The sequence below is a fragment of the Lycium barbarum genome, chromosome 9 (assembly GCF_019175385.1).
Source record: "Lycium barbarum isolate Lr01 chromosome 9, ASM1917538v2, whole genome shotgun sequence".
NCBI lineage: Eukaryota > Viridiplantae > Streptophyta > Magnoliopsida > Solanales > Solanaceae > Lycium > Lycium barbarum.
In genome coordinates this window covers 10,518,317-10,634,362 of record NC_083345.1, presented here as the reverse complement: position 1 = coordinate 10,634,362, position 116,046 = coordinate 10,518,317, and the positions used below count along the sequence as shown (strand labels likewise).

The window sequence follows — 116,046 nt, the reverse complement described above, 5'->3', positions numbered from 1 at the left end:
AAAACTTCTACCTTAATGTAGCATAAGACAAAACTCTGCCTTAAGATAGAGTTTGTCTTATGCCTAAAGACAAAACTCTGCCTGATAACGGAGAGTTTGAGGCAAACTTAAGGTAAAGTTTGAAACTGCGCCTTAAGATAAAGTTTGAAACTTTGCCTGAGAAGGAGGGTTTGCAGTCAAATTCTGCCTTGCGATTTTTTTTATTTTTTTTTATTTTTGACTGAGCATGAGTTCGAACCCGGAACTCAGAAATTTTATGGGAAGGACAAAAATTAAAGACCAGCAATTTGAGGGATAAAAATTAAAGACCGGTCCCGAATAAGTACAAGGGAAAACTATGTATATATACATGTTAAAGAGAAGTATTTACGAAATGTGATGATAGTTTTTGTTATTTACAAAATATAACGATATTTTACAAAACATGACGGATTTTCATATATTTTTCGTTTTTTTTTTAACAATTTTATATTTTTTAAAAAAAATTTTGCTCAAAGGCTTAAAAAATTACCTCAAGATCTTGTGTATGAAAGCTGTATGAAATGTGTATGTGTAAGCGAAAATTTTAATATAGTTTTTCATACACAAAATGTGAATGAAATTCTAAGTCTTGAGTAAGATATACACATTTCTTACCATTCTCATACATAAAAATTTGAGCGTAATGTTTAAGCCTTGATCGAGATATACATACTTCATACGCTTTTCATACACAAAATTTGAGCGAATTTTTTAAGCCTTGAGCAAGATATACGCATTTCATATACAAAAATTTAATCGACTATTTTAAGTCTTGAATGTTGTATCAAAGTTGTATACAATGTTGTTGTCGCTGTATTAATTTTAGAGAAATCGAACATGAACTTTATACATGAAAATGTGAGCGAAATTCTAAGCCTTGAGCGAGATACAAATTTCATACCGTTTTCATACATACAATTTTGAGGTGATTTTTTAAGCCTTGAACGAGATACAAATTTCATACCGTTTTCATACATACAATTTTGAGGTGATTTTTTAAGCCTTGAACGAGATATATACAATTCATACAATTTTCATACACTAAAATTTGAGCGAACTTTTTAAGTCTTGAGCGAGATACACACCTTTCATACAACTTTCATACATAAATTTCTAAGCGAAAAAAATAAAATAAAAAAATATTTTTCTTAAAAAGTATGTTTGTTATAGGATTTGTAATGTTATGTTTTGTAAATAGAAAACTATGACCACGTTTTGTAAATATTTTTCCTTAATATGTACATATATGTAATTCACCCTAAGTAGTACAATCGTGCAAATTGGCCAAGAAGCTTTAAATGGAAAGAAAGGCCGAAGATTTATGTAGCCCATCTACTCGCTCAAGAGGCCCATCCAGCACTAATGGCTTCAACAAGCATTTTTTTGCACGAATTGCCCTTCTTTTGGGGTGGTCTTTAGATTTTGCCCCTCATATTTGTGGTTTTTAAATTATGCCCCTCATATTGCTGGTCTTTAATTTTTATCCTTCGCATTGCAACTCTGAGCGTTCATGCAGAAATCATGAGGTTCTGATTTCGAACCCCCGCTCAAGCATAAATTAAAAAAAAAAAAAATTGCAAGGCAAGGTTTGGGTCGCGTGTATGCCGGACCCGGCATACACTTGTTAAGGAATTATCAAATTTATGCCGAACCCGGTATACTCATGCCTTATGGGCAGACTTGGCATAAGTATGTCGGGTCCAGCATAACTTTGGTAATTCCTTAACAAGTTTATGCCGGTGGTGGCAAACTTTTATGCCGGACCCGGCATACTTATGCCAAGTCTCCCCATAAGGCATAAGTATGCCGGGTCCGACATAACTTTGGTAATTCCTTCACAAGTGTATGCCAGTGGGGGCATAGCGAAATTTAAACTCTGCCTTGTGATTTTTTTTTTTTAAATTTTGACTGTGTGGGGGTTCGAACTTGGAACCCACGGGTTTTAGTCGAAGGACAAAATTTAATGATTTCAAATATGAGGGGCAAAATTTAAAGACCACCCCAAAAGAAGGGTAATTCTGCGAATTGCCCGTCAACAAGGCGTGTGACCTTTAGAACATAAAAATTAGAGTTATTTACTATTTTCACCCCTAATATATGCTACTTTTTGTTATTTGCGTCCCTTTTTACTATGGAAAAAATATTTTTTTACTTAATAATTTACACCATGATCTTTTTATTTCCTCGCAAAATAATTAGAAGCAATTTGTTATTTTTAATTATTTATAAGTGCAAAATAGAAAAAATAAAATATGTTATAAAATAATAAAGCAAGAACAAAAACAATATTGTAGAGAAAGAGAGAAGAGAGGAGAATACTTTATTTCCCTTGAGGGATGAATTTACAATGAAGGAGAACCCTTTATTTACAAGGGAAAACTAACTTGATCCCAAAGTCACTAACCCTACTTTTTCTCCTAAAGATAGACATCCACAATATATAGATAACTATTCATAACACTCCCCCGTGGATGTCTATTTAATAGATGATGTGCCTCGTTAAAACCTTACTAGAAAAAATCCAGTGGAAAAAATTCTAGTGAAGGAAAAAGAGTAACACATTTCTAATAATACGCCCTTTGGTTGCCTCATTAAAAACCTAACAAGGACAAAACCCAGTGGGATAAAAACCTTAAAAGGAAAAAAAAAGTACAACGCATATTAACTCCCCCTGATGAGAATTTCGATCCAAAAACTTGAATCTTCACATTCCAATCTTGTGCATCATCTTCTCAAAAGTTGTAGTTGTTAGAGACTTTGGTGAATAAATCAACCATATTATCATTTGAACCGATCTGTTGCACGTTGATATCACCATTCTTTTGGAGATTGTGTGTGATGAACAACTTTGGTGAAACATGCCTTGTACTTTTATGAATCCTCACTTTAGTTGGGCTATGTATGATGCTGCATCTTCAGTCTTTGGATAGAGTTGCATTGGTATATAATATTGTTGAAATCACTCCAAATGCATTCCTAACTTGCTTTATAAACAGATGTTAGCTTTATATGATTTGACTATCATGTAGAACAACATCGTATGACTATAATCCCTCATAGTCATAGCAAAATATATAAATTCATCAATTGCATAAAGATATGGCACTTCAGGACCAAAGAATTCTGCAAGTTTCTCATTTCAACTTCTTTCAGCAGATAATCTATTGCTTGTGGATACTCTTCGAGAGTTGCAATAATATTCAAGTCATCAACTTGCACTAATAATATGACAAATTTTGATTTCCACAAAGACGTAAGGATAAATATACCCTTAGTTAATGAATATTCATTATGATAAAATTGCATTCACCTTGCTTGGTTTAATCCATATAAGGATTACGAACAGATTTTTAGAACTTGTATATGCTTCAGGCATTTAAAATTCTTCAACAATTTTCATATAAATTTTGTTTAGTGACCATACCATTAATATTTAGATGCGTGACATTTTCTATTGTCTGAACTGCAGGTCCAATAACCTTGAAGTTTACCAAAATGTGTCATTTCACTGACAATAATGTCTATGTTAGCATGCTCTATAGACATAGAATTTAGATCCTCGCAATCTTTGACAATGTTGTGTATATTGTACCAAGGATATCGTCGACGATATATTTTCTTGCATCGGTTTGCAATAGGACATAACTTATTGAGATCTCATTACTTCCATTATTTTTAGGTACCTAACCCTCTCATGAGCTTTCATGAAGTGTTATGTCATAGGCTCTTCAAAAGCATACTGCCTCCTTATAATGATCATTGATCATTTGTTCTTCTTTCTTTTCAATGATTATTGCATTTGGAATTGATTGGTCTATCACGCTTCATGCATGCTGTAGACTCTGTCCTTCAGGGACATGAATTTAATAGGAGCATTTTGCAGCTTGAATTAGATTAATTTTGGGTCAGCAAATGCTTCTAGCATTTGACTTGAATTACCTTTCAATGAGGATCAATACTAATGATAATTCATAGCTTATTTCTTAGCTTCTTATTCTCCCCACCTTATGTTAGAAAAACTAACATATATCCCATCCTTTTTTTTCTTGGAGGAATCCATCTTTGTGCATCATGGTAGATTAATTAATCATATACAACACATAAAACTGTTACACGGAAATATCTGGTTTGACCCTGAACCAATTGTGAGGGGAGAATTTATCATAATTTATTGGTCTGAAGCATACCTGTGATGTTGTATGTAATATATCATATCTCAGACCAGCACACGAAGCAATGGTTTAGCTACTTGTGAGAGGCATTCAACGCCAAACCAGATTGGATATAAACCAACATTATCAAGAGGAATTGTCTTGATTACATAATTTGGAAACTATGCTCTTAACTCAATTATTTTGAGCAATCAATTATGCAAATGTCAAACTGTAGGTTGACAATAAGCGCACACGTGATCATTTCGTAGATGCATCTATTTGAGATATCACATAACAGGTGAACGAGCCCATATTCACCTTTTATATTTTTTCAGAACATAAGGGAATCAACCCCAACATTAGCTAGTATAATCAACTTGTCATGAGAACAAGCAACACAAATAAATTCTTGAAGAATCTTCTAGATCTTCAATATATGTTGAATACTCAATCTGCACATCATATTTGAATCGGGATGGCCAAATTGCTCCTGCCAACTGATAAAATTATCTATACTAGTAAACTTCAGGTTTACCATGCCATGTGCTATTTGTTTTAGTAAACTTCTGATTTACTATGACATGAATTATTTTTCGCATCGTTAAAATTCTGGTTACCGTGACATGTGATTTCAGCATGCTTATATTTGTCGTACAATTTGGAGAATAAGGCGTGTAACCTTAAGCGTTCACATAGATAATTCTTACCAACCATGATTTAAAAGATATTTGATCATCCCATCATTTATAGTTTTAATATGATAGTCATTTACTTTAGCAAACTTCAGGTTTACTACAACTTGTATTTGGATCATAACAACTTCATATATTACAATCTAGAACGAATTACATAATACATATGCTCTTCAGGAGCCTTTAATTTATTCTCCACAATCAAACATTGTTTGGACACTACTCGTGCGATGATCTCCTGGATAAATAGTTAGCTCTTCTAGATAAATTTGTATCCTTTTGCCTTAGAATGATACATAAAAGTATCCAAGATGATTTGACGTACAATTGGTACGTGCAGAAATGACCTTCATACCACAAAATTGCTTTTATATCCTTTGTCATTTTATCTCTTCAGGAGGTATATTGTGGTATTTTTATTCACTTCGGGGAATGAAACTTGGTCATTTAGACGAGCTTTATACACAACTTTCAATAGCTCATTATTTTTCTCAAAAAATACCGCTTCAATATATTTCTAAAAAAATTTCTACTTGGGGAGAAAACTTTACTATTTCACCACTTTCAAAGTTCTGCTACTTCCACGGTAGAGTTCAAAGTTTTATTGCTTAAGGAGTAGAGTTCAAAATTTGTTACTTCGGGAGCAGATTTCTGAGTATGATACTTTGGGGGTAGATTTCTGAGTTTACTACTTCAGAAGTAGATTTCTGAGTTTACTACTTCAGGAGTAGATTTCTAAGTTTACTACTTCACAACCAAACACACATCTGTATTTATAAGTTTTACTACATATTGTCACATTCGTTGCAGGGAATAGATCTGTATTTATACCATTTATCAAAAGTTTACATTCTTCAGGAATGAAACATATCTGAACGTGCCTTAAGCATATCAAAATTATGATCACTCAAAACCTTTTTTAAGATATTGCTACTTCAGGAGCAAATCGAGACACACATATAATATAGAGAATTTTTTTCTCTAACATATCTTCTAGAATAATCATAATAAAAATGAGAAATATTATCACTTCTAGTGATTAGGGAAGACATTAAATATATTACCACTTCTGGTGATTTAAATCATGAACTCTGCTGGAGTTCAAGAAGAGTTATTACTATGTTATACGTTCTTTAATCCATCATTAAGATAGTCATGATGAAAAACATAAAAAATATATGGCAATTGCATACTATACGTTATACATTTAGCAACTTAACAAGTCTTGATAAAAAATTTAAATCAATAGTAAGCAATAAGGCTCAAACTATACATCACATGTATTGGCCGTCTGTATCTTCTGATACATAATATAACCTACTAAGAGTCACAAACCTCATAAAGGATGGAAAACATACCTAATCACAGTACTACACACAGGTCTCCTCCACAAAGAGAATTTACCACTTTTTTTTTTCCCATTGCAACAGTCATCATAAATAACAAAATCAATATACCATATGGATCGGATGGATATACCTAAATTTCCAGTAAGCCACGAGCAGTTCTGTCAAACTTTCGAAGATGGTAGCATTAATGTAGATTAAATTCTAATAAAAGATTAGAGACTCGTGCTGATAATGTGTTATAAAATAAAGCAAGAACAAGAACAATATTGTAGAGAAAGAGAGAAGAGAGGAGAATACTTTATTTCTCTTGAGGGATGAATTTACAATGAAGGAAAACCCTTATTTATAGGGGGAAACTAACTTGATCCCAAGTCACTAACCCTACTTTTTCTCCTAAAGATCGACATCCACAATATATATATAACTATTCATAACACAATCAACATATTCAAAATATTATGTGGAGAGGCTAAATTGATGTTGGAAATCTTACGGAAGATACTTGATCACGAACTATGTCGGAAAATACTTGATCCCGAACCTTACAGGAAATTCTTGAAATCTTGAGGTATGTCAATTAAGACACTGTCCTTAAGGATACTTCACTCGGTATGAGTGTATCCCCCAGGATTCAACAAGCTCTTCTAGTACAAAACTAGGAGCAAGAATCTAACAAAGATTTAATAAAAGAAAACCCAGCACATCTAATATATAAGTAAAAACATGTTTTTGTATATGTACCTTCTCCCAAAGAAAATAACTTAAGTATATATATATATATATATATAGGTTGAGAGAGAGAGGACAATATATTACTACTATATTAGAAGCACCAGTTGGGGTCCCCTTTGGTCATCCGTCGTCGTCTGTTGTGGGCCCTTAAAAATAAAATAAAATTTTGGGCCCCATATATATATTAAACAACTAATATTTAAAAAAAGTGGACCCCATATTAACAAAATCAAGCAAAAAAATTGTAAATTTATTAAACAACTAATATTGAAAAAAAGTGGACCCCATATTAACAAAATCAAGCAAAAAAAATTATGGACCCCATATATATTAAACAACAACTAATATTAAACCAGTTGGGGTCCCCTTTGGTCATCCGTCGTTGTCCATTGTGGGCCCTTAAAAAAAATTTTTGCCCTATATTAAACAGGCCCATAAAAAAAAAATTGTGGCCCATATATAAAACAACTAATATTAAAAAAAAAAAAGTAGACCCCATATTAACAAAATCAAGCAAAAACAATTGTGGGGCCCATATATATTAAACAACAACTAATATTAAACCAGTTGGGGTCCCCTTTGGTCGTCCGTTGTGGGCCCTTAAAAATAATAATTTTGGGCCCCATATTAAACAGGCCCATAAAAAAAAATTGTAAAAAAAAAAATTGTGGGCCCCATATATATTAAACAACTAATATTAAAAAAAAAAAAGTAGACCCCATATTAACAAAATAAGCAAAAAAAAAATTGTGGGCCCCATATATATTAAACAACAACTAATATTAAAAAAAAATTATGGGCCCCATATTAAACACCAACCAGTATTAAGAAAAAAAAAGTGGAACCCACCACATTCAAACTCACGGAAAAAAAAGTGAACCCCATATTAACAAAATCAAGCAATATTAAAAAAAAAAGTGAATCCCATTTTAAAAAAACAAACAATGTTAAAAAAAAAATTGTGGGTCCCACATTAAACACCAACCAGTATTAAAAAAAAAAAGTGGAACCCACCACATCCAAACTCACGGGAAAAAAAAAGTGGACCCCATATTAACATAATCAAGCAATATTAAAAAAAAAAAGTGAATCCCATAGTAATAAAACAAACAATGATAAAAAACAAATGCTTAGAAAATCAAACAATTAAATCAATAATGATGGACTCATTGCCACATGCGTATAATCCCATTAGTGGGAGCAAATGAAATTATTGTACAGCAACATACTTAAAATACTTATATATTAAAATAAGATATAATTTAATTACTTTTTCAATTTTTCCTTACTCTAATAAATGTGAAAAGAGATTAATGTCATAAAATAAAAAATAATATTAAATGGAGATCAAATAATTAATAAGATAAATTAGTGAAATTATAATTCTAATTGACGTTTCCTTTAATAACCTTGTAAAAAATAACATGACAATTAAAATGAGTTAAACAAAAAATATTTACTAAAAATTTAAAAATAGAAGTTCTTCATGACCCCCATATTAAACACCAACCAGTATTAAAAAAAAAAAAAAAAAGTGAAACCCACCACATCCAACTCACGAGAAAAAAAAAGTGGATCCCATATTAACAAAATCAAGCAATATTAATTAAAAAAAAAATCCCATATTAAAAAAAAATAATGTTAAAAAAAAGTGCTTAGAAAATCAAACAAATAAATCAATAATGATGGATTCATTGCCACATGCGTATCAACGCATTAGTGAGAGTACATGAAATTATTGTACAGCAACATACTTAAAATACTTATTTATTAAAATAAGATAGAATTTAATTAGTTTTTAATTTTTTCCTTACTCTAATAAATGTGAAAAAAGATTAATGTCATAAAAGAAAAAATAATATTAAATGGAGATCAAATAATTAATAAGGTAAATTAGTGAAATTATAATTCTAATTGACGTTTTCTTAAAAAACCGTGTAAAAAACAACATGACAAGTAAAATGAGTTAAACAAAAAATATTTACTAAAAATTTAAAAATAGAAGTTCTTCATTTAGATAAAAAATCAAATTTCTACTTTTTGTCATCTTAAACATGTAAAATTAATATTATAATTTGAATTTGAATTATCCAAATCAAAATTTGATAAAAAAATTATATGTATTACTTCACTATTACTACTATATAGAAGAGCCGGTTTATAGAGGCAAGATCGTCGTCCGTGTTCGGTCCTACTTTTTTATTTAAGAGTAAAAAAATCCTTTGTGGTCCCACCCACTTTTTTATTTAAGGGCAAAAAAATGATGTTTTATACTTTATATTACAAACTCTTCTAAAAATAAATATACTTAATATATATATATATATTTAAAAAATAAGATAAAATTTAATTAATTTTTTATTTTTATTTTTACTCTAATAAATGTGAAAAGAGATTAATATCAAATGAAGATCAAATAATGAATAAGGTAAATTAGTCAAATTATAATTCTAATTCACGTTTTCTTAAAAAATCATGCAAAAGACAACATGACAAGTAAAATGAGTTAAACCGAGAATATTTACCAAAAATTAAAAAATAGCATTTCTTCGTTTAAATAAAAAATTAATTTCTACTTTGTTTCGTTTCAAACATGTAAAATTAATTTAATAATTTGAATTAGAATTATCCAAATCAAAATTTGATAAAAAATAATAAGTATTTTACACTTTTAAATTAATCGAATTAAAATTGAAAGTATCAACTGATGCTTAAATATTGCTATTATTTTATCTCATAGAGAGGAAAATAGTTTTCTTTTAAACAAGTCTTCTCTTTTAAAAGATATTAATAAATTTTCGTAGCAAACACGAATAAAATAAAGTTTTAGATACGGAACACAAACTACAATGTTATATTAATCGTATTTTGAATATAGTATATATATATATATATATATATATATATATATATATATATATATATATATATATATATATATATATATTATCACTATCTAAACACAACTACATATACATAGATACACTATAATCCGAAGTGTTGGATCCGTGCGCAGCACAGACATAAGCCATCTAGTTATGAATATAATAAACACCATTCAAATGGTCAAATACGTTTCTTCTAATAGAATCAATCTTTTGAATATAATAAAGTATAATAAAAGCCGATGACAATTCATGTATAAGAAACATTTAACAATTGAATTCACAAATTTTCAACTAGTCTATTAGAAATTAAGACAATCTGCCTACATTTAAAAACTGCATTAAGGATAATATCAATACTCATCAATATAATATTAAAATAATGAATTTAGACATGAGTTGAAGACTTCTTTTTGAGATATTAAACTCAATTTTTCACAACTATCTCCCACATATCTCAAAAAGAATAATAAGTAATGTATAAAAATTAAAAGTTTTGCTGGGATTTCCACATATATATGAGTACAGTGCATCGAATCTGGTGTCACGTAGACTATGAACCAGATTTAGATAAAACAAGATTATACTTACAGAACAATTGGTGAAGTTTAGAACTTCTATGAACCAAGAATTCTTTTGTAAGCCCATGGTTGTATTCTATCACATTATTTTGGCACAATCTTTGTCGCTATCGTGGTTTTGCGCTAAGAGGCCATGTGCGTGTCCTGATATTCATGAGTGCTCTAGAAATATGTTAAAATCTCATAAGAGCGGCACCACTCCACACTCATATAGTTCCAATCATCAAGTGTATTCTGCAGAGCAGTACACCACCTATAAAGGATATGAATTGGATTAAGAGTTTAACTCAACCTCAATTTGCCTTGCAATATTGCACTATATTCACACACCATAGGAAGGGACATAATTTAATAGTGCAATTTTGATCAACTAATGACTTGTTATTACCCATATGAACCTAATTCATAGGATATCCAATCACATAGGTTGGGTTACCATCATGGTTAATCTTCTCAAATGACAAAAGTCTCATTCCCCTCAATGTTTCTTTTAGTCTTGTGAATCGGCCAAATTCACCTCAGACATCACATAATTCATGAAAATAATTCCATCTCACAACAGCGCTGTTTTATCACTTTATGTCTCAAACGAATATTTTTTATTGCCATTGAAAAAAATTATTTATTCACTACAGCTAACGCTGCTTGGCAACCACAATATATAAACACATTTATTTTATCTCAACCTCAACGCTCACTAAGAAGCATCTTAGCCTCATAGCCAGTCAACTCCAAACCACAAACTCAAATTTCATTATGATCTATTTGACTGATTTTCATATTATTACACCCCTACAAAGGGTAAACACACAATCACAGATGGATTTTGAGGTCCACTTAGCATCATTATACCCTTTCTAGTACAACAAATATTAATTCATCATGACACTTGATCATCTGTTGCTTCTCTCCAATACATCAAAAGTAGAAATAACACCATAATATATTTTAGGATCATTATCAACAAGATAAGTATTAAAAATCTTCACCAAAGTATTTTTCTATGCTGTGCTTTCTCTTTTCCAAAAATTCTCATTCAACATCATTTTTGAACAACAAGACCACGAAAAATATTATCACTTTTTTTAAAACTATTCTCTCAACATAACTCTAGTAAGAAAGCATAATCCCCACATTTTCAAACATTTTAAGATAGGGGAATAATATTTTCATAACTCATAAGAAGTATTACAAATATCTCATAAGACGTTTCACCTTATAAATAACAAGCTAATAATATAACTTAACCAAAATAATAATGTAAAATGTACTCACATTATGTCATCATCAACCAAAATAATAATGTAAAATGTACTCGAATTATGTCATCATCAACAAATATTTTAAGAGAGTAACATTTTTATCAAAAGACACCCATAAGATGAGAAAAGTATAATTAAACCATGATTACGATACCAATTGTGCTCACAAAATATTATTTTGGTTGATGCATCCTTATCATACTCAAATAAAATTTCCATCCAACTCTTTTAATAATTCCCCAAGAACCAAATATGCTCAAACATTAGAAACATAAATTACCCCGACAAATGCCAATAATTTTTTTCTTTCCACAAAGTGATTTTAAGATGAACCTTTTCATTATAAAAACTTGAATAGTTCTTGAATCACTAACATAAATAAATCATTCTTCTTCTTCTTCTTCAACTTGGGTGTAGAACAAAATTAAATTTGTTAGCACAAATATGCTTAGTGGCACCTTAGCTGACACCCAATCTCTCACATTAGCCACAAGATTCACTTGAGAAATGACTACAATAATTATATCATCCGCTTAATTATAATTATTTTACTCAGCGGGATTATCATTTATCCAAATCTTTTCCTACATTAGTAGCATGATGACAATATTTTGCGATACACCCAAACAATATTATTTCTATGAAAGATCATTCAAATGAAATCATCCATGAGGAATAATTGGCAATCTCAATTTTTCTTTCTTTCTTTGAGCTAAAACATTTTACTCACCAAGTATACACCATGGAGACATAGTTGTGTAACTATATAGTTGAAGGACAACACCCTTCACCATTAGTGAGTCTCATAATTTATATTCTGTAAAATACTTCAATAAACCATGTGTAAACATTTCAAATTTTTATATATATATATATATATATATATATATATATACCGAGAGGAGAGCTCTATACATATTTATAATACTCCAATATCAACAAACTAGTTATAAGCCATAATGAATTAATCATTCTTCCACATCAAAGAATCAATAATCGCATACGGTGTACACAGATCCACACACTCAACTTTGTTTATAATTGAAGAAAACTTAAATTCTTTAACCAAACAATTAACATAGTTTAGAGACTTTATCTCCAAATAAAAGTCTTGATCAAGACAATAGCATGATTAATTTCAGAGTATAAGTAATTAAGTACATTATCCAATATAACAATTGTCACCTCAAAATCTCAAACTTGTAGAACATCATAATAAACACGCTTATAATTTCTACTATCCAAGAACAACTTAAAAGTCTCGAATAAAATTATAAATTAATCATATCAAAATCATTACTACTTTTCTTTTAGATAGTTATACATATATTTTCCATCATAATATAATTCAGCAACATATCTGGAACTTAGACAGATTGCACTAAGTTATTCTTTTTCTATTTTCTGTAAGAATTAATAGAGTGAGAAATATCCTTAAGATTGTTGGAAATCTTACAGAAAATACTTGATCACGAAACATTGTCGGAAAATATTTGATCACGAACTTGCAGGAAATTCTTGAAAGCTTGAGGCATGTCAATTAGGACACTGTCCTTAAGGATATTTCACCCGGTATGGATGTATTCCCCAAGATTCAACAAGCTCTTCTAGTACAAAACTAGGAGCCAGAATCTAATAAAAATTTAATAAAGAAAACCCAACACATATAATAAATAAGAAAAAGCATGTTTTTGTACATATAACTTCTCCCAAAGAAAATAACTTAAGTGTATATATATAGGTTGAGAGAGAGGACAATATATTATGAATATAATAAAGACCATCCAAATGGTCAAATACGTTTCTTCTAATAGAATCAATCTTTTGAATATAATAAAGTATAATAAAAGCCAATGATGACAATTCATGATATAAGAAACGTTTAACAATTGAATTCACAAATTTTCAACTAGTCTATTAGAAATTAAGACAATCTACCAACGTTTAAAAACTGCATTAAGGATAATATTAATACTCATCAATATAATATTAAAATAATAAATTTAGACATGAGTTGGAAACTTCTTTTTGAGATATTAAACTCAATTTTTCACAACAATTGGGTGAAACTTTTCCTGATATCTCTACCTTGTACCAAAGGTAAGATTAGGTTTAAACTCCTCAAGCGGTAAATAGAAAATATAAGAGCAAAATAAAATGGTCAATATCCTAGTTGAACCCGTTTGATCTTTTTCTTAAAATAGTTTTCGATGTGAAATGAAATTTATTGAATAGAATATTATAAGTAAAGTAAAATTCGCTTATGTACTTTATATGCACCTAAACTAACCATATTGGATATTGTAACGCAAGTTCAAACAAATTCCTCAACAGTCCATAACTTTTGCGTACAATTTGTGCATATAACCGTACACCTCATCAAAGCTATTATTTATTTATATTCTATTTCTTTGTGAACACTTCCAATAGACACCCATACTTTATAGTTACAGTTCCTTTTAGTTATTGGTCTTCCTGAAAGATGCTTCTGAAATCATTGAAATATTCAACAGACATGTCTCGTCAAAATTATAGAAGTCTTCAATGATAGTAATGTATACCAAACAAGACAACATTCATCCAATCATTTTTCATGAATATTTTTGCCCTTAGATTTGGGTGCCGGTAGCTGACTGCTGCTTTTTCATGAAGTTGAATATTCAAGAGACCATTCATTGTTATTTATCTAGAAGAATATATGCTAATGATAAAACTTTATGAATTTTAATTATATTTAACTAGATTCAAGTTCATGGTATATATAGTTTGATTTGGCCAAAAAATCTCACAGATTTATCCCTTAGAGATATGCCATATCGAGCCCACTAGCTCGTGTACCATATATTAGGTCAAGCCTTTTCACTTTTTTTTTCTCGTTCCACATCCGATTCACCTAAGGTACTATATGCACCCCTTCTTTCAAATCTTATTAAGCTAGAAATCTATCAATCAGTCTTTTTTCTTAACCAATGTTTTAAAAGGCGGGGGCGTAAGGCGGGGCGTTTTACATACGCCTCGACGAGGCGTAAGCCTCGAGGCACGGGGCGTAAGCCCCATGGGTATTTAATTTTTAGTATTTCTTAAAATAATATAATTATAATAAATATTTTTAAATAGGTAAAATTACATAAAAAATAAAAGAAAACTGTAAATAATATATATATATATATATATGTATGTATGTATGTGTGTGTGTGTGTGTGTGAGCGCGCGCGCTTGATCCTCACAAAAAAATGATCAAAGCAATCCATTATACACCGCTTATAACTTGTAATTATATATAACATAATTTTACAAGTATAAACAATACAATGAAATAAAAGCTATTATGAAATGCAAAACAATTCTAACATTTTAACTTTCAAACACGGAAAAAAACACAGTTTTTTAAAACACTATTACTATCATACTATTCATTTTATCTCCCTATAAGCAAATAATCAATAAAATTTATCAATATTACAATTAAAACATAACTTCTTCATGAACAAAAAATAAAATTATATGATAATTCTGATACATAGGACTTATGACCAAGTGAAAATGTACAATTCCGCTATGTGTTTTTTTTTTTTTAAATTAAGTGATATTCACCCTCACGACGTTCTCAAATAGTAAATATCCAATACTACGACTTGTTATATGAGTTACACCCAATCTTCTATTTCTATAGATGAAAAACTATTAAGTATCATTATTTTGTTAAATAATTATGAGGGTGAATGATTTTAATTAAGGAATTTAAAATATAATTTGTGTAAGAACTGTTAGGCGAGCCCTGGGCGTTGGGCGTTAGGCGTGTTTAGGGAGTACGGTTGGACGCTTAGGGCGTAAGCCTCATAGGAACTAAGCCCCGCACGTTAGCCCCAGGGCGTTTTGCCACTGTCCTGCCCCGAGGCGAGCCCCAGGGCGAGTCCTGACACTGCCTTTTAAAACAATGTTCTTAACTCGTTCTCATCTACCCATCCCCTATTATGGGGTTGACACCAATGTCTTGAATTAATTATCATTACTTAATATAAACACTCTTGAATAAATCCTTTCCAAAGAAAGTTTACTTTTTATATTTATATATATGAATGATGACATAATTCTTACATCACCTAATGCTGTTAATAAACAACCAGTACCTGTTTCGTCCTGCCAAGTACAAAGTTTGTTAGAACAATGTTTTTTTATACATTTTATTAGTTGACATTTGATCTTATTGAATTTTTCATAACTACCATATAAACGTAGTGCTCAACAAGTAATCAAGTCAAATACTCCACTGAATTTATTAATTAATGAAGAATAATATTATTAATTTGGAATAATGATAGATTTCTTACTACACATTAGATTGTCGTAAAATATATACTACTAATAGGTATAACAAGCCTGATATCGTAGTCTAAAAATAGAATGATGACAAGTTGTAGCTGGAAATTTAAAATGATGGTGTAATAATTATTACACTGTCAACATCAATGTATATATAATTCAAAATATCAAAATTGCATTGAATTTTCAAGTCTGACGATGGATAGGCAATTTAATTTTGAAAGAATAGTTTGAAGACTTCATTACTACACAAAAGGCTTCAACTGTATCTATATGGTCACTTCCTTGTTTCATGTCTCAGAAAAAGTCCTTTTAACTATAAAGATATGAATTCATTAATGTGCGATTGTCTTCATTGTGTAATCAATAAATGCAAAATAGCTTTACAAAATCCACAAAAGAACTAGTCACAGACTAGCACTAATTAATGTGATACTTTTACGACGAAATGCATGAAAACTTTTATAAGAAAATCCCAAAACTCAAGAAATTCAACCAATGATCGATTCTCGTTGTCAGTTCTATAGCCTGTCAAGCTTCTAAAATCAGCTTTTTTAGAAAAGTGCTTTTCAAAAAAGTATTTTAGGTGAAAAGAAATTTGTGTTTAACCAATTGATTTTAAAAAACACTTTTTAGCAATAATTAGTGTTTAGTCAAACTTTTAAAATAGTGTTTCTGGAGAAAAACTATTTTTTTAGCTTCTGAAAAACAGTTTTTGCTAGGGGTGGGCGTTCGGTTTTTCGGTTCGGTTTTATCAAACTTCGGTTTGGCTATTTGGGGTTCGGTTTTTTGAAGGTGAACACCAAATACCGAACCAAACTAGTTCGGTTCGGTTCTTTCGGTTTCGGTTCGGTTCTGGTTTCGGTTTTTTTAATATAATATTAAAAGCGATTCCATTGACACTAATTCATATTTTCAAAAGCAATAAAACATAAAATTGATAATTGAAATCAAAATTAAACAAACAGGATACACAAGAACAGAAAACTATAATCATGACATAGGATTACTAGTTGTTATATACATACCGTAAGAATAGTTAAGAAAACACATAAAGGACATACATTAATTAATCCTAAAGAGACATCCTAGTTACCTTTCTTTGTTAAGGATATTTGATTTTTTCAATTGAAGTGGAAAATTAGGGATACAAATGCAAAAGAGGACTTATTACAATTGCATTTTTTTTGCTTTAAACTTAATGGGCCTGGATTATTTTAATTTTTTTGGGTAATGTATTAAATTTTGGTGCGCGTTCGGTTTTTCGGTTCAGTTTTATCAAACTTTGATTCGGCTATTTCGATTTCGATTTTTTGACGATGGACACCAAACACCGAACCAAACTAGTTCGGTTCGGTTTGGTTTGTTGAAGTTTCGGTTCGTTTCGGTTCGGTTTTTCGGTTTTCGGTATTTATGCCCAGCCCTAGTTTTTGCTGCTCCCCAAAGACACTTATTTTTTTTCCTAAAAGTTTGGCCAAACACCTCATTTTTTTAGAAATAAGCACTTTTTGAAAAAAATAAACACTTTTGAAGAAAAATAAGCTTAGCCAAACAGGTTGAAAGGGGCATTATATTTCTGCTAATCCCATAATTTTATTTGAAAGGCTTCTTGGAATTGATTTATTAACGGATAAACATTATACGCAACATAAACACTTCGTACTAAACATAATAGCATAATAGGCATTAGTTTAGGAATAATTAGAGCAGCAATCTCAAAATTCACACTTTTTAGTTCCCACAAAAGGTCATCATTTTAAACCATAACTAGATTTCATTAGTTAATTAGGTAGAATAAACCAAATAATCTAGAAGAGTATTTGTACATGACCACACATTTTTTCTTTTGGCGGTTCCTAGGATTTGGTCAAAATCGGAGGGCAAAAGCAAATTGGCTTTTTCTAATAATTGATGAAGTTGATAGCAGATTGGCTTATTTTTTCCCCTCAAGAATTGGAGATGAGGTTCCTCTTTTTCTTTTTTCATTTTTATGTCCAATACCACAAATGTATTTGATTTCATTTTGAAACTCGTTCAGAAAACTTGCAGTTATGCAACATATCAATTATCGATTCAAATAAAATGAATAAATTTCAATTAATATCTAATGTGTGGCCTATCAATCGATGAAGTTGAAATGAAGATCATGGGAAATCAGGGTTCTAATATTAATTGTGACAATGAAAATCTTGACGATTTCTGTTCATCTGCTTGGTTTCTGTTTTTATAGAATGGAGGCCTCAATGATTTCCTCTTTAGATCCCATTAATTTGGTTCATGATAAGGGTTTAAATTTCAAACAAAATAAAGTGAGTTTTTTTTTCTTTTTTAAAGAAAAGGTAATACTTCTCTAAAAGCTTTTTAAATGGAAAAGAGCCTAATAATGAAAATGATAAATGTCTAAGGAGATGGTTGAATAATTGAGGTTTCTCTTTTGATAGTTTGGAGAATCCCAAGTTACTATCTCATTAAGATATTTCAGTTGAATCAAATTCATAATTTGAAGTTTATGAATTTTTATAACATCTAAAATTAATATATAATTCAATAATTAGATTTACAATCAAATATTTATAAATATATAATGAATTTTCAATACATATACATGGTATAGACAAAAACTACAAGGTTCATGTGAACCTGTAATTTCATGCTACATCCGTCCCTGCATCCAATTTGAGTTCATCTACTCCAATCTTGTTGAACTCGACACATTGCAAGTAAACTTGTGTAGTAACAGATCATTTAATAAATTAATTAAAGTACGTACGTATAAGTATAAAAGAATTCAAAATTTTGAGTTTATGGATTCTGAATTCTAGAAAAAGACAATTTATTTGGTTCGTAATAAATTATTTATACGTACTTAATGAATTTTTTAATACAAATATATAAATTCAAATAAAACTATTAAATTATGCTGAACTCATAACTAGAACTTTAGCTGCGCCTCGGCCGGCAAACTGATATCATACCACCGTGACAAAAAAGAAAACATGAAAAGAACAAGCCTAGAAATGAAAGGAGCCTAATAATGAAAAAGACAAGTGTCTAAGGAGATGGGTGAGTATAATTTAAGTATATCAGTAATAGTTTCAGAATCCCAAGTTCCAATCTCATATACAACATCCAACGTGAGTTCATCTACAGATCTACTCCAATCTTGACGAACAAATTACTCAACACGTTAAACATATACTTATATATATATATATATTGTAACAGATTGTTGATCAATAAATTAGTTAAAGTACTAATAAATAGAGATGGATTTAGAATTTTCAACTTATGAGTTCAAAATTTTAGAAAAATCGATTTATTTGGTTCTGAATAAATATTTATACATAATAAATTTCTTACCACAAATACATGGTTTAAATAAAACTATTGGATTATGCACATGATTTAAATAAAACTATTGGATTATTCCTAATTATTAACTTGAACTCTAGTTCCGCCTTTGTATACAAATTTGTTGAAAATAACTATTGGGTCGGGTCCACTCATGAGGGTGCTAATTCGAAATTAGTTTGTTCTCCTCCTAAATCCTATTTATAACATATAATTACACCATTACGGGTATTCGGAAAAAGACGATTTTCACCATAATATGATGGCTATCGCTTGCAAAGAAAATACGGTCGCCATCTTCTAAAGAATATCTAAGGCCTTGAAATCAAGAAATTTATCCATCTTGTGATAATTTCTACTCACTGATAATTCAAACCGTGACTACTGCAAAAGATGAAACTCATAAATCTCCGAGTCCGCAACTTAAATGACTTAAAAAGTGGATTTGGAACCAAAATAACCCACAAAAAAAAATATATCAAACTATCTTTTGCACACTAATTTAGTGTGCAATAGGACTAAACTGCACTTTCTAAACTAGTGCGCAATAGAGGTTATATATATATATTATTATTATTATTATTTTTGTACAATTTTAAGTTCTCAAATTCACGTTTTTCCATACTTTGACTAAAGATTAATTATATTTCAAAGCTCCGAAATATCAATATTTTATATAAAACTTGATATCTTTTTTTGTGGACAATAATGTCGGCTCATTACATCAAGTAAACCTAAACGTTGGGATCATCGTTTTAGGGGTTATAAAGTGTCTCGAAGTAAGTTTTATTTGTTTGAATCTTGTTATCTTTAGGTTTAAGTGTTTTATTTTATAAAGTTTTGATTTAAATGTTTTATTATTTAGTCAAGGCATTTCTTTATTTCGAATGTACAAATAAAAATATTATATTAAAAAATAATTCATCCAATACGAGAGGTTCAAAATAATTAAAAAATAATTCATCAAAATATCAAAATAATACATCATTATTTACAATAAAAAATATTTAAAATAATACTTCAAGTATGAGACGCTCTTCCACTACGAGAAGTTCTCTCACTACAAGACATACTTGCACCACCACGGCCTCGTAGGCTACACAAACGCTTATAATAGCCAAACTCCTTACACGTAGAGCACCTACGAGAGTATGTCCTATCATTGACATCTATTTGACTGTGAATCCGACTTCATGCGTTAATGCCCAATTTACGGATGTACTCCTTGTTAGGAACCATTGAAAATGGCTCGTTTGGCCAATAAGCGTGATCACCAAGAGGGTAGAAGTGACCGGCATATGCTTTAAGGTAACTTTTGACGCTATATTCTGATGCCACAACACTTGATACCATTTTTCCCATTGCCTCGAAACACTTGACGGCATGAGAATACGATATGTGGCATGTTTGCCACTTACCACAACTACACGTTCTCGTGCCCTCATAATCGGTATGTAAGTTTTCTCCCCGACCTTTGTAATAACTTGTCTTGACTTCATACACACATTCGGCATGGTTATAATAGGTTATCTTATGCAGCTCACATTTTTTCCTATTATGCTCCATCATTTTTTTAGGTTTTGGTGTCCATCTCCCACCCTCTGCTAATATGGCTTTGGCATGCTTTGTGCTAGTCACAAACCGCTCCACAACTTGCATGAAAGTCATTCTCATCATTGCAGTAACGGGCAGTCCCCGAGCAGATTTTAGCAAACCATCGAATGGCTCGGAGCTGTTTGTTGTAAGCATCCCCCATCTCTTGCCTTCATCAGCATGTAATTTTCGTTTTTCAACTTCAATTGTCTTCAACTAAGTATATGCTTCTGGACTCACTGCCTTGATCATCTCTATCCTTACAAGTCATTTTTTTGTTGATGCTCCATCACAGCCGCCCACATCAATTTATTTAGTGTGCTGTTTCCAAATTTCGTTTGAAAATTTTACTTTATGTGCCTTAAACAATAGCGATGGTAAGCAAATGGAGGCTGTCACCCCTCCAAAATAGACATATTGTGCAATATTCCTTGATATTGATCAGATAGCACGCATATGCCCATACGATCCTTAATAATATACCGCCTCAAATGTGTCAAAAACATCCCCCATATCTCGTTGTTCTCGTTAGCAGTAATTGCGAAAGCAAGATGGTATATCGACCCATTGGTATCCTTTCCTACAGCAATCAGTAGCTTGATGTTGTATACACTATATACATGCGTGCCATCTATGAATATGACTGGCTGACAGTGAGCAAAATCATCAATACATGGGTTGAATGTACAAAACACAAAGTTGAAAATATTACCGGGCAGAAGCCTGCACTCTACAACAGTACCAGCATTGAATTTTTGTAGAGCTTCCATATACCTCGGCAACGTCTGGAAAGAGCCCTCCCAATTTCCATAAATCATCTCAAAAGCACGCCTACGCCCGAGATATCCCTTTCTACGCCCGAGATATCCCTTTCTCTTGTTCATTTTATGATATACTGTCTTAACGTTTCTAATGTAATTTTTTATGGGGATTTGTACAAGTTTAAACAAACAACATTTAGCAATGATAATTTAATTGACTTAAGAATTATAATGAACTAGGTCGAATAGGTTACCTTAGGGTTTCGGCAACGTCTTTAGGTAACACTTGAGCAATCATATTTGTATATAAATTAAAATAATCTGCTCGATTCTCTCCCATATAAAAAGTATGGCGTTGGTGGAATTTTGTGATAACCCACATACCATCAGGCTTAACAAATTTCCCGAAGCATCCGTTGACAGCCTTGATACTGTCGTCTACAAACTAGTCTCCATATCTTTCTGGTTGAATAATCAACCCTATACTCCCTTATTCCCTTATAACTATAAATTTAAACTGCCCTTTGCAATGTCTTTTTGGATTCGAACATCATTCCTTTTTCAAGGTAGTAAGATCGGCCAGTTCTTTCCATATTTTTTGGCGACTTTGATCACATCTTCTCTGGTGAAGACAAAGGCATCAGTACGATCTTGAAAATTGTCAAGATATGGAATATGGTCAGAATGCCACTGCATTGGGATTTCAAGAATTGGGTTTTCCATCATCAAACTTTGCATCATTTCTATTAAATGTGCTTGATGCATACCAGACTGAACATCGACCTTTTCGTTATCATTATCATCATCGGTTACTTCTGCAATATTAGGTAATTCTTCGCTATCACTCGATGATGTCTCATAATAATTTGGATAATCATCACCTTCTAGTAAAGGCCACTTCCTACACGAAAAGTAACACATTTTAATATCAACATCAAATATATATGTATTATTTAATATCAAGGTGATGAACCTACTGATATTGATCAATATTGTCATGGTTAGGAGAAAGATCAACTCCATCGAACTGAGAGGATTGCCCAAAATCAACATTTGGTACCACTGACAAGTTTTGTGAATAATTTTCACTACAGAGACAATTTAAGCATTGTAAATACTAAACATCACACCAATTATACTATTTAATTAATAAAAAGTATACCTACCGATAATAATGAGTTGCACCGAACTGAGAGGATTGCCCAATATTACTCATATCAAGTGTATAACCCCTACAAAGATACAAAAAATGGATATTTACCAATAAATAAATAAACACGTGCTACTACACAAAATAATAATTTAAAAATGGATATTTACCAATTTTCATTGTTAATTTGATTAAATTGCTGGCTTAGAGTGTGGCACTTGACCACTCAAAATGTCTCCATAAGAACTAAGTCCCCATAAGTGTTACCATGAATAGGCTGGACTTGAGGAACTTCTTGAGGTATCTTTTCAATATACATTTCAAGAACATTAATGGCGACTAAATCCCTATATTCTTCCGGCGCCCTAAAATAATCCTCAAAGAGTCATCATCATTGATATTCCACACACCGTAAAGCACTAAACCTTGTGAAATAGTGTGTGAATATCTGCCTATTACAGATAATCCATACTGAGTGGATTAGTTTTTATTATTTTTGTGTATGTAATTGACTAATGTTTCGTAATTCAAGGTTATTGGAAACTTTACATGGGCTTGTGGTTTGATATTATAATGAACAGTATTATTGTCATCAAGTATATTTTCATCCCAAAATAAAGAAACCTTAACAGTTGAAGGAGGAGAAGACATTTTTGTTTCGTTTTTTTTAAGAACTTAAAAGATTTAAACTTATGAAATGGATGAATTTTTACCTCATCCATATTAAATAGAAAAAACTTGAGCAAAAAAGTGAACATTTAAAAAATGTGGGATTAAGCCCTATTGCGCAGGAAAACACTGCGCAATAGTGGTAATTCCTTCTGCGCATGAAAACACTGCACAATAGGATAATATTCCTGAAATAATGCAGCATTGTGTTGTTACATGAGGCATGGTGTATCATAAAAAAACGGTCAAATTATGCAAAATTTTGTTGTCAAATCAAGCACAGTGTGTCATAAAAAGCGGTCAAATTATGCAGCATTGTGTTGTCAAATCGAGCACATCATTCTGAAGACTTATATTTTGCGCATTTCAATGTTGTGCAATATAAGCTAGTGTCATATAAAGCGGTCAAATAATGCAGTATTCTGTTGTCAAATCAAGTATAATGTTGTCAAATCAAGGAGTAGTATATAACATGATTGACGAACAACTAGTATTCACATTAAAACGAATTATCATGTCATTGTATACCCAATTTGCTGATATTGGTTCCATTACATGTTTTACCCCAGCAAACATATTCGAAACAATGGGTAGGACATGAGAACTAGATGATGATTTCAAATACTCAAATAACCCGAACAACAGATTCAATCGAGAGTACAATAATACAATGAGAGAGGAGTGAATTGGCGTGTCAGGGAGACTGTAACACTGGAATAAAAGTTAAGGTCATTAGGGCTTAAATGCCCAGAAAAATGTGCTATGTCAATGCCTCGTGGCACTTCATAAGAGTTGAATTTTACTCTTAACTGTTTTCGCGAAGAGAACAATCAGATGAAAATACATTGCCTAAGGGTAGAATATGATCAACATGGTTACAAAAGATTCAGATCCAAGTGGGATTCGGACTGTAAGATGTCCGATGAAGATTAATATTTTTTTATAATAAAGTAAGTAGGCTGGGTCATAATGACCCCCCCCCCCCCCCCCCCGAGGGTACTTGGGTTTGCAACTATATAAGTAGCTTTTCATTTGTTATTAGACTACAACATATTCAATGTCGAGTAGTAAAAATATAAATTGGTATTTATTCCTTCCAAATGATTCGAATAGCAGTGGTGATGATAGTTCAAATCATAGCAGTTATTCCGATGAAACAAGTTTTCTTGATAACAATGATTTCAAATTAGACGATTTGAAACCCGACCTTCTTATAGAGCGTAACAATGATTTTTGCAGCGTCAAATATTCAGATCCACGAGAATATTATTGCGGGTTACGCCGAGAATGGGCATTTGGCATGCCGAATCAGAACGTCTTGTTCGTGACTTGAAAAATCTCAAAGCTCGAATCTCAACAAGGTACTCAATGACCATGCCTCGAGTAAGTCCAGAAACTTGCGAGCTTGCCGTACAAAGGATTATAAAAGAAAATAACAGAATGCTAGCAAGACGTTGTAGATTTTACATGCTAAAGTTGGCCGAAGAGCAAGCATCATGAACATGTAGAGAATTAACATCTACAGCAAGAAGATATGTCTTAAGAAACCCAAAATATTGTTCTGAGGATGATATTGAAGACTTCTATTCTGGTGATGATTATGGGTTATTTTGGTTCGCTCTCTTAGATTTTGGGTCATTTAAGTTTCGGAGTCATGCAGTTAATTTGTATTTTTAGTTTATGATGAAGTCATCAATTTGATTATTTTAGTATGTTTTTAATTTGCTTTGATTGTTGTAGTCTATTATTAATTTATATAAGCTTTTTAGAGTTAATAATACATAAAAAGTTCAAAAATTCACAATTTAAAAGAAAAACACAAATAAATTAGTACATAACGGGTGCGGATTACATAATAAATGAAAACGTGCAACTAGTAAAAACAAAGTACATAAAAATAACAAACTAAAAAAAACGTGCAACTAGTAAAAACAAAGTACATAAAAATAACAAACTTAAAAAAAGTACATAAAAAAAATAAAATACATAGAAATATTCAATTTAATAAACAAAAATATATAGAAATAATAAACAACAACAAGATAGCACAAATACTCTTTCAAAATTTCAGTTTTTCTTTCAAAGCATTTTTCTCATGTTGAGTGTCTCCAAAGCTAGCCTTGAGAAAACTTTATTTTTTCTTCAGATTGTTTTAGCAAGACCTCCAAAAGGTCAATTTTTTCTTGAGCTTCCATAAGCTTAATTTGCAAGTCAAACTTCACGGTATATCTAGAGATACGTGAAGTCACGGTATTTCTATCAACAAGAAGTTTTTAAAACTTCACCGCCACCGTTTTATCCGCGGGAATGCTATCTTCCCAACAAAAATGTTTGCAACCGCCCATATCCTATAAACATTACAAGAAAAATCATTTTTTTAAAGTAAAATATGTAAATAATGTAAAAAAAAATTAAACCATAAAAAATTATAAAAAAACACTTATTTCGGGAACTTATAACACCAAAAACAATGCCCCGAATTATCTTGGGTCCTTGATGTTCTTAACTTACAATAATGACCACATTCATAAACATCGGGTTCTATAGCAAAGTTTAACGTTTCAGAGGTTTGAGACATGATTTTGAGGGGGCTAAAGTATGTTCAAAGAGTGAAAACAGAGGAGGTAAAGAAGAGTAACTTGGAAAAATAAAGCTGATAGGGTTCAAAGAGTGCGTTTAGTCTTGTTGAGTTATTTTGATTCTAAATCACACTTTTTGGGTCATTTAAATTGCGGAATCTAAATATCCTCCACTGATATGATACCACCATTATCAAAAAGAAAACATGAAAGGACAAGTCTAAATAACTGCCACAATGTTCTTATCATACCAGTATTGCCTTCTTTGTCATCTTGCTTGCGAATGGGTACCCACACAGAGACAAAATGTTGCATTAAATTCAATAAGAAACTCAATTTGCATCCTTTTTCTCTTTTCCAATCTTTTTGGCACTCAGTGTCAGTCACATGATTCTCTCCCCTTCACAGTTCACACAAAAGTGTTTGGTCACCCTTAACACTAGGAGATTCCATTGAATCTTCCGGCCTTTCCACCGTACGTGTCTAACTTTAATCTGTTCATTCTTTATCCTTTTCACGTTCTCAATCCTTTTTTCATTTTTAAAATAAGTTTCTCTTAATTTCTCATTCAAAATGATTGTTTAGTTTTCATTTTTTGTTTCATAATTTTTGTTGTTTATATTGTATAGCCGGTTATCTTTTGAATGATCTCATAGTACACAAAATTCTTTACTTTGTCGGTTTGTTAATAAAAATTAAACTCATATAAAAATCGACCACAAGAAATTAAGAAATTTTTATCGGTGCTGACTTGGATCTCGAGTTACGAAATTAGGCAAGGAAAGGAGCATCTACACTTAAGCCAATTGTAAGGAAACTCACAAGTGCCATTCTTAGGGGAGAGCTAGTAGGGGTCATCCCATTTCAATGGCGCATATTTAAAGCTTAATATGAAATTCTATTTTCTTGCAGAATGGGTCGGATATGTACTTGCAATTTTTGTGGTATCAATTGTCCTCTCCTTTACAGTCCTTGTCAATGAAATCATAACAGCCAGAATAAACATATAAAGAAAAAATATAGCGCAGAAAAAAGTAAATAGAAAGATAAGTCAAGCTTGACGGTACCACAATAATGGTAAGAGTAATACATATATGTACAAAGGGGGTGCATATTTATAGTCAAAGGTAGAAATAATAATAAGAGGAGTCCATGTTCACATTATCTTCAAAGACAACCACCCATTTACCCCTAAAAGAAAGCCACTTTTTTCTTTTCTTTTCCACACTTACAACCTAAACTTAATTTTCTAAAAAGAAATACTAGAACATTGAAAAGGACACATAGGAGAATAAATTAAAAGATAAATTTTCTAAGTTTAGATTGTTGGTTCAACTCTCCTCATTTGCATTCCTTGCTTGTGATCTTCTTCATGATAATAAGCAAATCCACCATGTCGGGTCAGATCCATACCCGCCATCTCATCCTCAGAAGAGATCCTAAGAAGCTTGAACTTGTGAAGAATATAGAAAAGTGGACCCATTGTAGCTGTGACCCAACCAAATATTACAAGAATTTGGACTATATGTGCCCCAAGTAGTTTTCCACCACCACCCATAAATAACCCGTGAGGCCGACCTGGTTTACCCGGGTAAACTTGATCCACATACTTACCCTTAGCAAATAAAGCAGTGAAAATTATTCCCCATGCACCACAACCACCATGTAATTGTGCTGCCTCAAGTGGATCATCATATTTAAATATCTCCGCTAACTTGTTACAACCGATTAAAACTAAAGCAGCCACGAACCCACAAATAATAGCGGCCCATGGCTCAACAACAGAACAGCCAGCCGTGATTGCTGCAAATCCGCCCAGAAGCCCGTTACACACATCCGTAACATTCCAATGGCCCGATAAAATCCTCTTACCAAAAAGGGTTGTTAGGGCCGCGGTGCAACCCGCTAAGGTGGTGGTCACCGCGGTCCGGCCCACAGCACTCCATTGACCATAATACCCTCCACTTGCACCATAAGTAACAAGAATCTTATTAAACGAACCCGGGTTAAACCCGTACCACCCGAACCACAACAAAAATGTACCCAAAACCACAAGCGAAGCGCTATGTCCACGTAGGGTTGCAGCCCGGCCCGTATGATCGAACCGCCCGATTCTTGGACCTTCAATTAAAGCACCATAAAAGCCGGCTATGCCACCCACCATATGAACCACACCCGACCCGGCAAAATCAATAACACCCGACCCGAATAAAAGATTTGCATTATTAGTCGGGCTGGCCCACCCATCAGGTGACCAGAACCAATGAGAAACAACAGGGTAAACAAAACCAGTTAAAAAAGAAGAGTAAATCAAATAAGCAACAAACTGAGTTCTCTCAGCTATTGATCCACTTGTAATACCAGCAGCAGCTATAGCAAAAGCCCATTGATAAAGAAAATTGCTATAATCAAAAGATTCAGATGGGATCTCTTTAAGCCCAAAGAAATGACGTCCAATAAATCCATTAGATGGACCACCCCATGCAAAAGCAAAACCAAATAAATAATAAAAAAGACCACCTGCGGCAGCATCAAGAACATTAGTTAACATGATGTTCATCGTATTCTTTGCACGGACAGAGCCTGCACAAAGCATAGCGAAACCTAGTTGCATTGAGAAAACTAGGTACGCAGAAAAGAGTAGATATGTTGAGTCAATTGCATAACCGGTATCGATAAATTTGTTCGATACATCGGAAAATTGGCCACATATGTATGTGGCAGCAGCTACAGCACCAGTACTGGTGTTGGGTCCGAGTAATGGAGCAAGTTGGTCGACTGAACAAGACATCGTGGGTGGGTGGGGTGGGGTGGAGTGGGGGTGGGGTATAGGGGGGTGGGTGGTAAGGAAGAAGAAGAAGGAGAGATTCAAGGGGGAATCCTGTTGAGAGTATAAGGTGATGAATGCGTAATAGGATACTGTTTTATATAGAGAAAATTAATGAGAGGAGTTTGACTTTTCTTTTTTGGTGTAGTATTTTTAGGGGGGAATTTAAATATTTTTTTATGTGAGTTTTTTATAAGAGAAATAGGAGTATTTTATTAGTGTATTGATTAATAGGGTACCATCTGATTCCAACTGTCAGTAAAGAATGAGTAAAAATAGAGTAAATTCTGGAAATCCATAATAAATACAGTATCATATAAGGAGAAATAATTAATATTCAAATTTATATTAATGGTACAAAACATTCAATTGTCCCGGATTTAAATATTTTATTATGTGAGTTATATAAGAGAAATATTTTTGTGTATGGGCCGTGTGGATACCTACTGTCAGTAAAGAACATTTTTTTGCACGGATTGCCCTTCTTTTGGAGTGGTCTTTAAATTTTGCCCCTTATATTTGTGGTCTTTAAATTTTATCCTTCGCTTGGATACCTGAGGTTCTAGGTTCGAACTCTCACTCAGGCATAAAATAAAAAAATAATTTCGCAAGGCAGAGCTGGGGGGAGTGTATGCCGGATCCGGCATAAAGTCCTTAAGGAAAAACTAAAGTTATGCCGGAGGGGGCATAACTTTTCCTTAAGGCATAGTTTAATTATGCCTTATGGGGCAAAACTTTTCCTTAAGGAACTATGCCTTATGGGACAAACTTTTACTTAAGTCATAACCAAAAGTATGCCCCATAAGACAGAACTTTTTCTTAAGGTATAGATTTTGCCTGATAAGGCAAACTTTTAGTTATGCCTTAAGGAAAAATTCCGCCTTATGTGGCATACTATAAAAGTTTGCCCATTAAAAGTATGCTCCCGCCGGCATAAACTTGTGAAGGAATTACCAAAGTTATGCCGGACCAGGCATACTTATGCCAAGTCTGCCCATAAGGCATAAGTATGCCGGGTTCGGCATAAGTTTGGTAATTCCTTAACAAGTTTATGCCGGTGGGGGCATACTTTTAATGGGCAAACTTTTATGCCGGACCCGGCATAAACTTGTGAAGGAATTACCAAAGTTATGCCGGACCCGGCATACTTATGTCAAGTCTGCCCATAAGGCATAAGTATGCCGGGTCCGGCATAACTTTAGTAATTCCTTCACAAGTGTATGCCGATGGGGGCATAGCGAAATTTAAACTCTGCCTTGCGATTTTTTTAAAAATTTTTGACTGTGTGGGGTTCGAACCTAAAACTCATGGGGTTTAGCCGAAAGGCAAAATTTAAAGATTTCAAATATGAGAGGCAAAATTTAAAGACCACCCCAAAAGAAGGGCAATTCTGCCCGTAAAGAATGGGTAAAAGTAGTAAATTCTGGAAATCCATAATAAATGTCATACAGGGAGAAATAATTAATTATCACATTTTGAATGGGACAAAAGATTCAATTGCCCCTTTACCTGTTTGCAGCAAATGCTGATTTGTCCATCAGTGCTTCTAAAATTGAATTTCAATATTAAAAATGCTGATAAAATATTAAAGAAATTTGTTTGAAAAGTATTTCAAGAGAAATGAAGTAGTGTACATAGTTGACTCATGAATCACGGACTTTTTTCCAATGCAAATACATACATATGTCCTTTTCAAACTTTCAATTTTCAAATCTCTTTTTAATTAAAATATACTCCTTTTTACTTTTCAAGGCAGAATTAATTTAACAATAAAGTAGCTATTTTTCCATTCAAATTTCAGCTGGAGATGTACATGTTTTCTCTCCTTATTTTTCTCAATTGTTTTCCTGGCAATTAACTTGAATATTACTCTAGAATCTCTCCATATAAGATGTTTCTATGATCACACTCTTTCTATATATTACTAGAAAATTGGACTCACCATCTTTACAACAATAACTAGGCTTCAACCAAAACAAATTGAAATAGGCTAATATGAATTCTCATTAATCATTTCTTTATTTAAACTTAACTCATATCACATCATATTAAATTAAAATTATATGTATAATAATAATAATTGTCTATATTTTTTATTGTCATTTAAATCTAGAACATGATCAAGGTACTCCTAGAAGCCGGGGCAGAGCCACATAGGGCCAAGGGATCCGAATCCCCTTCGGTGGACAAAAATACTATTTATATACGGTTTAATTTATTTTTGATTATATATATAAAATAGATGTTGAATCACATTTAATTTTCTCGTCTGTTTATTTTTTCTTATTTTGAACCCTCTTGACTCCGCCACTGCCTAGAAGAGCAAAGGCTCAAAATCAACCTGTAAACAAGATTAAAACTTATTCCTAAAAGCTTGCAAGGGATGTCCTCTTAAAACCTGTTTCTAGGAGGAGGAGAATATGCGAAAAGATTCCCGTTGACCAAATTATCCAATATATTTACAAATTGAAGCATGAAAAATACCACTCAACCCCGCAAGAAATAGTAAAAATGAAAACTATAAATTTTAATATCCCATTTTCTTTCCACCTAATTTATTTTTTACGTATTTTTTTAAAAATTTTCTCTTTCCCATTTTTTTTCCCTTTATGGGGGGTGGTTTTAGTTTTCGAAATCTTCTACGTTGCCTAAGTTACTTCTAAATAATTTTCATGTCGCATAATTCAATATTCAATGGTATTATAATGCAAATTGTGTCATGTTTAATTAATGAAAATCATGTCATATACTAAAACCTGATAATTAAGCACGCAAGGTAGAAGGAGGTTCATTATCCACCAAGTTCTGAACTTTTGCATTACAAACCTTTGAAGATTTTCGATTATGAAAAAAATAGTGTTGAAAAAATATTATTTAACATATGTGTGAGGTGTAATAACACTTTTGGTCCCTTTGATGCAAGAAAATAAAGACAAGATAGAAAGAAGACACAATTGATAAACAATTGGACAATAACTAGAAGAACTAGTCCTAGTTACCTTCCAAAAGGATCAAAGGCACCTATCTTATGCAACAATCCTCAAGAGAATAACAATCTCTTGCAAATTGAATGATCAAAATAACGTTGTACAATTTGGAGTCCACCAAATCACAAGTCTCAACTAGAGAGAAAAGTTCAATATTCATATATTTCAAGATAGGTTCCCTTCGAATGATTTTCAAGCAACTTTAAATAAGGTTCTTAAAATATACTAGTCAAAAGAAATAAATGGAAGTGTAGTCTTCTAGGTGCATAGAAGACTACAAAATGCATACTCCTAGAAGCCTAGAAAGCCCCTACACATTATGAAAGTCAAAATAGCCTAGAAAACACAAAAAGGGAAGCTTCCTTCGTTCACATTAGACCAGCCCCTCATGTTCACACTAGAGCTTCTAGAAGTCCTAATTTGGGCCGCTAGACTTGTTCTTTCTGTGGGGCAGATCTTGGGCTTCAATCCACATCCTCTCGGGCTTCAATTTGGGTCTCCTCGGCTTGAACACTTGAGTCGTCACCATGGTAATTTGGATTGCATCACCCTCAGTTGTGAATAAATTTTGATTTTGATTTGTGTGATATATGACTCATCACATATAACAATTAATTAAAATGAGTGTTTTTAGTCTGTTTATATAGAAAACGTGTTACAACTAGATTATTTTTAGAAGTTCATTACCCTAAAAAATGAGGTAACAATACAAGTTTAACATAACATATGAGTAATTAAATGATGAATCGAATGGTTGATATAACTTCCAGTAATTTTGTGATTACTCACAAGCAAAAGGATAAAAACCATTTCACGTAGTTTAAGGATAAATGGGTTTAGTCAAATATCACATGGATTAAAATTTATTAATAATTAAGAGATAAAAAATGCTATTAAATTATTAATCCTATACGTAAATATAGATTTGCGATTGACTTCATGGACAATATATTTGAAAAACTACCATATATTCTCGCCAATGGAATCAAATATAAACGTATTTTCCTTTTGTTTATGATAGTTATCTTCTCGTTTAAACTCAATTAATCAACCCTTAATTAGGATGTTGGATGTCAGAATGAAGCTAACCCAGATTCTTAAGATTTATTTATGCACAAAGTCACAAAGAATTTCTTGATATTCAAATTAAATATAGAGGATTTCAAATGTACACTATACTTTCAAAATTAAAATATTTTGATGTTCCCCAATAAAAAACAATACACGAATTTAGCTCAGGTTATATGTGAGGAGGTTTGCACACTAAAGGACAAAGCTTTTTAACAAATAAATAAATGTATTTTTATATTATAAATTAAAATATTACGGAAGATAAGCACAAAGTTAAAATTTTGCTTAGATTCTAAGGGAATATATGAACCCACCAATGTTGACTAGCTGTAGTTTATACTTCCAATATTACTTGAAAATACCTTAATAACTTTTCGAGACCAACATTTGAAATAAACAGAAAACAGCAAATACTTAACCATTCTATTGTCAAACCTTTTAAATTGTTAGGGTACGTTTGAACCTTTTCAATTATCTAAGGGCATAACAAACTATTATAGAGGATATATATAAACCACTTTGATATTTAGGGGTAAGTTTAAATATTTTATTTGTCTACGCAGCTCTACCGTAACTAATGTTGGAGACAAGCTAGATAATTACTGTATATATTAGAGACAAATTTGAAACAAATCAATTACTACTTCATAAGTAAAACTGAACCTTCTACCTATAAATTGTTGATCAACTTTTGTTATAAAGATTATGGGAAAATAGGTTTTATAGCTAACTTTAATTGTCCACCATTGTAAGTGACTCTTTTTAGCTCTAATTCCCAAAAGTTCTTTTTACCACTTTTCTCAGTACCGCATATCCAATGGAGCACGTTTAACATGAAAATTTAAAGTTAACCCTTTGTTTCTTTAATTAATACTCCAATTTAATACCGTACGTTTATTTTACCTAGCTACCTTTTACCCTTTTAATAAGTTAATTTAGTAGAGATGTAGACTTTAACAATTTTCATTATTTTTATTGGGCCAGATTCATTGTTCTTCGGTTTTTTGACAGAAGAAACAAAATTAAGAACGGGAAAAGACTCTTTTATTTTTCTTTTAAAATTTCAGACCACTGGAGTTAGAGCTAACATGATATCTAATATCTACTAGGTCAATGATTAATAGGAAACACACTTAGTGAAAAATAAAATAATGATAAACAAATTACTGATCACATGGGTGCACATGTTATCAGATCTTGACAATTTTGCCAAACTAGTTACATATCGATTTTGAGTTAACCATGCTAAGAGACTTGTATTTTATTACTATTACTTACTACTATTAATAAGAGAGAATATAGGAGCTTCGGGTCAATGTGAATTGACCAAAAAGCCCTCACTCTCAATAGTGTTTGCGGGATTACCTGTGTCAGTGCAGCTTTATTATGCCACAGAGCTTTTCATCTGTGGGTCATTCACATTTTAGATATCTCTATTTTCTCTACATTTGATTGGGTCTTCTTTTAAATGTATGGGTCCCATTCACAACCTTTAAAATGCATTGTTTCAAATTTCAATGATACCTCAATATTATACCGATTGGGTTTTGAAAGAATATATGTAAAGTTGTGGATGAAAATCACTCCCAATTTTACTTTAAAAATCAAACTCTTTCTTCAATTATAAACAGTAAACATTTTTTCCCTTATCCTAGGCAATATGTATTTTATTCTTGACATTTTCAATTCTCCATCTATATAATACATTTTACATTATGTAAAATTTAATGCTTTAGCCAAGATATTTAATATTTTTCTTTAAATTCAAATATAATCCATTTTTGAATTTATCACAAAATCAAATATTACTTTTTATGATAATATTTTAATATATACACACACATTACTGTTTATTGTTACATATATATGTATGTGTTTATATATATAAAGGAGTTTTGATTGTCATTAATGTGATGTCTTAAATTATAATTTAAAATTCATTTATAATATAAATAGATAATCTTTTAAGAATTTGTTATAGAATATACCTCAATTTTTATTAATTATTTTATATTACCTTCATTGAATATATTTATAAAATTATTATTACATGCTATTTTTACTTGTAAAAATAGATAGCAGAGTTTTGATTATTATTAATAAAAAAAAATCTCATTCTTCTCATCTATTTCATTATAGAACGACATTAAGTTATATACTCAATTAGTATTTCTTACTTTTTTTTTCCGTCTCAAAATGAATTTGTTTTTTATAAGAAATTTGTTACATAGATTAAAGAGATTAAAAAAAAGGGAAAATTTCATAAATGACTAACTTAAGCCTGGTAGCTACATATTATATATTTACTAAGTGTAGCAAACATGTAGCTAAAGTCAGCTACTAACTTATTGTATTCATGTAAGTGCGTCCTTGTATTCGTATTTTTTTTTTTTTTTGAATACAACTATTTTTTTCCCATTATATTTATAAAATGACTATCTGTATTCATAAATGAGCTTGATGTATTCATGAATACAACGAGCAAAATTGAATACATAAACACATAGATACACCAAAAATTAACAAATACACCCTAAAAATATGAATACAATCGCTATATCTCACCGGAAAAGCTATAGATCTGGAGCTCCGTCGTTACTTCGGCAAGAAACCCTGTATGCACTGCTCAGATCCGTCGTAGATCTGAGACGGATCTGAGCTTTTTTTTTCTTTTTGCTTCGAAATACAAGTTATTTCGTGAAATCATGATTACAAAACAAGTACAAGTTAATTCATGAAAATCATGGGCTTCTTAGCCAACTATATTATGTTCATGTTTTGGGGAGTTGCTTTAATTACCGAGGAGGGCTTCAGATAGCCTGAAACTACGTAGCCACCGTAGGATGATGATCGCTCCACCCATGTCCCGGACGATCACTCATAATGACTGGATCCTTTCATATTTTATTAAATCTCATGTTCCCTGGCAAAGATTGAGTGTTCTGCTGGCGGGACACAATCACCAGACCATGGATGGGCTATAAGTTATTGCTCTCCCTACTTATGATATTTTTACCATGTTATATATATATGTGTTCATGTTCATCACCAGGTTTCAGTTCCTATCATTATTATTTTATGTCCCATGTTATTTCATTCAGTTGCTTTACATACCAGTACATTCAAAGTACTGACGTCCCTTTTCTATTGCCCGGGGGCCTGCATTTCATGATGCAGGTACTAATATACAGGACGACACATCTGCTCAGTAGAACAACATTCGTATCAGCTTATTGGTGAGCCCCAACTCATTCGGGGTTTAGTCAACTTTTGTTTTATGATTAGTTTTGCATCTAAGGTATGTTGGGGGCCTTGTCCCAGCGAGTATGTTTTCCATGTTCAGACTTATGTTAGAGGTTTCATAGACTAGACAAGTCAGTTATGTTATATCATACATTCGGAGTCGTATAGCCATTTTGGCTCATTCATGTTATTTCCGCACTCATGTTTAAACAAGTATTTTTATTAAGTATTATGACTTACTACGTTTCATAAAGGCTTATCATGCATTCACGTTATATTCCGCTCATGTTATGCCTCATGATGATTCAGCAAGCCATGTGGTTCGCTCGGTCACATGAAGTAAGGTACCGAGTGTCGTATTTCGCCCAGGCCATGGTTCGGGGCGTGACACCTTTAAAAAGAATTATAGTCGCCATGGCTCCATCTAAGCAGAATGCTTACTTTTATATTAGCATTTGAGTATAGTTGAAGAATTAAGATGGTTATTAATTAAAATAAGATTGAAAAAAATTATTTAGCAAAAATAATTCAAAAAAGGTTGAGTATGCTCTTGCCAGAGTATGCTCTTGCCAACTGTAGCAGAAAAATGATAGGATTAAGTTACTTTATTACTTCTAAATATTTTCGATTTATGCTTAGTGCCAGTAAGTATTGATCATATTATACCATTATTAAATAAAATCAAAAAAATATATTTAGCAAATATAATTCAAAAAAAGGTTGAGTATTCTCTTGCCAACTGTAGCCAAGAAATGACAGGATTAAGTTACTTTATTACTTCTAAATATTATAGTACTTGAACCATTTTTAATATCTTCACTTTCTCTTTATTTTTTCTTAGATAGATCAAAAAGATTAGTTGAAAGTTTCAGATAACGTATAATAATAGAATAATATAATTTTGCTCATGTTGGGTCAGGGCTTTCCCCGGGCTATCGTTACTAGTCTTGATACCATTGGGTATTGCATAAATAAAATAACGCGTGGTTTATATTTTTCCTTTTCTCACAAATAATATATGCATAACTTATATGAGAATTTATATATTATAATGTTGGATGAATTGTGGAATAAAAATAAAACGCATTAACAATACATTGATTAAAATAACTAAAGGGACAAACTAACCCTCTCAACAGTAACAAACTTTTATTTTATTTGAAAAGTAAACACACACTTTTAGATTATTACTATATATTAATTTTAGTACATCAACTAAATATTTAATGAAAGATAATCTTTATATTAGAATCATATATCGTTGCAATCCTTACGTAGTAAATCCTGTATAACTAAAGTCTTTCTTAACTAATCTTGATCCCTTAGGTGCAGACTTTCAAATCTCACTAAAAGTCCCCTCCTCCTCTATCTTTTTGTTTTCACTACTTAAGGATAGATCGTCGCACAAAATTAAACTATTATAAGAATAAAGAAGTAAAAATAACGTGGAATTGAAAAGTTTTTGACCTAGAAATACAGTTAGAAATTAGAATTTGCAAGCAATGGCCAAGAGAAACCAGGCCATTAAAATTCCATTGGATTCTCCTCTTTCCTACTTATAGAAAATATCCTAATTAATCAATCGGTTGCTATCATTTCGTTGTTGAAAATGATATAAATCGGTTCTTAAACACAAATTGCTACCGATTAATTAGATTCCAAATTGTTGACTTTCACATTCAAAGATACTCTTAATCACGTATATACTTCTAAGAATATATTTATTACATATTGAAGAAGAATTATTAATTTTGAAATTCAAACTTGGAAATTATAACTATACAATTTCTTTAATTTGTAATGCAAGCACATAGCGTACAATGAATCATTTGAGCTGTCTGGCTATCAGACTTATAAGATTCTCTAACTCTGACTTATAACTAATATAGTTACGTAATCTAAATAAAGTCAACGGTATTACATTATCAAAGCACAAAAAATAAAAATAAAAAAAGGCATGCTTTCATCACGTCAATGCTCCTACTTGTAATTATTTTTTTGCTTGGATATAAATGATTGAGCAGAGAAAGTAATTGTGAGAGAACTCCCACTTTAAAATGTTGCTAGTTTCGATTCTTTCTTGATTCTCTCATTTCTACTGTTTTCCAGTTGTAGAGCAGAATTATTTTTTGTTAAATTAAAAAAATAAATATTTAAATCCTTATATTCTTAAATAATTTGGTCTTTCACCTTGGAGAAATTGTAAAGAAGCCTGCCCATTGTTTGAGAACAGACTTGCATAAATTGAATTCCACTCATATTATTAAAAAAGAAGGTCCAGGTCAAAATGACAAATGACAAAGTTTAAATATTTATATAACTGTTCAGATTAGTTTATTTATCTTTCTTTGTCAAACTGAATATTATTTCATTGGTGTCACGTTTACGTTTAGCGATATGTTCAATTATACCACTTTCTAGACTAACATTTGGGTTAAAATTAATTCAAGAAATTATGGTAAGAACTTGCTTATCTCGGATGGTAACATAATATAATAAATTCAACATAGCCATCATCATTAATTCATCTAACACCGTAAAAATTACTAACAATTGTGATAGAGTGGTAAGTACTCATCCATCTTTAAATAGAGTTCTCAACACTATAAGAAAATATAGAAATTGCAACAACTCTTTTCACAACAAAAATAATATAATTGGAAAAAGTCAATATTTGATAATAATTTAGTTTTATTGTTAACATATATGATGAATCTTTTAAAAATGAACATCTTGTTTGTTGCCAAAAATTTAATTTTGTTATCATATAGTATTGACTATTGTTGCAAAAAGTACTTTTGGCAACTAAAAAAAATAAGTTGTTGTACGTCGTTGCAATAACAGCTGTTGGAAAAAGTTTATGCAACAAGAAAAAAAAATGTTATTGTCAAAAGTACTTTTTGCAACAATAACCTATCAATGGCAACAAAAAAAAATTATTGCCAAATGTCTTCTTTCTTGTATTGCAAGTTCTTGCTCTGAGAATGAAGTTGAGTCGCCTTTGATAGGAGGGCTTTACGTGTGAGATTTCTCAACCAAATCAGAATTAGTCGGACCTCAAAGCAAGTATCGGATATCGAGTAGGAAACAATTTTTTTTTTTAAATAACTCCATAAAAGATAATCTATACGACTGAAGACTTGACTGTGTCCAAGCATGTAGATATCTTCAAATAATTCCAAAGAAGATCTTTGTAATTGAAAGCTAGAAATTGATACAAATAATGACCTCTAGTAGTTTTTTCTAATAACTTTTTCTACCTCTGAATTTTAAATATTTACCTTTTGTCATACATCGATATGACGATATTGGATCTTATCCACCCAAGGGATCAATTTTATTTTTATTTTTTTGCTTCGCGTCATTTTCTTATTTTATCTTTTACTTGATTTTTTAAACCAAAACACAAATATTTTAATGGGCTACAGTTAAGCTGATATTGGCATATTTGTTCCATTACTCCTCCTTCTTCTTCTTCTACTTTTGTTTTTGCGCGGATTGTCCTTTAAAGGCACTTGTCTTTAATTTTTACCCCTCAAATTGTTGGCCTTTAATTTTTGTCCTTCGCTTAAAAACGTGACCGAAAATACCTTGAGATTTCGGGTTCGAATCCCGTTCAATCAAAAATTAAAAAAAAAAATCACAAGGCACAAGTTGGATTCGCAAGACAGTGTTTGCCTTATGCCTGAAGGCAAACTTAGCTTAATAATTGAGAGTTTCATGCAAACTCTGCCTTAAGGGTAGAGTTGCTACCTTAAGACAAACTTTGTCTTAGAAGGTAGAACTCGGCCTTGCGAAACCAAAACTTTTCTTTGATTTTTTTTTTTCAAATTTTTGACTGAGCGGGGTTCGAACCCAGAACCCATGAGCTTTTAGGCGAAAGACAAAAATTAAAAACCAACAATTTGAGGGGCAAAAATTAAAGACCACCACCGAATAAGGGCAGTCGTGGAAATTTCCCCCATTTCTTTGGTCAATTTTAATTTAATATAGATATGTGGTGTATAAAATGGGCTAAAAATAATATTTATAATTGGGCAATTCGCAGGAATGTCCTTATTTTGGGATGGTCATTATTTTTTGTCCCTCAAATTGGTGGTCTTTAATTTTTATCATCACCTAATACCATGAGCTTTGCAGTTCGAACCTTGGCTCAGTCAAAACAAATAAAAATCGCAAGGCAGAGTTTTGTAGCAAAGTTAGGCCTCAGACAGAGTTTGGAACGTAGAGTTTTGCATTCAAAATTCTGATGCAGGTACTCTGCCTTGCGAAATTCCTTTTTTTTTTTTTAAATTTATTGAGCTGGGGTTCGAACCCACAACCCTCAGGTATTAGGCGAAGGTAAAAAATTAAAGACCACCAATTTAAGGGGCAAAAATTAAAGACCAGTGCTTTTGAAGGGCAATCCGAACAAAAAAAATGTTTAAAATAAAAAATACAGAAAAATAAGGCTCATCAGTCCAAAAGGACAATTTTCAGCCATTTTGTAACTACATGAGAACACTCGAGACCAAGTTTAAACGAAGGTTAAAGTTATGGGTAAAGTATGTATAATACATATTAAGGAGAAATATTTACGAAATATGGCAATAGTTTTTTATTACAAAACATAACATTATAAACCCTATAAAAAACATGCTTTAAAAAAAATTAAGTTTTTTTTAAATATATTTTTAAAAAATATATATATATATATTTTAAAAAATTCTCTCAAAAATTTATGTATGAAATGTGCATACCTCGCTCAAGGCTTAAAAAGTTCGCTCAAAATTTAGTGTATGAAAACGGTATGAAAAATGTATGAAATGTGTATATCTCGTTCAAGGCTTAAAAAAGTCCTTTCAAAATTGTGTGTATGAAAATGGTATGAAATTTGTATCTCGTTCAAATCTTAAAATTTTGCTCACATTTTCGTGTATAAAGTTCATGTTAGATTTCTGTAAAATTAATACAACTATAACAACATTGTATACAACTTTGATACAACATTCAACAACAACAACAACCCAGTGTAATCCCATAACGTGGGGTCTGGGGAATACAACATTCAAGACTTAAAATAATCGCTCAAATTTTTGTGTATGAAATGTGTATATCTTGCTCAAGGCTTAAAAAATTCGTTCAAATTTTGTGTATGAAAATACGTCATGTTTTGTAAATAAGGAAAACTATCTAGTATATATTTTGTAATAAAGAGTCTTAAGTAGATACCCTATGTCATTTTCCCTAAAGTTATCCACTTTGCATGGTTCAGGGACAATTTTAACCTTTGCCAATTTTTTTTTTTTGATGTATGTTAATGTTCAAAAATATCATATCTAGTCAAATTGTTGATTTTTAGGTTGGAACTTGTCTTAAAAGCTACATTAGGGAGTCAATATTGAATTAAAAGTCAACGTTGAGTTGATTGCAAATAACATCTACTACTTGTTAAATAATGCGCCATTTGCTCGTGACCTCAAATGACACGCACAAACAGTCACCAATGGAGAAAAAAAAGTTTTTAGAGATGATGTTGTCGTAGCTAAGGCAAGAATATTATATGATAGAATCTAAGTTACATATACTGAGTTACTGATATTGTAAAGACTATTTCACACAGTCTAATTTGAATATGTGATAGAAGGTTGGTTACCACCTTTATCAGATAATTATTTAACGCTTACTAAGAGATTTACATGTAATATTTAATTAATAAGTGATTTAATTATATAATATTATTTACATCTTCAATCCATAGAACCTTTTGTTTTACTTGAGCCGAGGGTCTATCGGAAACAATCTCTCTATTTGCCAAGGTATGGGTAAGGTCTGCGTACACCCTCTACCCCAGGGGCGGATTTACATGGCGGTGAACACCCTCGGCAGAAAATTACAGTGTATGTATAGGGTAAATTTTTTATATTTATGTACATATATTGACTTTTGAACACCCTGAACAAATGCAAAAGGTTAGCTCAAGCGGTCCAGGGTATTCAAAATTGTCTCTAGTGTCCTATGTTCAATCCCTAGGGACAACATAGTATTTTATATTTAGCTTTTGTACCCTCCCCAAGCCTCACTTGTGAAATTACATTGGGTATGTTGTCAGTGGCGGATTCAGGATTTTCACTCAAGGGGTTCGAAAAAAATAATAAAAGCTAAATATAAAAAATAATGTTGTTAATGGGAATCGAACCTAGAATCTAGAGATTATCTTGAACCCCCTGGACCACTTAAGCTAACCATTTGCATTTATTTAGGGTGTTCAAAAGTTAACATATGTACATAAACACAAAAAAATTATCCTACATATACATTGTAATTTTTTGCCGTGGGTGTTCGGGTGAACACCCTCGGATAACTCTAAATCCGCCCCTATTAATGTTGTTATCGTCGTCGTCGTCAATTCATGAAACTTAAATTTAGGTGCCATTTGGCCATAAAAATTATTCACTTTTTTCCGGAGTTTTTTTTTCACTTTTGGGCGTTTGACCATAAATTGTATTCTGGAATACCAAAAACTCAAAAAACTTGTTTTTAATTTTTTTTTTTTTACTTTTTTTTACTTTTTTTACAACTACATTTCACCAAAAAATACATTTCAAAAACTATGGCCAACTCCAACTTCAACTTCAAAAATTCCAAAAAAAGTGAATTTGTTTTTGGTATATATGGCCAAACGGCACCTTAGTATCACATAAGCATATCATTCGAATACGAAGTTCAAGCCTGAAAGAAGCGACTTTTTGATTAAACGTATGAAATTGGCTAATTAAGCATTATACTCGAACAAATATTTGACTAGAATGGATGGTTTCGTATCTAGTGCTAAGGTGAGAAAATCTAAATCAGAAGACCGGATTTACAAATATGTGTCAGTTGAAGTGTGATTTTGTATATTAAACAAGTGCTCACCTGATCCGTTAGCTTCCTTATCAAAACTTTACCAAATTTATACATAATTACCAAAAAAAGAAAAAAGAGGTTCCCTTAAACTACCAGATAAAATGAAACTAGACACCAGTTCATTATATTTCCCCTTTCCACTATCCCAACACCACACATCCTTCCACCAACCAGAAAGTAAATTTTAGAAACCAAAAAAATCTAGAAAAAGAAAGTCACTTTAATAACATAAAATAGAAAGAATTATTTTAAAAGGGGACAAACTAAGTAAGGGAAATTTAAATAGGGTGAGGAACCTAAAAGATTTGGAATAAAAAAAAAACGAAGTGACACTTGAAGGAGAGATTTTTGTTATTTTTCAATTACAAGAGATGTCCATCTAAATTTGCTAAATTATCGAGAAAATCAAAATAGCCAAACTTTGTAGTAAAAATGAATATTGGAGGTAACTTTATGGAATAGGTTTGCAACTTTTCCTTCTCTAGCAAGTAGATGTTTTTTTGGGCGTGTGTGGAAAGTTCAAAAAGATGGATATTCAATTTTTTATTTTTATTTATTTTTTCTTCAAAAAATGGTAGATGGATGTCCAACTTGAAATGAGGAAGTAAATTCTAAGGAAATTTGCATTCACCAATGTTCTAAACTAAAATTTCAGTTCTGAAATAAAGACATACACGAAAATACATTCAACAGTTTGACATGAGACTATGAGAGGATGTTCCTCTTGTACATCTCAATGATTATTCACTGCGCGAAATAAAGGTTTTTCTCAGTGATATTTAATCGAAAGTTCGTACTATAAAATATGATTTTTCCATCTTATTCCACCGAACCAGTTCACTGGAAAAACGTATGGTAGGAAACAAGTTCCCGTTGAAATACTTGGAGACTTACTAGCTATTTTTTCCATATGAAAACACTATTACTTAGGTTTTTCCCATCGACATTCAGTGGGAAATAGCCGCTGAACACTTTTTAGTGAAAAAATAAAGATTTTTTTAGTAGTGATTTCTTCTTAACTACATGAGCATAAGGAATCTATACTCAGGTTTGACTCCCCTGACATGATAGATAAAGAATCACTCTTCACCTGCTTGAAAGCTTTTTATTCTGTTTTCGCCGTTGTTCACGTAAATCTGTAAAATGGAAAACATGATCAAGATAATTAAGAGGAACAAAGGTTGGAAGATTAAGCAAAAAAGAAGATGTCAATGTTAATTATTTAAGAAAGGTTTTTTATAACTGCGCGAAACACGAATAAATTTACTAGTATTATGTTTAAGAGTGGTCGGTTTTGAATCCCTCTTATTAATTGTATACGTAGTATTTAGCAAAACGAAAACCACTACCTGGGTTGGGTCAAAATCTCGTCTTGAAGAATCCATCATCAACTTGGAAAATTTGGTGAGAAATAATTAATACAAATTCATAAGATTTAATAGTGGAGAACAAACTACCCCTCCATCCCAATTCACGTGCATCGTTCGATTTCGAGAGTCAAACGAATTCTTTTTACTTTCAACTTTTCATATGCCTTTTTATATTTTTTGAATTCAAACATTGTAGTTTTTTTCACTTGGTGATTAATAAAATATTTCATTACCTAAAAAAGTATAAGTTTTGTTTTCTTGAATTTGTAGTTTTTTTTCCTTTTTTCTTTTGCCATACTTCTGTCACCCACCTGAATTCTTTTAATGAAAGTACTTCTAATTAATACTGTAAATATAAGAGCAAAATTCTTAAAAGGTCACCCAACTATGTGAAATTATTTAGTAAAGTCATGTCACTTAATTTTGTATCAATAAAGTCACTCAATTTATAGGTCTTCTCTTCCAAAGTCACTCTACAGAATTTGTCATCAGAAAAATCTGACATGGCAAAATAAATTAAGTTAACAATAAAATATTAAAAGACCCAATATGAACGACCCGACTCACCCACAAGTCTAATAGATTAAAATATCAAATTAAACTCTCGTAAAAAAAAATGTTCCCAGAAACCAATTATGCTGCAGATTTTAAGCAAAGATTTCAGCAAAATTATGATCTTTTTATTACTGCCTGATAAACCGCCAGAGGTATCTGAACACCTTTTCTAAAAATTTAAATCATTCAAATTAACCACTCGTTAAATGCAGGAGTTAACCCCCCAAATAAACCGCCAGAGGTATCTGAACTTTACTATAATAAAAACACTATAAAAAAACTCCCGCAAATTATAACTTTTAACCTCCGCAAATTACCTAATTTTTTGTATTGAAAGCCGAAACAAAATGATTAAAACCGGAAGGGTTCGAGTCTGAGGAATAAAATCGACTTTGATGGAGAATGCTTTAAGCCCCAAAACCGATACCAACAAATCAAGACTAGTCAATTTCTTGTTTTTTGGGATGGAACTTGTCTTAAAAGCTATAGGGAGTCAAAAGTTGAACTAATTGCAAGGAAGTCATTATGGAGCTGATTGCAAATAATATCAACTTGTTAATTAATGTGCTATTTGATCGTGACCTCAAATGACATGCACCAAAACCAATAGAGAGAGAAATGTAAGCCCGTCAACCGGTTTGAATCGGACCGGACCGGTAACCGATTTAAAAATTGGAACCGGCCACCCGTTCCGGTTTATCGGTTTTAAAATGCAAACCGGACCGCTCCGGTTCGAAACTGTCCAAAACCTCTTTATTTATTTATTTTTTGTATAGTATATATATATTATAGTATTTATTAGTTTATTGAAGGTATATTTACATATGTTATATAAGTTTATAAGTAAAGTTTATATATTTACTGACTAACTGCAATACAGCATATACGTGTATATATATATATATATATATATATATATATATATATATATATATATATATATATGTATACTATATATACTTATAACTTATACATATATGTTTAAGTTATATGTATACTTATAAGTTATAACTTATAACTTATATATTATAACTTAAGTTATTTATAGCTTAAGTTTTTTCTAAGTTTATAAATTCGTATTTTATAAATTAAGTATCTTTATATTATAAGTATATTCTTAGTATATTTTTCAAGTATATAACTTTCTAGTTTTTAATTTAAGTAGATGTATATTATAAGTATATTCTTAGTATATTTTAGGTATATTCCTAACTTAATATAAGTAAAAATATGAACACAAATAAATAGAAGAAAGCTCAATGAGCCATGTATTTTATTCATTCATGGATAACATTTATTTGCAAGTTGTAGTTTTTTTTAACTTGCAAATAATACATGAGTTGCAAAGAAATAGTAGAATAATAAAATCACCAATTGTCAATCATTTGGTTAATTTCCCCCATATCATATTCAGTCATGGAGATATCTTCAAAGTCTTCCATTTGGTCCGCTCCACTTGCTATCAAATCTTCAATCTCTTCCTCTTCGCCTTCCACCGCTTCTAAGTTTTGGTTGCGTCACTTCGATCTAATCCAATCGCGAATGCACACTAGTACTTGCAAGCTAAAACCAGATAATGAGTGTCTATGGTCTCCAATTTGTTGTCTTCCTTGGTAAAATGCACTCTCCGAAGTCACGGTTGATATTTGAACCTTAAGGATATCTCGAGCCATTCTTTAAAGTATCGAATGACTCGCCTTGTATTTCTTCCACCATGCTAAGACGTCCAAATCATCTAGTTGGTTGATATCCACATTTGGCTGCATCAAATAAAAGTGATATTCATCAAAGTTTGAATTATGAGAAGGAGTTGGATGTGAATGTAAAACTTTTAAATGCGACAAACCCGACAAACCCTTTTTGCTACTTTGAGAAGTAGTAGGGCGTGGAGCAACGGGTGTAGCATTTTCTTCCAAATTAGAATAATGACTAAAAACTTTTCTAAACTCGGCATCAATCGCGAGCTCGGCGTCAATTAAAGATGGTTTAACATCCTCTTCAATTTCTAAAAAGGTATAAATTTGATTAACCAATGCTCTAATATAAGACATTTTTAAACAAGGATTTAAAAGAGAACCCAATATAAATAAAGTTGGGATGGGAAAAAAATACTTCTTATATTTTGTTGTCATATTTAAAATAGCCGCTTGATAACCGGATTTATTTTTATACTCTTGTAAAACTCTAGCTATTTCCGCTAAGTAGGCTAAAATTCCGGTTACCGTAGGATAGAATTGTCTAGAAAAAGCAAGAGTTGCATTATAAAAAATTTGTAAGAGTTCAACACATTCCTTAACATCTTCCCAATCCGTAATATTTAACCAATCATCATTATTAATATTATATTTGTTGTGAACTTGTTGTATGAGAATCCTATACTCATATGCTTGTTGTAGTATAATGTAAGTGTAGTTACACCTAGTCTCAATTTCTACTTGAATTTTCCTAGGTCTAAGGCTATTTTCCACACAAGAATTCTTAAAATATCTCAGTTTTCCCCTATTAGCATTACAAAAAAGAAACGCAACCGCATTTCTAACTTTTTGAATAGAATTTTCAAAACACTCAAGACCATCTTTAACAATTAAGTTTAAAATGTGACAATTACATCTCACATGAAAAATATTTTTTAGCGGAGGGTTTAATCCCCTTTTTAAAAGACCAACCACCTTTTTATTATTAGAAACATTATCTAAAGCAATACAAATTGTTTTTCTATAAATGTTAAAAAATCTCATAATAGTAGACATTGAATCCGCTAAAAAATTTTCATCGTGACGACCTTTCCCTTCATCATATAAAAAAGCTATAATTCTTTTTTGCGTAACCCAATTATCATCAACCCAATGACAAGTAATAACAAAAAAATCTAACTTATTAAGACTAAGACCCAAATCGCGGTAAGAGAAACATTACAATTTAAAGAATTAAAAACATGACGCAAATAAAATCTATATTTTTTATACAAATCTATAACATCCGCTCTACAAGTACTTTTAGGAATACCCTCAAATAACGAATTATAACAACGTTGAATGTAAGTAACAAACCCCAAACCCGAAGGAAAGGAAAATGGTAAACAATCATAAGCTACCATTTTAGCTATTTCTACGCGCTCTTTTTTCTTGTCATACTAAAATTTTTTACTGGTTAGTGGGTCTATCGTCATTTGAATACCCCCACATTTGAACTCATTTGCTCTCCCCAAACATCCATATGTTTAAGTCTCATATGCTTATTTAGTGTACCCGTTCCACCATCCTTACTAGTTCCTTGCCTACAAGCAAATACTTGTCGACATATGGTACATTTAGCTATTTGGCTTTCCTTATCCTTAGTCATAAAATTCCAAATTTTAGCGGTTGGCTTACGAGTTCTAGGTGGTTTGTCTTGTGTATGTGATTGTGCAGGACCTGTATCTCCTATGGGATTTTCGGGGGCTTGTGTTTCATCATCATCATCAATTTCATTAAAAGTGTCGGTATAATGTTGTTGCATTGCCTCATGATCTAAAAGTGGATTATTTCCACCAACATCAATACCTAAATCAAATGTTTCGTTCACAAATGTTTCCTCATCAAACCCACCCCTAACAATACTACTACTACCGGCACCACGTCTAAATCTCTTCGCCATTATTAAATAGAATTAATTTAAATCACACTCAAATAAATCACAAGAAAATAAATTGCAACAAATTAAATTTCTAGAATTAAATTGCGTAAACTAAATGACGAAAAATAAAGATAGAGTTGGAACGAAGGTACTAAATTGCCGGACTAATTTCTAACAAAGTGAAGGCGGCTAGAATTGCAAATCCACCAAAGCTACTTCGGATTGTTGCAAAATCACCAACTCCACCAACAATATTATAATTGCAAAATTAATAATTGAAACTAGAATAAGACTTTATAATATTTAATTGAGAGAAATTTAAAGTGACTAATTGTTGCAAAGTAACTGTAATTGAGAGATTGAGAGAAAGAGAAGAGTGAATTGGTGTGGATTAAAATGAAAATGGAGAGGGGTTTATATAGGGGTGGGGGATCGGTTAAAGTGTTAAAAAAAAGTTTGGGGGGTTGAGGGGGCCAAAATGGGGGGTTTGGAACAGTTTGGCAACGACCATTTTTGCAAATGGACCGTTGGCCAACGGTCCAACCCATGTCCCAACGGCTACATTTAAAAAAAAAAAAAAATTCTGACCAGTTTAACCGGTTGCGGTCCCAAAAAAAAAAGAAACCGGACCGGTATATATTAAACGGTTGACCGGAACCGGTTACCGGTTAACCAGAACCGGTTGATGGGCTTAGAGAAATGTCATTCATCTCGACTATTTTATCGAATACTTGTTAGTTTTAATTTTCTGTCAGAATAAATATCGAGTAATTAAATCTATCAACTAAGACTTATATAAGAAGAAATAACTTAATATTTTTGCCTTTGCAAGAATTTAAACCTGAGACCTGATGGTTCTCCTCTTACTTCATTAATCACTCGGTCAAATTGTGAAGTTTAGATTTGGAGACCAAATTTACAAATATGTGCAAGTTGAAGTGTGATTTTGTATATTAAACCATGAAAATACATACATCCAAAAGTTGACTGAAACTTGGTCCACTGTTGCCTCCTAGACGAAACAAGTGCTGATTTGGTCCGTTAGCTTTCTTATCAAAACTGTTTACCAAATTTATATATTAATTACACCTAAAAGAAAAAAAAAAAAGAGGAGAGGCTTTCGTCGATTACGAGATTAAATGAACTGAGATTTTTTCCCCTTCCACCAATATTGAATTATAGAAAAAAAGAAAAAAGGTCTAGAAAAAGAATGTCACTTTGAATAAAGCATAAAAAAGAGAGAAGAACAAAATTCGGCTTAAATCATACACAAATTAAGCATCTGGAAGGAGAGATCTATGTCCTTTTCCAGTTATAAGACGTCCACTTAAATTTGCTAAATTATCGAAAAATCAAAATAGCCAATATTTGTAGTAAAAAAACAAATATCAGATGCAACTTTATGGAATATAATATATTTGCAACTTCTCCTTTTGTGGCAAATAGGTGTTTTTTTTTTGGTAAAGTCAAAAAAGACGGATATTCAACTTTTCTTTTTTGTTTTTTTGTTCATGAAAAGGTGGGTGGATGTTAGATTAGAAAACGAGGTAGTAAGACTCTGAAGGAAATTTGCATTCACCATCGTAATTCTGAATTCACGTGCAATACAAAATTTGATTTCAACTCTAATCATCAGATACTATAGTCATTACAACATGATTTTGGCCTTTTTAACTTAAGATGCAACTACAAAATTTTGATGATCAATCTATAGTTCATCTAATTTAGTCATGGATTTTCCACGAGCATAGGGTCTATCCCTTGACCAGTGCGGATCTAGAATTTTGAGTTTTATGAGTTCCGAATTCAGGAAAGGCATCTTACTGGATTCTAGATATAAATTATTTATACAATACAGAGTTTTGGACAAAGCTACTGAATTCTGCCAAACCCGTAACTACACCTCTAGCTCCGCCCTTGCCTCTGACAGATTAGATGAAGAATCACTATGGATCTTCTTTTTACAAATCCACTCTACTCTTTTCCTTGAAGCTTTTTCTTCTGTTTTCGCTTTTGTTCACGCAAACCTGTAAAATGGGAACATGACATTGATTATAGGAACCAAAGCTGGAAGATCAAGGCAAACAAGAAGATATCGATAATTATCTGAGAGCGGTGAGGGAATACGTTTTTTGGTGTCTTTTCTCTTTCTCTTTAACTCGTTTACATCTCTCCGCCTCTCAGCCATATTCTTCAAATCCAAGTTGCTCTGCGAGTGTAAAAAGTGGATAATAGGTGAGTTTAGGAACAGAAGTAGGCATATACAGAATATGCATACGTATTTAACGACTGTACTATTGAGATAGTACATAAACAACTACACTTCTCTATTACCTCTGGACCAGCACTCCTAAGTGCCTGGAGGGGCTCGACACAATCCTGACCAATAACAACCAGTTTCTTCCTGTTAACATCTCCGGAATTATTTGGATTTTTCTGCCTAGCTAATTCCTCCAGTTGGTTCTGAAGGAGAGGTGAAACACCAGCCTGAAAAGAAAAGCAAAACCTTTACACTTGACACGCGAAAAGATGGATGCATATCTAAATTAGAGCCATCAAAAACACCAAAGAGAAGGATTATGTTTTTCCCTACTTGTACCACTGTGAACATCATACTTATTTTTTTCAGCAAAGATAAACCACACCGACTTTTTTTTTTCTTTTTTCAGAAAGAAATTTTCTTCGACAAGAAAATTAGACATAGTAATAGCTAGTCTATTTGTCCCATATCATCTTTCACTTAAGAGAACAGCAGGCCTCTTGTCTGCTCCAGTTAGCTTTTTATGGAAGGATGGCTTTGGGGGAAAAGCAGTTATTTCAGGAAACATCACATTACTGCAGGACATCCCCCGGCTCCCCCCAACAAAAAAAAAAAAACAAGAAAGAGAAAGAAAAAGTGTCGGTTTTTTCAATATCAATGGACATCCAGAGTTGAACATGTTGCATAACCAAGCAGAAAGTTGATCATAGCACACCCTAAAGTCTCCTCATAATAAAATCTGCTGCATATGGGATGAGAAACATATATGGAGAAAGAGAGAGAGAACTCACCCCAGCCAAGTAGCGTTTTGAAAATGTTTTGGGTTGCAATGGCCGTGAAAGAAGACTTTTGAGTTCCTGCAGTTTCAAATAAAAAGTTCAATATTTTCACAATGTACAAAAGAGTCTAAGACCCAAAGTGGTTTGACCCTTCCCTGGATCCCGCACATAGCGAAGCTTAGTGCAGCAAGCTGCCCCTTTTTTTAGATATTAATATCAGAAATTTCATAATCAGAATGACCTCTTGTAGATTGGTTAGTTGAGCAGACGTGCTTTTCCTTCGCTTATGATTGTTCACTCTTTCCTCCTCACTATCATCCTCTTCCAAAACTAGTTCCATTAATTCAGCACTTCGCTCAAGCCAATTTTTCTTGGCCTTGTCCTGAAATAAGGAAACTAACAATGAATCCAATGTATAAATCTGAACTCAAGTTACAAGCGAGAAACAAAGGAAAAAATATTCTGGAACTTTAAGACCAAGTTACTTGCAGGATACAGAGAAAACAATTTGCTAAATAGGTTTTCTCCTTTAAATTGTGGACCCCACCCTCCATCAAATAGTAAGAATTTGTATAGCCGACCCCGACTTGCTCAGTGAAGTGTAGTAGTTGATGTTGTAAAGCCCACACCTGCGGAACCCCCTACCCAAGGGTGGAGCCCGTCAGTGGCGCTTTTCCACTTTGCTCTCTCGGTGACACGAAACACCAACCATAAGGTTGGAGGTGGAGGGTCCTTAGTCCTTACCACTAAGCTATTCCTCGTTTTTTTCTTTTTGGATTAGTGCAGATAAGTTAGTACACATTTTTGTAAGGAAACCAATCAGGGAGAAATTTCCGACTACTTTCAGCAGATTCTTAGTAAAAGAATGATGAATTAAGAATGTTTTTTGTCTACTAACAAATATGGTACGTTCCAAGAGAAGGAAAAAGTATCTCACTGCACTCTAGCAAAAAAATCCTCCTTTTTAAGCGCTTTATGGTAATTTAAAGCAGAATGGAATAAGATTTCTAAAAGGTAAAATACTTAATTTATCATAACCATGTTAATTTGTCCCAAAAGAGGAAAAAAAAAGAAGATAAATCAATAAGGTAGAAGTTTTCACCTAATTGTGCTAGATTCTTAGCAAAACAACTATAAAGGAAGAATAATAGCATCTTGACTAATTTGGTATCCCCTAAAGGAAACACAATTACATATCTTTACCCCTTCTAAGATAATGCCAAACAGTATGCTACATGCTTCCTAAAAAGGAAATTACAGATTGCCTAGTAACCAAGTTGGTATGTCCAAAAATATAAGAAGAAGAAGAAGGAACTCCGTGTGTATAATAAAGATGATGCTAATAAGAAGCAACTGGAAAACAAGATGAATGCTTTCACTTTCAAAAGCAAATATTGAGCCCGTTTGGCTTAGCTTATAAGTTGCTTATAAGCTGTTTTCAGCTTTTTTGAATGTTTGGCTGGCCAGCTTATAAGTCATTTTGTGCTTAAAATAAGCCCAAAAAAATAAGTTGGCCCGTTTGGCTTAGCTTAAAAAAAGCAACTTATAAGCTAAAAACAGCTTATAAGCTGCTTTTTTTAAGTCCATCCAAACAGGCTCATTATTTGATTCAGAAAACTCTAAAGGAGAACATTATCTGCTGAAGTGTAAAGGAAATTGCATTATCAAGAAAGATGCATTATAATCATCAGGAGTCACAGACTCGTGACCATGACACTGGAAGAAGCATTTTAACACTCAAAGATACATGGACCAGAAGATCACCTGAGAGTCCTTTCGTGAAATCTTGTCTATTTGACGTGCAAGGGATAATCGCTTCATAACTTCGGGCATGTATGACATTTCTAAAGGAAACCGCTTGAAGTTTTCCTGGAAATAACAACAGTATTCATTAGTGTAAAAACCACAGAGAATTGCTACTCTAATAGAGCTTTTCATAAAAATAAAGTATAAATGTAAAGACAGGAGGGAGATAAATTATACGCCTTGAAATGGGTATCAATCGAGTTAAGCATACAGCTACAATTAACCAACAGAGAAAGATAGAAGCAACAAATTGTAAAACAAACGAGAGAAGAGAACCAGTAGAAGCAGTCTTCCTAGAGAAACATAATGTCACTGTTTCATCTAATAATTTTGTATATAATATAGAACGAAATAATCGTAAAGTTAAAAACCTCAAGGAAGTATTCCTATCCTAGAAAATCTATACTTAATCGAGTCAACTTCCAAACTACATGGTTTCCTATCTTACGCTGTCCCCCACTCAAAGCCACCACTTAGAATAATTATTCTTTCATTTAAAGAGAATATGTATCCATCTAATGAGTATTTTCTCCTTCCAGTGGCTATTCAGAGATTACCTTTGAAAATGACTTGCATAAAGCAGCAAACTTCGAGGTATCATTTGGTGTGATTAGAGCAATGCTACACCCATCAGAATGAGCCCTAGCGGTTCTTCCACTTCGATGAACATAAACCTGCACAACAAATTTAATATATCGAAATTCCAAACGTTGTAACAAGCTATCAATAAGAAGGCACGCTACAAACTTACTTCAGCTGAATGAGGTAGCTGATAGTGAATGACGGTTCGAACACCCGGAATATCCAACCCTCTGGCTGCAACGTCTGTTGCAATGAGTATACCATGTGCTTGTCCCCGAAACCGATCAATTGCCTGCATTGAACAGAATGGCTAAGAAGAAAAGGCAACAGAGCATATAGTAAAATACATTTTAGTATTTAGTGTTCGTGAAAAAGTAAGGCGATCGGACAAGACAGAACAAAATAACATATTTCGTCTTCTCAATTGGAGAATGAAACAATCTCATAGCAAGTGTAAACATTGTCCCGACTGCATATAGCGGGTTGCAATGTTCTAGCAAGACAAAAGGAAAAACTAGTAACATAGGCATAATGATACAACAATGTAAATATCCCAGTTTTAGCACAATAAGCACTAGCAATCCCTATTAACCTGAAAACAGTACCTTTGCTTTATTTCTGGTTTATTTATGTTGTTTGATTTTTTTTGATAAGGTAAATAATTTTATTGACAGTCAGGGAATACCGTACACAACATATACCAAAAAGAAGATAATGTACACCAAAATATGGTTTTCAACAAAAGATATCCAATCCTCTATACAAATAGGGATCTCAAAAGTACACCAGATGCCCTGTTTGTATAGAAAATTTGATGTCTTTTTTTAGGATAATAGTTTTGTGCAGGTTCCGGGGGTCTTTCGGAAACAGCCTCTCTACCTCCCAAGGTAGAGATAAGGTCTGCGTACACTCTACCCTTCCAGACCCCACTTATGGGATTACACTGGGTATGTTGTCGTTGTGCAGGTTCACTACTTTTATTGTTTACTGCTATTGTACGGCAGTTTGTCCCAAATCAATAAATTATTACTTTATCTAAAGTTATTGCATCTTCCGGTACCAATTTGTCAACTTATTTGAGAGCAGATTATTGGTGTACCATTCAAAAACCACTAGTCTGAACATTTCCTCCTTTTCTCCCCAAAAGAAGGAAATTTCAAAGTAAAGAAAAGGAGCATAACCTAGTATGGAAAAGAAATCATGAAAGTGACCTTAAGTCGGGCTCTCTGCTGCATCTGGGCATGAAGTGTCCAGACATTGACGCCAAGGATCCGCAAGAGGGAGGAGATATGACGTAAAGCTGCAATGGACGTACAGAAGACAATTGTCCGACCTCGTCCATGAACACTCAAGATGTAATACAAATACCCATCTTTATCTTCTTCCCTGCAGCTGCAACCCAATAATGGATGATCGATTTCATACCAGGTTAGCATGCATTGTCAAAACAAGAATGAATTTACAGCAGCAGAAATATGTGCGAAGCTTCAGTTTAATATAAAACTATAGCAAGTAAAAAGGAAAGGGTATCTCAGACGAAATATATACAAAACTTTCAGATTTTGGGCAAAGGTTAAACTTCACCAGCACAAAGCACAAAAAATCATCGAAAACGTGTTCAGAAAGCTGAGGTGATGTAAGCCCAATGTCGGTAAAGTTGGACAAAGTATATTGAGCAGAAAAAAACAGCAAATACCAACTTACTCTATAAATGACTCCTCGAGCTTGTTGGCTAGAATTGATGCATTAGTCAGATCAATTATTGCAGCATCTGCCCTCATTCCTGCTCTCTCAGACAGAGTTTCTATTGAATTCAACTCATCGTTTGCTTTTGATTTTTGAGATCCACGCTTTAGTTTCTTCCTGAAATCGGCAGACAAAGCAATGGTTGCAGAAAACACAAATGTTTGCCTTTTCTTTCTTTGGACACTGGAAACTGTTTCACAATTTTGTGATTTCTGAGAATCATCATCAGTTGATTTACTAGCCATAGGAAGCATGTCAACTATAGACTGCAACTCATGGAAATGGCCGTTTTCTATCATGCGATCGGCCTCGTCCAGCACAAAAAATGACAGTGAGTGTAACTGCAGAGGCAAAAAGAAATTAATAACATCCACTCTATAGAAAGAATAGAAACATGGCAACACATGTTTTTGTATAGTTGGGTTATCTGGAATGAAAGGAATAGACGATGCTTTGATGGGATATCAACTACCTACAAATCTCTAAAAGCTAAATGCCTCATGTTCTGCATAGTTGGGTTTATTTATCCCCTTTAGATTCCCCTGTTAACTTTCTGAACTTTGTCAGCTCTCTGTCCCTTAACTAGCTATGTAAAGGAGAGCTGACCCTTTTGCTATTCTACTTTTATAACTACTATGCATAATGCCTGCAATGAAATCATTTACTTCATCAAAGAAAATGTTTCACTTTATCCATAACAAATGTGGAATTACTGGCAAGGACCATTCAGATTATCAGGTCTCATGAGAATTGACAACCACTAATTGAGGGACAGTTAGTCTTAAGGACCACAATCCCTCGATTTGAAGTTATCCACACTTGATAGCAATTATTAAGCAAACCAGGTAATCTACACACCCAGTGCACAACCTTATTAGTCTTCACATTCTACATTCGAGTAAAACTTCAAGCGGTCGCAACACAGGGTTCTGAGGGATGCGGAAACAGAAAAATAGTTTTCTATTATGAAAAGAAAAGGTCATACAAAAATCTATTTCATACATGAAGAGGCAGAATCAACTCTTTCTATCCTTTCCTGCTTAGCCAACCGATCATTCTCTTTTTTCCTTTTTTCTCCTTCCTTTTTTCCTTTAGGCTGGGGAAGAAGGGGGGGATAGGAAGAGTCACCCTGTGAAACAAGCCTGTTATGTCATAAGTTGGCACTAACCTCCACGAGATGAGTTTCACCACCAGACATAAGTTCCCAAAGCCTCCCCGGAGTTCCAACAACTATTTCAGGCCTTGTTCTCAAAAGTCTTTCTTGCTTTTCACTTGACATTCCACCAACTATAGGGACAACCCTAAAATTGGAATGTCTTGCTGCTTCCTTCAAATGATCAGTGACCTGGAGAAAAGGAATTATGATAAATTTAAAGAGAAAAAAAGGATAGGCAAGAAACTGCAAAGGAGAAGCCCCTCACAATGTGCAATCAAAATGAGTTGCAGGGAACTAGCCCAGCCAAGTCTAAAGAGATAGATAGCACTGGCAGGCAATATAATGGGGGGCATGTGCATAGTTTTCTTACTTTCTGTCGATCGCTTCATTATTGAATAACAAAAGGAAAATCCAACTACGTTAACAAGGACTGCAATGTAAATAGACATGAAGTCCGCATTCCATCCTGAAGGACTTGCAACAGGAAAGTAACAGCAAATAGGAAGACAGAAACTTAACATAGTAAATCATAAGTGAAGCACATATTTTCTTCCTTTTTTTTTTCTCTGTTTTGTTCCCCTAATGTTGGTTGAATAAATGGGACTACAGAGAAACAATTTCCTGAACTTGATGCACCTCGGACTAAGCCTCAGCATCGATACATTTTTGTTTCTGTGACATTACCACCTTCATCTTCATCGGAAGAGATCCTGGGTGATTACTTGGCAATGTTTGCCGCCAACAGCATGAAACCCAGAAGGAGAAACTTGCCAAGCGGCTGCATTTCTACTACTATACATATTGTGAACAAGCATTTGGGGCCAGAGACATGCATACATATATTTATATACATACATATATTTTGTGTGTGCGCGCGTGCGCGTGCGCGTGCGCGTGCGCGTGCGCGTTAGATATCTATACACATATGTATATATTCTATTACAGGTGTCTCGGCACAAATACAAACTTCTTTACAGAATCTATGCTATGTTCAGAACAAAAACTAAATGGATGACAAGATATCAGCATTATATTGAAATAATAAAGGAACTGTAATATGAGAATCATCACACCTGAAGGGCAAGCTCTCTTGTAGGAGTAATAATAAGAGCACGAATAAGACCTGTCGGAGCGACTTTTTCATCCAATTCTCCATTTTCTGGAAGCTGCCTTTCGGCCTTTTCTCGCTCCTCAAGCAGACGTTGAAGAATGGGCAGACCAAACGCTAGTGTTTTCCCAGAACCTGTCTCTGCGGCACCCACAACATCCTGGCACACAAACCAACCAGCATAAATATCATTGTATATGACAGCTTCTCCAGTGAAATACCTTGATTTTTATCAGATAGCCAACCTTTCCTTGGTGAGCAGCTGCAGGAATACACGCTTTCTGTATTGGTGTGGGTTCTTTGAACTTGAGCGCATATATCGATTTCATGAGCAGTGGATGAAGTCTCAGCTCATTCCATGCATAATATTCATTTTCATCTATTGAATCTTGTTCTTCAGTTTCATCTATTGAATCCTGTTCTCGATCATCGTTTCCATCGGTGACTATTCGAGTCAAATTTCAAAACCAGAATTAATGCCAAACCATAAGAGAAGTCTTCAATGTGACATCATATTGCAGTGATAAAATCTATGGATCAGGCACTAGTCAGTCGTTCTGAAAGATTAATTAAGGATAATTTCGATCTAGGAGCCATTCCCAATCTCTATTTTTTCTGTTTCAGCATCTTCTTGATGCCATCAATACAACAATTACTTCATCAAAACTTAAGGATAATTTCAACTGCAACATTAACTTATACCAGTTTCTTGACCAATAAGAATGGATCGATCTACTCCAAACTTGTGCAACTTAACATTCGCCATATGTTAAAACAGTTAAACGGAAATAGGCCAAAAGTTTCTACTGAGCACCAAAGAACATTGCACGTGCAATAATAGAATTTTTAAAAGCACTTGTAGGAATAGAATTATAGGCAAGTTTTTGTCCTTTTTATTAACTAAAAACATGATGAATGATCAATACATTTAGCAAAAGAATAACATATTCATCTCGCACTGATCTTTGCATTTTTCCAACATTCAAGCAGAGCTAAACTTTCTATTTTATAAACGGCATTGAATTAAACTTACAAAACCATTCAAGAACCCAAGATACAGAACTTAGCTTAGTGGAACAATAGGTCACAATATCGATGCACTGCACATCCAGTAAAATAACTAACAGCAATTAAATTATTGAAAGATTCGCCAATGTGATTAAAGGTTGTCTCTGCATTGACATTGAACTTTAAGTTAAATGACTTGTCCAGAATTTAAGAAATTACGAAAATATCCACAGATGCAATGAAAGAACAAGTTTGCATTATACTAAACTTGAAAATTGAGAAGCCTTTACAAAAAGGAAAATATCAGATTTAAATGCAACACTAACCAGCTGATGACTCTTCATCTCCTTCAACTTTATTTACAGCATTATTATTAATCTTATCCTTCTTTTTCTTCTTCTTCTTCTTGTTCTTTTTTTGTTTCGGTTCCTTTTCCACCTCCTCAATCTCCTCTTCATTCTCATCCTTAGCTTCAGAATTCAATTCCTCATTCTTGGTATCTACTTTCAGTTTCTTCGGTTTCGTCTTGCCCTTTTTCTCACTTTCTCCATTTGATTTGGCAATATCCAAATTGTACTCCGATTCATCGATCTCTTCAAGAGATAAAAAACCTACACCCAAACACCCCAACCTGTATAAGTCCTTTTGAACCAAAAAATTTTTGTGCTAGCCAATCCAGATTAACAAACACGCACAAGTTTCAACTAACAAAAGGAAAAAAATCAACAGAACAAAAGAAAGCTTAATGACTAACACAAAATGCACAGTATTCAAGAAAGCTTACATACCGAATAGTTACTGTTATGTTAAGGTTTGCAATCTCCTAGGATGTACAACTGCTTAAATTCTCAAAAGTACCCCTAAAAGAAGTTAGTTTAAATATTTTCCAAAAGAAAAAAAGGCAAAAAAAGAGACAATCTTTTATCTCTGCCAAGATAATACATCAGCAATGACAACAACAACGATAACTCCAAGTTGGAGTTGGCTGTATGAATCGTCAATGCTTGGGCCCTTAATATAGCCCAAAAATTCAATCTGATATTTTCCGACAGAAAATATGCAAAAAATTGAATTTCGTATTTGTCGCCCAGAGAAACACATGGTAAAAGTTTCAACTTTATCCAAGTAGAATATGTATTCAATAGTGATTTTCTCTAAAACTATCAGAAAAATTCAACAAAACTGTTCCTAAGAGTGAATGCAAAGGTGCAGTAACAAAGAAGCCTCCTTCGAGCTCATAGGGGCCATTTTCATTTACATAATTTATCTTTAGCCTGAAAATTTCTATCTTTTAGTCTTCTCCAAGAAAACATAGACTAAAAATTCAATCTTCATATTGTTGCTAAAAAGCTCAACTTCAAACAGTAACAATATCTATCCAATAGTGTGTTTTCTCTAAAACTATCAGGAGAAAAAAAAAATACAACTGATTCGATGTGAAAAGGCAGATAAAACATGCTAAAAGTTTTCAACTTTATCCAATAAGAATTCGTATTCACTAGCGGGCTTTCTCTAAACCATCTGAAAAATTCAAACGGAGAAATAAAGTGGCTTCCTTCGAACTCGTTCCAGTCCATCTGGTCTAAATTATTTACATTCCCCATGAGAACATAAGCTAAAAATCCAATCTTTATATTGTTGCTAAAAGTTCAACTTTATACAATAACAATCTATATCCAATAGTGGGGTTTTCTCAAAAACTATCAGGAAAAAACCAACACAGCCAATTCATTGCAAAAGGGAAGAAGAAAATAAACCTCCTTCAAGCTCGTTGGAGCCAATTTCATTTACATAATTTATCTGTAGCCTGAAAATTTATATCTTTTAATCTCGCCCAGAGAACATAGTCTAAAAATCCAATCTTTATAGTGTTGCTAAATCTTCAACTTTATACAATAATAATCTATAACAAATTGTGGGTTTTCTCCAAAACTATCAAGAAAAAACAATACAACTGATATAATACAAAAGGGCAGGAAAAAAAAAAAACCTCCTTCGAGCTCGTTGACACCAAGAGAAAACATGCTAAAAGTTTCAATTTTATCCACTAAGAATTTGTATCCAATTTGAGCTAAACTATTTATCTTCCCCAAGAGAGCATAAGCTAAAAATCCAATCTTTATCTTGTTGCTAAAACTTCAACTTTACACAACAACAATCTCTATCAAATTGTGGGTTTTCTCCAAAACTATCAGCAAAAAATCAATACAATTGATTCAATGCAAAAGGAAAGAAAAAAAAAATCCTTCCAGCTCCTTAGGCTAACAAAATTCAATCTTTAAGTCTTTCCCAAGAGAACACAGACTAAACAAATTCAATCTTTAATTATTGCTAAAATTTCAACTTTACACAATAACAACTCTATCCAATAGTGGGTTTTCTCTAAAACTATCAGAAAAAACCAAAACAACTGATTTAATGCAAAAAGGAAGAATAAAAAAGAAACCTCCTTCAAGCTCATTAGGCTAGAAAAATTCAATCTTTAAGTCTTTCCCAAGAGCATATATGCTAAAAATCCAATCTTTATACTGTTACTAAAACTTTAACTTTACACAATAACAAACTCTATCCAATAGTGGGGTTTCTCTAAAACTATCAGAAAAAAGCAATACAACTAATCAATGCAAAAAGGAAGTAAAAAAAGAAACCTCCTTCAAGTTCATTAGAGCCAATAAGAAAGGAAAAAGCATCATCTTTCTCTGTAAGTGTTGGATTCCATTTAAGTGAATTGATTCTTTCAAATTCTTCAGATTCAACTCTGTTTCTTTTCTTTTTGTTTGGTCTTTTCTTCTTATCTAATGATTGAGAAGCCATTGTTAAAGAGGGGAGAGGTTCCAAATTTTCTAACAAAGAGAAAAAAAGAAGAGAGAAACAGGGTTTAACGATTTTTAGGGCTCTACCCTCATTTTTTTAATTTTAATTTTTTTTGTTTGTTTGTTTGTTTGGAAGTGATTGTATTTTATTTCTTTTGATGATAAATTACAAAGACCTCCACACTTGTTTCTGATAGTTACAGATACGTCTCTTTTAGTTTTCGGAATGAATAGTGAGACCCTCTCACTAAATTAAGTTATATGAAGGGTGTCTGTATAAAGAGAAATGTTTTTTCTTAAAAATAAGTCTTTTTTTTTTTTTTTTTTTTTTTGTATTTGGTATACAAGTTGAAAAATGTCAATTTAAAAGTATTTTCATGTCTATTCTTGAATTGTTCCCTGGTACACATGTTCATGAATTATAAGTTTAATTCAAGATTTAAAGTAAGTACTATTTAATTTTTAGAAGGCTGCATATAAAATTGCAGGCTAATATTAATGATTTTAATTTGAAAGTACAAGTAAAATTTTTGTTTCTCCAGTGTCTGCTAACTCTGTTTTTGGACAAGTATTATCAGAACTACTTACTCTAAAATAATAAGATTGATGACACTCACAAACTAACCAGAGAAATGATTTTTTTAGCCTAATATAAAATTTTCTTTAATTTTTTCGATTTAATTTGTAAGAGAGTAAGAAATCTCATTTTCTCGAAAGTTACTCGGAGCATAGCTCTAAATGTTTAGTAATTCTATTTTTAGTTTCAATGCATATTTATCTAACTTCCTACCAAAAAGAAAAGAAAAGACATTCCATCTTTGTATCCACAAAAGCATAAAAGCACTCATTTGCATCATGCTTCATGACAATCTTGTCTTCTTCTCCAACAAACCAACCGTAAAACTCATTATTCACTTCCACTTATCAATGCCACTTGTATTCTTCCTAATCACATAACCCATTAACATCTCTCTCTCTCTCTCTCTTTATCACTAACAAAAATATATTACATTACATTATCTGTGAAAATAAATGCAGCTTCTACTTTCAAGATCTTTCCTTTTTTTCCATCAAACAAGAACTTTAACAATGGCTACATCAACTTCCATTTCTCTTTCTTCAAAACCCCGTATTAAAGGTGTTGTATTTGACATGGATGGAACCCTAACGGTTCCTGTTATTGATTTCCAGGCCATGTATAAAGCTGTTCTTGGTAATGATGAGTATGTTGCTGTTAAATCAAAGAGCCCTTCTGGTATTGATATTTTGCATCATATTGAAAGTTGGAGCCCTGATAAGCAACGTAAGGCTTATGAAATTATTGCTGATTTTGAAAAACAGGGTCTTGATCGCCTCCAAATTATGCCTGGTATGTAAGATTGGGTAAAAAATTGAGTCTTTTTTGAGTTTCTTGAGGTTATGATGTTGGTTAATTGGTTTTTGTTTTGTGGGGTGTTTTGGTATTTTGATTTTGGTGCAGGTGCTGCTGAACTTTGTGGGTTTCTTGATTCTAGGAACATTAGGTAAGACTAAGTTATAGCTTGATATTTTTCTCACCTGCATGAAATATATGGCTTAGAGTTAGCATCTAGTATGGCAAAGTAGAAGTTGTAGAGTTTGGTAGCTCAAGCATTTTAAAATACAAATTGTCTAATGGGATTAAATGCGTTCAGATAAAATTCATATAGCTGAACCCAACTACTTGATTCAATCAAGCTTGCACCTTAAGGATAGAAGATGAGCTCCCACTTAATTTTCATTTATGATGTAATGTTCCTTGTGAGCTACGAGAGCTTTTCTCTATATTTAGTTCCCGGTAACCAGTTTGAGCATTTTCCTACATCAAAGTAGTTATCTTCACTCTTTCTAAAAAAAAAGTACTAGTTATTCCCCCCCCCCCCCCCCTCTCTCTCTCTCTCTCCCGCCTTTGACCATCCGTTTTGTAGTGCCTATGTCATGGCCTAAGGTCTCATGTGCCTAGTTTTGCTTGTTCAATCCCTATCTTTGCTTATTATTTGAAAAGTTGCCATCTTGCGGCGTGGGTAAAGTTGAAGTGCTTCTTAAGACTGCTTGAGGATGCAGATTGGCCAGGACTTCCTTTTTAAACCAAGAAGTCCGGTGTTTCCAACTTCGACTTGAGGATGCTCCTCTACCCTTCTCCAACTAAATACCAGACTTGGTTCACTAGTCAGGATCCATACTAGTGATGTATGCCTACTACACATTCCGCATTTTACTACCTTCGCTAGTGAACCAAAGCCATGAGATGCAAATTGGCCAGATTTTTTTTTTCTCCATTTTATTTGAGTATTTACTACAATATAATTCCCGAGGTAGCTTGTTTGGAATCGCTCGTGTATAAACTTCTTTTCCAATTTATTGGTCTTTTAGACTTCTGTTTTGTATTGTTTTAGGATGCATCGCTTATTTTTTTGATAAGGTAAGTATTTTATTAACAAATGGGGAAGTCCCCGTATACAAGCTGTCTACCAAAAGAAGAGAATCTACACCCAAATATGATTCTTAACAAAAGAGATCCAATTCTCTATACAAATAGGGACCTCCTAAGTACACCAAAAGGAAACTAGAAATAAAACACTACTTTGCAACTTTACAAAATCTTGCTCCACCCCTTCAAATGCCCTCCTATTTCTCTCTTTCCAGATGACCCACATAAACACTGCTTATTGTTTTCTCCTTTTTGACTGTCATGAGGATGTAGCCAAATTATACTCCAATTGTTGTTGGAAGACTTATCAAGCTTAATTGTGTTGTAACAGAATGCTTTCTTTCTTTGGATAGGTAAGTTTTTTTTGTTTTTTTCGAAAGATGGTGTTCTTTTATATAGATTCATCACAGGCCATTTGGATAGGTAAGTTGTGACAGAATGATAAGCAATATCTTATATCTGTCAAAGGCATCTTACATTATTTTGTGCCCTTCTGTTGACGGATTCCCTTGGACCACACTTTTGATTTGATGAGAAAAATGACATATTCCAGTTAAGCTCCAGAAGCTGAATTATCACAACTCTGATAAATTAGGTAGAAGGAAACAGTTCGCATTTCTGTGTTACCTGTTCTGGATAGATTTGATGTATGCTTCCCTCCTTTTGAAAAGTAATAATAATGACTCATTGTAATAGAAGAAGGAGATGTTATTTGACAGTTTAGATGTTTCTGTCACTTGGGATAATAATTTAATTGTTTTGTGAATTCTATTTCAGAAGGGGGTTAATCACTAGAAATGTCAAAGATGCAGTTGACTTGTTTCATGAACGCTTTGGAGTAAGTTTTTACCCTTTTCAGTTAAATATTGAAAACAATTGTTTTGGCATGAGTTTAATGTTGAGATTGTATGCTGGAAGCCAGTGAATAAAGATAATTGGACTTCCCTGAAAGAAAAAAAGCCCTGCTAGTTCTGTAAAGGGATGAAACAAGAATCATCACTGCATAGGAGAAGGAAGAGGAAGAACATATCTTCTTTCTTACACTTTAGTTTGAAGTAAAGGCAAATAGGAAACCAAAATGGATATTCAACCTAAATTTATGATCTTCACTCTTTAGCACAGTCAGAGGATCGTGAGTTGCTGAAAGTCATTGCCATGGATAATTGCGCAGTGTGGTGGCGGATATCTACGTTCTTGTAGAATAAAGGGCTGCTCAACTAGAGGATGTATGGTTCCCGTCACAATTTTGTTGCTCTAAGCTCCAGTACCATTTAGGGGAAGGACGTAAAGACAGTTGTTGAGCTAACAAGAAGCATGATAGCATGCTCAATTCATTTCTTTTTAGGATCCGCCTTGTGGCGACATAAAGATTTAAAAGATAATCAGACACTTTTTGTAACTTGATTTGGAATTCTATGCAGCTCAAACATGTAACAAAGTGAGGAAGTAAAGGTTGACAATATCCTCTTTCTTCTGCTAGCACAATTTAAGGGTACTATAAGACTAAATCTGTAAATGATATTTCAAAGAAAATAAGAGACCATCGTTCATTAAAAGAGCATGTAAACCTAGTAAAACAAATAGAAATACGTGTGGAGTCCCCTGAATTCATTTTCTCATCAAAAGTGAGAAAAGAACCATAAAAGGTTAAATTGATTTCTTGATCCTGTTTTGTCTGGGGTCTGCCATAGGTAGCTCACTAGTAATAAACCTCTGCAAAATCATTTTGAATAATCATGTATAGAGAATTGGCTTCAAATATCACTTTTGTTTCTTTTAGGACTCGAATATCACCCAACTATTACTATTTTCCTCAGAATATACTAAACACACAAAACTCTCCTTCTCTCCTAGTTGGCATGCTATCACATAAAATTCTATTTTTTTTTAATAATAAACTTATTTAACTCATTAAATCCATTTAACTCAACCCAACCCAACCCAAACCCATTTAACCAAACAATTAATATTTCTTCCTTTTTAGTTTGATTTTGTTTTTTTCGATCTATATATTGATACTCGTTTACTAGTTAGTAGTAGTATTATTTTAACACTATAACTGAATTCTAGAATTTTTTTTTGATTTTAACACAGAAAAACAGTGGACGCACCAAAAAAAGAAGATACAAGTACAGTGGACATATATTTATACGAGATATCTCTAATAATATCTCGTGCCAAAATTAAAATAGTTTTTTCTATTCCCTATAGAAAGAGAAATAGTAATGTTTAGTTAGATTAAATAATTGATAAGTTATTAAAGAGCAAAACCAATGAAATTACAGTTTGCGGGTTACCGCAAGCAACATCCGAAGAATTTTCTTTTGTTCTCTTTGATATTCTTACCATTAAATAGATAAGTTAACTTTGATGTTTTCTTTATGTTTTCTAATCTATTTAAATGGGTATAAGACATGAGTTGGTTGGTTAATGAGTTTGAGTTGGGTTGAGTAAAATGGAGTTGATGAGTTAAATAAATTTATTATTAAAAAAATAGAATTTTATGTGACATGAGGTGAGGTGCCATGGTGTATGTTATTCGCGGATGACATAGTCCTGATTGACGAGACTCGCAGCGGAGTTAACGCTAAGCTGGAGGTTTGGAGACAAACCCTAGAGTCTAAAGGGTTCAAGTTGAGTAGGACCAAGACGTATTTGGAGTGCAAGTACAGTGATGTAGTGCATGAGGCTGACGTGGAAGTGAAGCTTGGCACCCAGGTCATACAGAAGATAGATAGTTTCAAGTATCTTGGGTCTATTATACAAGGAAATGGGGAGATTGATGATGACGTCACACATCATATTGGTGCAGGGTGGATGAAATGGAGGCTTGCCTCCGGAGTGTTGTGCGACAAGAAGGTGCCACTAAAACTTAAAGGCAAGTTCTACAAAGTGGTGGTTAGACCGACTATGTTGTATAGGGCGGAGTGTTAGCCAGTCAAGAAGTTTCACGTTCAGAAGATGAAAGTGACGGAAATGAGAATGCTGCAATGGATGTGTGGGAACACTAGGAGCGATAGGATTAGGAATGAAGTTATCCGAGACAAAGTAGGAGTAGCCTCGATGGAGGATAAGATGCGGGAAGTGAGGCTGAGATGGTTTGGGTATGTGATGCGGAGAGACGCAAATGCCCCAGTGCAGAGGTGCGAGAGGCTGGCTATGGACGGTTTCAGAAGAGATAGAGGTAGGCCGAAGAAGTATTGGGGAGAGGTGATTAGACAGGATATGACGCATCTCCAGCTTACCGAGGACATGACCTTAGATAAGAGGGTATGGAGGACTCAGATCAGGGTAGAAGGCTAGTAGGTAGTCGCGTTTATTCTTTCTTGCGAGTAGCTGCATTGATCTTTAGTTTCTTGTCCCTTGATTTCTGCGAGTAGTTGTTTGCATAGAATGGTTTATCATGGCTTATTCACTTTCGTTGTTTTCATTTTCATAATTGCTTTGAATTGTTTGCCTGTATCTAACCTTTCCTATGCCTTTTCTTGAGCCGAGGGTCTTCCGGAAACAGCCTCCCTACCTAAGGTAGGGGTAAGGTCTGCGTACACTCTACCCTCCCCAGACCCCACATTGTGGGATTCACTGGGTATGTTGTTGTTGTAGAATTTTATGTGACATGGCATGCCAACTGGGAGAGAAGGAGGATTTTGTGTGTTTAATAATTAATATATTATGAGGAAAATAGTAATAGTTGGGTGATATTCTAGTCCTAAAAGAAACAAAAGTGATATTTGAAGGTAATTCTCAATACATGGGTGACCTTTTAGGGAATTTACTCTAAGGAATAGTCTTCAGACACCGTTCACTCCACGGCTCTTAAATCCATTTCTTGCTTGTTTTTTAGTGGTCTTGCAACCACAAAATTTTCTAAGATGCTCATGCCTTTCTATTGATATGCAAAAATCCTACATTTTGTGATGCAACACGTCGTTCCAGCATTTAGGTGGCCATGCACTTTCTGAGATATTGGAATAGTGGTTGATTCAATGGAGCTTGATTTGACTGGTCAAGCTCAACTTCGGTTCTGTGTCTGAGTAGATAATTACTGTACCATGTAAAATTTTGACAAATAGTAGGATGCGCTGGGAACCAGTTATCAGTGCCATTATGGGATGTTCTCAAAGAAGGTTCCGCTCAGGAATGATATTGTGGAGGAGTTTGCGTTCTGGATAAGTTGTGCAGACACCGGGAATTTAGGAAAGAAAACACCTTAGGCCCAAAACTGCAGTGACTGAAAGGTTAAAGCAAGGAAATAATACTGAAACAGTACAAAGCCTGCAATATATAGGTTTTATTACTTCAAAAAATTTGTCCCCGCTGTCTTATGTGTAACATTTTTACTTATCCTTTTAACATTCAGAAGTAGAGCCCCCCATGGCTTTGGTCTAGTGGTACGAATGCAACATGTGATGTGTGGGTCGTGTACAAGTTAGAATATTGCCCCAGACAAAAGCTTGGTATTTAAATGGGAAGGGGGTGGTCCATTATCTACCAAGTTTCGAACCGCATGTCACTGGCCCTGGGGAACTTTTCGGTTACAAAATGAATCACAAGAAGGGAAAAAGGAACAAGCCTTCCAATCTTTTCTGTGTTCAATCTGCACGGACGATTTCTGCGGATATTGTGTCTTTGGAAGTTTAAGATGGTGTTTGGATTGGAAAACAGTTTAGGGAGAACTAGTTTTTGGAAGGTTTATGGGAAACAGTTTAGGGAGAACTGGTCTCATTCTGAACTGAACATCTCTGGAAGGAGGATCTCTAGAATGCATAGTTGTGTCTGAGTCCAAAAATGAGTGAACAAAATACTTCTTTTTTATCCTATTATTTAGTATCTTTTGAGAATGAAAGAATAAAATCTCATTTGATCTAAATGTTCTGGCTCCTCAGAAGCTTGAAGTGTAGGAAGGAAAAAAAGGAAGCCTGAAATCTGCGTAGATTCTCCAGGTGTTTTACTTATGGTTAATCTTTTGAGGAAGGAAAATATGCATTTATTTTTATCATTGTTCTCTTGTTTTTTACAAAATAATGATTAGGCTGGATGTATGGAGTGTAGTTCAAATCAGATGTTACAGTTTCCTCTTTGGTTCTTGGAAGGCTAGTCTATTCCCTCTAAAGGGTGTTTGCAATTTTTCTATTCCATGATTTAGCTCAAAACTATGTTTAATACACAATAAAATTAGATTTCTCCAGTTAGCAGTTCGTATTCTTGATATGTGATGACCAAAGAAGGGAAGATTAAATAATCACTTTCTGAAAGCAGGTTTAAGGGGAAGTCTGCCAGAGATGCTGCTAAACTTTTTTAGATCATATCTCTTTATTTGAGAAGGATATCTTATTCATCTATAGTGCTTTTTAGATGGATCATTTCAATTGCCCTAAGCCACAAAATGAAAAGGATACAACAACAACATACCCAGTGTGATCTGGGGAGGGTAGTGTGTACGCAGACCTTACCTCTACCTTGGGAAGGTAGAGAGGCTGTTTCCGGGAGACCCTCGGGTCATAGCAAGATGAAAAATAGGCACAAAGAAAAGGGCAAAAAGGCTAGTTTTGTTTTGCAATCTCTTGCTATAAATTTGTTGGCTATTCTCATCTTTGGTTGACAAATCTCTCCATGTCTGCTATAATATATATGTCACCTCAGCTCATGCTGTTGATGTTTAGACTGGTCCTTATTATGTATACCATATAAAGTTTATGTTTAGAATCTCTTTTGGTGATACAGGTGAAATTTTCTCCTGCACTGAGCAGGGAATATCGCCCTTACAAACCTGATCCAGCTCCATTGTTGCATATTTGTTCAACTTGGGAAGTTCAACCTGATGAAGTAATGATGATCGGGGACAGCCTTAAAGATGATGTGAGTTCCGCTCTCTTGCAAATAGCTTGACTAAGTTTTCATCTAAATTCATAGTGGTACTAATGAGCATTTTGACTTGATATTACTTTGTACTTGGCATATGCCAATAGAATAATGTTCTAGTTAGTAATCGTAGTATTTCTTCTGTAGTTCCTTGTCCGTCCGTTTATGTTACTATCTAATCACTTAGCATTTTATTTTATTGTAGTTATTGTTCCTTTTCTTTTTGACCCGCTTTGATATTGCTTTATCTTTTTTCCAAATTGCTTTGAATTGTTTTTCCTTGAGCCGAGGGTCTTATTGGAACCAACCTCTCTACCTTCCAAGGTAGGGGTAAGGTCTGCGTACACTCTTCCCTCCCCAGACCCCACTTTGTGGGATTACACTGGGTATGTTGTTGTCGTTGTTGCTGTTGGTATCGAGTTAGCATAGTTCCTGCATCGTGACACTCGAACTCTTTCCTGGCTATTTTCCTGCTTGAATTACTTCTACTTTTGCTTTATTCTTTGTAGTTCTTAGCATACGAGCTTTTCCTCTCACCTCTAAGTAGTTGCTTTTATGCTTTATGTAGCCTTGTGGATTTTTTTTCCTTTCATGCTCGTCATTAGAAAGTCATGATAAAATAGGTGTTGTGACTTGTGATGAAAATTTGGTGGTTTGATATTCAGGTTGCTTGTGGCAAACGAGCTGGAGCTTTTACTTGCTTACTCGACGAAACAGGAAGATATGATGCTCCAGAATATGCAAACGTCGAACACAAACCAGACTATAAGGTGTCTTCTCTTGTTGAGGTTCAGTCACTGTTAGAAAGAGATTTTGAGCTGACATCTTGATTTCTCAAATATTTGGAACTCCTGCCTGCCTGAGCAGCGAGATATGGTTTACCCTCGTAAGCCTCCACATAGTGTTTGTGCATGCATGTTTCTTTTGGCTACTGTAGGCTTATAGTTATTAGATGCAGCTTTGCTCAAGGGAGCGGATCTTTGAGATGGCAACGAGGTGTTTGTTTTTTCAAGCCAAAATGGGGAAGATTAGTTTTTGTTTGCTCTTGGTGCTACTGGTGATTTGCAGAGGCGATTGCTTTTTATGACTAGCCAGGTTAGTTAGGGTGAACTGTAGGCAGGGCATATTCATGAGACTATAAATGAATTTTGAATGTAGTGTTCTTGTCACCTATTTGCTCCTGATGGAACTTAGGTAGCACAGCTCTTCCAAGTGATCACCCTCTTATTTCTTCTTCGAATTCCAACGATTTATCAATGTAGTAGCTAGATTCCATAGGATTAATTGTACTTGTCAATGCAAAGTTTTTCTTTATATTTGAGAAATGAGACCAAACTGGTCTGAGAGTTATTTGATCAGCTTCTATAATTGTTTTTCAAAATTTCCTAGTCCATTTCATCAATTTCAGCAGCAGATCAAATTGCATAGTTCATGTGTACATTGGTGAATGGACTCTTAGAGCTTTTCGTAACTTTCTTGGGAGTCATTCCTTTTAATGAGCCTGTTCCATAACTTGTTTCTGACATGATTTGGACGTCCCTTTGCTGTTGTGGTGGTGGAGTTATTTTCAGGGTAAGCGTAGTAAAATATTCATCTTTTATCTTTGTGATCTTTTCTTTTGTTTTGTTCTTCTGTTTTTGGGCTGAATTTAATTACTGATGCAGTGTTATAATGGTGAGCTATTGCAGCACAGAAGGCATCTATCTTCATGTTTGCCATCTTATTCAACCTGAAAGAGTGTACTTAAAACATAAGATACAAATGGGTGGATCATTTAGTCGAATTCAGTTAGCAGTAAACATTTTGTGTTATATTGAACTAGAAGTGAACCACTTTTCAGTATTTAGAGGACTATCAGTGGGAGGACTATATTGAGTTCTACAACATACCTCCTTTTTTATTTTTATTTTTTTTTATTTTTTTTAACTAGGAACTATACTTGGCCCTTTTCTCCACTCACTCACTACCCATCTTTTTTGGGACCCTTTGGTTCGCCTGCAAGTTAAATGGGAATTATAATGCATAGAATACAACAACATATCCAAAGAAATCTCACAAAGTGGGTCTGGAGAGAGTAGAGTGTACGCAAACGAGTCCGCGACTTTTCTAGCACAAAAAAAAAACACAAAAATAGGTTTTCGTGCGTGAAAGGACCAAACTGCACATATTGAACTAGGTCACGCACGAATTTAGTGCATGAATGGGGGCAACAAAAAGCCACCCCGTCCTTCCCCACCACAGACCCGACAGTGAAGCCCCACCCTCCATTAACGGCAATTTCAGGTGGTCCTGAAGCCCGAAATCGCTATTTTGTTGTTGTTTTTCAATCCAAAACTCAATATTCTTGGTATATTGAAGTGCAAGAACAAGTCTAAGGTTAGATTTTGGAATAGAGCGGCGCAGAGCTCATTTTGAAAACTCAAAAACACCTTCATTCTAGGTATTTTACTATGAATTTTCTATTATATCACCTTAGGTGTGTGGGAGGGGATTGCGCTTTTTTTTTTGCATGTTATTGGGCAGTCCATGGTGACTGCCCCCCCCCCCCCCCCCCTTTTTTTTAAATTTGTTTATCTATTGTTAATTTGTTAATTATTTATTACTTGTTTATTTAGTATTTGTTAATTGTTCAATTAGCGACTTAAGTATTTATTAATTGTTAGACTAGCTATTTCAATTGTTAGACTGACTAATTATTTATTTAGTTTTTGCTAAGCCAATTGTTTATTTGTTAATAATTTCTTAATTGTTTCATTAGTTAATTAATTGTTTATTTGTTAAATATATGATAATAATTTATTAATTTTTTGATTAGTTACTTAATTGTTTATTTATTAAATATATGATAATAACTTGTTAATTATTTGATTAGTTAGTTAATTGTTTATTTATTAATTATTTATACTAATTGTTAATTATTTGACTTATTAATTTTTAATCTTTATATTTTAGAATTGAAAACCCTTAGTTTAGGATTCATAACCCGTAGCTTAGGATTGAAAACCCTTAATATAATTTTCGATAAAAGATTACATAACTAATATTACTTGTTAATGATTTATTTAAAATACGTAAAACAGATGGGTCACCACAATCCTCAATAAAATTTTCGATAAAGGATTACATAACTAATATTACTTGTTAATGATTTATTTAAAATACGTAAAACAGATGGGTCACCACAATCCTTAATAAAATTTTCGATAAAAGATTACATAACTAATATCACTTGTTAATGATTGATTTAAAATACGTAAAACAGATGGGTCACCACAATTCTTAATAAATTTTTTGATAAAAGATTACATAACTAATACTACTTGTTAATGATTGATTTAAAATGCGTAAAACAGATGGATCACCACCCTCTTGATCCGGGGCCCTTCGACCGAGAGTTATTGTATCTTCAGCCCGAGCATAGGTCGCAACATATATGGACATCCGACCTGCAGCCTGAGTCTCAGGTCCGTACCCGGTTAGGGGACTCAGCATGGGAGATCTTAGCTGCTCGCCCCCCACATCCTCGTGTCCTAGATATACTACGTCGGGGCGGTATCTACCGGTGCGTCGAAGTTGGTCGGATACACCACGATACGTCGCTAGTGACGGCATTGATTGAGAGGTGGCGACCAGAGACGTACACATTTCATCTCCGCACCGGTGAGGCTACCATTACCCTTCAGGATGTGGAGGTCATTTATGGGCTACAAGTTGATGGACGCCCATTGTATATTAAGGAGCCTCCTGTGCTGCCGCCTTACCGAGATGAGTTGACTAGGCTCGCCGGTTTCGCGGCTCTGGACGGTCACATTTCCGCCCAGAGTCGGCTTTTGTTATCGGCCCTTTACGCTCACTTGCGCCTCACAGACATGCAACATTCGATTGGAGAGGACACGCCTCAGGCTGATGTTGACCGACGCGCGCGTCTATACCTACTCATCATATTCGGGGCCATCCTGTTCCCGAACACTTCGGGTTCGCATTTGAGCTTGAGGTATCTTCGGTATATCGACGATCTCGCCGAGATAGAATGTTATAGTTGGGGCGCTGCTGTGCTGGGCTACATGTATTGAGGATTATGCCGATGTTCTATGGGCACGAGGGTAGAGGTCCCTGCATTTTGCTTGCTCCTTCAGGTAATATATATAAGTGTGTAATTAAACACAAAATGTATTTTTTTAAAACGACGACTGATAAAATATTTTTTAAATGACTATATCAGATATGGGTGTGGACTAGGTTGAGACATTTTCAGCCCATACCAGCTGACCCTCCCGCTGACTATCTTACTGTGCTGATGCCATACGCGCGGAGATGGTCGCGAGGCGTTCGCTGACGTGCGGAGACGCATCACAGCTTTCTCCCGTTTAGGGATCAGCTAGACTGCATGACGACGCAGATGGTATGTTCATATTTTGGATCCACATGCTAGACCACATAGCTACTATTTTAGTCTTTTATTGTTAACTAGTTCAATTCTTTTTACAGGCTTTCATATGGACGCCGTATGATCATATTTTGGATGAGCTGCCGGCGTTTTGTAGGGCTGGTCAGCACATGTGGATGTCGCGGTGTCTATTGATACATATGGATATCGTTGAGTATCACGCGCCCGACCGCGTGTTACGGCAGTTTGGGTATGTACAGAATATACCCGCGGCTACGGTTTGGGAGCATGACCACTATGCGAGGGACGAGCGTGCGGGCGTCGATGATGCATGGCGACTCTATATGCAGCAGCAGGTCCAGAGTTGGGATGTGAGGATGACGAGCCTAGCGGTGGTCGGACATGACACTCCGATCCATGTGTAAATTGAATGGTACATGCAGATCACTCGCATCATTATTGCCAACCTCTCTAGGCATCGTCCAGATGGCCTAGGATATGTAGCTCTCGCAGGAGTGTACGAGGCGCTGGTACGGACCGTTTAGACGATGCGCTATGAGAGCACTATCCGTACGGAGGCCCCCGAGACAGCGGAGTATGCAGCACAGATGATTGAGCTTGCCGAGACTGGTATGAGACAGGCACATGACTTTGCGCGTCTCCATGAGCGTGTGCCCGCTGCCCCACCTGGGGCAGCAGGTGGTCGTGGTCGCCGAAGAGTTGGTGGTCGTTGTAGAGGTGGTAGGGCTGGCAGAGGTGACAAGGCTCCGTCGACTTCAGAGATTCCGCTGAGTTTTTATCAGCCGGCGACTACAGATATCCCATCGACTTCTCATTCCAGGCCGTTGACTTCACAGACGCCTCTGTATACGCCGGAACCTTTTTCAGATTATGTGACCTGGCCTTCATTTCCATATCCAGTAGTTCGTGATCCACAGGGTGAGCGGCCGGTTCGTGATCTACAGGGTGGCCTACATCTGCACTTCGACGACTCCATGTTTGAGGACTTCATATTTGATACGGCACCATCTGCATCTCCTGCACCGGAGGCTGCTCAGGAGCCTTCTCACCAGGCATTTCAGGAGGCCGTCGACACACAAGTTTGATTTTTACACTAAAATAAAATAATTTATTAATTATTTGTTTATTTCAGGTTAAATCTAATCTAAATTATTTATATATTATTTCAAGTTCATTCTGTTAGGTGTGGAATTGGCCAAACAAGTCAATTCTTTTGTTCACATAGTCGTGATGTAAGCGCTTACCTCATAATAGTTGTGATGTAAGCGCTTACCTCATCATAGGAAATTCATTCCTATAAATAGGTAGCTTATGGTTCATTTGTAAGATATCATCAAGATCATTTGCTAAACACATCCCAAAGAGAGAGAAAAAAAAAATCTAAGAGAAATACTCTTAGTGAAAGGCCTAAGTAAGAGAAGGTCTTTGAGAGAATTTTCTGTGGTAAAATTCTTGAGTGTAATTGGGATTGGGGTTGTGAGGTTGAGTGTTGTAAACACTTATAATATTTCTTCTTTAATAAGATCTGCAGCAGCAACGTGGACGTAGCTCTCACATTGAGGGTGAACCACTATAAATCTGTGTGTGCTATTTATTCTTCGCTTACATCACGGCGTAAGTAGGTTCTGTCTAAGGAGGTTGGTATTTAAGTGGTCCAGCTGTGACCCTCCAATCTTTCGTGGGAACCTGCTTACAAAGGTCGGATTTGGGATTCAAATCCTAACAACTGGTATCAGAGCAACAGGTTGTGTTGTGATTTAGAAACGATGGGAGGCGAAGATGGTACGACGCACGGCATCGGTAAATTCGATGGTGCAGACTTTGCGTTCTGGAGAATGCAAATTGAAGATTATTTATATGGCAGAAAGCTTCATGAACCTCTGAGTCCGAAACCAGAGGAGATGAAGCAAGCAGATTGGAATCTCCTCGACAGACAAGTTCTGGGAGTCATTCGGCTGACGCTGTCAAAGAACGTTGCTCACAATGTGGCAAAGGAGAAGACCACTGCAGATATGATGAAGGTATTGTCTGACATGTATGAGAAACCTTCGGCAAATAATAAGGTATTTCTCATGAAGAAACTATTTCATCTAAAGATGATGGAAAATGCTCATGTTGCTGCACACGTAAATGAATTCAATACCATTGTAAATCAATTGTCATCGGTAAAAATTGACTTCGATGATGAAGTGCAAGCTCTAATTTTGTTGGCATCCCTACCAAATAGCTGGGAGCCAATGAGAGCAGCGGTTAGCAATTCTATCGGCAGTGGCAAACTAAAGTTCAACGATGTTAGGGATCGTATCCTTGCTGAGGAAGTGCGCAGGACAGATTCTGGAGAGGCATCGACGAGTTCTGCTTTTAATGTTGAAAACAGAAGCAGAAATTATGACAGAAACTACAACCGAAATAGGGGCAGATCGAAGTCAAGGAATGGCAGGGGTCAATCCAGACCAGGACGAACATTTGAGTGTTGGAACTGTGGAAAACCAGGTCACTTCAAGAAGAACTGCAGGGCGCCGAAGAAGGAGGACAACAAGGGGGCTGGAATCAATGCTGCTACGGAAGACATTGGCGATGCGTTGTTGTTATCGGTTGACAGCCCGATAGACTCTTGGGTGCTTGATTCAGGAGCGTCCTTTCATACCACCCCACATCATGATATAATGACAAACTACGTGGCTGGGAATCTCGGCAAAGTTTATTTAGCCGATGGAGAGCCGCTGGATGTTGTTGGCACGGGAGACATTAATTTGAAGATGTCAAATGGATCCTCGTGGAAGATTACTAAAGTTAGACATGTTCCCAAGCTGATGCGAAACCTGATCTCAGTAGGTCAGCTTGATGATGAGGGATATGATCTCAACTTTGGTAATGGGTCTTGGAAGGTGGCGAAAGGAGCTATGGTAGTTGGCCGAGGAAAGAAGATTGGCACTCTCTACATGACGGCTAACTGTCGTGATACTGTTGTTGTGGTTGACAACACAAAGAAGACAGATTTGTGGCATTGTCGGCTGGGGCATATCAGCCAGAAGGGGATGAAGCTGTTGGTGACAAATGGTTTAATTCCGGAGTTGAAGACGGTGGACCTTCATACGTGTGAGAGCTGCATTCTCGGAAAACAAAAGCGAGTAAGCTTCTCAAATGCAGGCAGGGAATTGAAGGTCGAGAAGTTGGAATTGGTGCACACAGACGTGTGGGGACCTACCATTGTCCCCTCCCTTGGAGGATCACACTACTACGTGACCTTCATTGATGATTCAACCAGGAAGGTATGGGTTTATTTTATGAAAAATAAATCTGATGTGTTTAGTGTATTCAAAAGATGGAAAGCCATGGTCGAGAATGAAACAAACCTCAAGTTGAAGTGTTTGAGGTCCGACAACGGCGGAGAATACACTGATGGTGATTTCAAACGGTACTGTGCCGATAATGGGATCAAGATGATGAAGACTATTCCTGGAACACCGCAACAGAATGGAGTAGCCGAAAGAATGAACCGAATGTTGAACGAGCGTGCTCGGAGTATGAGAATACACTCTGGACTGCTCAAGACATTCTGGGCAGATGCAGTCAATACTGCGGCCTTCTTAATTAACCGAGGACCGTCAGTTCCCTTGGATTTCAGAATTCCAGAAGAAGTCTGGAGTGGCAAGAAGGTAAATCTTTCATTTCTGAAAGTGTTCGGTTGCTTATCATATGTTCATAATGATGATACGGCTAAAAGCAAGCTTGATCCAAAATCAAAGAAGTGTTACTTTATTGGCTATGGTGACACCGAGCTTGGGTACCGATTTTGGGATGAACAAAATCGGAAGATCATCCGAAGCAGGAATGTTGTCTTTAACGAAGAGGTACTGTACAAAGACAAGCTGCAAAAGAATTCAGAATGTCAGGACAAGGAATCAGAAATAGTCGATTTGAGGGACTTTCCGGCACCTGAGCCGCAGCCAGGTACAACCGAGGCAGAGGAACAAACAATCCGAGAAGCTGCTGATGAAAGTGCTGATTCTGAAACAAATGAACAGACGCCAACGCCAATCACAGAGTTGCGTAGATCATCCAGGATCAGGAAGCCGCTTCACAGGTACTCTCCATCCCTCAACTACATTCTACTCACTGATAGAGGGGAGCCGGAATGTTATGAAGAAGCAATGCAAGTCGATGAATCGACTAAGTGGGAGCTGGCAATGAAGGATGAAATGGATTCACTATCGGCAAATCATACATGGGAATTATCCAAGTTGCCAAAGGATAAAAAGGCATTGCAAAACAAATGGGTTTATCGGATAAAGGAAGAACCCAATGGAAGCAAGCGTTATAAAGTAAGGCTGGTTGCAAAGGGATTTCAACAGAAAGAAGGCATTGACTATACGGAGATCTTCTCTCCCGTAGTCAAGATGGTGACTATCAGAACTGTTCTTGGGCTGGTAGCAAAGGAAAATCTACATCTGCAACAGATGGACGTGAAAACTGCATTTCTTCACGGTGATCTAGACGAGGAAATCTACATGCGACAGCCGGAGGGATTCAAAATCAAAGGAAAGGAGAATCTGGTGTGCAAACTTCAAAAGAGTCTGTACGGACTAAAACAGGCTCCAAGACAGTGGTATTTAAAGTTTGACAGCTTTATGAAGAAAGCTGATTTTTCAAGGTGCGAGGCAGATCACTACTGTTACTTCAAAAAATTTGAAGACTCGTACATGATACTGCTACTCTATGTCGACGACATGCTAATCGTAGGAGCAAACCTACAGGAGATTGATCGGTTGAAAAAAGGGTTATCGGAAGAGTTTGCAATGAAGGATTTGGGAGCTGCAAAGCAAATCCTTGGGATGAGAATCGACCGAAGCAAGGAGGGCATCAAACTCTCACAAGAAGAATATGTGAGGAAAGTTATCAAAAGGTTTAACATGCATGATGCCAAGCCAGTCAGCACTCCCTTGGCTGGACACTTTCGGTTGTCAAAGGATCAGTCGCCGACAACCGAGGATGAGAAGAAGCAGATGGACAAGATATCTTATGCATCTGCAATCGGTAGTCTTATGTATGCAATGATATGTACAAGGCCAGACATTGCACATGCAGTGGGAGTTGTCAGCCGATTTATGAGCAATCCGGGAAAGCAACACTGGGAGGCTGTGAAGTGGATATTCAGATATCTGAAAGGCAGCTCGAGTTCAGCTCTGTATTTCCGAAAATCAAAAACAGGATTGCAAGGGTATGTTGATGCTGACAATGGTGGTGATATTGATAGCAGAAAGAGCACATCCGGGTATGTTTACACCTTCGGAGGTACTGCAATCTCTTGGGTTTCCAAGTTGCAAAAGATAGTAGCTCTCTCTAGTTGTGAGGCTGAGTACGTTGCTGTGACGGAGGCCACAAAGGAAATGATGTGGCTACAATCTTTTCTGCGGGAATTGGATCAGGACCACGAGGGAAGTGTGTTATATTGTGATAGCCAAAGCGCCATTCATTTGGCAAAGAACCCGGTTTACCATGCTCGAACGAAGCACATACAACTCCGGTACCATTTCATTAGATCAGCTTTGGAAGATGGAGCGCTAGTGCTTGAGAAGATCGCAGGGAGTCAGAATCCAGCAGACATGCTGACAAAGGCAGTGACGATAGACAAACTGAAGCTATGCTCAACTTCAGTTGGCCTGCACGAAGTATGAAAGTAGGAAAGAGCTGCTGCATCGATCAAAGTGTGAAGACAAATTAAAATTAGTCTTCAAGTGGGAGATTTGTTAGGTGTGGAATTGGCCAAACAAGTCAATTCTTTTGTTCACATAGTCGTGATGTAAGCGCTTACCTCATAATAGTTGTGATGTAAGCGCTTACCTCATCATAGGAAATTCATTCCTATAAATAGGTAGCTTATGGTTCATTTGTAAGATATCATCAAGATCATTTGCTAAACACATCCCAAAGAGAGAGAAAAAAAATCTAAGAGAAATACTCTTAGTGAAAGGCCTAAGTAAGAGAAGGTCTTTGAGAGAATTTTCTGTGGTAAAATTCTTGAGTGTAATTGGGATTGGGGTTGTGAGGTTGAGTGTTGTAAACACTTGTAATATTTCTTCTTTAATAAGATCTGCAGCAGCAACGTGGACGTAGCTCTCACATTGAGGGTGAACCACTATAAATCTGTGTGTGCTATTTATTCTTCGCTTACATCACGGCGTAAGTAGGTTCTGTCTAAGGAGGTTGGTATTTAAGTGGTCCAGCTGTGACCCTCCAATCTTTCCTGGGAACCTGCTTACAAAGGTCGGATTTGGGATTCAAATCCTAACACATTCCACTGCGCCTGTGGACCCATCTCCTGCATCGGGCCCCACTCAAGAGACCGTTGAGGAGCCAGCTCAGGAGCCCTCTCACCAGGCATCTCAGGAGGCCGTCGACACACAAGTTTGATTTTTACTCTAAAATAAAATAATTTATTAATTATTTGTTTATTTTAGGTTAAATCTAATCTAAATTATTTATATATTATTTCAAGTTCATTCCACTGCACCTGTGGACCCATCTCCTGCACCGGGCCCCACTCAAGAGACCGTTGCGGAGCCAGCTCAGGAGCCCTCTCACCAGGCATCTCAGGAGGCCGTCGACACACAGGTTTGATTTTTACACTAAAATAAAATAATTTATTAATTATTTGTTTATTTCAGGTTCATTTTAGAATAAATCTAAATTAAATTGTTTATATGTTATTTCAGGTTCATTCCTCTGCGCCTGTGGACCCATCTCCTGATGAGATTGACGAGGAGCCATGTTATGAACCGGCCCCACCGCCCACCGTCATTTCCCATAGAAAGCATGTTATGAACCGGGGTCCGGGTCGAAAGAATGGAAGGAAGGGAAGCAAGGATGATCATGCCATAGAGCTTGTACAGATTAAGAGGAGGAAGGGGGATGGAGATGATGCTGGTGGTGGTGGGGTTAGCCTTAGGCCTAGCCGAACTCTAAAGGTTCCCACTTGTGGGATCTGAGATTGTGAATGCTATAAATAAAGTGTACATTTTATGTTATTATTTTCTTAATGATAATTAGTTATCTTAATAATAACTCGTGCGACGGATTGAAAAAAACGTGATTTTAGTAGGTTAAAAAAAAGTAACCTATTAAATTTGTGCGTAAAAGTGAAAGTGAAAAAACTTAAAGTGTAAGGATAATTAACCGTTCACGCATAGAGGGGGGGCCTGTTTTATGGTTGCCTGCTTCACGCACGAATTTCGTGCGTGAAAGGCCCAAAGTGCAGTTTTGCAGTTTGGTCCTTTCACGCACGAAATTCGTGCGTGAAACCTATTAATGTGTTTTTTTTTTTTTGTACTAGTTTGGTTCAACTTTTTATTTTTTTTGTACTACTTAAGTCGCGGATTCGTACGCAAACCTTACATTATCTTGGGAGGTAGAGAAACTTATAATGTATAGACTATTCATGCGGAATAATAATATCAGGATTTTTATGCAGAAATTGCTTATTCTAAAGTTTTTTTCTTTTTGTGTGTGTGTGTTTAGTTACTCTATTCATATATTCCTATTTCACATTTTATTTTGCATAACATATGCATAATTTTTTATATAGCAACTTATACGAGTTTTAGCAATTTGTAAGTTATGACGGACTCTGCGTATACTTGTGCAAGATTTTATTAGTATGAGATTATTGTTTTCAATACGGTAAACCAAACCCTTTGTGTAAACTACTATGTTCTTAATATTGCCCCACCTTTGGCTCTTCAAAATTCAAACTAACTAGAAAATTAAAGGGAAAATTAAGCTTTGAGTGTCTACTGGGGCATTTAGTTTGCGAAAATCAGTCCAATAATCAACTTCTTACCCCAGTTAACACTCTCAGTCATCTAGTTCATTGATTTTAGCCGAATTGTTCTTTTATTACCACATTGCCTAATCCAATCCAAATAACAAATTCGTCTAATAGGCCCTATAAATGAAAATTCTCAAATAACGTGGAATAAGGGAGTATGTGATACTTCTCAAGGAAAAGCTTTATAAGGGCTGGCTGAGTGGTTGACTATATGCTACTTGAAGAGCTTTGAAGACATAAATTTGAGAAGAGCCAAAGACATTAACTCGATAAATTATAACGTAACGAAATCATTTAATTCCAAGAACGTTTATTTACTTTTTTGTTTCAATTGAACGTAGGATAAAAATACTTTTCATTATCTTTTTCTGAAAGATATTCTAGAATCGGATTTATTTCCTAAATAACCACATATGATAGTACTCCTATGATGATGCTATTAAAAACAGAAAGCGGTTGTGGCCCCTCAGTCGTTGATATATTATAAGTTTGATCCTCATAATATATGCCTAAATATATTTAAACTTTAATATGTTGAAAAATATTTTTTTTATCCTTTATACAAGAGATGTGTTTTAGACTATTTTTGAAACTTTTTTTTTTTTGGGTAAATTAATTGATTATATTACCAAGTGAGAATTACAAAGCAGGAAAGAAAAAAAACAAACAAACTGGACAACTCCCAGCTTTGCAAGCAACTACTACAAAATACCACCTTTATATCAATCAAATTACACAAGCTCAGAACATCACAAACAACATGCTAAAATAGCCAAACAAGTAACTGAGAGAATTTTAGAGTATGTAACGGTATGGTTAGTCTTGGTTTCAATCTGCCCCTGAGAAGCACATCGTGGATAATCTGTCTCACTAGTACTGTGAAATCTCTGGACTTTCCTTGAAAAATTCTTTAAGATAATACACAAATAGTCAGATGATGCAATGGTATATAATTCGTCAAATTTGTGAAGATTCATTATGAGTAAAGGGATCAAACTTACGTATTTCATTAACTAATACTAAATGTCCTCAGTCAAATATTAAAAAGATCAAAATTAACATTTAGTGATATTGGAGAGACGGAATGTGCAAATTGTTAGTCAATTTGTGATGACTAATCAGTCATCACAAGCAGAGACACCAATATCACATATTTCAATTAATTAAATGTTAAATATGCTTAATCAAATATCAAGGACTAAAATTAAAAAAAAAAATCAATATTTGAGGACTAAAATGTGAAAAATTATTAAACTCAACCGCTAAGCAGCAAAATGTCGTTATATAACTGGCGCGCATTCATCATTTCATCTTCAAGAAATCAGTTAGAAAGAAAGAAATTACAGTTCCAAGAAACAGAAAACATATCAAAATATGACTTACAACATTCACAGTTCCTCCACAGTCCACCACCACCACCCTTCTGTCACTACCACCGCCACCATCTCCGGTGAAAAAACAGAAAACAATACAGTGTCTCTAAAGAGAAAAAAGTCTCATTCACCACCACTCTCTTCTCCTAAAAGAGTCACTCTCAATTCACCAATTACTGCTTTTTCACCCTTGTCCAAAAGGGTGTCTGCTAAATCACCTTTTTCTACCAACACCACTAATGCCACGGTGGCACCACCATTACCGCTATTTTCAAGATTCACAACAACAACACAGCCTAATAGTATCAAGAATCTGCGCCGAACACTCTCAGAACCACCAGTTTTTAAATCTTTTACTGACTTTTGTCATTACATCAATTCACAGTCACCAGAAAATGACAAGAACATTAATTCAATCTCTGTGAAATCGCAGCGTCTTCCTAGATCAATTTCTGCTCCCACTGATGCTGATATTCTGGACGTGAAGGTGAGATATTGCACGAAATAGTGTTTAAGTTTACTTATTATTCTTTTTTGTGATTAGTTCAAATTCATACTGTAGTTACTTTCTTTGGTTGCATTAAATTTGCAGGGACAAAAAGAGTTATTAAATGAACAAGATACTACTGCTCCTGATAATGAAGAGAGTAACAGTGACAATTCTGAGGTTTTTTTTTCTTTCTTTCTTTTCAGAGTAATTTTGCGTGTAGGTTTTCTTGGTTAATTATAGTTTAAAGATTTTCGATGAGATAATTGCTACTGTATTATGTTTAAACATGAATCTAGCGTCTAAATTAATCTTTATAAGTTTCTTTTTAGTTTTTGGTTTAGTAAGAAAGAATTTTTACTGCAATTTATTAGTTAAACTTCTTTGTTTCTCAGCTGAACATATCGTATTTACTCTTTTTTTTCTTTCTTTCTGTCGAAATGTTATTATTCTGAGGTCTTTTTTTTTTTTTTCTTCTCCTTTCACAGTAATTTTGCATGTAGCTTTTCTTCGTTGATTATCGTTTAAAGATTTTCGATGAGAGATAATTGCTAATGTATTTTGTTTAAACATGAATCTAGCGTCTAAGTTAATCTTTCTATGTTTCTTTTTAGCTTTAGGTTTAGTAAGAAGGAAGTTATAATTCTTTGTTTCTCAGCTGAAAATATCGTATTTCTCTTTTTCCTTCTGGCGAAATGTAATTAATATTTTAATTCGTTGGGTAAAAAATTTGCAGACATTAAAACAACTTACCAATGAAGATACTGCTTCTGATAAAGACGAGGACACGAGTAACAATTCTGAGGTCTTTTTCTTTCTTTGATTTTCACATTAATTTTACTACTATTATTTTCTAAACGTTACTATCTTGATGTTTGTGAATGTTGAAGTCGAGCTTAAAATTCTTTATTCTTGAAGTTATTTTCTGAATTAGAAAAAGTATTAGTTGCATTTCAAGATGAGTGATTTTCTTGGTTGATTACAGTTAAGGGCCCTTTTTTAATCAAATTATGTTATTTAAGTATTTCAAATACCGAATTATTGTATAAGCAGACACTTGGTTGACATATATATTTTCAAATATTTGATATTCAATATTTGAATAGTAGATATTTTCGGGTCTGTTTTTTGTGTTGGTCTTTATATTTTTGCTCCTCATAACAAATAACTTTTGTCGGGGCATAATTTTATATTTTCGCATAGTAATATCGCACAAGTTATGTTCCATCTTAAAGAACTTATGTCCCACTAGGCATAAGTTTGATTTTGAAGGGAAAAAGTTAAAGACCAGCCCATTTGAAGGGCAAACCCTCCAATTTCTTGGATATTTTCAACTTAGAGTTGCAATTTTGTTTTAAAATCTAGCATCTAAATCTGCCTTTTCTTTTCATTTGTTTCAATTGTAGAAGTCTTAAGGGTGGAAGCTGGTGACATGGCATGCATGCATGGAGATCTTTCAATCGTCACAGGAACTGTTCATAAAAATAATATTGACCACGTTAAATGTTAGTTACGTTTTAGTGAAATAGTGGCTCTTCTAGGGTTTTATTTTCTTTGCTCTTCTAACTTGTTATATCATCTTACAACAGTTGTATAGTGTTGCTAATTTTTTCTTCTATTAATGTTGAGAGGTGTGTCAAAAGCTAGGTGCATCAGATCGTGAAGCACATTAATTAGGACTAGATAATTGTAACATTTCTTAAGTTGCAGTTATATGGATGATTTGGGAGCTTTTTGATCATGTTATATACTATATGCCATGTTCTCCTTCGTTTGCCACTAATGCACTAATAAAGAGCAGCCAAATAGAGAACTGTTTTTGCTAGGAAATTAATTTTGAACATATTTCTCCTTTTGTAATATCGTCACTTCACATGAATTATTGATCCATAAAAGGCCTTGTATTTTGTAATGACGTATGTTAATTAGGCACTACATATAACTATCATTTTCTATCAAAATAAAAGTTATATGAATGATTTTTTCTATATTTTGACTTAATTACCTAGAAAAGAAACTATTCAACTAGGAGGTATGTTACTAATAAGGTGGTTTGTCAAACATCAAGTTTTTTGTCCTTCCTTTTTTAATGAATGAACATGCATGTTGGTCTTCCCTAGAAATTAGGAGATCCAGGAGCAAGTGGCCAGTAAAGAGGAATTGTAAGGAATGATGAAGAGGATGATTTATATATTTGCTTTGGTTTTGCATTGTTTATAGGGGAAATAAAAAATTATACTCCAATGAAAGATACAGCCAATTAATGATGCATGGATTGCATGCGTTTGTAATGGATTTTAATAATATGTTCATGGCGGAGTATGGATTTGTAGTCAAACAAAGTGAACAGGGTGTGGAAGGAATATTATAACATTGCCTATATTATGCATGTGTCTTTACATGTGTATCATGTACAAAATGTGTAAGTCTAGTGTCGACTCAAGATGCATCTAGAGTCTCACTCTCGACTCAAGATGCATCTTTCTTTGGAGGATTGTTATAAGAGAAATTAACTCTAATTTGTTGTGGGTAAACACCAAATTAAGATATAGCGAGATGATTGAATTTTTTTTTGTAGCACAACGCAATAAGTTTCAAATCTAACTTTTGAAAATGAATAAACCTGTGATAGAGAGTGTTTTTCCCCTCTCAATTATCGAAATACTTGTAGTTATATGTTATCTATAGTTTCAACATTAAAGTAGTGATTATGTTAAATTAAAAAAAAATGCTAAAAAACGTGCTTATTATTGCAGGAAGAGCGTCTGATTAGATTAGCTAAATTAATTTATGTTTCTTAATCAAGAACATACTCCCATCACAAAAAGATTATCTTAGTTACTATTTGAACAATTTTTTTTATCATAATTTTTTCCAATACTTTTTAAATATTTTAATTTGTTTACTATTGCAATTTATAGTACGTACTTTCTAAATATATGATTTTTATTTAAAAAATATTAAATACTCTATGTCCGAATTTCACCCCGAACATAAATTAAGTCGACAATAGTTCCGAATCACGACAATTATTTTTGAGATGGAGGAAGTATACCACATATATTAAGTCAGTGGTCACATGTCCAGATGTCACAGTCTTCTCCGTTGATTACTACGTGTTTGTTTTTAAGGTCCTTGCTTATATTATAGTTTCACCCGTTAATCCCAAACCTTTCAATATCACCACGCGCAACTTTCCACTAAATTAGGAATATTAAAAAAAGAATTTCTTTTAGTCTGTCTCATACGGTCATACCACATACACTAATTATGTGCGATTTGTTTCATAATAATTATGATTCTTTTATTTTCCTAAAATATAAAAGAAAACAGATCTAGATAATTGGATTGGACTCCTCACTGCTCTCCATTTTTCTTAGAGTCCGCAATTTTTGTAGGATAAAAAAAAAGTTAACTAAACTAACAAAAAAAAAAAAAAAACATAAGTAGATTTCACGTATTAATTTAGTGTATGAAAGGATCAAACTGCAAAAATAAGAGTTTGGCATGAAATTTGTGCGTGAATGAGCCCAAAGTCAATTCTTGAATACCTATCACCTCTTTTTTTTTTTTTTTTTTTTCTTTCTCCTTGAGGGAGGGTTTGTGGTGGCGGCAGAATGAGGGGGTGGGGGGTATTGAAACTAACCTAGTTGAAAAATGAAACTTAAAGGTGTGAACCAAAGTCAATTCTTGAAAGGAGAACAGAATGGTGGAAGGACCGGAAAGTAACAGGATGAAGAACCACCTTATAGACTAATCATTAGATCTAGATATCAAGAACTTGTTTTTGAAAATGATAAAACTAAACACACGGTCATCATTTGCCTTTTTCAAACCCCCACTTACCTTCTATCATTTGGATGGGTTAGTTAATCGATTACAAGAAATCCAACTAGTTCATGTTCCCTTTTGTCATTTTGCACCCTTAACAGCACCGAAGGAATAAAGATCAATCATTTTTTCCCCATAGCATTTTTTTAATTCAAAATCTAAGTGACTAGAAGATTCACAGTTTGCAACTGTTGTTGATTGAATTGGTTTTTTTTTTTTTTTTGCTAATATTCAAAGTATCAATATTCTACATATGAATGAGTATATCATGGCCTATCAACAAAGACAAACATTACAATATGGAATTTAGTGATAGGCATGATGGAACCTTATGCAGTGACTCGTTTCAAGAATTGACTTTGGGCTCATTCACGCACAAATTTCGTGTGTGAAAGGCCAAACTCTTATTTTTACAGTTTGGTCCTTTCACGCACTAAATTAGTGCGTGAAACCTACTTATGTTTTTTTTTTTTTTTTTTTTTAGTTTGGTTTAACTTTTTTTTTTTGTCCTACAAAAGTCGCGGACTCTTTTTTCAAGTTCTATCTTGGATTAAAGACACATGACATGAGTTAGAATTAATGTCTAAGATTTAATTGACTAAAACAAGGCCTTAATCATGATTTACATAATTAATAACTTATCCATAAATATATTAAAAATATTTTCTCTCTCTTCCTATTTTACTTTTCCATTTTTTTCAATCACGACAAGTCTTTAATGGTGATATTTTACAGAATATAGACAACTCTTTCAGAAATATACGATTACTAATTGAATAATGGGGTCTATATTATGTGAATTACTAAGCATCATAATTGAAAAAAATGAAAAATATCACCAATTGAATAATGGAGTCTATTTCTGCGTAGGGAAAAAAATTAAGTGGGAAAATTAATCGGGTAAAGAAAAGATATTTTACTGCGTAGGAAAAGTAAAATAGGAAGAGAGATAAAATATTTAAATATATTTATGGATAAGTTACTAATTATGTAATTCATGATTAGGGCCTTGTTTTAGTCAATTAAATCTTAGCCATTAATTTTAACTCATACCATGTGTCTCTAATCTAAGGTAGAACTTGGAGAAAACGGAAAGAAGGGAAATGGAGAGAACCCAATCCCATATAATTGACGATACGAGCTATGCCGGATATAATATCTTGATCTATTGTCTACACACATTTTGCAGAAAAAGTTGGATCTATGATCACAAGATTATCTTTTATTTAAGAACTATTAAGAGAATTGCATGTTTGGCCACAATAATATTTTAATATTTGTAGATGCTTACTTTACAATACTTTAAAATACTGACGAGATATTACAGAGATTGTTTGAAAAGTATTTTAAGTGAATAATAGTTTTCAATTACAGATTTTCCACCTTTTTTCTAGATAAATTTTATGTTCAAATACAATTTCTAACTTTCAAAAACTTTTTAAACATAATTTTTAAATTATTTTTATGCACCAACCGAATATAATTCTAATTGTCTACTTATAGAATTTTCTTTTTAGTTTTTTTTTAAAATATATATAAAAAAAAAAAAAAAAGTTAGCAGGATCTAATTTGGGGTTTGGGCGAGTGTGGGACAAACTATGGAAGCCCAAAACTCATTTTGATAAAGATATATTAGCAGCTCAACAAGTTGAACAACTTCCTAATAAGGCAAAGAAAAATGTATTCTTTGAGGAGAAAAGGAATGGTATGTCTCAAATGGGGAGTAAACTGTTAGGGCTGGGCATAAATATCGAAAATCAAAAAATCGAACCGAATCGAAACTTCAACAAATCGAACCGAATCGAACTAGTTTGGTTCGGTGTTTGGCATTCACCGTAAAAAAACCGAAATCGAAATAGCCAAACCGAAGTTGGATAAAACCGAACCGAAAAATCGAACGCGCACCGATATTTAATACATTACCCAAAAAATTAAAATAGTCCAGGCCCATTAAGTTTAAAGCAAAAAAAACCCAATTGTAATAAGTCTTTTTTTGCATTTGTATCCCTAATTTTCCACTTCAATTGAGAAAATCAAATATCCTTAACAAAGAAAGGTAACTACGATGTGTCTTTAGGATTAATGTATGTCCTTTATGTGTTTTCTTAATTATTCTTATGGTATGTATATAACACCTAGTAATCCTATATCATGATTATAGTTTTCTGTTCTTGTGTATCCTGTTTGTTTGATTTTGATTTCAATTTATCAGTTTTATGTTTTATTGCTTTTGAGAATATGAATTAGTGTCAATGGAATCGCTTCTAATATTATATCAAAAAAACTGAAACCGAACCGAACCGAACTTTAAAAAACAGAAACCGAAAGAACCGAACCGAACTAGTTTGGTTCGGTGTCTACCTTCAAAAAACCGAACCCGAAATAGCCAAACCTGTTATATCCCGTGTTTTCACACATTTGGAAAGACTTGAATTATATTGGATTTTTGAGATATAAGGTCAAATTTGATATTTTGTTGAACATAGGAGTTATGCATGAAAGAATAGAGTCATGAAAGTGTGGGACAAGGCTAAGGGCAATTTTGGAATTTTGGAAATTAGTTTCGGGAATTACAAAACGTGGACTATAAGTCATTGGGCCAAAAATAATGGAATGGAATTTAAGGCCCAATGCATATGAAGTGGACGGCCATGGTGTGGCCCAAGCCCACAATTTTTATTAAATTTCCATGTGATTAATTAACATAAGGAATTATATTATATATAGTTATCTCTATCCATTAGAAGACTAAAGATAAGAAGTCAAGAACAAGAGCCAAACAAAGGGGGGGGGGGGGGGGTGTTTCGGGTGAAGCTAGGGGAAATTCACCCCCAAAAATATTGCTCCAAAAATTTATTTCTTGTTGATTTCCTACTAAGTCAAGGTTCCTTTGTAACTTGGTATAGTTGTTTTGGAGTGGGAAGCATTAGAATCACCAAAGTGATTATATCTCTAAGTGAAGAAGACTTGAAGAAAAGGTAAGAATTTCCACCTTTTTATTGTGTTGTGAAGTTTTGATTGTGTTGTAGCATATAGAAATGTGTTGATTGTGTGGAAAAATGGAAGTTTGCAAGGTGGGTTTGGAATATGGCTTGTAGCCGTGGGTGTGTGTGTGTTGTGTGGTGATAATGTGTTGAATTTATGTTATATTCTAGTTGTGATTGTAATGAAATGCATATGGGAATTGAAAGTTGGATGAATTTAGTTGATGTTGGAAAAAAATAGGCATATGGCCGTGTGGTGTATTTGGCTTGGGATAGAAAGGAATTGAGTTGTTTAGAGTGTTAAAGTGTTGTTGTGATGTTTGTAATGTAAATGAAGTTAGAATGATATAAGTTTGTATTGAATTGGAATGTAGAAAATTATGTCGTTTTAGTATGAGTTGCCGACATTAAGGAAATGAAGTTGTTTGGTTGTTAAATTGTGATGATCATTTATGAATTTGGAAGTTGGAAACATGTTATGAAGTTGTATGCCAAAGATTTGATGTTTTGCATAAGTTATGACTTTGACGGAAAGTTGTATATTATGTATATCGAATGTATAACTTAAGGAAAATGATATGAAATGGTTCTAGAACTATATGGTGATGATCTTGATTGTTAATGAATGTGAAATTATTGATGTTAGTTTGAAAGTTTGGGTTAGAATGAAGGTTATGTCAACTTGTGAGAAAGGTGACTAGTTGAAGGATATTTGTGTTTTTAATGTTCATTGTTGATATTGATGTTGTCGTTTGGGTTGTTGTTGATGATTTATAGCCGAGTTGAATTCTTGGGGTGCTATATGTATAGGGGAAGTGCTGCCGAAATTTCGGTAGACAAATATGCATTAAGTTGGAACTTTGGTATTCATGGCTCACAATTGGTAAACTTGACCAATTGCAGTTTTTCGACGAAACGGGAAGTGAGTTTGGAAAGGCGTAAAGAGCTTGAAAGGTATGTAAAGCAACCCCAATTCTTCCCTTGGCATGCCCTTAGTGTGTTAGGGTCGGATCCGGGCCTCGAAGGACCTCTTGGCCCTCGGAATCCGCAAGAGAAAATCTCAGTTTTTCATTCAGTGGAATTGAACCACTTTAGTATGCTTTTCCGAAAAATTATGCAACTTTGCTCCAAATTACTTGGAAAGTCATAGAATGTTTGTAGAACCTTTTTAAGTGATACTATAAGCTTAGAGGGCACAATTTGAGCCCGCCGCCTTATTTGTCCCGAGGCGGGCCCACTATTCCCGGTTTTGCCCTTAATGTACTAAAGCTTCCTTTTTAGGCGATTTTTGAAAGAAATGTTTTGACTATCATACTAATCGCCTAATAAACATTGTTTTAAATATTCTATTAAATCTTATAAATTATTTTGACACCCGGAATGACTTCGGGAAAGTTATACTTCTGTAATTTATTATGATATCCGAAATGCATTTATTATGATCCCGTCCGACTCCATTGGATCTGTTTGGCTTTGATACGCTTCATCGAGTCTTTGAAAACATTTATGATATTTTTAAATTGCATTAGTTTCTCACTACTCCATTCGTGGATGTCCCAATGTTTCCCACACTGAGCCCGGGCCAGGATATGTTGTCAAGCGTAATTCTCTGCATTGTTCGCCGCGTCCCGATGTGAGGGGGCAGGTATACGCGTACATGGGTCTGTGGAGTATGATGTGCCATGTCCGCCTATTCTGATCTGATCTGTTATGGCCATTTTGATATGACATTTTATGATACGGGGCCACGCCCCTTTTTCTGATTCCTCTGTATTGTGTCACCAGTGTCGGGAGGGTGGCCACGTTCTGTCTGCCGAGTCCCGTGGCAGGGGCCGGATATGATATGACATATGTTTCTGTACACATTCTGTTTGTTTTGGAAATATGCATCTGACACTCTGGATTTTGTACTCACTTTCTGTAACCGTTATGATTTGACTTCTGTGATTCCGCTTTACATATTCAGTACATATTTCGTACTGACCCCCTTTCTTCGGGGGCTGCGTTTTCATGCCGCGCAGGTACAGACGACAGGTTCGCTGATCCACACGTTTAGGATCCCATTTCTGCTATTTTGGGGCGCTCTCTTCTTCAGAGCCCATCTTTTGGTACAGTCTGTCACTGCTATCTGGATATGTACATTGTTCTGGGTATGACGGGGCCCTGTCCCGTCTTATGATTATGTTATGTTCTGTAGAGGTCTGTGGATATATCTGTGTGGGTTCTGTACATATGTTTGGGATACTTTGTTCTATGATGGCCTTATCGGCCTATGTGTGCCAAGTCTGCTTTTCTGCTAAATTCTGTAGCGTCCACTAATATTATTATTATATTATTATCTGTTAATATGTTAATTTGGGTATCGGGTACGTATGGGTGCCCAGCTCGGGCACTGGTCGCGGCCCACGGGGTTGGGTCGTGACAAAAGTGGTATCAGAGCGGTTCGTCCTCGGATTGTCCACAGACCGTGTCTAGTAGAGTCTTGTTTATCGGTGTGTTGTGCACCACACCTATAAACAGGAGGCTACAGGGCATTTAGGATACTACCCTTCTTTCTGTCTTAGATCGTGCGATAGAGCTGTGTTATCAGGATGACCCCTCCCTAACGAGTGGCTATATTTGCAGATATGCCTCCAAAAAAGGCAACAGCGGCCCAAAAGGCCAAGTCAGCAGCCTTGGGAGAGACTAGCCGGGTCTAGAGGATTACCAGGGCCCAGGCACATATTGCTCCGGAGACTTTGCCCCAGACAGAGGGTTCTTCTACACCGCCACTCGTGGAGGAGATTGGGGCGGCCGCAGCCGCAGATCGGGGGGCGGCTCCACCGCCAGCTCCCGTAGTTCCAGTACTTGAGCCTCCAGCTCCACGGCCAGGCACTGAGGATCAGTCTATGAGGGAGGCAGTCCAGTTACTGACTAGACTTGTGGCAGGGCAGGTTCAGGGGCATGGACTGGGAGGTGACCGGGCAGTCAGGCGTGATAGTTCGAGAGCCCGTGAGTTTTTGACTTGTAGTCCTCCAGAGTTCTTCGAGACAAAGCCCGAGGAGGATCCTGAGGAGTTTATCAGGAAGATGCGGCGCACTCTAGATTTGATTAATGCTTCCGAGACAGAGTCAGTCGCGTTAGCTTCGTACCGGTTATATGATGTGGCGGCAAACTGGTACGAGTCATGGGGGATATCCAGGGGGACGGCGCTCCCCCAGCAGTTTGGGGCGATTTTTCTCAGGCATTTCTTGGACATTTTCTGCCCCCAGAGTTGCGACGAGCCAAATCTGATAGATTCTTATTATTGAGGCAGAAGGGCCGCAGTGTCCGGGACTATAGTTTGGAGTTTGATTCCTTGGCCCGATATGCACCTGCTGTGGTGACTACTATGGCGGACCGGATGCACAGATATATTATGGGGCTGGATCGGTATTTTGTTGATAGCTGCTTAGTATTGGCTGCTCAGCCCGGTATGGACATTGCCCGTATTCAGGCCCACGCCCAGGGCATGGAGGATCGGGGCAGAGGAGGACACCAGCCTGACAGGGGCCAGGATCGGAGACAGCCCAAGAGGGCCAGGTCATCTGGAGATTTTCGGGGCAGACAGCCCCAACAGCCGCAGCAGCCTAGCAGATTTTCATCTCAGCCGGCGCAGAGCGCACCTCCCCAGCCTACAGGTCGCAGATTCGATAGCCCAGGGTATTCAGGAGCAGGCCAGAGCTCCAGGGCTTCAGGTTCGCGGACAGATAGGGGTTCTGGTCAGATGAGGCCACCCAGGGTTCAGTGTTCTCTTTGTGGCAGATATCATCCGGGGGAGTGCTACAGAGCCACCGGTGCATGCTTTTCTTGTGGTCGTCAGGGCCATTCTGTGAGAGATTGCCCGTATAAGGGTAGTTCGGGTGGTGCAGCGCAGCCTACCGGATCAGCCGCTGGGTCTTCATCTTCGCCAGTGGCTATGCGCCCTACGGGGCAGGGTATTCCAGCGCCAGCGGGTCGCGGCAGAGGCCGTGGTGGAGCTTCTGGTATTAGCGGTCCTTCGAACCGCATTTATGCTTTGACCAGCCGCCAGGATCAGGAGGCATCTCCTAATGTCGTTACAGGTACTTTATTGGTCTTCTCTCGGTCTGTGTATGCACTAATTGATCCAGGTTTGACTTTATCATATATTTCACCACTTGTTGCCGGTAAAATTGGTATTATGTCTGAACCTATAGAGCCATTTGAGGTAGCCACACCGATCGGGGACTTTATTGTAGCGAAACAAGTATATAAAGATTGTTCTGTAATTGTTTGTGACCGTGACACTAAGGCAGATCTGGTAGAGTTAGATATGACTGAATTTGATGTTATTATGGGTATGGATTGGTTAGCTTCCTGTTACGCTAATGTTGACTGCCAGAATAAGGTGGTTCGCTTCCAGTTTCCCGGGGAGCCAGTTATAGAATGGGCTGGTAATACAGCATCGCTGAAGGGTAAGTTTATTTCTTACCTTAAGGCGAAGAAAATGATCAGAAAGGGTTATATCTATCATCTGGTACGGGTGCAAGACTTGGGAGCAGAGATGCCGACACTTCAGTCAGTCCCCGTGGTTAGTGAGTTTCCAGATGTTTTCCCCGACGAGCTTCCAGGTCTTCCTCCAGAGCGGGAGATAGACTTCTCTATTGACTTACTCCCAGACACTCAGCCTATCTCTATTCCTCCGTACAGAATGGCGCCTGCAGAATTAAAGGAGTTGAAGGAGCAGCTGAAAGATTTGTTGGATAAGGGTTTCATCAGACCCAGTACTTCGCCTTGGGGAGCCCCGGTATTATTTGTGCGTAAGAAAGACGGGTCGCTGCGTATGTGTATTGATTATCGGCAGCTGAATAAGGTAACTATAAAGAATAAATACCCCCTCCCCAGGATTGATGATTTGTTTGATCAGGTGCAGGGCGCTAAGTGTTTTTCGAAGATAGATCTTCGATCCGGCTACCACCAGGTACGAGTACGAGAGGCCGATATCCTTAAGACAGCTTTCCGGACCCAATATGGGCATTATGAATTCAGGGTTATGTCTTTTGGGCTTACTAATGCCCCCGCAGTATTCATGGATTTGATGAACCGGGTATTCAGGTCATTCTTGGATATGTTTGTAATTGTATTCATTGATGATATCCTGGTTTATTCTCGGTCTGAGGCAGAGCACGCAGATCATCTGAGATTGGTATTAGGGGTACTCCGGCATCAGAAATTATATGCAAAATTTTCTAAGTGTGAATTCTGGCTGTCTTCAGTGGCTTTCTTGGGGCATATTATTGCAGCTGATGGTGTCCGGGTGGACACACAGAAGATTGAGGCCGTGAAGAATTGGCCCGGACCTACGACGCCCACAGAGGTACGCAGTTTCCTGGGGCTAGCAGGTTATTACAAGAGGTTTGTGGAGAAGTTTGCTTCGATTTCAGCGCCTTTGACAAGGCTGACTCAGAAGGGAGCTAAGTTCCAGTGGTCTGATGCTTGTGAACGGAGCTTCCAGTTGCTGAAGGAGAAGCTGACTTCAGCCCTAGTTCTGACTCTTCCAGAGGGACCGGACGGGTATGTTATTTATTGTGACGCTTCTGGTATGGGGTTAGGCTGTGTATTGATGCAGCACGGCAGAGTTATAGCGTATGCTTCCCGGCAGCTCAAAAAGCATGAGAAGAATTATCCTACCCACGATCTGGAGCTCGCAGCGGTGATTCATGCTCTGAAGATATGGAGACACTATTTATATGGCGTTCATGTGGATATCTATACTGATCATAAGAGTCTCCAGTATATTTTCAGGCAGAGAGAGCTTAATTTGCGGCAACGGAGATGGCTGGATCTTCTGAAAGATTATGACGTGGATATTCTGTATCATCTGGGTAAGGCTAATGTTGTTGCAGATGCGCTCAGTCGGAAGTCTATGGGCAGTTTAGCCGACTTACAGCCAGACAGGAGAGAGATAGCCCGTGATATTCAGCAGTTGGCTAGTCTCGGGGTTCGTCTGGCCGATTCTGGAGATACCCAGATTTCTGTTCGAGGGGTTTCTGAGTCATCCATCAGGAACGATATTAAAAGGCATCAATACGAAGATCCCGTCTTAGCTCGGTACTGGGACACAACCTATAATAAGGAGAGGACTCCGTTCGAGTTTTCACCGGACGGTACTTTGTTATATAGAGGCAGGTTGTGTGTACCTGATATTGCAGGCCTTCGGCAGCAGGTTATGAGCGAGGCACATTATGCTCGCTATTCGGTCCATCCTGGGTCTACAAAGATGTATCATGATCTCCGATGCTTATACTAGTGGGACGGTATGAAGCGGGATATTGCAGAGTTCGTCGCCCAGTGCCCTAATTGTCAGCAAGTCAAGATTGAGCATCAGAAGCCGGGTGGACTGTTGCAGGAGATGGAAATCCCGACTTGGAAGTGAGAGGTTATTAATATGGACTTCATTACAGGTTTGCCTCGCACCCCACGGAAGTATGATTCCATCTGGGTCGTTGTGGATAGGCTGACGAAATCAGCCCACTTTCTTCCCGTCAGGACTACTTATTCCGCCGAGGATTATGCTAGGCTCTATATTAAGGAGATTGTGAAGCTTCACGGAGTTCCTCTATCTATTATTTCTGACAGAGGCGCCCAGTTTACGACGCATTTCTGGAGGTCTTTTCAGGAGGGTCTAGGGACTCAGGTGAGTCTGAGCACAGCCTTTCATCCTCAGAGCGACGGACAGGCCGAGCGCACTATACAGACGCTGGAGGATATGTTGCGGGCCTGCGTTATTGATTTCAGAGGTAGCTGGGATGATCACTTGCCATTGCTTGAGTTCGCATATAATAACAGTTACCATTCCAGCATCCAGATGGCTCCGTACGAGGCATTATATGGCAGGAAATGCAGATCGCCGATCGGCTGGTTTGATATTGGCGAGTCAGAGTTGATTGGCCCAGATATGGTCCAGCAGGCCGTGGACAAGGTAAAACTTATTCGAGAGCGACTGTTGGCAGCCCAGAGTCGACAGAAGTCATACGCGGATAAACGGCGTCGACCGTTGGAGTTTCAGGTAGGCGATTGGGTATTTCTGAAGGTAACGCCTATGAAAGGCGTGATGCGGTTCGGCAGAAAGGGTAAGCTTAGTCCGCGTTATATTGGGTCTTATCAGATTGTTCGGAAGGTTGGAAATGTCACCTATGAGTTAGATTTGCCATCTGATTTGGAAGCGGTACATCCGGTATTCCATGTGTCTATGCTCCGCAAATGCATTGGTGACCCTTCCAGAATATTTCCTGCGGATGATATTTAGGTGACGGGGCAACTATCGTACGAGGAGCAGCCCGTATCTATTTTGGATCGTCAGGTAAGGAGGCTCCGGAATAAAGATGTAGCCTCTGTTAAGGTACTGTGGCGGAACGATAATAGGGAGGAAATGACGTGGGAGGCCGAAGAGGAAATGAAGAAGAAATATCCTCAATTGTTCCCTATGTCCGCAGGTAACCTTAAATCCTGCTTAAATTCATTTCAATACCAATCGTATGTCCTATGTGTTGTCTATAATCAGAAACTCCCCCAAAGTATTTTCCAACCCTATAAGATTAACTTTACATTCGAGGACGAATGTTCTAAAGGGGGGGAGGATGTTATATCCCGTGTTTTCACACGTTTGGAAAGACTTGAATTATATTGGATTTTTGAGATATAAGGTCAAATTTGATATTTTGTTGAACATAGGAGTTATGCATGAAAGAATAGAGTCATGAAAGTGTGGGACAAGGCTAAGGGCAATTTTGGAATTTTGGAAATTAGTTTCGGGAATTACAAAACGTGGACTATAAGTCATTGGGCCAAAAATAATGGAATGGAATTTAAGGCCCAATGCATATGAAGTGGACGGCCATGGTGTGGCCCAAGCCCACAATTTTTATTAAATTTCCATGTGATTAATTAACATAAGGAATTATATTATATATAGTTATCTCGATCCATTAGAAGACTAAAGATAAGAAGTCAAGAACAAGAGCCAAACAAAGGGGGGGTTTCGGGTGAAGCTAGGGGAAATTCACCCCCAAAAATATTGCTCCAAAAATTTATTTCTTGTTGATTTCCTACTAAGTCAAGGTTCCTTTGTAACTTGGTATAGTTATTTTGGAGTGGGAAGCATTAGAATCACCAAAGTGATCATATCTCTAAGTGAAGAAGACTTGAAGAAAAGGTAAGAATTTCCACCTTTTTATTGTGTTGTGAAGTTTTGATTGTGTTGTAGTATATAGAAATGTGTTGATTGTGTGGAAAAATGGAAGTTTGCAAGGTGGGTTTGGAATATGGCTTGTAGCCGTGGGTGTGTGTGTGTTGTGTGGTGATAATGTGTTGAATTTATGTTATATTCTAGTTGTGATTGTAATGAAATGCATATGGGAATTGAAAGTTGGATGAATTTAGTTGATGTTGGAAAAAAAATAGGCATATGGCCGTGTGGTGTATTTGGCTTGGGATAGAAAGGAATTGAGTTGTTTAGAGTGTTAAAGTGTTGTTGTGATGTTGTAATGTAAATGAAGTTAGAATGATATAAGTTTGTATTGAATTGGAATGTAGAAACTTATGTCGTTTTAGTATGAGTTGCCGACATTAAGGAAATGAAGTTGTTTGGTTGTTAAATTGTGATGATCATTTATGAATTTGGAAGTTGGAAACATGTTATGAAGTTGTATGCCAAAGATTTGATGTTTTGCATAAGTTATGACTTTGACGGAAAGTTGTATATTATGTATATCGAATGTATAACTTAAGGAAAATGATATGAAATGGTTCTAGAACTATATGGTGATGATCTTGATTGTTAATGAATGTGAAATTATTGATGTTAGTTTGAAAGTTTGGGTTAGAATGAAGGTTATGTCAACTTGTGAGAAAGGTGACTAGTTGAAGGATATTTGTGTTTTTAATGTTCATTGTTGATATTGATGTTGTCGTTTGGGTTGTTGTTGATGATTTATAGCCGAGTTGAATTCTTGGGGTGCTATATGTATAGGGGAAGTGCTGCCGAAATTTCGGTAGACAAATATGCATTAAGTTGGAACTTTGGTATTCATGGCTCACAATTGGTAAACTTGACCAATTGCAGTTTTTCGACGAAACGGGAAGTGAGTTTGGAAAGGCGTAAAGTGCTTGAAAGGTATGTAAAGCAACCCCAATTCTTCCCTTGGCATGCCCTTAGTGTGTTAGGGTCGGATCCGGGCCTCGAAGGACCTCTTGGCCCTCGGAATCCGCAAGAGAAAATCTCAGTTTTTCATTCAGTGGAATTGAACCACTTTAGTATGCTTTTCCGAAAAATTATGCAACTTTGCTCCAAATTACTTGGAAAGTCATAGAATGTTTGTAGAACCTTTTTAAGTGATACTATAAGCTTAGAGGGCACAATTTGAGCCCGCCGCCTTATTTGTCCCGAGGCGGGCCCACTATTCCCGGTTTTGCCCTTAATGTACTAAAGCTTCCTTTTTAGGCGATTTTTGAAAGAAATGTTTTGACTATCATACTAATCGCCTAATAAACATTGTTTTAAATATTCTATTAAATCTTATAAATTATTTTGACACCCGGAATGACTTCGGGAAAGTTATACTTCTGTAATTTATTATGATATCCGAAATGCATTTATTATGATTCCGTCCGACTCCATTGGATCTGTTTGGCTTTGATACGCTTCATCGAGTCTTTGAAAACATTTATGATATTTTTAAATTGCATTAGTTTCTCACTACTCCATTCGTGGATGTCCCAATGTTTCCCACACTGAGCCCGGGCCAGGATATGTTGTCAAGCGTGATTCTCTGCATTGTTCGCCGCGTCCCGATGTGAGGGGGCAGGTATACGCGTACATGGGTCTGTGGAGTATGATGTGCCATGTCCGCCTATTCTGATCTGATCTGTTATGGCCATTTTGATATGACATTTTATGATACGGGGCCACGCCCCTTTTTCTGATTCCTCTGTATTGTGGCACCAGTGTCGGGAGGGTGGCCACGTTCTGTCTGCCGAGTCCCGTGGCAGGGGCCGGATATGATATGACATATGTTTCTGTACACATTCTGTTTGTTTTGGAAATATGCATCTGACACTCTGGATTTTGTACTCACTTTCTGTAACCGTTATGATTTGACTTCTGTGATTCCGCTTTACATATTCAGTACATATTTCGTACTGACCCCCTTTCTTCGGGGGCTGCGTTTTCATGCCGCGCAGGTACAGACGACAGGTTCGCTGATCCACACGTTTAGGATCCTATTTCTGCTATTTTGGGGCGCTCTCTTCTTCAGAGCCCATCTTTTGGTACAGTCTGTCACTGCTATCTGGATATGTACATTGTTCTGGGTATGACGGGGCCCTGTCCCGTCTTATGATTATGTTATGTTCTGTAGAGGTTTATGGATATATCTGTGTGGGTTCTGTACATATGTTTGGGATACTTTGTTCTATGATGGCCTTATCGGCCTATGTGTGCCAAGTCTGCTTTTCTGCTAAATTCTGTAGCGTCCACTAATATTATTATTATATTATTATCTGTTAATATGTTAATTTGGGTATCGGGTACGTATGGGTGCCCAGCTCGGGCACTGGTCGCGGCCCACAGGGTTGGGTCGTGACAAAACCGAACTGAAAAACCGAACGCCCACCCCTAAGTAAACATATGGCAATATTGTGTGGGGTTGGGTATTGTGTATAGGGGTTTAGGTGTTTTCTTTGGTTAGAGCTGTTGGGATATATACTATTAACCATATGTTTGGATATAGTATTTATTATAGAACAATTATTTATTCATTGTTTAATAAAGAGTTAAATAGATCATGTACTAGTATGTGTGTCATTTATTTATATAGTAGATGATTTAGTGTATAAAGTTTAGCTTATACACGGAAGATTAAATCGTCGATTCTTATAAGTATAAAGTTTATGTTCACAATCTAAGATGGAAATTGGGCAAAACCATTTGTATGATTGTAGCACAAGATTAATACAATGTATCTTCATTATGAGAACGGTATAGTTCCGTCTTCTTGTGCTAGTACATTTTGTATGTATTGAACAAACCAAGTAGAGATAAGTTTTTTTGTATTGAATATATAAAACAAATTTTGTAGTTCATTAAATATACTTATACTCTTAATCTTGATATAATTATTATGATCAATGTGATTTGTTTATTATTTTGATTTATTAAAAGGTACGACTCAATTGCGGGTCTATGTATTCCTGGTAAATTGGATAATGACAAATTACATTTGTGAAATAATAATTAGTTGATAGAATCCATGTCTTGACTTTGAGATTGATGATACCCCTTTATGGATGCTTATAAGTCTCATGTGAAAACCCTGTAGGTGAATTTTGTATCCGTCACGTCATATAAGTTAAGCGGAAATATAAAGGATTCAATTAGTCAATGAATTAAATTGTCAGTAATTTAATTTCATTGATTGGTATCTGTAATCTTAACATGGGGAGTTAAATAAGATTTAATGAAAGATTTTGAAATTAAACTGAGAAGTGCAGTTACGATTTCTTAGTGGAATAATTCATAATTTATTATGGTAGGATTAATTCAGATTTATTGAATTAATTCCATAATAGGAAGCCTCTTTAATTAAATTATGTGGTCCCTGCTGTGCTCGAATAATAAAGAATTAAATGGAATATTATTTCTTGGTGGAAAATAAAGACCCAACAGGTTTCAGAAAAGGGAAAAACCTAAACCTCTAGTTATAAAATAGAAGTCTTATTCCATAAGGAGGCTAAGGGTTTTAGAAGTTTTCTTCAACTTTTCCATAGAGATTCGCCCACATGAATTTCACAGATTCGGGTATTATTCGGGTTACACAGTAGAAGACCGTGGAACTGGAGGATGAGCGTGTGGATGATATTTGCTCTTGCTTCAAGGTTCGATTTTCGGTCGCAATCACGCTTCAAGAGATAAATATCGATTTTATGTTTGATTAAAATTTATGACTGTTTGTTGTCTATATTACATGCAAGTTTCGATCCTGATTATTTGCTTCCGCTGCGTATGCCTGATTTCCATCAAGAGCTACCTTTCATATGGCACATGGAATGAATATGCATCCATCAACATACCCCAATAATGGGGAGTAAACATATGTCAATATTGTGTGGGGTTGGGTATTGGGTACAGGGTTTTAGGTGTTTTCCTTGGTTGGCTCTTAACTTTCATATGGCAGATGGAATGAATATGCGTCCATCAACATTGCAGCTTGTGCAAAATTTTGGGAATTTACCTATGGTTGCTAAGCCTATTTATGGAATTTTGTCTGGTGCTGTTTATATTGGTGGTGCTCATAGAATCCCTTATATTTCACTTGGAAGTGATATTTTTACTTCCCATTTTGCATTGGTTTATCTGTTTGTTTCGGAATTTCAAGGTTTCGCAGTTTGTTTTTGTGTGGTGTTGGTGTTGTTATGCTTCCCTTTGTTTGGTCATTTTTGCCACTTTTGTTTTTGATTCTGTTAGCTTGACTACAGAAGCAAATAGGTTCTAGCGTGTAAAGGTTGTTGGAATAAAGTGAGTCCGTGGCATTTTGCACCCTTAATGTGTGCTCTTTTTTTCAACTTGCACCCTATCCTATTTTTTTTTATGATTTAAACCCCAATCTCTTTATTTCCTTGCAAAACAATAAATTCACCCTTTTTATAAATTTATCATGAGGGCAAAATAGGAATACAAATAATATATCTTTTTTTCCTTCAATTTATTTATTTTATTAGAACTGCAACAACAATAAATTTTATTTTCAAAGCTCTTTTTTTTTATTTTTTTATTTTAAGTGATATTTCTCTATCAATAGTTGCTAAACATTTGGAGTTCTTATTGTTACAAGTTTGTCGTTTTTCCTTTATAAATTAGTAGTAATTAAATTATAAAGGAAAAACGACAAACTTGTAACAATAAGAACTCCAAATGTTTAGCAACTATTGATAGAGAAATATCACTTAAAATAAAAAAATAAAAAAAGAGCTTTGAAAATAAAATTTATTGTTGTTGCAGTTCTAATAAAATAAAAAAATTGAAGGAAAAAAAGATATATTATTTGTATTCCTATTTTGCCCTCATGGTAAATTTATAAAAAGGGTGAATTTATTGTTTTGCAAGGAAATAAAGAGATTGGGGTTTAAATCATAAAAAAAAATAGGATAGGATGCAAGTTGAAAAAAAGAGCACACATTAAGGGTGCAAAATGCCACGGACCCGAATAAAGTTAGCAGTAGCTTTTAGTGTCCTCTAATTATAATACTAGGAAAAGGTTTCTATAATGTTTAGTGTAAAGCAAGCAATACCCTTAGAAATTCACTATTTGGAAGATCGCTAGATTCAAGAGATATTTGAAGGTAAACGACCTGTGTTAATTAGCTACTACATATAACTATCGTTTTCGATCAAAAGAAAAGTTATATGAATGAATTTTTCTATATTTTAACTTTATTACCTAGAAAAGAAATTCAACTAGGAGGCACCTTACTAATAAGGTGGTTTGGTCAAACATCAAAGTTTTTTGTCCTTTCTTTTTTAATAAATGAACATGCATAGTTGGTCTAGCCTAGAAATTAGGGGGTTCGGAACCAAAATACCCTAAAAAAACATTTTGAATCAAAATACCCCAATAAAAAAAAAGTTACCAAAGTACCTTTAGCGCAGTATTTTACTGCGCTATAGCACTTGACGGAGACGGAGCCGTTAAGTGCTATAACGCAGTAAAATACTGCGCTAAAGGAAACTTTCTCTCACCTATAGCGCAGTATTTTACGGCGTTATAGGAGTCCGCCATTTTCAAGTACATCACATTTTCTCTCCTCTTTACGTAGTTTATCTTTTTTACGTAGTTTAGCCGTATATTAATCATGCTTTGAGATTCCGGAACTTCAATATTTTATATAGAACTCTAGTTATATTTGTACAATTAATAAAACAGGCTCAACACATCAAAAATACGCAATACTTTGGATTGTCATTTTAGTGGTTGAAAAGTGCTCGAAGTCCTTTTTTGTTTGAAGACTTGCAGTCATTAGCTTTAAGTTATTTATCTTTTAGGGTTTCGTCTTAGTTTTAAATTAATGCTTAACTTTATTTCGAATGTGTCACGTTTTTTTTATTATCAATTTAGGATGTGAAACTATAAACAATAATAAAGACTAAGATAATATTTACGATAAATTGTACAACACTAATGTATATACACTATCGAGGATGGGTCCCACATGTAGTATGCCGGAGACTATCCCTAGGCCTAAGGCTCATACCATCCCCACCGCCCTCGCCATCGTCTCCATCGCCCTTTTTCCTCTTAATAACCGGGCGCTCCAAGCCATGATCATCTCCTCTTCACCTAGCCCTTGCGCCCTTAACTAGAACGTGCTTCTTCTTAGGATCTGTTCCCGCTGGCACGCTCAGAACCTCAGGCTGAGCTGGGTCTGGAAACTCGACCTCTTCCTCGTCGGGAGTCGCCACCGCAAGCGCCGAAGGATAAACCTGAAAAATATATAAATATTAGTACCATTTCTTATTTATATTGAATACTTTAACGTTATTTATTTAATCAAACCTGTGTGTCAACGGGCTCCTGAGTAGGCTCCTGAGATGGGTCTGTAGGCTCCTGAGATGGGTGTGGTGGTGAATATGAGGTAGTCTCCTGGACGACATGTTGTTCAAAGTCCAAGTAAAGGTTACAAAAATTAAATAAATATTTACCTTATATTGAATAAAATTAGTTTTAAGTAAAAAACTTACATGCGCCTCGGTAGTCTCATGAGAAGACACCTCTGCCTCGGCAAGCTGATGAGAATGCTCCAGAATGGGCAGCTCTTGTGGACCCACTGGAGCCGAATCCTAAAATATGAAAAAAAAATGAAATAGTAAGTACTTTAAATGATCAAATATGTATATTAAATATTGACCTTATATTGAATAAAACTAATTTTAATTAAAAGCTTACATGTGGCTCGACAGTCACATGGGAAGACATCGCTGGCTCGGCAGGCCTATGAGAAAATGCCTGAGTGGGTGGCTCTGGTGGATCCGCTGGCGCCGAATCCTAAAATATAAAATAGTACTAAATAATGAGTAACATATATATATATTTAAAATAAATAATTTAAATGAACAAATAAGTATTTTAAATACTAACCGGGATAAAAAACTCATCGAAGTCAAGAATCTGGGCTCCCTCTAAATTCCTCACAGGCCGCTCATCAGCTAATGAAGCGCGTAATGTCGCCCAATCAACGTTATCACGCTCCTCCATGTATGCATCCTGGCTCGGCTGTGATGAAGACCCGGGTATCTCAGCAAGTAAGAGCGCCGGCGTAAACGTAGGTGAGCTTCCACTGGCCTGGAAGGGCTGCGGATGGACTAGACCGTGAACACCCTCTGGAATGGGATCGGCCTCATCCGCCTCATCTACCAGATGGTGTCCTCCACCACCAGGTCCTCTAGCAGCAACGTCGCGTCCTCTACGCGCACGACGTCCTCTGCCAGCACGGCCTCCTCCTCTGGGAGCACCCGGTGCTGCCTGATACTCAGCCTCCGGAACAGGCTTCGCCATGCGCCTAATCTCGCCTGCCTGCCAGATACCATCCTCGAAAATCCTAACCATCTCCGCGGCAAGCCCCGCAAGCCCAGGGTAAGGCATATGCTCTAACCCCAAGATGCGTAAACGTTGTACGGCCACCAGCTACATTTGTGTTTAATAGAAACAAAAAAAGTTTATTTTTAAAACGTAACAATAAATGAAATTAGATAAATCTAAATACGATAAACTTATCAATGCCTCGTACTGCCCCGCGAGTGCTGAGTATCCTACATCTCTAGGGGGACGCAGAGCTGGGTTGCCGATCAATCGGCGTGTGATCTGATGATACCATCGCATGTACTGCTCAATGGGAGTCAAATGGCCGACCACCGCTAAAGTGCCTAACCTGTTCTCCCAACGGTGGAGCTGGACATCTATGAAAACCAAAAAATCGTCATCAACGGCAGCCCGATCGTCCCGCTGGTAGTGTCGAAGCTCATGACGAACATCAGGGGGTATACTCTATGTATGCCCAAACTGTCGTAAGACACGCTCGGGCATGTGATCCTCTACGATGTCCATGTGTATCAATGGACACCGCGACCTCCAAACCCCCTGACCTGCCCTACAGAAGGGGGGCAAACCATCTAATATAGTAGCGTACGGCATCCATATAAATAGATGCATAACATAAAAATACAAATCAGTGATCACCAAGTAGAAAATATGTTTAATTAAATTATTAATGTAAATTTAAATAGTTTTACCGCATCGTCCGTCATGTGATCAAGCTGGTCCCGGAATGAAAAAATACTATGGTGCGTATCGACATCCCGGTCAAAACTCGCTGTCCACCTCCTCGCATAAGGCATGTCAATCTCGAGGTGATGCCTAGGCACGGGCTGAAAAGGCAGCATCCTTTCCCACGCCCATAACTGTAAGCGATATTAGAAAATACGATTTTTTAATCGTCCTTTCAAGAGGTTTGTTGACATTAAAGGAACGAACACTTAAAATATTACCTGGAGAAGAGCAAAAAATCCACTCACATCTCTGACAGCACCAATAGACGCTCGGCACAGGCATCTGTAAAGATACGCCAAAACAGCACCGCCCCAGCTGTAGTCTCCAAAGCGGTCCAGATGCTCCAAGAAAACCAAGTAACGTAAACTGACAAAGGAACCCGATGAATTCAGGAACAAGATGCCCCCGAATATAACAAGCAGGTACAAACAGGCATGATGATCAACATCGTCCTGCGGGGTGCCGTCGTCAACCGGATCCAGACCCTCCAAATAAGTGCAGAGTGCACTAAGTTGAACCCGACTCTGTCCCGAGATCTGGGCCGCGGCATCAGGCACGAAGTGGGTGAGCCTAGTCAACTCCGTCACCCATGTCCTACCAGGAGGAGGCTCGTACCGAGTGTACAGTGGCTCTCCATCTACCCGCAATCCAAAGAGGACCTGCACATCCTGAAGCGTAATCGTGGCCTCACCAGTGCGAAGATGGAAGGTATGTGTCTCTGGCCTTCACCGCTCAACCATGGCCGTGATGAGCGCCCAATCATGCTGTACCCGACCAACGGACACGCAACGGTAGATGCCGCCCCGAAACAATATCTCCAACACGCGAGAGTGTGGGGGGTGCTCGCGTAAAAGAGCCCACGCTCTCTGCAGCCTACGGGGACGGAGCCTAGTAGATATCCTATAGTACCGGCCCATTATAACTCTGACCTATGATTGTCTTGCAAAGACAGTACTGATCTATCAGCGGGCCCCGGGTGAACAGCGGGCCCCGGGGGAACATCTGGCCTAGGGGGAACATTCGGATCCAAGAAAGAGTCCGGTCTGTACAAACTAAATTAGTCATTATTCTTGAAATGAAAGATAAATTATATTAACTAATCGAAATTCAGCAGTAATATTTGTTTGGAACTCTATTTTGAATATGTGATATATTTTTAGTTGACCAAATAGCCAACACAACTACGATAAAATTAAACTAAAAGAGTATATTCGTCGACCACATATTTTCCTATAAACTTTACATTTTTTTCGTTAGCTTATGTATTTATGAAAAGAAGAACTTTAACTATTCTTTTTAAGATAATCTTTTTTTATTTAACATATATATTCACGCTTTTAAAATTATATAGATTAACATTTCATAATCGTTTACAACTTGTTTGGATGGTTGTTACCTATTGTATTATATTATGTTGTTAATTTAAATAAAATGTTTGCTTTGATTGCTACTTTAATTTTATTGTAATGTAACGACGAAAGGTTCTATTTTATGTAACCACTGATTTGGTCCTATACAATACAACACAATACGATAAATGTCAAAACAATACATAATAATCATCCAAACAAAGTGTTAACAACATAATAATTCATTACCAATCAACTTCTTTCAATTCATAAAGAATGTTTAACAAATACTCAATTAACAAAATAACAATTCATAAATAATTAGCCAAATTAACAACTCATAAACATATAACAAATTAACAATTCATAAACATTAAACATATTAACAATTCATAAACATTTAACAAATAATGAATTAAAAAAAAAAAACGGAACAGTGGCTGAGGCCACTGCCCAGCCCGATCAACCCAAAAAAAAAAAAAATGAAATTTATGCATTTTTTTTGGAAATTAACGACGATTAAATGTTAAACATGCATGCAATATAATGTATATAACAAAATAATAACAAAAGTTCATAGTAGAAAACCTTAATCGAAGATTTTTTGTAAAGTTATTTTAATCGAGTTGTACGCCGCTTTTTCTCAAAATTCGAACTTAGAATCTTGCTCCTTGACTTGAATATACCGAGAAACTACACTTTCCGGATGAAATTTAATAGAAAACGACGTTTTTAAGACGTGGGGACCACCTTGGCTCGCCTCCAATGGCGTTTTGAATTTTTTTTTTCCACTGGAGGGGACCAGTGGTGGAACCCGATCGGGTTATAGTGAAGTAATATAGCGCAGTATTTTATTGCGCTATAGGAGAGAGACAAGCTCCTATAACGCAGTAAAATACTGCGCTATAGGTGAGAGAAAGTTTCCTTTAGCGCAGTATTTTACTGCGTTATAGCACTTAACGGCTTCGTCTCCGTCAAGTGCTATAGCGCAGTAAAATACTGCGCTAAAGGTACTTTAGTAACTTTTTTTTTTGTCGGGATATTTTGGTTCAAAATGTTTTTTTTAGGGTATTTTGGTTCCGGACTCGAAATTAGGAGATCAAGGAGCAAGTGGCCAGTCAAGAGGAATTGTAAGGAATAATGAAGAGGATGATTCATATATTTTCTTTGGTTTTGCATTGTTTATAGGGGAAATAAAAATTATACTCCGATGAAAGATACAGCCAATTAATGTTGCATGGATTGCATGCGTTTATAATGGATTTTAATATGTTCATGGTGGAGTAATGGTAAGTTAAACAAAGTGAACAGGGTGTGGAAGGAATATTATAATTAAGTATTGATAACATTGCCTATATTATGCACGTGTCTTTACATGTGTCTCATGTACAAAATGTGTCAGTGTAGGGTCTCAACTCAAGATGCATCTTTCTATAATTTGGAGGATTGTTATAAGAGAAATTAACTCTAATTTGTTGTTGGTAACCACCGAACTAAGATATAGTGTGATGATTGAATTTTTTTGCAGCACAACTCAATTAAGTCTCAAATCTGAATCTTGAAAATGAATAAATTTGTGATGCAGAGTGTTTTGCCCCTCTCAACCGTCGAAATAGTGTTTACGTTTTCTGTAGTTTCAATATTAAAGCAGTGATCATATTAAATTAAAATATATTTTTTGCCAAAAAAAACTTAAAAGTATATATAGAGAAAACGTGCTTATTATTGCAAGAAGAGCGTTTGATTAGATTAGTGAAATTAATTTATGTTTCTTAATCAAGAACATGCTCCCTCTAGGTTGTTTTAGGTATTTATGATTACTAAATACTACTCCTTCCGTTTCAATTTATGTGAACCCATTTGACTGGGCACGGAGTTTAAGAAAGTAGAGAAAACTTTTAAACTTGTAGTGTAAAATGAGTCACATATATTTAGTGTGGCTATAAATCATTGCATAAAGGTAAATTGTTTTTAAATATAGAAAGAGGTCATTCTTTTTAGCACGGACTAATAAGGAAATGGATTCACATAAATTGAAACAGAGGGAGTACTAGTATTTAATTTAATTACTTTTCATAGCTACAGTGAATTTTCAATCTACCTGTCATAGCTATACCAAATACACTAGGTTTTATGGCTTATTTCTCTCTCACGTCTCTCTCTCTCCAGCCAAATACCTTTCCCTCTCTCCGGCCAAATCTGGCCCCGCCTCTTCCTCCTCCACCCCGACACGATGAGATCTGAGAGATGCCACTGCCTCTTCCTCTTCCACATCAACACCACAACCTCATTGTTGCTCGTCGGAGCACCACCAAATCACCATAGCCGCCACTACTAAAGAGCTTCAGCGCTTGTTTTCCTTCGTTGAAGGAAAAGAGGAATTGGACTTTGCCTTCTTTGGAGAAAGAAACTTTCTGTAAAGAACACGGAAGAAAAAGGAAGCCATTACGCTTCTCAGATCTGACGGATACCGGAATTCATGGCTTCTTCTTCTTCTTGTATCTTAGATCTGAGTGTATTCGTTATTTTTTTTAGTGTAAATATAAGTTATATGTATTTTGTTGATTGTATTTTGGGGGCAAACTAGATGTATTTGATTGTATGTATTATTTGAATGACTCTATACATATGTTTGTATACAATTTTTTGAGTAAATACAGTGTATTTGAAATTTTGTTGAAATACATTCAAATATAGTCGAATACATTCAACTTTGCAACGCCAGTGGCGACCTTGCTGATCGAAGCTCGACTATTCAAATATAGCCAAAACAAACAGATATATCAATATATAAATACAGTAAAATACACAACTTCGTCATGTATTTAAATGCACTGGAATACTATCAATTTGAATACACATGTACCTATCATAGTTATTCCAAATACACTAGGTTTTATGGCTTATATCTCCCTCACCTCTCTCTCTCTTTCTTCTCCCTCACGTCTCTCTCTCTCTCTCTCTCTGACCAAATACCTTTTCCTATATCCGGTCAAATACCTTTCCTCTCTCCGACCAAATATCTTTCCCTCTCTCCGGCGCCTCTCTCCGGTTAGATCTGGCCCCGCCTCTTCCTCCTCCACAGCGACACCACGAGATCTGAAAAATGTCACTGCCTCCGCCTCTTCCTCCTCCACCGCTACACCACAACCTCACTGTTGCTCGTCGGAGCACTACCATATCACCATACTTGCCACTCTTAAAAAGCTTCAGCACTTGTTTTCCTTCGTCGGAGGAAGATGAATTGGAATTTGCCATCTTTGGAGAAACAAACTTTCTGTAAATAACGCGGAAGAAAAAAAAAAGCCATTACGCTTCTCAGATCTGACGGATACCGGAATTTATGGCTTCTTCTCCTTATTGTATCTTAGATATGAGTGTATTCGTTATTTTTTTTAGTGTAAATATAAGTTATATGTATTTGATTGATTGTATTTTGGGGGCAAACTAGATGTATTTGATTGTATGTTTTGTTTGAATGATCTATATACATATGTTTGTATACAATTTTTCGAGTAAATACAGTGTATTTGAAATTTTGCATATGAAATTTTGTTGAAATAAATTCAACTTTGCGACGCTAGTGGAGACCTTGCTGATTAGAGCTCGAATATTCATATACAGCCAAAACATAAGGATATATCAATACAGTAAAATACACAGTTCCGTCGTGTATTTAAATGCACTGGAATACAATCAATTTGAATAAACATGTATTTAGAGATATTAAGATTACATGTATTCAAATACAATCAACTAAACGCTAAATCAGATAAGGTTGGATATATACAACCAAACAGTGTATTCAAATACACTCAAATACACGCGAATTGCTTAAATGTAGCTACGAATTATAAATTAAAAAAAAAATAGCTATAGTTAGAAGCTCCTAAGCTATAGTTATTTGTGTAAGTAGTTACCCTTCTAAATAGATAATTTTTATTTAAAAATTGTTAAATATTCTATGTCCAAATTCCACTCCAAACATTAATTTAGTCGACCATAGTTCCTAGTCAAGACTAATTTTTTTGAGAGGGAGGAGTGCCACATTTAATTTAAACTATATAGAAGCATGGGTTTGCATCCATGCTTCGTCGTCCGTCCATCATTAAAAAAAAAAGTGTGGGCCCCATACTAAACACCTACTAATTAAAAAAAAAAAGTGGAACCCACCATCTCCAAACTCACGGAAAAAAAAAGGTGAACCGCATATTAACAAAATCAAGCAATATAAAAAAAAAGTGAATCCCATAATAAAAAAACAAAAAATATCAAAAAAAAAAAAAGTGCATCCCATATTAAAAAATTAACAATATTCATGTAATTTTCAAAGTATCTCATTAAATCAATAATGATGGATTCATTGTCACATGCGTATCAACTCATTAGTGGGAGCAAATGAAATTATTGTACAACAACATACGTAAAATACTTATATATTAAAATAAGATAGAGTTTAATTACTTTTTGATTTTTTCCTTACTCTAATAAATGTGAAAAGAGATTAATATCATAAAAGAAAAAATAATATTAAATGGAGATCAAATAATTAATAAGGTAAATTAGTGAAATTATAATTCTAATTGACATTGCCTTAAAAAATCGTGCAAAAGACAACATGACAAGTAAAATGAGTTAAACCAAAAATATTTACCAAAAATTAAAAAATAGTAGTTCTTCATTTCAAATTTCTACTTTGTTTCATTTTAAACATGTAAAATTAATATAATAATTTGAATTAGAATTATCCAAATAAAAATTTGATAAAAAATAATAGGTGTTGTTTAGGCCCAATCTACGTACATTAACAATAGAATATTTTACACCTTTAAATTAATCGAATTAAAATTCAAAGTATCAATTGATGCTTAAATATTGCTATTATTTTACCTCAAAGAGAGGAAAATAGTTTCCTTTTAAATAAGTCTTCTCTTTTAAAAAGTATTAATAAATTTTTGCTAACTTTGTATTCGTAGCAAACACTAAAATAAAGTTTTGGATACATAGAACAAACTACAATGTTATATTAATCGTGTTTTGAACATAATATATATATATAGAAGAGCCGGTTTATAAGCAAGATCGTCGTCCGTCCTTTGGTCCCACTTTTTTATTTAAGGGTAAAAAAATGACATTTTATACATTATATTACCAACTCTTCTAAAGTAGATAGAAATACTTTATTGTATTTCTATTTTTCTACTATATAGAAGCATCGGTTTACCCATGTTTCGTCGTCAGTCACTCTTAAAAAAAAAAAAAGTTGGACCCCATACTAAAAACGCCAAGAAATATTTAAAAAAAGAAAAACAAAATGGATCCCACCCTCTCTAAACTCATGAAAAAAAAGTGGACGCCACCCTCTCCAAATTCATGAAAAAAAAGTGGACCCCGTATTAAAAAACAAGCAATGTCAAAAAAAAAAAAAAACGTGCATCCCATATATTAAAAATCCTTAAAAAAAGAAATTTCAAATTAAAAAATTTCTAAGTTCAGTATTTCAAGTGTAAAAGAAATTTCAAATTAAGAAAACTGTAAAGCCGAGAAGAAAATCCTTAAAAAAAAGAAATTTCTTAATTTGAAATTTCTTTTTTTAAGGATTTTTATTGGTTAAAGTTATTGTTTTTTAATTATTCAAGTGTAAAAAAAAAACCGAGTTAATTGAAAGCTGCAAAATTGCGATTAGCGAGTATTTATTGGTTTAAGCGCACATTTATAGTCTCATGTATATGCGTTTGCCTTATTTTTGCATTTTAAAAAAAATATTTTGTGATATATTTAGGGCTTGTTTGGCCATGAAAATTGTGAGTGTTTGAAAAATATAGTTTTTGTTTTCAAAACAACTGAAAAACTTGAAAAATACACTTTGAGTAAGTTTAAGTGTCTATCTGGTCACCTTATAAGTTTATATGCCTATCTTACAAAACATGCCAAGTTTAAGGGTCCATCTGGGTATTAAGCCTTAAAAAATCAAACAATATTCATGTAATTCTCAAAGTATTCCCATCAAGTCAATAATAGTGGATTTATTATTATTGTTTTTCTTCAAAAGGTTAAGTAGGCAAATACATACAATTTCCTTCATTTTTTTTCATATTAGCTTGAGATCTAATCTAGATATTTAATTGCTGTATTTGCTATTCCGTCATGTCATTTATTTGTTATGTTTACTAAAATAACTATACTTAAAATATTTATATTTTAAAATAAGATAGAATTTAATTACTTTTTCATTTTTATTCTTACTCTCATAAATGTGAAAAGAGATTAATATCAAATGGAGATCAAATAATGAATAAATTAAATTAGTCAAATTAATATAAATATTGATAATAAACATACATAAGTTTGTACTGTTTTTGTGGATATATATATATATATATATATATATATATATATATATATATATATATATATATATATATATATATATATATATATATATATTCTCACTATCCAAACACAACTACATATACATAGATACACTATAATCCAAAGTGTTGGGACCATAACTCCTACTCAATACAATATTCTACGTTAGTGGTGAATGTCCAGATGTCAAAGTCTTCTCCGTTGATTATTACTGCTACGTGTTTGTTTTTAGGGTCCTTGCTTATGTTATTTTTTCACCCGTTTGGACCCTAAAACCTTTCAATATCACCACGCGCAACTTTCGATGAAATTAGGAATAATAAAACAAGAGAAAATGTAATATGTCTCACACCACAAGTATGTGAGATGTCTTTTTTTTTTTATCACACAGATGATATTAATTATTTAAGTTGAATATTAGCAGTTTAAGCGTCAAGAAAATTATGATTCTTTAATTTATCAAAAATATAATATAAATAAAAGGAAACAGATCAAGGGGCTTACGTATATTTGACAATATGAGTTAAGCCGAATCTAACATCTTTGTTCTATTATCTTAACACACATTTTACAGAAAAAGTTGGATCTATGATCTCAAGATTAGGAAAGCTCAATCTTTCATTAAGAACTATTAAGAAAATCATATGTTTGGCCATAACAATATTTAATATTTGTAGATGCTTACATTTTCAATAGTTGCAGTACTAATTTAGACCTAAACAAGTATTTGCGATACATGCGAAACATTATAGAAATTGTTTGAGAAGTATTTAGTAAGTAAAATAATAGTTTCCAATCACATATTTCTCACTTTTTCTAGATAAAAGTA

At 34.9% G+C, this 116,046-nt stretch overlaps 4 protein-coding genes and 2 long non-coding RNA genes across 8 annotated transcripts; 3 read left to right on the top strand and 3 right to left on the bottom strand.

Annotated features, from left to right (window-relative positions):
- Positions 1–10,174: 10,174 nt before the first annotated feature.
- Positions 10,175–13,372, bottom strand: LOC132610204 (uncharacterized). The gene is made up of 2 exons (XR_009571063.1): positions 13,133–13,372; positions 10,175–10,667 (listed from the first exon to the last, which is right to left on the bottom strand). It is a non-coding gene; the product is annotated as an uncharacterized LOC132610204 (long non-coding RNA).
- Positions 13,373–27,153: 13,781 nt separating this feature from the next.
- Positions 27,154–28,935, bottom strand: LOC132610038 (ammonium transporter 1 member 1). The gene has a single exon (XM_060324293.1). The coding sequence runs from the start codon at positions 28,891–28,893 to the stop codon at positions 27,421–27,423; it is 1,473 nt and encodes a 490-aa protein (XP_060180276.1). The 5' UTR covers positions 28,894–28,935; the 3' UTR covers positions 27,154–27,420.
- Positions 28,936–50,252: 21,317 nt separating this feature from the next.
- LOC132609101 (DEAD-box ATP-dependent RNA helicase 13) lies at positions 50,253–62,029 on the bottom strand. Its single transcript, XM_060322945.1, has 15 exons — positions 61,752–62,029; positions 59,430–59,714; positions 58,341–58,540; positions 58,061–58,255; positions 57,000–57,176; positions 55,790–56,172; positions 55,297–55,477; positions 54,255–54,377; positions 54,061–54,177; positions 53,462–53,566; positions 51,939–52,079; positions 51,710–51,775; positions 50,993–51,145; positions 50,786–50,867; positions 50,253–50,685 (listed from the first exon to the last, which is right to left on the bottom strand). Exons 1-15 carry the CDS (start codon positions 61,915–61,917, stop codon positions 50,633–50,635), a joined length of 2,427 nt encoding a protein of 808 aa, XP_060178928.1. The 5' UTR covers positions 61,918–62,029; the 3' UTR covers positions 50,253–50,632.
- A 737-nt stretch (positions 62,030–62,766) lies between these two features.
- On the top strand, positions 62,767–71,585 carry LOC132608882 (haloacid dehalogenase-like hydrolase domain-containing protein At2g33255). 3 transcript variants are annotated; one of them, XR_009570590.1, is made up of 6 exons: positions 62,768–63,285; positions 63,397–63,439; positions 65,143–65,203; positions 70,090–70,224; positions 70,893–71,113; positions 71,186–71,585. XR_009570590.1 is itself a non-coding variant. In XM_060322662.1 (5 exons), the coding sequence occupies exons 1-5, from the start codon at positions 62,949–62,951 to the stop codon at positions 71,055–71,057; spliced, it is 738 nt and encodes a 245-aa protein (XP_060178645.1). In that variant the 5' UTR covers positions 62,767–62,948; the 3' UTR covers positions 71,058–71,585. The 3 variants fall into 3 exon arrangements, 2 of the variants coding, with proteins under 2 accessions (XP_060178645.1, XP_060178644.1); XM_060322662.1 differs by having other exon boundaries at positions 62,767–63,285; positions 65,146–65,203; positions 70,893–71,585; XM_060322661.1 differs by having other exon boundaries at positions 62,770–63,285; positions 70,893–71,585.
- A 1,488-nt stretch (positions 71,586–73,073) lies between these two features.
- Positions 73,074–76,817, top strand: LOC132608885 (uncharacterized). The gene is made up of 3 exons (XR_009570591.1): positions 73,074–74,363; positions 74,450–74,629; positions 74,716–76,817. It is a non-coding gene; the product is annotated as an uncharacterized LOC132608885 (long non-coding RNA).
- A 6,805-nt stretch (positions 76,818–83,622) lies between these two features.
- LOC132610836 (uncharacterized) lies at positions 83,623–86,095 on the top strand. The gene is made up of 4 exons (XM_060325247.1): positions 83,623–84,323; positions 84,429–84,503; positions 85,060–85,128; positions 85,730–86,095. Exons 1-4 carry the CDS (start codon positions 83,838–83,840, stop codon positions 85,736–85,738), a joined length of 639 nt encoding a protein of 212 aa, XP_060181230.1. The 5' UTR covers positions 83,623–83,837; the 3' UTR covers positions 85,739–86,095.
- The last annotated feature ends 29,951 nt before the right edge of the window (positions 86,096–116,046 follow it).

Excerpts from the sequence above, each read along its gene's own strand:
- LOC132610038 (XM_060324293.1), bottom strand. The coding sequence starts at position 28,893 with ATGTCTTGTTCAGTCGACCAACTTGCTCCATTACTCGGACCCAACACC.
- LOC132609101 (XM_060322945.1), bottom strand. The coding sequence starts at position 61,917 with ATGGCTTCTCAATCATTAGATAAGAAGAAAAGACCAAACAAAAAGAAA. Across the intron at positions 55,478-55,789 it reads CTCGAGGAGTCATTTATAGA|CTGCAGGGAAGAAGATAAAG; the intron begins GTAAGTTGGTAT and ends ATTGGGTTGCAG. Across the intron at positions 54,378-55,296 it reads AGCAGAGAGCCCGACTTAAG|GCAATTGATCGGTTTCGGGG; the intron begins GTCACTTTCATG and ends TGTTCAATGCAG.
- LOC132608882 (XM_060322661.1), top strand. The coding sequence starts at position 62,949 with ATGCAGCTTCTACTTTCAAGATCTTTCCTTTTTTTCCATCAAACAAGA. Across the intron at positions 63,286-63,396 it reads TCGCCTCCAAATTATGCCTG|GTGCTGCTGAACTTTGTGGG; the intron begins GTATGTAAGATT and ends ATTTTGGTGCAG. Across the intron at positions 70,225-70,892 it reads GGGACAGCCTTAAAGATGAT|GTTGCTTGTGGCAAACGAGC; the intron begins GTGAGTTCCGCT and ends TTTGATATTCAG.
- LOC132610836 (XM_060325247.1), top strand. The coding sequence starts at position 83,838 with ATGACTTACAACATTCACAGTTCCTCCACAGTCCACCACCACCACCCT. Across the intron at positions 84,324-84,428 it reads CTGATATTCTGGACGTGAAG|GGACAAAAAGAGTTATTAAA; the intron begins GTGAGATATTGC and ends TTAAATTTGCAG. Across the intron at positions 84,504-85,059 it reads GTAACAGTGACAATTCTGAG|ACATTAAAACAACTTACCAA; the intron begins GTTTTTTTTTCT and ends AAAAATTTGCAG.